Here is a 144,179-nt window from a genome sequence, read left to right as displayed (position 1 = left end):
AATGGTTTCTGGGGGCGCCTGGGTGGCTCAGTCATTAAGCGTCTGCCTGCGGCTCAGGTCATGATCCCAGGGTCCTGGGATTGAGCCCCACATCGGGCTCCCTGCTCCATGGGGAGACTGCTTCTCCCTCTCCCACTTCCTCTGCTTGTGTTCCCCTCTCTCACTATGTCTCTCTCTGTCAAATAAATAAATAAAATCTTTAAAAAAAAAAAAAGAGAAAGAAATGGTTTCTGGCTTTTACAATTCTAGAAAAACTAAATCTAACTCTAAACCTAAACTTTAGTGGTTTTTTTTGTTTTTTTTTTTTAAGATTTTATTTATTTATTCATGAGAGAGAGAAAGAGAGAGAGAGAGAGAGGCAGAGGCAGAGGGAGAAGCAGGCTCCCTGCGGGGCAGGGAGCCCGATGCGGGACTCGATCCCAGGACCCTGGGATCATGACCTGAGCTGAAGGCAGACGCTTAACCGACTGAGCCACCCAGGCGTCCCTAAACTTTAGTTTTTAATGGAAGATAAAAAAAAAAAAAATGTCAGGCTTAAGTCTTCAGCTATTTGTTTTCTTCCTATCCATGAGTTTAAACAAGACATTTATGCCTCAAACAGATGCACCCCTTCTCCCAGGCCTTACAAGGCTCAGTCCAGGTAGCCCAAGGGAAATGAGACCCTGTTTTTCAGGCCAAGAAATTGCAAATTCCTGGAAGGACTTTATTCAGCTCAGTGCAGAGGAAGTTCCCCCCCCACCATCCATCCAATATGTATTCTTGCTGATCAGCCTCCCCTGACTTGGGGAGAAGGCTTTCTGAGAAATTTCTTCCTTCCTCCACTAAGGTAGACTAGTTTTGCTTGAGCCAGTTGTTCCTCAGTTTATTCTCTCTCGGGATGCATTCTCTAGCTGGACTAAAGGTGAAAGGCAAGATTTAGATTGTTAATTAGGTTCTACTGACGTAGCACAACACAAAATCTAAGGACAGTGCAAAGTGTAAAATATAACAAGTTAGCCATTTATTCACTATTTACCAGATACATAAAAGGAGTAGATAAAGGTAAAAGACTCAAGACTTACCAGATGTTATATAGGATTAGAGTAATCTGCCAGTGGTTTATTTTTTTTTAAAGATTTTATTTATTTATTTGACAGAGAGAGACACAGCGAGAGAGGGAACACAAGCAGGGGGAGTGGGAGAGGGAGAAGCAGGCTTCCCGCCGAGCAGGGAGCCTGATGCGGGTCTCGATCCCAGGACCCTGGGATCACGACCTGAGCAGAAGGCAGACGCTTAACGACTGAGCCACCCAGGCGCCCCTGCCAGTGGTTTATTAACATAAATTGCTTCACGCTCTCTAATTCAAACCTGAAACTGAAATTTGAATTAAACCTGAAACCCGGTCTCTATACTTGATTTTTTTCCCTCAAGCTTCCCCCACCCAATTCTTTTAAATATAGTAGGTAACATATTAATTTCAATGTTAATCAAACTATCATGGAAAAAATACATATTCCCTTTTATTCAGTTGTAAATAAACCTAGTACAAAATGTTAATTCAGGGAAAGGTTAATAGAGCCATGACTGAAGCTCAGCTGTCTTTGTCATGTATGTAAGTGCCTGTGTACCCATGTGTACACACATACGCAAATGTTTGTGCACGCACACACACACACACACACAACCATACCGGCTCATTGCTGTGTATCCATAAATTGCACCTATTAGGCTACACATCACAAATTATAAAATACATAGAAGAACCTACAGGGGAAAAATGTTCAATTATATTTTTCTCCCTGACCTCTGTTTCCTGTTGTTGTTTTTGTTTTTTGAACTTTAGCTCTATCTCTGGTCCTAAAATTAACACCCTATCCCTGGTTACAGGCTTAATAATTGTATTTCGTCTGTTTTTTTTTTCTTTTATTGTCCTTTTTCTGCCAAACAGAGAATACAGCATCCTAAGACTTGATAATGATTGGAGGGTAAGAAAAGATAAGCAACATCAGGAATTAGTATCATTGAAATGATACTTGCCAGAGAATAAATTGCAGAGTTCATGTAGATTTAATCCTGCACATGACCTTCAATGAAGTTCTAGGACTTACTCTACTGCCCTACAAATAATAGATGCGGATTGAAAGTTTGCTGCTACACACTTTAAACATCTGATATTTAAAATCTAAGGGCATGGTTATATAAGTTTATATAAGAGAAATTTATGTTAAGAATTAAAGACTTGTGCATATGTGTTAATGCCTATATTTAACACAGGAAGAATAGTATAGTTTGGGAGTGTTCTTAGAAACTTTTGGTTGCCATTGCTATACAATACTGGTTTGGTAAGGAGTTTAGGATCTTCATTTTATTTTTCTTAAACTATTCATAATACAAGAAGGAGAAGTTCAATGCCAAACTTTAAGTGGTAAGTCTTTAACATATATGCTCAAAGATAAAATATATATGACCTTAAAACAAAAACAAAATTTCTTACTGACACACAACTCTGTGACAGAAATTGTTCTTACCTTTTCATTCATCAGAAAATGCCATTCTTCCAAATGAATTTGGCAAGTGGCTTCTCTGTTGTACGGTTGAGGGATGGCCATTGTCCGGGGCCCTGTCATACCCATTGTAGAATTCTGTCTGTGCTCAAAAGAGATGTTGGCTTAGAACGCCCTGTGTGTGTATCTGTAACTGTAATTACCACCATCCTGATTAGTGGAAACTTTTCTTTGAAAATAGTTCATCATTCATGAGTTCATTTATAAAATATTTTGAAGTTGTCTAGGTTTTTGATAGTAAAATGTAGCATTATTCTTAAATGCACACACACACACGCACACACACATGCACACAAAACTTCACATTTTTTCCAAACAAACAAATGAAGGAAATCCTAGAGTATGATCCATTTTATTTTCCAGCATGCCTCTACATTACTGTTGTAGCTTCTTTAGGGCACATCGAATAAATTGAAGTATGTACAAGTGAAAATCACAATATGCTATTCGTTCATAATCTACTACCTATTTCCTGGACTCAGCACTGACTCCATCCCTCTGAAGTCATGAGACACCAAGAGTCCAGAAATCAGAGATGTTATTCTTGCTGAGTAATTCACAGGCACCTGCCTGTGTTTAACCACATTCAACAAATACCCATGGGGAGACTGCCACACTGGTGTCAACAGAGAAATGCATGGTCTGAGGCATCAGTGAGGAAGTGTCACATGTTCGAAAATTCTTTATAGGAAGGAGAGGGATATTTTATTGCACAATCTGCGACCAACAAGATATGATGCTACGTAATTTCACAAATATAACCTTATATAAACCACACACTCTTGAGAAGGTAGATTGCTATGGATGCAGTTTTTACGGATGGAGAAAAGGCAATATCATTGTCCACTTATATACTGAGCGCTTTATACCATGTCATGATAGATCATCTTTCCAACAACTGTCTGAAATAGGTCCTATTATTCCCACATTTTACAAATAAGCAACATGCCCTCTCCCTCTGCCTCTCCCCCTCTGCTTGTGCTCTCTCTCTCTCTCAAATAAATACATAAATACAAATAAGGAATCTGAAATGCAAAAATAACTTGCCTAAGGTCCAAAAGTAGTATTATCAACCCACGCAGTCTTATTTTTTCTAGCTAGAGGGCCACAAGGATAGGAAAGTCATGTAACTGCCCCAGGGGAACAGAGTTGAAGGCGAGGTGGAATGAAACATTCGAAAACTCTAACCCTTCTGCCCAGTTACATTCTCTTTGAACCATAATCAAGGTTTATAAGAATTATTCCTCTGAAAAGCAGGCAACAGCTATTCTCAAATGTGCTATAAATGAGACAACCCAGATGGAAGCCATCGAGGCAATTTGTGGAAAATCCGGTGTTCAAAGTCAGGTTCGATATGCTTGGGCACTGCTTTTAAAAATTTCATATAACAGCCTCGCTTCTTTTGTGGAACAATTTAAAGCACATTGCATATGTAAATTAGTTGGTTTAACTCCTGAGAGTTGCTATTACTTTTCATTATTACTTTTCAAGCTTTTTAACTAAGTTTTACAGCAGGTTCAAATATGTCTCCCTCAATTCCAAATTCTTGAGAAATGTCTTATTTTGGAGATTTCAAAATCACTTTCCCAGGAGCAAATCCTTTTTATTTCATGCCCTTTTCTCCCTCCTGAATATTTCCTTTTCTTTTCTTCCGCCATTAATGCTGACATGCCTAGTCACCTTGTTGTGTTGTTAGTTCACGTGGTTTCCATCACAAAAGTGTAAATGTCTTCTTAATCAAGCTTCATTTCCCTTAAATAAGCAACTTTTGTGTCTTCCATTGAAACTTGATTTTTTTTGGATTATTTCTGAAAACCTGCCAAAATTCCAAGGAATGAATATTTGACATTTAACTGAAATTAATATTCAAAAAATTTTATTGCAAAATGAATACATCCTCATTAAAAAAACCCAAGACATGAAGAAATACATGGATAAAAAGTTAAAAATCACCACTAATTCTTCCACATATTGTTAACCTTTTAGAATATAAGTATAGCAATATAGATAAAAATAGAAATTGAGATAAGATTCATATATATTTACAAAATTAAGATCATACTTTATATGAAGTTATTTGTTATATTTTTAAGTTGTATATTATATTAAGAACAAAGTCTAATTAAGTGATATTTAAGGAATATATAATATTCCATTCCAAAACCCTAATTTACTTAACCGTTGCTCTCTTGTTCAGTATGTACATTATGTGTTTTTTACTATTCTAAACAATGCCACAGTAAACATATCTGTATATAATTTTTTGATTACAATAATATTTCCGGAAGTGGAATTTATATTTTTATTTTTTCCATCAACGTTTGCCATACTGTGCCTAGGCTTAGGGGATATATCTCATTTTCAGAGAACAATACAGATGTGGTTTCCATCCCTAATATACATCCAGTCTCATAAGAAATACAAGCGCACATCCCATCTAGCAGAGATAGTAATTTGTTCACTTATTCAACAATTATGCATCACGTTGCTTTTATATGCTATTTCTATGTGGTTGGGGACACAAAAATGAAGAAGAGAAACAAGACACTTATACGCATGAAAGTATATGCCAATAATAACCAAGTAAATAAAATAATAAGCAGGTTAAATTCAGACATTGATGAGCATTACAAAGAAGGTATATCAGAATCATGACAAAGAAAGTGAATTGGCCATTAAATTTCCTTTAAGAAGTGATATTTGAATTCAGGTTCGGATGTCAAAAGCAGATGAGCCTATAAAATTTTGAAAAGGAAATTGTAGGCGTAGACAACGTCATCAGGCAGAAGCAAGTCTGGTATATTAGAAGGAAGACAGGTACATCTGGAGTGGGTAGAGCACAGGGAAAATGGCACCCATGGGCAATGGTGAGTAAGCAGGACTAGATGATGAAGGACCCCATAGCAATCCACAGTAATGGCAGTTATTGGCTCAACCTAATCATTCTAGTTTTATATGTGAATAATCTCAAAGTTTCCCAAAGGAATGTTTCATCAAAGGTTCAGGGGTATTACATCTTCCTGCTGGATCATTCTCTTTTATAATTGTCAAATGCAGTACAATTCTTTATCCAAACTCTGTTTTGCCTTATCTCTCATTTACTTTCAGCATTTGTGTCATTATAGATGTTTTATGATCGAAACAGGCTGGACTTTTAAAACTCAAAATGTGTTTTTGTTCTTTTATAACAGGAAAATTCAGTCATCCTTATTTATTTTGATTCTACATATGCTCTTTTTCCACTCTTTTATTTTATTATTTTGGTTTGTAATACTATTTATTTACTTCTTTCCCCTTCTTTATTTTAGCTATTTTTAATCACATTTATTTTTACTTCGCCCCCCCCACTTGTTTGGAATTACATATATTCTCTTAAGAGTTAACTTAAATTTTTAGTATATATACTTTTTTTTTAAAGATTTTATTTAGTCATTTGACAGAGAGAGAGAGTACAAGCAGGGGGAGCAGCAGGCAGAGGGAGAGGGAGAAGCAGGCTTCCCGCTGAGCAGGGAGCCTGACAGGGGGCTGGATCCCAGGACCCTGGGACCATGACCTGAGCAGAAGGCAGATGCTTAACTGACTGAGCCACTCAGGTGCCCTTTAGTACGTATACTTGACCAAAAAGTAAAAACAAATGTAAGGTATAAATGTAGTTCCATTTCTCTTTTTAATTCCTTTCATATTTCACACTCCTGTTATCTGGTTTGTTTGTTTTCTTAAAGTAGGCTTCATGCCCAGCATGGAGCCCAATATGGGGTTTGAACTCTCAACTCTAGGATCAAGACCTGAGCTGAGATCAAGAGTCAGACACTTAACCAGCTCGAGCCACCGAGGTGCCCTCATGTTATTATTTTATTTCTCTCTTCTTTTGAAAACACTCCAAATTTAATTTTTAATACTATTATTATTTTTATAGTTAGTGCATATTAGATCTACCCATTTGTTTCACTGTTTCTTTGCTTCTGTACTTCAGTCCTTATTTCTGAGTTCAAATTCTTTTTTTTTAAATCAGTCATTATTTGTTTTCTTCAGTGAGCATTTTATGTTTAGCAAACTGCATGTTTTGCAAAGACGAATTAATTTCATCTTTATTCTTGCATGATATTTCAGTTAGCTATGGAGTCCTTGGCCATTTGAGGATAGTCTCACCATATTCTTGCTTCATTTCCTGCGTCTGGCCTCATTTCTTGAATGACATTTTAGCTAGTTGTGGATTTCTCAGCCACCTGGAGAGTCTTCTATCCCATTACACTCTATGCCGTCTCATTTCTCTCCAGATGTCTGTCAGTCTAGTTGCTCATCTTTCGTAGGTTAACTGTCTTTTCTCTGCTTTTAGAAATTTCCTCTTGCATTTGGAATCAAGCAATCTTACCCTTACGCTTCAAACTATGAATTTCTTTTGAATTTTCTTGTTGGAATGCAGTATATTTCTTCAACCTGACAAGTCCTGTGGTTCGTTTGTTACGGATAATTATCACTATTTATTTAAATGTTGTCTCACTCTCCGTTAGGAATGATTATTAAATTTATGTTTGATATTCATGTTCTGTTCTATGTGACTAAAATGTTTTATACGTTTCATCCCTGTGGTATCTTTGTGCTGCATCTGAGTGATCTCCTCCGATCTTACAATTCACTCTGGATTCACTCTGCAGCTGTGTCTACATGACCACCTCCACCATCATTGATGCTTTTAATATCTAAAGGCTGTAATTATTTTGTGAATTTCATCTACTCTTCTTTCACAGTGGCTCATTCTTTCCTTGTGACTCACGTTCCACTTAAATACTTTTTTGCCTTTCATCCCCTGAGAGTCTCTTCCGTCTTCTAGAACACACTTTAATCCCTTTAGAACTGCTCTAGTATCCATGTTCATTCTGTTATCGTGACTGCTGACTCGGGGTCTTGAAGAAACATTCCACTGGGCGTGTTTTAATATCTGATTATGAACTCATCTTCAGTAAGAATTGCATTTCTGTGAGAATCTAGTTGCCCCAGGAATGAAAATATTCCCCCCGAGTCATTTCACGTTGTTTATTAGGTTGAACTAGTTGGAACTGCCACTGTTGTAGGTTGTTACTTCTAAATAACAGTAATTTCATGTGGCTCAACCTAAAAAAATAAATAAATAAACTGAAAACTTGACAATCATAATGAGTTTTTTTTTTGAGTAAATACATTTGATAAAAATTGTTAGATAATATGAAAAAAAGTTTCTGAAGAAATAGAAAAATGAACAACATAAAACAAGCTTGAGCAAAAACAAAAATCAGAGAAAACATATCACTCTTAAACATCCATGGAACAGTAATGAAAAATATGTGAGGTCACAGAATGTATAAAATAATCATAAGCCCAAATATATACCATGTGCCCATGTTTTCCTATCTTAATGTAATAAAAATAGAAATCCATAATTATAAACCAAAAAGTCCTATACTTTTGGACTTTAAAAACCCATCTATATGATCTTGAATAAAAAAAACACAATAAGGGAACATAGAAAATATTGGAACTTTAAGATAATAAAAACACTACATCAAAACTTATGAGACAGCTAAGTTGGTAGTTAGAGGAAATGTTATAGCCTTAAATATCTGAAATAGCCTTAAATATTTGGAAGAGAATAGGGATGGAAAGTTAATAAGCTAAGCCCTCAACAATATAGGTGTGATGAGGACAGTACCAAAGAGAAAAAAATTCACCAATCTCACATATAAACATGGATACAAAAGGCATCAGCAGGGCCTAATTATATTTATCCCAGAAATGTAAGGATCATATGACAAGAAAATATTAGTAAATGATTTCATATTAAGAAATTGAAGCTAAAATCTATGTGATGTCCTCAATGGGTGTAGAAAAATATTTTTTAAAATTCGGTACTTTTTCATAAAAAAAAAAAAAAAAAGAAAACCTGCACTCTAGGCCAGCAGGTGATCTTTTTCAACTGAAAAATAGCCTTTACCAAAAATCTACTACAAATACCATTTCCTGAAATTTAAGAACAAGTCAGGAAGGCACTCTATCATGCTCAGAAAAGAAATAGAGATTTTAAAAACATGAATATTGGATAAGAAGAAATAAATTATTTGAAGATAATATCTTTCGTCAGAGAAAATCTAGGATGAACCACAAATCATGGCATCTCCACCGAAAGAGAACTGCACACTATTTTTACTGGAGAAATGAAGGTAAGAGATAAGCACAGATGGATAAACACAACACAGATAAACGCCACACAAGGAATTTCAAAGGCATTATTCTAAGGGAAAGTGGCCAAACACGAGTCCATTGATACGAAATTCTAGAAAAGACAAAACTACAGTTACAGTGTTTGTAGGTGTCAGTATTAGGGGATGGAATGGTCCAGAAAGTTATGCAAACAAACCATTCAGCTGAAATGTACTCCCATAAAAATCTATATAAGACATGATATCAATTTCCTTCACTCCTACTATAATTATCATGGTTCTTTAAAAAGAGGGGAGATATTCTAGTGGTAATATATATTAATCACTATCTTGCAAATGAATTTTTCTTAACACATTTATTTTTATAACTATTAACAAAAATGTCTTAGAGGATAACTCTAGAATTAGAGACTTTTTAATAAGTGATGCAGTCTCAAATTCTCAGATTTATCTCATAGAAGTAAACTTTTTATTAATTATATTAATTTTAAATCTAATATTCTCACTAAGTCCTATTATTTATGCTGAAGTTACCCTTTGATTTCTATGTATATAAAGTACTTAGCAAAGCACTTTTTCAGCTATAATTCCTTAGTAAAGTTTCTGACATCACCACCCTCTCTTTTATCCAAGCTTGCAACGCATCAGTCACGTTCAGTTCTTTCTTACCCAACAATCAGTTGATTCAGTACTGTTCAATGAGCATTAAATGCCAACCGAATGCCAGACCTAAGCTAGGCTCTGGAGATACAAAGACAAATCAGAGCCTTTTCCTGCCTTGGAAGAGCTCACAACGGTCTGCGTCTGCCTGGTACCTTATTGACTCTACAGTACTTTTGATTCTAACCTCTGTTGGCCAATTGCAGTCATCTGAATTCAGCCCAACCAATCCCAGCCCCCTTCAGTCTTCTCTTGATTTCTCTCTTGTCTGCTCTATTCCAGTATTCTCCCCGTAGCCTTCACTTCAGAGTCAAAGTGACCTTTGTAAAGGCCAGTTCTGACCCTATCATTCCCCTGCTAAAAAACTTCAGTCAGAGACTCCCAACAAAGAAAAGGGGGTGCACTAAAACCTTGCCTATTTCCCCAGCCCCCAACTCTACTAAAATGAAGAATCAACATTAAAACAAGGGAAGAACATTTTCTCTTTGATAATAATGGGAAACTGAACCTTTATTCTCAGACTATTAAAAATTTCTGCTAAAAGCAGTAAAATTTATACCAAATTTTAGTGAAGGATACGAAAAACTGGAACAAACCTTTCCAGCCTTTGGTCAGGGTCTGAGTTCCCTGAAATGCACATAAAGACTCTCAGCAGTAGGATTTTCTTTTAATGAAATGTGGGAACTCACACGGGAGAAGGAAATACTGAACAACCAGACTTTGGGAAAGAGAGGACCAAGGAAGCTCTAAGATTCAGGCAGCAAAAATCATGCCGTCGCTGTCGGGACATGGTAGCCCCAAGCACCGCTGATCTGTGTTCTTCTCTATTCAAGAAGGGAGAGGGAGAAATGGGTGAAGAGGATTAAGAGCCCACTGAGTAATTCTTGGAATTGTTGAATCGCTATATTGTACACTTGAAATTCATGTAACACTGTATGTTACCCATACTGGAATTAATTTTTTTTTTAAAAAAAAAAGGAGGCTCTCAGTCGCAAATGCAAACTTGCATGCACAGATCCTATGAGGGATTGCCTCCTCAAATGGTGCACTCTGGGCCAAAAGAAAAAAGAGAATGTGAGAAGCAGCCCCGCCATGGGGTGCAGTCTGATAAACCAGGTGGCGCATGAGATGGGGCTACTGGGTAAATGCATTGATACACCATCCTAATTTTCTTGGAGTCTCAGATTACTAGGCAGCAGAAGCCCCTGGGGTGAGTCAGAAAGAGAAACAAAGACATCGAGTTTTGCAGTGTTCCACCAGAGAGGGTGAACAGCAGTCATCGCTTGAAACACAAAGGTCTGGGAGGCTTTACAGACCACCCCAACCTCCAGACTTGCCCAGATGTCCAGTCAAAGGCAAGACCTGGACCTGGCACCAAGGACCATCCAGTTTGGTCAGAGAGTCTGAGATGATAAATCCAAATGAAAGGACTTCTTGCCCCTCATCTGTCGCCCCTCGCCACACTTCAGAAGAAACATAAGCTCTAGAGATAGCTGTCTCATTCACCAACAAGCCAAAGCAGAAAAGCTTCCACATAAGATCTGTGAGTAGACAATGCAGATAGTTTAAAGGAGAAAGAAAATTAACAAAGGGAAAATGAAGAAAAATTCTTAAAATACTTCTCTATACACTCAGAAAGTAATGAAAAGATGCACTCTTTGGAGAACAGTTGAAAAGAGTTACAAGAAATCCAAGAATAGAGAAGGCAATAGGAAGGATATAAAGTGGGTTAGAGCCCTCAGCAAGGTAAATTAAAAATAACGAAAAATCCTTCTCACAAATGGAACTATCTTATAAGCACTTGGGAGTCCAGTATTTGTAGTTGAAAAAGCCTGTAACAACTTCAGGAAATAATAGACATGGATAAAGTAACAAAGAAATGGAAGCAATTAGAAAGGGAAAATAATAGAATATGTGTATGACATATATATTTGGTGTATTTATCAGTATATAAATAATAGTATACACAAGTATATATGCCAAGTACAGAATTGAACAGACAGATCTTCCTAAAATGGCAAATAAAGAAAAGATGTATGTAAACATTTTGCTGAAATAAAGGAAGACTTGGTTCTTTGCTCAGGTTCTCTGCCAAGATGGGTTGACATGTGCGAGAGTTAACTACATGGTGATTCCCAGATACTGGCGGAAAGCGTGAAACAAACAACAGAGGCCATCACAATAAATTGCATGAGAAGGACCCTGGAAGAAACAGAGACAGTGCGGAGAGCACACTAAAACCGTGCAGAGGAGCAAACTTACAAACGAGGCAATCAGTGCTGAAGTCCGAAGTTTGAGAAGAACAGACCTGCAGTCGCTGTAGTTCACACGACTGACCTAAGTAGTAATTAGACTGATGACACAAGCACATAGAACAAAGACTGCTCCAAAAATGCAAGTAACTGCTCTGAGAGGAGAGTGGCGGGGATGCGTGTGAGGAACGGAGGGAGTGGTTAAGATAACTCAGTCTTCATACTCCATAGTAGGACAAAAATCTGTAATGTCTGAATGCGAAAAATCAACAAATGCCAGTTGAAAAAATAAAATAAAACTTTTATTTAGGATCATGGCGGCAAATATCAGAAGAACAAGCCTAAAGGTTGTGACTGCTTCCTTCTGGGGATCCAGATAGTACTGCCTTTATTATTAAATCATCTTTGGTTTTGACGGAACTTCAAATTCCACCCCCTAAGCCACTGGAACTGGTGGGGAGCAGACTGGATAGAAGAGTTTTTCCTGGCTCAGTTCTGCTCTATTTGAGTATGTCATCAAAGTAATGGATCATCTGTAATTTCAAGAATTTTTAAATACAAAACTCAAGGGAAAGAAAGCACTAGATGCTTATTGCTTCCAGAATTATCCCCAGGCTCTTCTTGGATGACAGTTAGTACTTCACACTCTGGCCTCGCCTGTCAGTGCACATCTTCTTCCTCAAAAAAATCCTCTGTCAGGGATGTAGCTGTCCCACATGGAAACATTTTCTCATTTCTACCCTTTTTACGCTATTGCTTATACCACTGTCTTTTCCCCATCTCTACTTGGGATTTTGCTACAAGTCCTTCGAGGTCCAGACAAAAGTGCATTAATCTTCTTTTCCTCCATATAGACCCTTACTTGCTCACTAGATTTTCAGTGTAGACAGTATTTTTGCCTTCCAGTACCTACTTGGCATAGTGCCTCACAAAGGCTTGTAAAACTGATGTTATCTGGCAAAAAGCAGTATATTTCCGGGAAGAAATTTGGGTTTTGTTATGCTGCCATTTATTAAATTCTTACAACTGTGGTGCCTTGGGAGTTGTGCCATGGAGAGAAGTATCCCAAGTTATTTTGTCCCGAATTTGTAAGATGACAACAAAAAAAATATCATCAGTGCTTAAACGTGAAAACTGATTTAGCAGTAGCAATGGGACAGGTTTTTTGTGTGTGTTGTTGTACACCACACACTTGTTGTACACTCACACACATGCTTATGTGCTACCGTATCAGTTCATTTGGCTCCATATTTAGGAGGCTCTTCATTGGTTTTCTTCTTGGTAAATGATACTGAGGCTTGCAATGTTCTTCAAACCTCAGGCTCGACTCAACCTGGACTCAACCTTTTCTGTCTTGTGATTTTACATTTGACATATTTTTCATATTTTCACATTTTTGTGAAAAATAATCTGAATCCAATGATAGCATCCCTTATTGTGGTATAACTAGAAAAAGAAAGTATCTTAATATAAATTGTACAAATTATTGTATAGTTGCATAAATAATAGGGCATGAAGCTGTGGACACACCTTTACATTTGAAGAAACCAAAAAATATATAATATATATAATAATTTCAGAATACATGTAATTCTGAAATCATAATTAGGAATTAAGATTATGCTTCATAACTAGAAATTAAGAAGTTTGGGTGGACACAATCTGTCTTTACATACAGCATAGAATATTGAACAATTGATATCTTATGTTACGTATGAGAGCTTATTTACTATGCAATTGAATCCATTTTAGGGGCAGATTATATATTAGAGCTGAGATTTTAAGTGAAAACCATGTGATCGTGTTTTAGATTGCCAAAAGTGTACAGGATGGGAAATGTTCTGTGTTTCTGGTCTACTTGTTTTTCAATGGACACAAAGATGTGGATATTTTGGGCTGTCTACCGTAGAGCCACCTGTGGTAACTATGGGCTTTCTTAGCCTACTGAGGTCTCCACTGACTTCTCTGTTCACTGAGTGACAGGTGGACATTTGTTAGAAAGATTATGGTGTCCACTTTGTCTTTGCAATACCTGCAAACACTTTCAGCTACAGAGAAAAGACTTTGAAAATAGTTTCCAAATTCCAACTGGTCATCTGCTGGTGCTCCTGAGACTGTTCAGAGGAAAATGTCAGAAGGTCATTTTCCTTGACAAATAATTTGTACTCTTATATGTGATTTTTTTCTTTGGTACTGTAAAAATAAGGGGTTTTTTTACAAAGGGAGATTGAAACACATAGAACTTTTAGTTGATAAGCTTGACTGTCTGATGTTTTCTCCTGTGACATTTCCTTAGATTTCTCGAAAAAAAAAAATATACCCTTGGTCATATATCTACTGATACAGTACCTGTTTTCAAACTTTTCAGCATAAGGCAGCCATATGAGCAGAGATGAGGGAATATGTGTCCCTAAAGAGTCTGAGGGAAAACCCAAATCAACCCAAGAAGAGCAAAATATCTTTAAAATCTTATCTTAAAAAGTTATAATTAATGCCTAGTCTCCCCCCCCCCACTCTATTTATATGCATTTTAGACTAAATATATTTAGCCTCAATGCTAAACTTGCTTCTTAGGTAACCATTACCTTTGTTCTAGTTCATTTTTTGAGTTAGTGGATGCTTAGCATCTACAAAACTATTTCTGAAGAAATTGCTGAATCTTTGGACACCTCTAAGATATTTTGAAATCTTCCAATGACACAGCCCTCCTGGAACCACTAAAGGAATGTGAGTTAAACCTGGAACCCTCAAGTCTCAAAAAAAATCTGTATTTTTGTCTAGCTCTTCTATTTTTTCCACTCCAAAGTGCTAACAGTCTTTTAGAATAAATTAAGGTAATCTGATATCTCCTGGGTTGAACTGAGTGCCCTGAAATTCTTTTCACAAAACAGGTTAAGCCCCCAATAAGGTAGTAGAACCTCACACTACCAGGGCATATGCCAATAGCAACTGAATGCAGAAATTTCCTAAGATTTCCCCTCACTCACCCGAACAATAGTTCAGCTCAGACACACAATAATGACTGATTTCCTACCAAGTGTAGTCACAATTTATAAGCATAAGTGGGCTCCTTGTAATGAGAAGAAAGTAGAGGGCTCAGGTCCATGCACCCTGTTTAGAGGAATAGAGGGATAAAATGGAAGTTTCCACTGTTATGTAACAAATAAAAATTAAGGAGAGGTGGAGATTCCAACATTAAAGTAATGTTAAGCATATGCTCCATTTAAACTTGGCACTTAAACAGTGAGTAGCTATCCAAGGGGTCCTAAGTGATCATTTGGAACACCGGCAAAAGTGGTTGGCATAAAACAATATGCAGTAGTGCAATCAGAATGTGTAAATTGTGATCATAATGCCTCTTAAACATACCCATGTCAGTAACAGAATCACTACCAGGTAATGAAGGCAGACTACTTGATCAGAAGTAGCTATCTCATTTTCATCCATAATATGTCCCAATTTGTAAATTAGGAGCATAAAAAATTGGTTCTGCTTGACTCTGTTTTCACTTTTAGCAAGGCTACCTCATGAAAAAATGGAAATGTTTACCTATGGATAACTGAAGTACAGAAATAATGTGACTCATTATAATACAATACAGTGCATTGCTTCAACTCATTTCAACAAGGATAAAATGCTTTTAACAAGCATTTCCAATAAACATTTTCTTAAAACGTGAGAGTAGTAACATATATTGTAATTTTTTACAGATAAATGATGTTTTTCTATTTTTTTTGTAATTTCTGTCAAATAAAAGCCAAGACCATATATTTGGCTTACAAACATAATCATAAAAGTCCAAGTATATATGACAATTGTGAACGATGAAGGTGGTATAATTTTTACTTTTCATATTCTGAATGCCTTTGCTCACCAGAGTAATTCATACTTATCCATAGGCTTTATGTAACTTTTTAAATATTTAACTTTTTAAATATTTGTCAGCACATAATATATATATACATATATATGTATATACATATATATGAAATCTAGTTTTACAAGGAAACTGTGTATCTTATAAAACCCTTCTTTTAATTTTCTTTTGTTCCATTTTGATCTTTCCATCCAAAAAATGCATACATTACATTGGTACAGCTTCATTAATTTGTACAAATCACATTCTAAACAAGGTGGAGATGACCATATTTGCTCAGAGGTGTGTTCGTGTGTATGTGTGTGTGTCTGTGTGTGTCTGTGTGTCTGTGTGTGTGTATGTGTGATATAAATAGAATCAAAAGGAAAAACTTAATTATTATCTCTGTATCTTTTAATAACCAAACATAAGCTAAGTTTTAACTTGTTGCCTTTTAACTGTACACCAGTTTTTATTTCATTTCATTTGCCATTTGTTTTGTGATGGCATAAATAAATAGAAAGATATACCATGTTCATGGATGGGGAAGAATTAATGTTATTAAAATATCCATACTACCTAAAGCAATCTATAGAGTCAGTGTAATCCCTATCAAAATACCAAAGGCATTTTTTACAGAACTAGACCAAATAATCCTGGGCGCCTGGGTGGCTCAGTTGGTTAAGCGACTGCCTTCGGCTCAGGTCGTGATCCTGGAGTCCCTGGATCGAGTCCCGCATCGGGCTCCCTGCTCGGCAGGGAGTCTGCTTCTCCCTCTGACCCTCCCCCCTCTCTTGTGCTTGCTCTCTCTCATTCTCTCTCTCTCAAATAAATAAAATCTTTAAAAAAAAAAAAATAGACCAAATAATCCTAAAATTTATGTGGAGCCACAAAAGATCCCAAAGAGTCAGAGCAGTCTTAACAAAGAAGAATACAGCTGAAGGTAGCACACTCCCAGACTTCAAAATCTACTACAAAACAGTATGGTACTGGCACAAAAACAGACAAATAGTGGCACCAAATCTGGCACAAATTCTAGACAATGGAACAGAAGAGTGCCCAGAAATAAACCCATGCTTATACAGTCAATTAATCCACAACAAAGGAAGCAAGAATATACAGTGTGGAAGACAGTCTCTTCAATAAATGATGCTGAGAAAATTGGACAGTTACATGCAAAAGAAAGAAACTGGACCACTTTTTTATACCATATACAAAAATAAAATCAAAATAGATTAAAGAGTTAAATATAAGACCCAAAACCATAAAACTCCTAGAAGAAAACAGAGGCGGTAAACTCTTGGACATTAGTCTTAGCCATATTTTCTTGGATCTGTCTCCTCAGACAAGGACAAAAGCAAAAATAAATAAAGGGGACTACATCAAACTAAAAAGCTTTTGTAAGTGGATGAAGTCATCAACAACAACAACAAAAGCAACCCACTGAATTGGAAAAGACATTTGCAAATCATAATATCTAATAAGGGTTAACATTCGAAAATATATAAAGAACACATAAAACTCAATGTCAAAAAACAAACAAACAATTCAATTCAAAAATGGGCAGGGGACATAAATAGACATTTTTCCAAAGAAGATATATGGGTGGCCAAAACTATGTGAAAATGCTCTGTATCACTAACCATCAGAAAAATGCAAATCAAAACAACAATGAGATATCAACTCACACCTGTCAAAATGGCTATTACCAAAAAGACAACAAATAACAAGTGTTGGCGAGGATGTGGAGAAAAGGGAACTTTTTTTTTTTTTAGGGAGAGAAAGAGAGGAGGGGGGCAGAGGAAGAAAGAGAGAATCTTAAGTAGGCTCCACACCCAGCACAGAGCCTGATGCAGAGCTCGATCTCACAACGCTGAGATCATGACCTGAGCCGAAATCAAAAGTCAGACACTTAACCAACTGAGCCATCCAAGCGCCTGGAAAAGGGAACTTTTAAGAACTGTTGATGGGAATGGTAAATTGGTGCAGCCACAATGGAGAATAGTATGGAGGTTCCTCAAATAACTAAAAATAGAAATACAATACGATCACACAATTCCACTTCTAAGTATTTATCTGAAGAAAACAAAATACTAATTTGAAAAAACATATGTACCACTATGTTCATTACAGATTATTTACCATAGCCAAGATATGGAAGCAACCTAAATATCCATCAGTAGATGAATGGATAAAGAAGATGTGAGATATATAGAGATGTAATGAAATATTCAGTCATAAAAAAAGAATGACATCTTGAAAATTGTGACAACCAATACCCAAGAGGGTATTATACTAAGTGAAATAAGTCAGAGAAAGACAAATACTCTATGACTTCATTTAGATGTGGAATCTAAAAGCAAAGTAAATGAACAAACAAAATAGAAATAGATTCATAAATACAGAGAACAAACATGATTGCTAAACAGGAGGGGATGGGGGATGGATGAAATAGATGAAAGGGCTTAAGAGGTACAATCCTCCAGTTATAAAATAAATAAGACATGAGGATATAACATACAGCATAGGGAATATAGTCAATAGTATTATAACAGCTTTGTTTAGTGACAGATGCTGACTAGATTTGTTGTGGTGACCATTTCATAATGTATATAAATATCAAATCATTATGTTGTACACTGGAAACTAATACAATACTATATGTTAATTATTCTTCAATAAAAAAAGAAACATAAATTACTACCTCTATATTTTGTAATAACCCAACAAAAGATAAGAAACCACCAGTTTAACTGTACATCTGTTTTCATTTTCTTTTATTTTTAAAAATTTTTATTGAGATATAACATTGTGTATGTAATACACCATATGTGTGTGTGCGTACAAGGTATGCATGCTAATCTGATACACACATATTGAGAAATGACTACTACCATAGCATTAGCTACCACCTTCATCAGCTCACTCAATTACCCTTTCTTTTTTGTGGTGAGAACATTTAAGACTATTCTCTTAGCAGCTTTCTGGTATATCATACAGCATTCTTAACTACAATCACCATGTTGTATATTAGATCCGCCAAACTTATCCTTTTATAACAGCATTGAACTCTACATCTGTTTGGTGTGGTAGGACTGGTGTGGCCAGTTCTACCATTGCAAATAGTTCTGGTAGCACCTGAACACACCTCGTCAGAGTCGCCAAAAGTCACATTTCAAGAAAACTTTGCACAAATCTACTTTCCAATATTTCTTTTTAACAAAATTTGTATCGACTTACTAGTCACATTTAACCAGATTAAATATATTAAAACTGGTTTTCTCCAAATCTGTCTGTGGCTAATCCCAAAGATTTCAGCTGAGACTATTTGAGTCTCAAGTGCAGGATAAATGTTAAAAGACTTTTTCTTCTGAACTTGAATCCAGTAGGTATTCCGCCACTAAGGTCCCTACACAACTGTGAGCACATCAGGAGAGCCTGCAATGTGAGTCCGAGGAGGTGCTCACCATTTTTAAAAGGAAAAGACACTCCTCATCCCCTATGACTTCATATGCACATGATTGAAAGAGCACCTAGACTTTCTTTCGTTACTACGGCGGATTAACAAGATGGGTATCCTCAGAGTTGAACAGAGTACAGGTTATACCCCAAGTGTTCTGTTATCTATGATTAGGGATGCTCTCAAAGGAGAGGATGTATCCTAATTCACTTGAAGAAACACCAGGCACCTCTGCAATTTAAGAATTTACTGTGGTTTTTGAGAACCACATTATAAAATCTATAAAGTGCTTATAATTGATTGTGCTACCTAATTAAAGCACACTCTATTTAAGAATGCATTAAATTCCTTTAAAAAAAATGATATGGAGGAGGGGCACCTGGGTGGCTTAGTCGGTTAAGCGTCTGCCTTTGGCTCAGGTCATAATCTCAGGGTCCTGGGATCAAGCACCAAGTGGGGCTCCCTGCTCAGCAGGGAGGGAGTCTGCTTCTCCCTTTCCCACTGCCCCTTACCCCAATGCTTGTGCTCTATCTCTCAAATAAATAAATAAAATGTTTTAAAAAAACAATATGGACGGTATTTGGATCTTGGCTGTCTGTATTTAGCGATATGTGCCATTGCTTTACCAGATCCTGGTATGCAAGAGACTCGCACCCATGGAGAATAAGAATACCCAGTCCTTGGAGCCTTGTAATGACAACATGTTACATGTTCACACAGGTTTTGTTGTCCCTTGACCATTTTGGTAAATAATCCTCCAGGAAATAATAATAAATGATACAAGTTAGAGAAAAATAAGAAATAATAGTCTCCATTGAAAATTAGTATGACCTATTAAAAAAAAAAAATGAGAGACTACAGGTCACTTGGATCCTACCTACTTTTCATATTAGCCGGGTCACATTTTCAGGTGGCCACCAAATACGGCCAGTGCTATTCCATTGCAAATAGTTCTATCAGATATTCAAGTACATTTTAACTTGGTTTCTGCAAAAGTATCTATTTTTGTTGTGGTGTTCTGGGTAGGCACTCTCTCCCAAGCATAGGCATGCATTATTGTCATCAAAGAAGGGAGAAAGTCATTAAGTGGAAAACGGAGGTCTGTTTTCAAATCCAGCAAAGTATGGTGTTTTTTTCATCATTGTGATTTTTCAGTTCTAAAATCCAATGTTACCATTTCTTTAAATGAAGTGCTTCTCTGGCTTAGGATTATTGGCAGTAGAAGTAGTGACATCATACATCACAGACCGGAACTTCTACTCTGAATTTCAGAACAGATATGCCAAAGAACTGGAGTAGCATTTTACCTTTCCTCACTACATTCATCATATTGATAGATACGGTGTCAAAGCGCTTTATTCCAGGTGTCGAGAAACAGGGGTTTTCATTCCAGTTCTGTCCTTGTAACTTGGACAAGTTCCTTCCCCTCTCTGGACTGGAGATTGGTCTTGTAAAATACATACCGGATGATAGCCAAAGTTAGCTAAGCCTCAAAACGCTTTTAGCCCTTCAATTTAATTCCTTCAGATTATGCTCTACAGTGGTTCTAGAAATCCTTCAGTCTCCTAAAACATGTGCGGAAGGCTATCAGGATATGTCTATAGAGCTAAGAAGTGATTTTGAACTATGAAATAGTGTCACAAACATCTTGCAAAATTTAATAGTGACACACTGTAAGACAGCATGAGCCGATTGCCAGAGAAAGCAGAAATAAAGACAAAAAGCTTGGAGCAGCATTGCTTAATGTGAGAACAAGGGTCCACTTCTCGAATGCGTGTATCCACTGAACAAATGTTTACAGAGCATCGACTGCATAAGAGGCAAAGTGCCAGGCCTTCTGCATCACAAAGTTCATTCGTTATACAGACCGATTCACTTCATGACAGCACATTTGGGAATCTTACCCATTTGGCAGGCAGGATAAATAGCAGGTCTTGCTGCACTCAAAGTAAAGGTCTTTATTGAGAAGCTTTATCTGCTTTTAACCACCTCCTAACAAGTGGGAAAGAAGAGAGAAACAACTCTATGTATCTGCTCAGGCTTATTTTTCCTCTGAGTAATCAAACTGGAAAGCCAGCCTCAACCGTGTAGGGGAAGAGCCAGCCACCGAACTGTGAACCTCAATCATCCTGTAACTGAGGGCCTGAGGCGCTTTCTAGAAGAATGAGCTTTCTGCCCAAGTGTTACTTTCGGAGAGAAGAGAAGTGAAATGTCACAGCAATTATCTGGGCAGTGGACAGTGTAGAGAAATCTGGCTGTGGCCAGAGTCCCAATTACCAGATTAGGCAGAGATGGAGAATGAGAGCCAACACCTGCTCTCACTTCGAGGGGAGCCTAGGAACAGGATGATGGGCCGCATGGAAGAATTCCAGGCAAAGGTCCTGGAAACACACGAAGGAGCTTGACTTACTTTCTAGGAGTGTTGGGATCCACGTTCACCGTTTCTCTCATCCAAATTCTGCCACTGCCCATAATGAAATATTGTTGCTGTGAATGAGTGAGGCATTCCCCGAATGCCCTCCTTGCCCTTCCCCCTCAGTTCTAATGAATTTCTCTTAATATTTGTAAGTCTAACAGATGGACCTGGCAGAAATGACAACAATCCCTGTGTTAGGCTTTCACCTCTATACCAGCCTTCTCAGAACAGAAGCCTGCACCATCTTTGATGGAAGTTGTCTGTCTGAGAGGCTCTGACAAATATTAACTAACACACACGGCCTTAAAAGTCGAGTATGCTCAGGATGCCTGGGTGGCTCAGTGGGTTAAGCATCTGCCTTCGGCTCAGGTCATGATCCCAGGGTCCTGGGATCAAGTCCCACATCAGGCTCCTTGCTCAGTGGGGAGTCTGCTTCTCCCTCTGCCTGCCACTCCCCCTGCTTGTGCTCACTCTCTGACAAATAAACAAAATCTTTAAAAAAAAAAAAAAAGTCGAGTATGCTCTGCAACAATACATGAGACAAATCAATTTCAAAAGAGACCAATCTTGCTCCTGAAATAAAGTCTCTAGAAAGATTAAAGTCACTGGCAACTTGTTGAAAGTCCCTAACATGAATGAATTTAAAAAGTACGCATGTCAAATTAAGGACTAAACGCTATTCCAGAGAAGAAAGGCACAGTCAGAACTGCAGACCGGCAAGCCAGCAGCAAGACTCTGGGTCACAATGGCCTGTCCTTCTCATTGCCTTGTTTCACAGGAGCCTAGAATATTGAAGCTCTTTGATGTGGCCTGACTCCTCGTGAGGGTGATGTCCCAAGCAGAGAGGACAGGTCAGATGAAAAGCATCATGAGTCCGTGTGGATGTTTTTTGAGTAAAATTCTTGGAAATAACTCTTACCTGATGACCTGACTCAGCTGGGCTATGGTGATTACTCTTTCCGGAAATTGCACCTGTTGATTCAATAATTTCATAGAGATTAATCTATTATTTCCAATTCTTAATTTACCTCCCGATAGCCATAATTCCCTGTGTTTATCAGAAAAGAATTCAGAACCCACGATTCACAGCTGCACAAAACCTACCCCAAGGGACAGGTCTTCTTGCCTGTTGAAAGAAAGACACATGATTTAAACAATAGTTACCTAATAGCTAGCATTACCCTGGTATAATTCTTCTCAGATTCTTTGAGAAAAGAGTTGTATCCTTTCTACAAGAATGTACCCGCCATACTGTAGTCGGATAACATTACACACTGAACCCATACTGAGTGTGAGAAAAATAAAACCAACAACAAGGAAGGTGTGTATCATCGTTCATTTTATGTTTTTGTTCCATGTACCCGAAAAGTACCACATATAATATAAGCTATGTCTCATTTATTGGGTTGACTCTTAAAGCTTTTTAATTTTCATTTAATAAACCTATAAAGTTGTCAGGATGTATCTTCAGGATGTTAACATCTTGAAATGATATTATCCTGTTAAAGAAATACCCTTAGGGACCCCTGAGTGGCTCAGTTGATTGGGTACCTGCCTTGGGCTCAGGTCATTATCCCAGGGTCCTGGGACCAAGTCCCGCATCGGGCTCTCTGCTCAGTGGGGAACCTGCTTCTCCCTCTGCCTGCTGCCTCCCCCGCTTGTGTTTTCTCTATCTCTCTCTCTGTGACAAATAAAGAAATAAAATCTAAAAAAAAAATACCCTTATACATTAAGGCAGAATGTAAACAAACAAAAAAAAGAGGCAGGAATCTTCTAGTTTGTTAGTGCAAGGGGAAAAATGGCTCAAATTTTTAATATATTAATTTTTTAAAGATTTTAATGAGCTAACTTTTATTTATTTATTTGCGTATTTGTCCAGTTATTTATTTATTGAGATATAATTGACATATAACACTATATGAGTTTCAGGTGTACAATATAATGATTTGGTATTTGCATATATTGTGTAATGATCACCACAATAACTCTAGTTAACATCCATCACCACACATACTTACAAATTGGTGTTTCTTTGATGAGAACTTTTAAGATCTACTCTTCCAGCAACTTTCAAATATACAATACAGTCTTAATAACTATAGGCACCATGCTGTGCCTTACCTCCCATGACTTACTTATTTTATAACTGGAATTTGGTATGTTTTGACCAGCTTCAACCATTTTGCCCAATCTCCAACCACCAACCAAAAGAGTCTCTGAATCTGTGAGTTCAGTTTTTAAAATTAGATCCACATATAAGTGAGATCATATGGTATTTGTCTTTCTCTGTCTCACTTATTTCACTTAGCATGACACCCTCAAGGTCCATCCATGTTGCTGCAAATGGCAAGATTTCCTTCTTGTGATGGCTAGATCATATTTTGCTGTGTATGTACGTACCACATTTTCTTTGTTCATTGATCAGTGAACGCTTAGGTTGCTTCCATGTCTTGGCTATTATAAATAATGCCGTGATAAACATGGTGATGCTGGTATGTTTTTGATTTAGTGTTGTTTTCTTCAGCTAAATAGTCATGTGGAATCGCTGGATCGTATGATAGTTTTATTTTTAATTTTTTGAGGAATTTCCATACCAATGTGGCTGCACCAATTCACAATCCCCACAGAGCACCAGAATTCATTGTTCGTGCAAATCTCTGTAAATGGGTTATCTACTACTTCTACAAAGACTATCGAATCACCAGTCCCCAGTTGGTTGTCATTTCTTCCTTTTTGAACTACCGTAACATTTCTTTCTTTTCTTATATGACACTGCTTTCTATTATTACAAATAATATTACACAGAGTGTATTCTCCAACAGTTGGGTGTGGAGTATCTTTTTACTTCCTCACAGGGCCCATCACTTTCTCATATTCCTTTCTTCTTTTTGTTCACTCCTTCATCAAATATTTATTACCACAGGCAGTAGTGAACTAGAATAAAACAGTTGTTGCCCCAATGAAATTTTCCTTTTTAAATATGATGATTCTTAACTTAGATTTTCATCACAGTTTATAGTCTGACGTTTTATATAGATTCCAATAATCAGCCAACTTGATTGTTTTTGTTTGTTTTCCGATACAATTTATTTATTGAGTTATAATTTATGTACAATAAAATGCCTAGATAGTAAGTTCAGGTCTTTGAGGTTTGAAATTACACTCATATAAACACCACCTAAAACAAGATACAGAACATTTCCATCACCTCATAAAGCTCATTTGGGTATCTTTCCAGTCAAATTCCACCACCCCCAAGCAATCACTTCCTGATCTCTGCTATCACAAAATCTAAATGTTTAACTTGTTCTTGGAATTCTACAAATGCCATCAGACACTGTCTGTTATTTTGTATCTGGCCAGACTCCCAAAATTGAAACAAGTATTTTGAAATAGCAATAATAATTTTTCTTTTATTTGTTTGAAATTAAATTTGAAATAATAAAGAGAATCAATCCACAATGCCATATCCTATTAAAATTACTAGACTTTAAAGAAAAAGAAAAAATCCTTTAGACATCTAGGCAGGAAAAAAAAGCGTATGACATGCAGGTATGCTTTTACAAGCGTACATGTAAAAGTGTTAAGTGTAAAATGGTGTTTATTTTACAATAGTAAAAAGTATTAAGTGTAAAAATAGATTGACTTTTAGACAGCGATATATTATTCTAGAAAAAATGAATTAGAGCTGTTGAGATACTCAAAGTAATAAATTATAAGCCAAATATTTTATACCCAGATAAATTGACATTCATTTATAAATGGCACAGACAACATGTTAAAAATTTAGAGAATATTGTTTTTGTAAGCCCTTACTAAGGAACCTACTAGACAAGAGTTAGACAATCAAAATGACCAGAAAGACCATAACATAATGACTGGTCATGAGCAGCAAATGTATAATTGCTTGTAGAAAAACAACTAAATGAGACTTAAAATATAGTATATGCTGGCAGCATGATTCAACAATGTAAATAGTACAAACTTTATTTTAGTACAGACTTTTATTTTAGTGGGTGGAATAAGGATAGCATGTGCAAAAAGATTTTATACCTATTTTCATTAAGCAAAATCAGTGGTTTTAGCATCAGTATCACTATACATAGACCATTGTGTGTGTAGTATAGGATAATAAATAATTATGGGACATTCTTAGTCTATCATACCCTGTGTCCTTGAGAACCAAGATTCATGTTATGGGAAGGAAGATATAGATTAGATGTAGAGGAGTTTATTCCCAAATTTGAGTTGGAAATACCTGTATGAAGTTATGAGGAATTTTTCTTTAAGATAGATAGTAGATAGATGATAGGTAGATCTATTTGTACTAACATTTTATTTCATTTTTCATTAAAAGAAATCAGAGACTTAATAAAAAACATAGCAAAGGGTAGTGAAAAGCAGACATTATTTTCGCCGAGTGAAAGAACCCAAAACATGGAAAATGCCCACTATATACAATATGAGCCTGGCACATCTTGACATAGCAAATGGCAAGGAAATTATCAAAAATTATTAAGATCATGTTAAAAGACCAATTGAAGAAGCACCCACTGGCTAAAGTTTGGTAGTTTGTAATACAATCAGGATAAAATTATAATAGATTGAAAGTCATAAAAGACATTTAAATCAAGGAGTTCATAATTATGTTTTTTTAAATTGGTCACTTTCCAAAGAGAGCAGGGGAACAGTTTATTACCTTAAAAACAGAGTAAATCAATTATCCTGATTTTCCTATGTGAACTGTGTTACTGGGAAACCAGTATGAGGGGAAGCATGGCCTTAAATATGTATTTGAGGTAAAAAAAAAAAAATGAAAAAAATAAAAGAAAAATTAACACTAATGAATTAATGGATTGGGTCATTAGCAGTTCTTAACATCAAAGAAGTGAAAAACAGACATTTTGTCCCCCTGATGAAAGAACCCAAAACTACCTATAGCCATGACAAAGGGCTGAAACCTGATTCTGATCTGATCAAGTCTCTGTATCCATCTGCTAATTTTCATCAAATAAAAAGGGGAGCAGAATATATTGACAGGCACTGTGAATATGCCGCAGTGAATCCAGTCTGTGGGCAACTCAGCCCTAGAGGTCATTTGATCTAGAATCTTTCACAGTTAAATTATTAAATAAAATGATAAAGAGAAAATCTGTAGATGAAAAGAGATATACAAAATATATAAGGTTTTTAAAAATTGGTAAGAATAAACTACAGTGTCTAGGGATGCACTCTTAAGTGGTAAAACAATAGAAAAATATAAGGAAGTTGTTTCTATAAAAGTCAATCTTACTGTAAAAGTCAGGATAGTGGTTATTTCAGATGGAGAGAAAAGACTGTGATTAGAATGGGCAAACTGAGGGGTTTAGCGTGGAAAGACAAGTTATGTTACTTAACCTGACTGGTGGTTATAATTGTGTTTTCTTTATAATCACTAAACTATACTTTGGTTTTCAGTATCTGTGTTTTTTTTTTAAATAAAATGTTTTAAAATAATTTTTAAAATTATTAAGACCCAAGAGGGATTCACCCCAGGTATGCAAGACTTGCTCAATATTTAAAAATCAATTAATGTAACCCATCACATCCACAGGCTAAAAAAGAAAAATCATGTGATATCAATAGATACAGAAATAGCATTTGACAAAATTCAAACCCATTTATGACAAAAGCTTTCAGTAAACTGGAACTAGAGGGGAACTGGTTCAACTTGATAAAGGAAAAAAAAAAATCCACATAAATACCTATAACTAATATCTCACTTAATAGTGAGAAACTAGATGCTTTTCCACTAAGACCCAGTACAATACAAAGATGTGCCCTGTCACCACTCCTTTTCAACATTGTATTGGATGTACTGGCTAATGCAATAAAACAAGAAAAGGAGATAAAAGGTATTCAGATTGGGAAGGAAGAAATAGAACTCTCTTTGTTCACAGATGACATGATTACCTATGTAAAAAATTTAAAAGAATTGACAAAAAAAAACCCTCCTGGAATTAATAAGCAATTATAGCAAGGTTGTAGGATATAAGTTATATTGAAAAGTTGATCACATTTTTCTACACCATCAATGAACAGTGGAATTTGAAATTAAAAACAATACCACTCATGGGGCACCTGGGTGGCTCAGTCGTTAAACGTCTGCCTTCGGCTCAGGTCATGGTCCCAGGGTACTGGGATCGAGCCCCGCATCAGGCTCCCTGCTCCACAGGAAGCCTGCTTCTCCCTCTCCCATTCTCCCTGCTTGTGTTCCCTATCTCATTGTGTCTCTCTCTGTCAAATAAATAAATAAAATCTTTTTAAAAAAATACCACTCACTGATTAACATAACATAATAATAAAAAAATTTTTAAAAATAAAAAAAAATACCACTCACATCAGCATCCAAAAGTATTAAATACTTAGGTATAAATCTAACAAAATATGTATGAGATCTGTGTGAGGAAAATTACAAAATTCTGATAAATGAAATCAAAGAACTAAATAAATGGAAAAATAGTCCATGTTCATGGCAGGAAGACTCAATGTTGTCAAGATGCCAGTTCTTACCAACTTGATGCAATTCCAATCAAAATTCTAGCAAATTATTTTATAGATATTGACAAACTGATCCTAAAGTGTATGTAAAGAGGCCAACATCGAGAATAGATGACATAATATTGAGAGGAAAAAAACAAGATTGAATGATAACACTCTCCGACTTCAAGACTTATTTTAAAGCTACAGTAATCAAGACAGTTTGGTATTAGCAAAAGAATCAGACAAATAGATCAATGGAATAGAACAGCGATCTCAGAAATAGACCTATTTAAATATAACCTACTGATTTTTGACAAAGAAGCAAAAGCAACACAATGGAGCAAGGATAGTCTTTTCAAGAAATGCTTCTGGAACAACTGAACATCCACATGTAAAAAAAAAAAAAAAAGGATTCTAGACACAGATCTTACATCCTTCACAAAAATTAACTCAAAATGGATCACACACCTAAGTGTAAAACACAGCACTATAAAACTTCTTACATGGGAGGAAAACCTAGATGAATTTAGGTGTGGCAATGACTTCTTAGACACAACACCAAAGCTGTGATCCATTAAGAAAATAATTGATATGCTGGACATCACTAAAATTAAAAATTTCGGGGCACCTGGGTGGCTCAGTTGGTTAAGCGTCTGCCTTCAGCTCAGATCATGATCCCAGGGTCCTGGGCTTGAGCCCTGCATCGGGCTCCCTGCTCAGCAGGGAGCCTGCTTCTCCCTCTCTCTCTGCCCCTCCCCCTGCTTGTGCTCTTTCTCTCTGACAAATAAATGAATAAAATCTTAAAAAAAAAATTAAAAATTTCTGCTCTGTGAAAGCCAAGAGAAAACATTTACAGAAGACACATCTGATAAAGGACTGTGAACTCTTAAACTCTTAAAGAACTCTTAAAACTCAACAATAAAAAAAAAAAAACTAGATTAAGAAATGATCCAAAGATTTTAGGAGACCCTTCACTGAGGAAGATGTACATATGGCAAATAAGCGTGTGAAAAGATGCCCCATTTGATGTCATCAGAGAAATGCAAATTACAAAACAATGAGATGCTCCTACTCACCTGTCAGGATGCCAAACTCCAGGATTATGACAACAGCAAATTCTGGTGTGAACATGAAGTGACAAGAACTTTCATTCATTGCTGGTGGGAATACAAAATGGTACAGCCACTTTGGAAAACAGTTTGGCAGTTTCTTTCAAAACTAAATATACTCCTACCATAAGATCCAGAAATTATGCCTCTTGATATTTACCCAAGAGAATTGAAAACTCATGTCCACACAAAAATCTGCACACAGATATTTGTAGCAGGTTTATTTATAATTGACAAAACTTGAAGCAACCAAGATGCTTCAGTGAGTGAATGGATGGATAAGTAAATGGTGGTCCATCCAGGCAGCGGAATTTTACTCAATACCAAAAAGAAATGAGCTATGAAGCCATGAAATAGTTGGAAGAACCTCAAATGCATATTACTAAATGAAAAAAGCCAGTCTGAAAAGACTACATCCTTATGATTCCAACTATATGACATTCTGGGAAAGGCAAAACTCTTGAGTTAAAAAAGATCAGTGGTTTCCAGGGGTTGGGAGGAGGAGGAATGAATAGGGAGAGCAAGGAGGAATTTTAGAGCACTGAAAATACTCTGTATGATACATAATGGTGGGTATATATCTTTATACATTTGTTCAGACCCACAGAATGTACACATCGACTGAACCATAATGTAAACCACGGACTCTGGGTGATAATGACGTGTAAATGTAGGTTCATCTGTTGTAACAAATACAACACCGGAGGATGATGTTGATTGTGGGGGAGGCTGTGGGTGTGTAAGGGCAGAGGATATATGGGGAATCTTCCCCTCAATTTCGCTGGGGAACTCAAAGTGCTCTAAAAAAATTAGGTCTGTACTAATTATACAGCATTTGCACATTAGAATACGTTTTCAAATCTCTGTTCAAATTTGGGTTGTCTGAAATGCCAGAAGTTTATCTTATAGATTTTACAAGAAAGGAAACTTTTGTTTTCTGTTTTGTATGCTTTTGGAATCTCTTAAATAAATTAAAGCAATACTAGCATATGTTATTTCATTGATATTATCATTATTAATACTTAAAATTTCAGAAAGCAAAATTCTGCTTATTGCCATTTCTAAATGTTTAGGTGAGAGAGACAAGCATTTTCACTTTATGTTATTTAGCTTCTACTCATTCCTGTTGCCATTCTTCACAGCAGAGGAGATGAGAGCATGAGTTTTGAGGCAGATCACCTTTGTTGGAGGGCTGGCTACACAGTGGGAGGCAGAAAACTTAACTATAAAATCCCTGTTTTCTAATGTGCAAAATAGAACTAAAAGCATTTTTAGCAAGGCATTGGCTTATACACAGAATTGAATATGATTATAAAAATCATGAACTCTAGGGGTGCCTGGGTGGCTAAGTTGGTTAAATGTCCGGCTCTTGGTTTCGGCTCAGGTCATGATCTCAGGGTCCTGAGATAGAGCCCCGCATCCAGGCTCTGCACCCTATGTAGGGTAGAGTCTCCATGGGATTCTTTTCCCTCCTCTTCTGCTCCTCCCCCCCACTCATGCTCCCTCTCGCTAAAATAAATAAATAAAATCTTTTTTAAAAAATCATGAACCCTAGTACATTGTTACAGTAATCGCTATTTTTGCTATTATTACTAATATAATGACCTGTAGGCAAGAGATTGGAATTGTGAGCTGAAAGGAAACTTCTTCACTTGACATTTTACACACTTTTATCTTGTTTTTCCAGAATCCATTCAGTTGTCACAAAATTAGAAATTCTTATCTTTTTAAGAGCTTTGTTTGTCAGCAGCAATATGCTGAACACTAGATGAGAAAGAAGATCACATCTCTTAAATCAGGGAACACCTAGTCTTGTTTTGTAAATAAATGAAGTCATTCACTCTGACTTGGCCTATGACCCAAAAGGCCACGAATGGGCATGGTGATTTCTTTCTGAAATCCCTGAAATTGTCCACTCCAGAGAAAAGCAAAAAAGATGGGAAGTGTTTCTCCATCGACCTCCGCATAAAAGAAAAGATACGCATCCTTCTTGAGCGCTGCTCAAATGTCTCCGATGGTCTCCTCCCTGGCACTCAAGATCAGGAAGTGCCCCCAACAAGTCAAGTAGGTCTGTCACTGAAATGACTTTAGCAACAAGCTTTGGCCACGAGATTGAACTGGAATGGTTTCATCATGCGGAATCAATGTTTTGAACAATCAGGCTGCTTAGGTCGTTTGTGGAAGATGCAGTGTAATACATCTGAGGTGTGGTTCCATCCTGAGAGTCAATCGTTTGTGTGGCACCTTAATGACCAAGCCCCCTATCCTGGTTCCCGCACACCTCGGTGCTCCCGGGCTCAGCTGCCATCAGCTGGAAAACCCGCCACACTTCACTGCACAACTTGATTCTCCAAACCATTTGCCTATAATACAAAAGCAAATAAAAGTAATTATAATAGCTGTCATTCAAGGGGCGAGAGTCTGCTCCCAGTACATACGATTTTAAGGCAAGAAATTGAAAGCAGCAGGAAAGAAACGTTGGCACTTTAGCTTCTCTTTATGGAGTTAGTTTTACTATTTTTAGTTTTTCTTTGGTCCTGTATGTGCGGTAAAAACACAAAGATTAGAGCCATTCGATGTGGCTTTCTCTTTCTATGGCACGGAAACAGTAAATGAAATCTAAAGCCACTAATCTATGAGTTTCCTTAATTTCAAAGTATTTTAACCTTTTTCATTAGGTACTTACTGAGTGGTTTCTCATTAAATGAGATTTTAAAATTTGTTCTATAATACATTTAGTTTCTGCTCTTCCCCATTATATTTTCAAATTGCTTATAACAAAGAAACTAAATCATTTCTGCATTTATTTCGCCTCTTTTCAGAAATCACTTATGCTTCAGAAATTACCCATTGTTTCTGGGGAAGAAATTAAGTGCTATTATTAAACTCAGCCAATGTGCTTTATCTGTACACATGTCTAATAGGCTTGCTGTAACACAAAAAGCTTTGTTACTTTATTTTGTCGGAATTGATGATTTGGGGAAAAAAGGTTCATGTGAATATTTTCTCTTCTCCAGACTTGTTCTATTTGAGGTCTGTAGCAGCTTCAGGATTCTAGGTTTTTAAAATGCATTTATGCAAATGGCCTCTGAAAGACATGGGGCCTCCTTTTTAAAGTGGCTCATTATCCCGAATCTGTCATTTAACCTGGCCTCTTGGACTTAACATCCAAACAGTTCGTTCATTCTGGACAGTGTAGAAAGGTCATTACTCATATCTTGAAGTCCGTACTTCAAATGTGTGACTGTGTCCTACACTAAACTCTTTCCAAAGAACATGATCAATGACTTTTGAGATGTCGGTTTTAATGATGTTGTTGATACAGCAGACATGCCTTTGGAATTGTTCTCATTGGGCAAAATGTTTACACACTTGGGTTGGAAAGCACCCCACACTTTAGACCTTGAAATATAGAGAGAATCTAGTTCAATTATACCCTCCCAGCAACCCATGAAACTGCAGTCCCAAAAGTTTGATGTGGCAAGTAGCATAGATGAAAAGTAGGGGCTTCTGTTTAGGATCATATATCTGCTCTGCCACTTACAAGCATTAGGATCTTAGGCAAGTTTTTTAACTTCTCTGTGCTTTGTTATCTTCATCTGTCACATGAGAATAATATGGATGGCATTGATCACATATGTATACAAATATTAAGTGAGTAAATATGTTGTCATCTAAATATTACTTTTATTCCTGGTTTTCAATGTCTTAGGATAATGCATGGAACACAAAACGGATAGTACCAGTATTATTTTCACTTCTTTGTCTAAGGCTATTGTGAGAAGCTGATGAGTGTCTCCCCCAGGATGTCTACATCGCATGCAAATCCCCAGAACCTGTGAATGAGTAACCTTACATGGCAAAAGGGACATTACAAGTGTGACTAAGTTAAGGCTCTTGAGATGGTGAGACCACCCAGTTTATCCACCTGAGCCCTAAATGTAATCACAGTGTACTTATAATAAGGAGGTAGAAGAGGATTTGGCTACAGAAAAGGAAGAAAGCCTCTATTCTACTGTTCTTGGCATGTTTCCTTTCCACCTTCATCATAGACTGCTGTAGCTCCAGGCATCGCATTCCCTTTCAAGACATGTAGCAGGAGGAACAGACAAAAAATTTTTTCATTGAGGGCTTATTAATATTTAATCAGTGAAGGAAATCTTTCCAGAATTACCATAGAGACTTCTATTTTATGGGCCAGAATTTTGACATATGGGCATCCCTGTCTTCAAGGGAGGCTGGAAAAATAAGTCAGTGGCAAAGAGAAAGAGAACTGCTATGATTTGCTTATTATCATTTTTATCCCCTTGGTTAAGCGGGAATCCTAACTTCCTTGTGATCAAAAGATTCCCCTTATGGGAGAAGATATTTGCAAATGACATATCAGATAAAGGGCTAGGATCCAAAGTCTATAAAGAACTTATCAAATTCAATACCCAAAGAACAAATAATCCATTCAAGAAATGGGCAGAAGACATGAACAGACATTTTTCCAAAGAAGACATCCAAATGGCCAACAGACACATGAAAAAGTGCTCAACATCACTCAGCATCAGGGAAATCCAAATCAAAACCTCAATGAGATACCACCTCACACCAGTCAGAATGGCTAAAATTAACAAGTCAGGAAATGACAGATATTGGCAAGGATGTGGAGAAAGGGAAACCCTCCTACACTCTTGGTGGGAATGCAAGCTGGTGCAGCCACTCTGGACAACAGTATGGAGGTTCCTCAAAAAGTTGAAAATAGAGCTACCATATGACCCAGCAATTGCACTACTGGGTATTTACCCCAAAGATACAAATGTAGTGATCCGAAGGGCTACATGCACCCCAATGTTTATAGCGGCAATGTCCACAATAGCCAAACTATGGAAAGAGCCTAGATGTCCATCCACAGATGAATGGATAAAGAAGATGTGGTATATATATACCATGAAATATTAGGCAGACATCAAAAAAATGAAACCTTGCCATTTGCAACAACGTGGATGGAACTAGATGGTATTATGCTAAGTGAAATAAATCAATCAGAGAAAGACACGTATCATATGATCTCACTGATATGAGGAATTCTTAATCTCAGGAAACAAACTGAGGGTTGCTGGAGTGGTTGGGGGTGGGAGGGATGGGGTGACTGGGTGATAGACACTGGGGAGGGTATGTGCTATGGTGAGCACTATGAATTGTGTAAGACTAACGAATCATAGACCTGTACCTCTGAAACAAATAATAGATTATATGTTAAAAAAAAAGGAAGATAGTAGGAAGGGAAAAATGAAGGGGGGGAATCGGAGGCGAAGACGAACCATGAGAGACTATGGACTCTGAGAAACAAACTGAGGGTTCTAGAGGGAAGGGGGGTAGGAGGATGGGTTAGCCTGGTGATGGGTATTAAAGAGGGCATGTATTGCATGGAGCACTGGGTGTTATACGCCAACAATGAATCATGGAACACTACATCAAAAACTAATGATGTAATGTATGGTGATTAACATAAGATAATAAAATAAGATTAAAAAAAAAGATTCCCATTATGGATTCTTATCACAAGGACAAAAGGGCAAATGGGAAGTTGCTTAAGCAATAAACTGAATCTGGCATATTTTAGGACTATATAATTAGAATATTATAAATTCTCCAAAAGTATTTATTCAAGCAACTTACATTTAAAATTCACATATCTTTTTTTTTAAAAGATTTTATTTATTTATTTGTCAGAGAGGGAGAGAGCACAAGCAGGGGAAGTGGCAGGCAGAGCAGGCAGAGGGAGAAGCAGACTCCTCATTAAGCAAGGAACCTGATGCGGGACTCAGTCCCAGGAGCCCGGGATCATGACCTGAGCCAAAGGCAGATGATTAACCGAGTGAGCCACCCAGATGTCCCAAATTTACATATACTTCTGATTCAAATAATGTATGGATTGAAGGAAATTTGGAAAAAGAAAAGATCACTAAGAATAAAATGAGAAATGAAAATAAAATAAAATTTTTAAATTCATCTCCCAGAGACAATTGTGTGGGTATTTAGATATAAAGATATGTCAAGCCTTTTTTAGTTTTGTTTAGTTTCTCTTTGTTTTTTTTACTCAGTGAATCATACCTTTAGTTACCTTTTTAAACTGCCTTTCCTTAGCAATATGCCATGGGTATTCTCCTACATCATTAATATCTTTGTACAATCATTTATAATGGCTATATAATGTTCTAGGCACTATGTCTCTAACATAATTGATAAAATCAACTCCCGTTGTCACACATTTAGATTGCTTCCTGTGGGGTTTTTTTTATTTGTTTTGTTTTGTTTGTTTGTCTTACTATTTAACACAAAATTTTTTTTTGGTAAGATCTACTGTCTTAGCAACTTCCCAACATACAGTACAGTATTGTTAACTGTGGGCGCCATGCTGTCGTATACATCCTTAGGACTTACTTATTTTATAACCGGAAGCCAAGCTACTTCTTAAGCTTCCTCAGGAAACCTTAAGCCAAGATTTTTCATATTCACATATATGCTTGCTCTACCATCTCATATATTGACACAGACCACCAGTTGGGATTGGTGTTATGCGTGAGTCATAAATTTCCTCTAACCTTGACTTCAGTGAGGGGTATCTACTGAGGGGAGTGTCTGCAGGGTTGGATAGAAATAAAGACTGGAGAAGTTTAACAAAGGAGAAGAGTCACAATCAATTTCTGCTCCAGAAGTAAGGTGAAGCAGGGGCCTCACTCTAGAGCAGACCCTACTCAGTAGCCTTTCACTGTCAAAATGGAAACTCTGGGCGGAGCGGTTTGAACCTCACTCACTGCATGATTATGATGATGAAGTGCTATCAGTAAGTCAGAACTTGTAAGCACAGAAGGAGACACAGTTCCTGCCCTTGCGGTTCATTATCTAACAGTATGTATACCACATGCTGAGGGCAAGAGTGCACAAGCACTTACACGGGAGGCTTTATGTCCTATCATGGAAGATGGAGCTATGAGGACAAGGGTCCGAAGGCGCTCTTCAAAGTCTTGAGAGGTTCCATGAAAGAAGCGAGGGACAAGAAGTAATGATCCAAGAGATAATATTGATGGAATAATCCATGCAAAATAAAATAGATGCAGCCCTTTTAAAAATACATATAGCCACATGCAAAGTAGGAGGAGCTATAATTTTGATTGAACCTGTTTCCACAGCTCACTAGGCTTCATTCAACACTACATAAAACCATTACACTGTTAAGGGACTGCTCATACACACATAGAGAAACAAAAGAAAAATGCCAAGCAGACCATAGTATTTCCAAGAAGATTTCCTTCCCAATAAATCCTGATTTAACATAAAGCATGTACAGGATAATGTTTGTGAATTGTCAGTTAACAAGCAATACACATTTTCTTAAAGCTTTGACTAAGGGTTTGTAGGCTTAATTGAAACGTCTTAGGGTACAAATATATGAAGAAACTATTAAGAAAAGTAATCTGAATTGTGTCTGCCCTTTGAAACAGGCTTTTTCATTTTATTATTAAGGGAATGGATTTCATAATAATTTCCCCTAATTATTAATTGTTTGGTTTTGAAAACTATGTTGTGTGTATGTTTGTGTACACTAAAAAGGAAAATTAGGTTGTATGCTTTACTGTTTACTTTTCCTTCAAGATTTCTTGGGTGTATTTCAAAGTTTTAAACTAAAATCTGTCATCTCACTTATATGTTTCTTATCTGGGCTCTTTTTAGTCCTCTAACCTAGTAGAGCCCGAGCCAATGAGAATTACTTGTTCTATTACAATTAGTGTAACAGGGATGTGTTTAATGGTATTCATACAGCTTTAAAAATTTGTTTTATTTGTGTTTTCTTAGATGATTTTGCTGCCAATAAATTCTTATTGGAAGGCAGCTGAATAAAACATAAAAACTTTCAGAAGCATGCTAATTCTATTTTTGGATTTGTGCTGCATGTTAAATTTTAGCCCATTTTAAGTTTTAATAATGTAAAAGGTCAAATACTCAATGCGGTGCACTTTTTAGTGTCTGCACTAAATGCCACATTAATCTCAGTGTAATTAATGAGCTTACCCTGTATTTATTAAGCAAGAAAATAGGATTATTTCCCTCAGAACCCATGAACCTTGCAGAATAATAGATAAGAAACATAAATTTTGCAGCCACTGCTCTCACTAAAAACAAGCTACACAGCCCAAATAAATTCCTTTTTGGTTTAATTTTCTGAGATCTGGAATTAGAGTATAAATCCCATTTATCAATCACTGTAGTCCCATTATCATCAACCTTAAGGATCAATATTTTACAAGGCAGGGTAGGTTATTGGAGATTCACACCCCTAGGCAGGTTATTCTGGAACATTATTATGTTAAATGACAAGCTCATTCAGGAATCGGATCGCATGCAAATTGGCTTTCATGTCTCTACAGATTTCTAAAATGTAAACACTAGACATTCACGTTCATCATATATTTAAATGGAAAACAGAACCAATATTGTAGTCATATCAAGCTCCAGGCAGACCTGGTCATGAGATGCTGGTAGATAGATCATGAGCATCGTCCATCTTAGTCCTCATCAAGAGTGCAAAACTAGTTTTATTGGCATTTAACTGGCAGTGACCACCACTGTTATTCCCAATCATGAATGGTCAAAACCTAAGGAAATTTAGAAATTATGTAGACCTATAGTTCTTAAAGTGTGGTCCCCAAGTGAGCAACATCAGCATCACCAGTGAGCTTGTTAGAAATACAAATTCTTGGGTGTCCCCCCCGCCACACACACACACCTACTGAATCAGAAATTCTAGGGGTGGGACCCAGGAGCAAGTGTTTATTAGCAAACCCTCTGGGTGATTCTGATGAATGAATGCCAAGCAACTCGGCCTCATTTTGTCCGGTTTTGTGAGTGATAAGAAGACACAATTACTAGATGGTGGGATCAGAGCTAGAGTGGCCAGATATTGGGGGGGGGAAACGGTAACATGAGGATGGGAGGCGGGGTATGATGTCTCTCATCTAGTAGTAACGTTCTGCAAACATGCGGTCAAGTCTGACACGCAAGAATGAAAGGGGGAAATGAGCTGGCCCACCCTGTTGCCTTTGCGACCTGGATAAGGTCTAGCTCTGCAGCAAACCACAGGGGTCCTGGCACTGGGGAAAGCAAGGTGGCCAGAAAATAAAAGCACAAGGAAGGGAGTGAGGCCACCGGTCACGCAGAAATATAGAGATGCCTTAGCCTGGGCTTGAAGGAAGGTGGGACAAAGAGAGAGGACAAGCCTTGCCTTTATTCACCCTCATGCTGTGTTGTCCCACTTGTTACAACAAATAGGCAGTCCTTCTAGGATCTGAAACTCATCAAAGAAAAAGATGTAAATTAAAAAAAAATACTTGATAGAGACAGGTGCTAAAATTAGTGTTGAAGCAAGTAACTGGGGCTAAGAATAAGGTCTGACACATATGCAGTGTGAATGTGATTCGTGCTACAACTCTGTTGGTTTTTTTTGTGTGTGTGTTTTTTTAAGATTTATTTATTTATTTTGGAGTGGGGGAGGGATGGAGGGAGAGGGAGAGTCTCAAGCAGACTCCTGGCTGAGCACTGAGCCTGATGCAGGGGCTCGATCTCACGACCCTAAGGTCACAACCTGAGCGAAACCAAGGTCCAGACACTCAGCCGACCTCGCCACCTAGGCACCCCATGCAACTCTGCTTTCATACTAAGGTCATGCTTGGACACAAGAATACGGTTGAAGGAATAAGTCATTTAAATAAAAGCAAATGAAGTAACAGGTGACAGCAAACCTTATAATAATCACATTTTGCCTTATTCTGTATATATATATATATATATTAGGGGGAACTCTGAAATTTCTGAGATTTTATAGTTAGTGACCTAAAAACTGAAATTTCATAGGGTTCAGTCTTTCTACCTGCATAGACTGCTAGACACATACATATAGATGTATATGTAATTTGAGACTTTTCAATATTTGGTTAAAATTTGTTTTGGTCTCATGATCTGTTTCATTGATTAAATATAATCTTTGCAGCTGAAAACTTATCCAATTGTATTTTCTAGCCTATATTTTATATCCTCTGGGATATATGAGAAATACTTGTTTCTGTGGATATGATTAGGTTATCCAAAAATAAAACACTGTAACTTAAGAAGAGAAAAAGAATAAAGCCAAATATATTGATTTTAATACCGGTTTTAGAAACAGATCAAACATCTTAATTCGTCCTCCATTTAGTGATTTTTTAAAAACATAAAACAAGGTCCTGAATCCATTAGGAACCATTCCCCAATCCCATGGCTCCTGGTTTGTGTTGTGGAAGAATCAAATTCTAGACGCCGAAGGCACAGGGTATTGCCAGGGCCCTTTCTAAATCCGACGTACGGTCATCGAAATGAGAACAGCTGTTCCTGTATGTCTCTCTGCTGGTAGAATTTACCCTTTATATCTCACGTGCAATGTGTTCCTCTTCCAAAAAATAGGAACTGTGCATAATGAAAGTGGTGACCACCCATATCATTATAAATAAACCCATTCCCCATGAGCAAATGAGTGAATTTACTGCACAGCCTTAAAGCAGATACACAGTGGATGCATTATGGTTTGTGACCAGAAGGGTTGGAGATTTGTTACGTTGGGGCATCTTTCTCCATGATAATAAACATAAGCAACTAGTATGCATGGAATATTTACAGGAGTAATTGTCATGCAAAGAACTTCACATGCGTTACCCTTTTTAAAATATTTTCTACTTAGCCTAAGCCCAACCCTAAGGTCATTGTCATTATCACTGTTTTAAAAATGCAAAACCTGGGACATCCAAATGACTACCAGTTAAAGGCAAATGGGATGTTAAGCCAGATCCATCTACATGCAGACCCTGTGTACTCTAGCTTAGAGTTTGTCAGCTCTGGAGGAGGTCAGCTTCTGAGTTGGCTGGTGTGGGAGCTGTCTCCGAACATGGAATGTTAGGCAAAGAAGACACGGGAGATGAGACGACCAGAGCTACACAGAGTCCATCAGCGAGACTGCAGAATGGTATCTCAGCCAAAGTTATGGCGATGTCTACCAGTAGAAACACGAAGAAAACCCAAAGGGAAAACATTATGCATTCAGTGCTTTATTCAACAGAGAGCAGAATTCTCACACATTCCTTTTTGCCCGGGATGTAGTAAGTAGACTCACAACTTCAATAAACACCAAAGGATGTTCACATTAAATTTAAAGGTGTGACATTTTAACTATTCTTGCACAGTTGGCTTGATTTCTGTGATTATAGAGTCCAATTCGTCTATTTCTTATTCTTTCATGAAACGCGTTCTACAACTCGTGTAGCCATTCAGCGAACGTCTGGGGCTTGAACGGACTGTTCATCAGTGATCAGTACTGCCGATCATTTTGGGTGTGTTCCATTTTACTTAGTGAAAAACTCATTTTTCTTCTTAGACAGGAAAATGTAATAATGATAAAAAAATGATCCTTAAGGGTCTTTGGCCCTAAAATCAGTGGCTCCCAAATTTACCACAGTCAGTCCTGTCTCAGTTAGCTCAGGCTGCCCTAACAAAATACCATAGGAATGGCTTCAGCGAGAGAAATTTATTTCCCCACAGTTCTGGAGGCTGGAAGTCCAAGGTCAAGGTGTCAGCATGGTCAGATTTGGGTGAATGTTTTCCTAACTTGCAAACGGCCCCCTTCTTGCTGTGTGCATCATGTCTTTTCCTCCGAGCCTGCAGGGAGAGAGAGGGGGAGAGAGAGAGAGACTACTCTTCCTCTTCTAAAGCCACCAATCCTATCTGATTAAGACCTCACCCTTACGATTTTATTCTACCTTAATTACATCCTAAAAGCCTTTCCTCCAAAGCAGCCACACTGAGGGCTGGGGTTTCAGCAAGTGAATTTGGGGGCTGCACTCCATTCCACAGCAGCGCTGTAACAGCTGAGTTCAGCCCAGGACCTGAGTGGTCACGTGCTGGATGCAGCAGGAGCTTCCATCACAGGTCTTTGCCAACGTCAACATCTCAGGGAAATGCACGAGGTGCCCTTAAGTCAATCATGAGTTCTAAATCCAGACGAAAACAAAGGCGTATGGAAGCTAAGAAAGCCTGCCAAAATGAGAATTCTGAAGTCTGGAGCATTTTTTCCAGAACTGAGAACTCAGAAAGTCCTTGAGACCCAAACCCAAGCAGGCACCATACACACCCAACCCCCCGCTGGTACCTACTGAGGACGCCACTTCAAGCTGAGGACCCATGAACAATGAGGACTTTGAAACCTCCTGAATCCTGAGATTCCACCACAATGCAGGCATTCTGAGCCTGTGAACTGGCCATTTTTGCAGCTGTGGCATTCCCAGAATCATGGCGGTGGGATATATTAAGAGACATTGCAAAGAATTGGCTTATGCGATTGTGGGGGCTCAACATGTCCGAAATCCAAGGCCAGGCTGTGGGGAAGAGCAGCTGGAGTTCCAGGACAGGACTGGAAACCACAGGCTACGAGCAGAACTTCCTCACCAAGAATGCCTCAGTACTGCTCTTAAGGACTTTCAACTGATTTAACGAGGCCCACCGAGATTTTCTAGGATAATCTTCCTATCTAGGGACTTTAGTCATACCTACAAAATACCCCAGAGCAACACCTTGAGGAGGGTTTCATTGAATAACTGGGGCTGTAGCCTCACCAGGTTTACGCCCGGAAGGACGATCCCAGCCTAAAGCATTCCCTGGCTTTGAGAAGCCTGCCAGGCACCATTACAAAAAAAAGGCACCTTGAGGCCAGACTATTGGCATCTGGAGTAACCACTAAAGTTACACAAGCCCCTAGTGTCACCAGTGAAATCTGAGTGCTGATTCCCATCTGGCTTCCCTCATAAGACTACTGGAAGGGCTCAATGAAAGTGTGTATAAAAATACACTAAAACCTGCATGGCTCAGTCAGTTAGGTGGCTGCCTTCAGCTCAGGTCATGATCTTGGAGTCCCGGGATCGAGTCCCACATTGGGCTCCCTCCTCAGTGGGGAGTCTGCTTCTCCCTGTGCCCCTCACCCCACTCTCGTGCTCTCTCTTCCTCGCTCTCTCTCTCACTTTCTCAAATAAATAAAATCTTTTAAAAAAATACACCAAAAACAAAAGTTTTACACACATATAAGGGAGTTTCTGGTTTAACCATTGTTAGCATTGGTATCAAAGAACGTTTGCTTGTTATTGTAGAAGCAAGTAATATTCTTAGAAATAGGGCATTAGGAAGCATCATTTCACCAGGAGTAAATGCTCCAGTCTCTGCTGCTTATGTTGGGTTCCGCGTATTTCTTCATTTCAACCAATGTTGCTCAATATAGTCCATATAGTATCTTAGTCTTAGGATAATGGCCATCTGTTTCAGCATGTGTATTTCTCAATGAGTGAAGAGTATGCATGAAATGAAGAAAAAGGTCTAGACAAAAGTATTCCATTGATGTGGATTTTCAAAGCATCTAAAATGTTGCTGCTTCGGGGCGCCTGAGTGGCTCAGTCAGTTAAGCGGCTGCCTTCAGCTCAGGTCATGATCCCAGGGTCCTGGGATCGAGCCCCGCATCGGGCTCCCTGTTCGGCGGGGAGCCTGCTTCTCCTTCTGCCTCTGCCTGCCTCCCTGCCTACTTGTTCTCTCTCTCTCTATCTCTCTGTCAAATAAATAAATAAAATCTTAAAATAAAATAAAATAAAATAAAATGTTGCTGCTTCTCATCAAACATGCAGGCGGCCCCTTACATTCTGTGATCCTGGCCACAAGAAAGTATGAATTGCTTCTTCCTCAGGAACTCACTGCAACTTGTCCAAGATCTACTTTTATTCCGGCACCTATAACTGCAGAGACTGAATGGGATTTTGGGCAATAATGGTAACCACCAGCTAGTACCCTCACTAATCCCCACACTGACACCTAAAATCTCAAGTATTTGAATGAACACGAGTTATTATGCTTTATACCTTCTGCTCATAGAAAAATACATATAATATTTTATAGTATTTTTTAAATGTAATTATATATATTGTGTATATGCAGACTTAATGAACATTTCTAAGGTAGAGATTGTTGATAGAAAGCAAAAGTTGGATAGAATGCATAATTATGCAAGCCATTGATGAATTTTTCCCAAAAATACACACCTCAGTGCACGCCAAGCAAGAATCAAGCTGCCTCTGTGCATGGATTAGTGCCATAGGATGCATAGATTGGCACGAAGAATGAAGACTAAGAGGGATGTTTAACCTTAAATTTACTATTTTTATATCATATTTCTTTCCACGCAGAGATTTAAAGTTGCACTAAATTGTAAATTTAAACATACAGATGCAGTATGTAAACATCAGTGGAAACCTTTGTTATTACACTAAAAAGGCAAATCATTCAAAAGTTTATAAAGAGCAGAATAGCATAATCCTTGACATTTTATTTATTATGTTGCCACATTTTTATCAATAGAATCATGTCAACCATCCTGTAAAAATTGCACATATTAGTTAAACTGTTCTAGAATCATGAGGCAAGTCAGTCATTGAAAGTTATCAACAGGACAGAGCATGTATGATTCTCACCTGGCTTCTCAAAACCCCTGCGCCATACTCCCTGTGTGGGCCACATTTCTGTGTTTTCCATCACACATTCCAACAGCCAGAAATGGGATATTCTGAAATACACTATGACTGCATCTTCTTGGTTAAGTTCAACTGGCTGTCACAGAGGACAGAAAGAAACTGTCTTAACAAAAGACCTCTGATAAAAGATGTAGTCTCCAGTGAATCATCTCCTGAATGTTAACCATCATAGGCTGTAAGCTATTTACCCTGTAATCTTTTTATTTTCCATCTTTAAAGTATCCTATTGTGGTGTAGCAATAGTCCCTTAGAGCAATTTTAAGGGGCAGGAAATCTTTGAGAACAATTTTCCATATTCAGAATTAAAACATGCTTCACTGTTTTTAACAAAGGCTCTAACAGGATAAAAGCTCCATTCTAAAACCACAGGAATCATTCATTTTCTCTGCTTTGTGTTTGTCCTAAAAGAAATGTTTTTTTCTTCCTTGTGAAAACCAAATGAACATTCTGATTTTTTTTTCTCACTTCATCTTTATGTTGACAGCATGCTATGTTAAAAAAAAAAAATCATCGGAAGAAAAGACGCTCTCCATCAAAGCAATAACAGCAACAAAAGTTTTTATGCCTTTTTAAGAAATTATTCGGACAGTTCTCAGGTGACTGGACTGTCTTTACTGGAAATTAATTTTCATTAACAATTATTTCGATCCTAAGAATTTGAGTGGTAAGAAGGGCCATTTATCTAATTTTCTATTCTTGTAGAGAAAACAACATTGTCCATATTCACTCTTTCTTTCTCCTATATGATGAGTTTCAGCTCACTCTATCAAACTGTTCTATTGGTCACAATCACATAAATTATGTCATTAAGGCATGATGTGTATTTCAGATAAGGAAGGGTTTCACTGAAACTTAGCAAAGTCTTACTAAATAATGAGTCAATGTAAAATCCAACAAAAATTCAAAGGCATTACCCTTAGCATGGGAATCATTACATATCACTCTTTATTAACATTGTCAAGAACGTGGAGTGTCAGAGATTTTACCCTACATGCAAGCTAGCAAGTCAGCCTGCCACAGTATCATGGATGTTGGCAGAAGACGTGAGACTCCTGAATCAGAGACTAAGAGTGTTTTATTACTCACAGCAATAGTATCAGCCAGAGTATCAGCGTTTACGTTGGTTTTCTGAGTCCCAGTTCTCACAGGGAGATGCAAAGAGGGCCAGGTGACACACAGGAAGTAGGTTGTGTAACAGGAGAAGAACCGCAAGTTTAGGGAACCCGAATGTTTTATAATGGGCAACAATACAGCCTGAACTTTGTCTGAGAGAGAGACATCTTTATTGCACTGCAGATAAAGAAATCTCTCCTTTCCTCCAGAAGGAGATAGTATCTCCATCTTCCAAGGCTGTTTGCTCTACAAATAACCCTGAAAAGATAATCCAGTATAAAGGCCATCAGTGTCTCTGCTACAAAACATACAAAGATGCAAGAGGCTCATGAAGAATTGTCTACCAACAAACTTCCACTGCATTGGTCTTTTTCTTCATAAATTAGTCCATTAGTTGGGGTCAGTGCATTACAATGAAGCCAAAAATAATTATTCCCTTATTCTCATGTTTATACCTAAAGCATACCTTTGACAATGACATTTCACTTTATATTATTATTATTTAAATTTTCATCTCAAAAAGGATTGTTTTTCCCCCACATCAGCCAGGATGAGGCCATATAGTTAAATTACTGTGATTCAACAGACAATTATTGACTATCAAAGATGTACAACGCAATATCTGAGACATCTATACTGTGTTCTACTCTGCACAAGGAGTGAGCTGCTACATGCATTTTTCATGGTTTTATTCATTAATATTTATTGAGTGTCTGCTGTGAGCTGGCATTTTACAAAGCTCCAAAGACACTAAGGTAAACAAGCTTCCTTTCCTCAAGTTCAACATAAGCTCATAGAGGAGACACAAAGACAGAGTAAGAGATGAGACAGAGGTATGCAGGGGGCGCTAAGGAAGCACAGTGGAGTGGCTCCCGACTTGGGCAGGTGAGATGGAGAGCAGGAATGTGTAAGCCTTCCTTCATGAATTCTTAAACTAAAAATAGGAGTTAGCCTCATAGGAGTGGAATACAAATGATTTAAGGATGGGCCTTCCAGGAGAGGAAGAAGCCCATGCCATGGTTTGGAAAGGCTACTGCTTTCTTTGGGAACTGCTGTTGCTTAGAATAGTAGAGCAGAGGGTGTGACAGAGAGACTAGGGAAACATGAAGCTAGAGAGGGAAGGACAGCTCCCATCACAAACGGTCCTTAGGGGAAGTACTGATACATTTACACATATATGTAGGAAGAGTTTAAGGGTAACAATCTGGTTAAAAGGAAGCGCTGGAGGATTTGTCTTGAAATCACGTTTGTCTGCAAAAACAATGTTTTCACTAGATTTTTACTGGAGAGGAGTGGCACTGATGGATTTTATACATCGCAGTTAATTGAAGAATTCCAACATCATACCCTTGTCATCCCCAGTGAGAACCTTAAGTACTATGCTAGGAAGTTTGCATTTATCCTAAAAAAAGTATGTAGGGGAGAGATCACCGCATGTTCATAATCACTTTGGCAAAGGACATATTAGGTGACAGCATTGTCAGGAAGACCAGTTGGGTGGCTAGAGCCATAAACCTTATGACAAATTCCAGTTAGAGGGAAGAAGCATGAAGGAATTAGTGGAGTTAATAGGTTTTAAGGAGGTAGAACCAATGAGATGTGTTGACTGATGGTAAGGGGGGAGATGATGGACAAGGATGGAGATGAGAATGGCTCCCAGTGCTTTGACATGGGCTGTCTGGTTGACAGGTGCCATTCACTGAGTACAGAAAGAAAGGGAAATAGGGTGGGGAAGAAGGATAGATTCAGTTTTGAAATACAGCTTCTCAGTAATAGACAAGTTGTTGCTTCTTAGTCATGCTCTCCTATGGAGACACGTCAAGTTGGAGAGACACAAAGGTTTTCTTCATTCTAAAAGCCTCGCATTCTCTGCCTATAGGTGACAGAGACATTGCAGCTCTCAGATTTCCAGCCGTTGGGCTCACCCACCCAAGAACCCCAGAGCAACTCACCTTTTCCCCCTCCTTTTTTGGGGGAAAAATGCCTTCCATTTATCAGAACTTTGTTGTTTATTAAACAGTATTCAGAAATGCATTTTAAATAAAAGGCAAACAAATTGTAAGTTAATACAATGTATTGGGATTTCGTCTAACCATTGGCGTAGTTACATTATCTGCACAACTCTGGGGTAGTCACTGGGATGATTCTCATTTTACACATAAAGAGGAACTAAAGCTTAAGTTACAGAGTGGGGACTCAAAGTCAGGTCTACCATGTGTTCTTTAACGTTTTCCTGTGTTCCCCAGACAATCTCTCTACCAAATTTCTAAAAGGCACTCTCAGTCTCGTTCCTAAACCTGCTGGAAGCACTTAAATTTTCTGTGGTATAAGTCTGCTCAAGTCTTCAGTCATGTGAAGTCTGTAAGCCTGGCAGTATCAGGAATACTGTGTCACATCTCTGCTCTGCCAGGCATTTCTTTCCCAACTGAGAGGAATACATTTCCCATGCATCCAAACTTCTCTCTCTAGTTTTCTAAGAATCACTTCTCTAATTCCCTCCTTATTCAAGGAAATAAAAGGGCCGGGTACCAACTTCATAGGGCCAAATTTGTGTAATGCTAATACCCTATTATTGGGTACCTCTTAAAAGTAATATCCTGTGCTAGTCACCTTAAATCCACCATCTCAGTAAATGCTTACATGTCAGGTGTCACAAGCTCATCTTAGAGGTGAAGGAACCTGCCATGGTACCCCCAGCTGGAGGGTGACCGAGCCTGCATTCAAATCAAACTTACCTGACTCCACAGCCACTCATGAGGGTGACTCATAATGACTTACAACTCAGCATAATCACCTCAAGAATTACACATATACTTCAAGGGGAACCCTCTTACACTGTTGGAGGGAACACAAACTGGTGCAGCCACTCTAAAAGATGGTGTGGAGTTCCCTCAAAAAGTTAAAAATAGAGCTACCCTATGACCCAGGAATTTCACTACTAGGTATTTATCCAAAGGATACAAATACAGTGATTCGAAGGGGCACATGCACCGCAATGTTTATAGCAGCAATGTCCACAATAGCCAAAACATGGAAAGAGCCCAGATGTCCATTGATAGATGAATGGATAAAGAAGGTATGCTATATATATATATATATAGAGAGAGAGAGAGAGAGAGAGAGCCACACAACGGAATATTAGCCATCAAAAAGAATGAAATCTTGCTATTTGCAACAATGTGGATGGAACTAGAGGTTATTAGGCTAAGCAAAATAAGTCAGTGAGAGAAAGACAAATATCATATGATTTCACTCACATGTGGAATTTAGGAAACAAAACAGATAAACACAGGGGAAGAGAAGGAAAAATAAGATGAAAACAGAAAGGGCAACAAACCATAAGAGACTCTTAACCTTAGGAAGGAAACTGAGAGTTTCTGGAGGGGAGTGAAAGATGGGGTAACTGGGGGATGGGCATTAAGGAGGCCACGTGAAGTAATGAGTACAGGGTATTATATGCAACTATGAATCACCAAATTCTACCTCTGAAACTAATAATACACTATATGTTAGTTAAATTGAATTTAAATTTTAAAAAATCAAAAAAAAAATTAGACATATACTTGAAAATAAAAAAAACAGGAGTACTGAAAACTTGAAAATATAACAATGGCAAAACAAACCCTTTTCATCTTTGGTGCCAGCAGTTGGTTCTCTTCAATCTGTTTGAAAAGTGCTTTGAAAGAGAGAAAGAAAAAGGAGAAAGGGGAAAGACAGGAATTCATTGTGAAGCAAGAGTGTTCTCCTTTCTCTTTTGTCAGCATGCCCCAGATACCTTCCTTCTGGAACTCCATACAACTCCTGCAAAGCACCTGCTGTTTGTCTCACTGCCACGTTCTCCTCCATGAAGAGTCTTTCATTATCATTTATTGGATTTATGTCTGGACTAAGCTGTCCTGAAAAAAAAAAAAAAAAGATGTTTTTAAGTCAGAACATACATGCCTGAAGATCAAAAGTTGCAATCTTTGGACTACAGTGCTACCAATTGAACTGATACACGTATCCAACCAAAGCAAAACAAATAGGAAATTTCTCCCATTGGGCAGGTTTGTCCTAACTAACAATAAAATTTCCTTTAAAATTGTTAGCAGAAATAGTTTCTGACCCCCCACCACCACTACCATGACCCCTCTGTGAATCCAGGCTGATGTGGTAACTAACATGTAATCGAAAGCTAATAAAAGAGACTGGCACTACCCTTTTTTGGCAGAGTCACATTAAAATGGAGGCTCCACAAGGACTGAATGCTGTCACATTTTGAAGGAATTAAACTCAGGATTTGATTCTTTTAGTCTTGGTGTCAAAAAATGACAAATGACCCTTCATTTTAACTTCAACCTCTTTTGTACTTAGAAAAATCTCCCGATTCAAACTATTTCTACATCTCTTCTAGTGTTTTTTATGCTTATTTTTTCACTTACCTTTCAAGGTCTTTATTTTCACATATAGTGTAGATAAGAATATAAACTAATATGTTTCTCCAAAGAACTAGCCAAATTTCCCAGTACTGTTTTTTTTTAATTTTTTATAATTTTTTTATTATGTTATGTTAGTCACCATACATTACATCATTAGTTTTTGGTGTTGTGTTCCATGATTCATTGTTTGTGTACAACACCCCCATGCTCCATGCAGTACATGCCCTCCTTAATACCCATCACCGGGTTCACCCATCCCCCCACTCCCTCCCCTCTGAAACCCTCAGTTTGTTTCCCAAAGTCCATAGTCTCTCATGGTTCATCTCCCCCTCTGATCCCCCACCTTCATTTTTCCCTCCCTCTACTAATTTCCTCCATGCTGTTCCTTATGTTCCACAGATAAGTGAAACCATATGATAATTGTCCTTCTCTGTTTGACTTATTTCACTTAGCATAATCTCCTCCAGTTCCATCCATGTTAATGCAAATGTTGGGTATTCATCCTTACTGATGGCTGAGTAATATTCCATTGTATATATGGACCACATCTTCTTTATCCATTCGTCTTTTGAAGGGCATCTCAGCTCCTTCCACAGTTTGGCTATTGTGGACATTGCTGCTATGAAAATTGGGGTGCATATGGCCCTTCTTTTCACTACATCTGTATCTTTGGGGTAAATACCCAGTAGTGCAATTGCTGGGTCATAGGGTAGCTCTATTTTTAACTTCTTGAGTAAGCTCCACACTGTTTTCCAGAGTGGCTGCACCAACTTGCATTCCCATCAACAATGTAAGAGGGATCCCCTTTCTCCACAACCTCTCCAACATTTGTTTCTTGCCTTGTCCATTTTTGCCATTCTAACTGGTGTAAGGTGGTATCTCAATGTGGTTTTGATTTGAATTTCCCTGATGGCTAATGATATTGAACATTTTTTCATGTGTCTGTTAGCCATTTGTATGTTTTCTTTGGAGAAGTGTCTGTTCATGTCTTCTGCCCATTTATTGACTTGATTATTTGTTTTTTGGGTGTTGAGTTTGACAAGTTCTTTATAGATCTTGGATACCAGCCCTTTATCTGCAGTGTCATTTGCAAATATCTTCTCCCATTCCGTGGGTTGTCTCTTTGTTTTGTTGACGGTTTCCTTCGCTGTGCATAAGCGTTTTATCTTGATGAGGTCCCAATAGTTCATTTTTGCTTTTGTTTCCCTTGACTTTGGAGATGTGTTTTGAAAGAAGTTGCTGTGGCCAATGTCGAAAAGGTTACTGCCTATGTTCTCCTCTAGGATTTTAATGGATTCCTGTCTCACATTACAGACACTTGAAGGTAGAGAGGCATAAAGACTTAGGCAAACATAAACCGTTTCTGTTTTTGACTTGGCTAAGATTTAGAAAAATTTAATTTTTATATGATTTACCAATTTACATTAAGTCAGTGTTATTATTTATATAAACATAAATGGTTTACATCAAAATATCCTCACATTCTATGACAGCAGTGAACATAGAGGGAATTTAATAACACAAGCCAACTCATTGTCATGGATGCAATCCAAGAACAATCCAGATGGTTTATTGATCATAACTTTCTAAGAGTTAGCATCCTGCCCAATTAAGTGATTGTTAAATATAAAAACAAACAAGAAAAACTAAAGTTTCTGATTTTCACAATTATGAAATGGAATTCAAACAGATAAAGACATACAGACCCTTGGGAAAAAAATAGTGAGTATCCAATTCTTACAGTTAAATAATATGAAATACAAATCAGATTATCCTGCACTCCTCTGAAAACCAAGGTAACTGTGGAATTAAAGGGGAAAAAATGTATGAGATTTGCTTGCACCCTGGGCTCTAAGATAGGTTTTCGTTTGCAAAACCATGCCCTTTGCGTTGACTATTGTGCTACCTTCTGGGGTCAGTGAAGAGTTTTGAGCCAGCCAGCTTGAGTTCCAGCATCCATGCCTGTGTCCCTGAGAGAGAGAGAGAGCACTGATCCTACAGGGCTACCAGGTGGATTAAATAAATCAGCGTAAGTGAAACGTCTGACACCTCCTGGCACATCGTTAGTGCTCAATAAATTTTAATGACCAGAATCAGCCAGAGCCTGGCACTCTGCTATTTTGTGTGTGATGATGCCCAACCCAAAGTCATTTGGTGGATGCGAGGACCGACCTTCGAGACTGAACTCACCATCACTGCCCTGCTCTGCCTGTTCTCAGTGAAATTAGTGCAGGCAACATGACACTGTAAAATGGCAAGTATCCTAAATAGAAACTTTTAGCCTTTTGACATTAGAATTTCATATGAAAAAAGCTGATAAAAATATATTTCCATCTTCTGTACAGTGAGAGTAAGATAAAAATAATTCATTAAAAATTGTAACTCACAAGAAGTTAAGATGATGACTTTTGTTGCTGCCCGTTGGGTACAATGATAACACAATGCCTAATAAGGATTGCTCAATCTGCCTAGAAAAGTATTTGGACTTTCTGCAGCAGTTTCTCATAAAACATAAGAGGTATCAACAGAATTCTTCTTTTGTCCTATACTCCTTGACTCCATTTTCATGAACCTTGGATCTCTTATTCTCTATTTATCTGGATATTTACACTACTAATACATACATTGCAATAACTACTCTCCAGGAAGTGCTACTAACCATGCAGTTGTCTAGGTTGCAGATTCCTAGGTTCTGAAATTGCTGATTAGTTTATTGATTGTGTAAGGCAGAACGTAGAATGTTGAATTTAATTATGCTAATATTTGTGTAGAACTTTCTCAATGAGAGTGAAACTTCTCAACTCCCCCAGCGCACGTAACTATTCTGATCTCAGTCTTATCTACGTAAGTACCAGCAGTTTTCAACTCTCCTATTGGACCTGGAGGAATACTGATTAATTGGAGAAAATGGGGAAGAATTAGAAGGAAATCATAGGAAATGTACATAAAACTAGAGGCGCCTTTTTATCTTTGTACTAGCCTTCCATGAGAAATTTTTCTACCAGGGCTACATTTTATCCATCAAATGTGTTAGGATGCAAGAAGGGTTGAGAACAGCTACTCCACAGTCCCATTGAGTGAGATTTTGAACCACACATCTCATCCAATCACTTACCTTATTAAAATCATTCAAAAGCTTCCTGTCACCTATAGGAAAAATATCCAATCTGCTTAGTAGGGTATAACTGTCCATGACATGTCCCCTCTCCATTTCCCAATCTCATCTCCTACCACTCACCATTTGGATTTTTATATTCATTATTAGCATCATGAGGGCCATAATTCGTAATGATGAGATATAAAGAGTTTGAAAGCCATGACAATTTGGGCATTGTGTTGTTATACTCACAAAGGAGATATTTGCAAATATTAAAAAATTCTGTTTGTGATTATTGGAACGTTTCCCAGATCTCTGAAAAATCAACCAAATCAGTCATTAGAAAGAAGAGCTCTAGGCAAACTTCTACAGATAATGAGATTAAAAATCAGATCTGTGTCCATACAGATGGCCAACAGACATATAAAAAGATGTTCAACATCACTCATCATCAGGGAAATGCAAATCAAAACCACAGTGAGCTATTACCTCACACCTGTCAGAATGGCTAAAATCAACAACACAAGAAACAAGAGGTGTTGGTGAAGACATGGAGAAAAAGGAATCTGCTTTTGGGAAGACAAACTGGTACAGCCACTGTGGAAAACAGTATGGAGATTCCTCAAAAAGTTAAAAAATAGAATTACTCTACAATCGAGCAATTGTGCTGCTAGGTATTTACCCAAAGAATACAAAAATACTAATTCAAAGGAATACGTGTTCCCTGATGTTTATAGCAGCATTATCCACAATAGCCAAATTATGGAAACAGCCCAAACAACCCAAGTGTCCATCAATTGATAAATAAAGAAGATGTGATATATATAATGTATGTACACACACACACACACACACACACACACCATGGAATATTACTCAGGCATAAAAAAAGGATGAAATCTCGCCATTTGCAATGACATGGGTGGAGCTAGAGAGTATGATACTAAGCAAAAAATGTCAGTCAGAGAAAGACAGATACCACAGGATTTCACTCATATGTGAAATTTAAGAAACAAAACAAATGAGCAAAGGGGGAAAAAAGAGAGAGGCAAACCAAGAAACAGACTCTTAACTGTAGAGAACAAACCAATAGTTAACCAGAAGGAAGGTGGGCGGGGGCACAAGTTAAATGGGGGGGGGTTAAGGAGTGCACTTGTAATGTTGTGTGGAAGTGTTAAATCACTATATTGTACACCTGAAACTAATATTACATTGTATGCTAACTAACTGGAATTTAAGTAAAAACTTTAAAAAATAAATAAAAATCAAATCTTTGTCAAGTGCTAATAATAAGCACATTTCTTGACACATATCTTCAAACTCATTTCAGAGTCCTCAGAGCAAATGCAAGTTTAACCTTGTATCTATGGCAGAATAAAACTATGCTACATTATATGAAAACCTGATAGTAAATTTTAAACAATTTCATTAACATTCCTCAGATTTAGTCTAAGCATGTTGCACACTCCCTCCTAGGTAAACTTATGTGATATTCAGGATATCTCTCTGTAACATTTCTGTTGTAACTCAAATCTCTAAGTATATATTGTGTAGGGAAGTCTTACTGTCATGCAAAAGTGTTTCTTTCAATTAGTTTAAATTTTTTAGAAAAGAATTATAGCAAATAAAATTTTCCATTTTCTCAAGACATCTCTGAGGGATAGTCAGCTGATATGTATTCTTGTCAATGACTGTAGATTCATGTGGCTTTCAGTAAATTTGTTAAAATTCCTGAAATTGTAGTTCTGGAGATCTCTACTTGACCTGGAGTACTCTACTTCATGATCTTAAATAGTTCCTTGATTTCTTAAACAATAAAATGTTCAAAATGAAAACAAAGATACAGCTATATATAATTTTTATTAACATTATATTTAAAATGTTATAACTGAACCTTTAAAAATAACAATGAAATGTTGATCAACATTAATGAAGTTTCATCCCAAGTATTCTCTACCCCTCATATTATGTTTCAACTTAGATCATTATATTTTAATATTTACCATTTTACTGACTGCCATAGAATACTTCTAAACTCCACAATTACTCAGATGAATTCTGCTAACAGTGGAGAGTTCAGCTAAGTTTTTCCAAGAGGTTACAGTTGTAGAAAATCAGTATTCCAGTAAGTAAGTAGAATACAAGAGAAATTACATGTAAGCAACAGGAAAAAATGGATGCTACCTCAACCAGAATAATAGATCTAAGGCTATCTTAATTCTAGAAATAGGTATTAAAAATGTAATTCTGTATGAATCAAATCAAATCATCTTTAAGGTAAATTAAAGTATTATAAACTATATTATGTCTGATTCCTTCAGTGTTAGAATGTTGTCTATAACCCACCAGTAGGCTGGGTCATACGTAACATTAAATAATATGCATTTTTCCCATTCAAAAATTTCTGACTTTTAAAAGATTTGAATAAAAAATATTTAGATGTCCACTTATGGGGTAAGCCAAAAAGACCCATAGTTTTGGGGCTGAGAGTGCCATTATTAAGAACAACAAATGCACAAATGTGTATTTTTAAAAGAAGAATAAAGGACGGAAAGGAAAAGGAGTAAAAAAGCTTTTGCAAATTAAAATTAGAGTAGTAGAATTTTTTATTACTTAGTAAACTTGGAAGATGAGGTTAAGCAGATCTCAAATCTCCAGAAGGTAAAGCAACAAAAAAGAGTGTGAAAATAGAACAGACTGGAGAATTACAAGATCTGTCCAGCACCTGAACATATAAATAGAGATGATCTGGGAAAGGAGCACGTGGTGGGAGAGAGAGTGCACACGAAGAAGATTGTGGAAAGGAAATAATTAACAAAAATTTATAATAATAACTCAGAAGTATTTCCCAGAAAATGAGAAACCACGGATCCTTGATTGAAAAAGCTCATAAAGTCTGAAGAAAAGACTCGCACCCAGACTCATCATCATGAAGCTCAGAACAGTAGGAACAAAGAGAAGTTCCTGAAAATTCCAGAGGACAGAACAGGTGACAGAGGATCAATACCAGGCACTATTGCAACCACTTTATTTCTACCTCATCAGCAAGTTGCTGTGAAGATGAAATGAGCTAATGACACCTCGTGTGCGTGTGTGCGCGTGCCTGCCCGTGCACACGTGTGTGCTACAACACCAATGCCATACACTCTTATACTAAGTTATTACTATTAATTAATCTAAAACATGATTCTAGGGGCACCTGGGTGGCTCAGTCATTAAGCGTCTGCCTTCCGCTCAGGTCGTGATCCCAGGGTCCTGGGATCGAGCCCCGCATCGCGCTCCCTGCTCCGCGGGAAGCCTGCTTCTCCCTCTCCCACTCCCCCTGCTTGTGTTCCCTCTCTCGCAGTGTCTCTCTCTGTCAAATAAATAAATAAAGGGGCGCCTGGGTGGCTCAGTTGGTTAAGCGACTGCCTTCGGCTCAGGTCATGATCCCGGAGTCCCGGGATCGAGTCCCGCATCCGGCTCCCTGCTCAGCGAGGAGCCTGCTTCTCCCTCTGACCCTCCCCCACTCATGTACTCTCTCTCTCTCATTCTTGCTCTCTCAAAATAAATAAATAAATCTTTAAAAAAAATAAAAATAAAAATAAATAAATAAATAAAATCTTAAAAAAAAAAAAAGGGGGGGGGGGCGCCTGGGTGGCTCACATGGTTAAGCGTCTGCCTTCGGCTCAGGTCATGGTTCCAGGGTCCTGGGATCGAGTCCCGCATCGCGCTCCCTGCTCCGCGGGAAGCCTGCTTCTCCTTCTCCCTCTACCTGCCTCTCTGCCTACTTGTGCTCTCTCTCTCTCTGTGTCTGTCAAATAAATAAATAAATAAATAAATAATAAATAAAAATCTTTACAAATAAATAATAATAATAAAACACGATTCTATTCGTAGAAGCTATTATGATTGCCATTATACACTCAAAGGACAGAGCAGTGGTATCTTTCCAGTTGTCACGGGGTGGAGCTGGGACCCAAACCCGAGCAGTATTCCTTCAAGATTAATACTATGAATCATCACACAATACAAGCATCCTTAACTAAGGACATGAATGAAGAGAAATTTCCAATAAATCAAAGAGCTGAAGACAGCATAAGAAATTTATGAAAAAATATATATATATACATATATATAAAACAACTTATAAGAAAATAATCCTGTGACAAGGGGAGACTTATTACCAAGACACAAAACTCAGAAAGCACAAAGACAGATCTGGCTTCAAAAAAATTAAACACTTCATGTAGCAAAAGGAAATTAACTGAACAACAAGGTGCAATTTTTCAACTTGGAAACATCCTTCAACTTGAAAAAAAGGAAAAGTCTAATAATATCCAGATCTATCTAACGTTAAGAAAATACTTTTCTACCCTTTCTGTGGGAGTGTAGATGAGTGCAATGCAAATTGAGAGTTTATTTCAGAAACTTAATGGCATAAATCAACCATTAAACATTTAATTTCTTTTTTTTTTTTTTGGCAATGTGAAGGGTGTGAAATTACATGTGATATTTAATCATTTTATGTAATCTTAAACCAAATTACATAACTTTACTAACAAGTACAAATACCTCCTTGAGAAAAGGTTAAGGATATAATAATACCCAGCAAAGGAAAAAGCATCACCTCCCTCATCTTAAGTTAATATCTTCTCATCCATTTTACTAATTACAGTTTGCTCTGCACTCAGCTGTGTCCCCACAAAATTCATAGAGTGGGGCCCTCACCCCAAATGTGACTATATTTGGAAAAAAGGCCTTTAAGGAGGTAATTAAGGTTCAGTGAGGTCATAAGTGTGGGACCCTGATCCCACAGAATTCGTTTCCTCAGGAGAGGAAGAAGAGACCACAGGAAAGAAAGCACAGAGAAGAGCCCACGTCAGGCCTTGAGGAGAAAGCAGCCAAGGAGAGCATCCTCCCCAGAAACCAACCCCACTGGCACTTTGATCTAGGACTTCCGGCCTGCAGAACTGTGAAAACATACATTTCTGCTGTTTAAGCCCCCCAGTCTGAGGTACTTTGTTATGGCAGCCTGAGTTGACGAAGATGCAGCTTTAGTTGTTTTTGTTCTTTGACAACATACTTTAGAGGTACTTCAATCACGTCTTTAAGGATTGAGTCCTGAAAATTGGTATTTCTTCTCTGAAGCTGTGCTGTATCCTCAACTAAACAGATGTTTAGAAAGTTCTGTGAGGAAACAAAGAGTGGAGTGGTGGTGGCCAGGGGCTGGAGGGAGGGGGAGATGGAGAGATGTCAGTCAAGGATACAAATTTTCACTTATCAGAAGAATACCTTCTGAGGATCCAATGTACAGCTCGGTGACTACAGTTAATAATACGGTGTGTGTGCTTGACAGTTGCCGAGAGTAGACCTTAAACATTCTCACCACACACACAAACAAGGAATGAAGTCTGTAAGGTGATGGATGTGTTAATTATCTTGATGATTGTTCCACAATGTACGTGTATATCAAATCATCACCTTGTACCCTTGAAATGTATACAATTATATTTCTCAATTGTACCTCAATTTTTAAAAGTAAAAGGTAAAAAAAAATAGTAAGAGCAGAAAAATCCATGTGTCCAAATAAAAAAATTTAAAAGAGACAACAAAATACAAAAGAAGAGAGAGAGAGGGTTCTGTGAGTAAATGTAGCAAAATGTTGGCAAGGCTTTGGCTTCAGTCTCCAGACCTGGATCTGCCTCTGTGCTCCTCCACTTGTCAGCTTTGCAAGTCTGGAAAGGCCTGTAGGCTTCAATTTGGTTTTTCCCACAGGAGAATAAGGATATGCAGTTTCACGTTATAGAATTGATACGAGGATTTTTAAAAATGATATTTCTAATGTACTTAGCATAGGGTCTGCATGAAATATGCACAAAATGGACAGTGGTTATTATATGCACTCAATGGACAGGGGCTTTTGCAAATCACTTTCTTTATGGGTTGAAACCCATGATCTTTAGTCCCCCATTGATTCAAATGTACTGAACGTGAGCCTCAATTCCCCCAGCAAATCTATTCAAGGGTTGGGAAGGGGACACCTGGGTGGCTCAGTCGGTGAAGCGTCTGCCTTTGGCTCAGGTCATGATCCCAGGGTCCTGGGATCGAGTCCCACATTGGGCTCCCTGCTCAGCGGGGAGTCTTCTCCCTCTTCCTCTCCCTTTGCCTCTCCTTCCCTCTACCCACTCCTGCTCTCTCTCTCGCTCTCAAATAAATGAATAAAATCTTTTTAAAAGGGCGGGGGGCCATGAAGCTACTGGGACCCTGGACTCTCCACCAGAACTTCAGAAGCACCCGCTAGGTGAGCACGCAGATTAAACTAAAACATAGTCCGGTTTGAACTATAATTAGAATGAATTGAGTAAAAGTCAAATACGGCGATGGAAAAGATGTGGGCAGTGAGTCCCTGGCGTCTCCAAGCATAACTTGTAGGTGGTGAGTCCTCATTACGATCCTTGCAGGCAGCTCCGGGCCACTACCACCTCTAGTCTGGTTTCCACTTCTGCCGCCTGCCAGGTAAACATCCAAGTATTAGACGCCCACGAAAATCTTCTGGCCCACAGTCCTCTGCTGTGAGAGCTCGGACCAACCTCTGTTCTGCTTCCCCCGAGCCATTCCTGCTGTCTGTCCTTCAGCGTCCAGGCCTGGCTACCATCTGTCACCCCTTTTCCTCCCTGCCCTTAGAAACCCCTTGTTAAGAGGGCACCTCCTCGGTGTCTACCCAGGCCTGATGGTTGTTGATGCCTTTCCTCTGGCCTGCCCCATTCCTCCTGAAGCAACTGTTTTACTTGGGGGTTTTTTCTGCCTTTAAAAAAAAAATGTTTTATTATTTAAACAGACAATACCCTTCCCTCTCTCCCAGATCCCAACAAACTAATAAAACACATAAATTCAAATCAAGTATCCATTATTTCTTGCCAATTAATAAGCATGAGTGTTATGCTTTGGGACCCTGCTGACTGCCTAAAGCAACCATTTCCTTTATATTTTATGTAAAGAGTATGTACGCGTTGGTAAGCACAGAAAACCAGGAGCTAGCAGAAAGGGAAAAATGCGCTTCTTCATTCCTCAGGAGAGGGAGGATATTGATAAGGTGCTGTCATTCTGGTTTTTACTTCTAGGTGTGATGTGACTCTCTGGCCCTGCGTCCTGATTTGGTTGTCATTTTCCACTGCATCTGTGTTCCTTCTAGCTCTTTACTGGTTTGCATCTTTTAGGGTACATCAGGAAAGATTTCCTTTTATGGCTAGTGTGACTTTGCCTTCCCTGTCCTGTGGTACTTACGTCTCTGGAATTGGGAGGAGTCCTACGATTTTGTTAGAATAAGCAAATATTCTCAGTGTCTCAATATCCAATATATTTCCTTCTTTATGGGATGGAACTGTGTTCTTCAGTCTGGGGATTGTGCACATACCATGGGAAAGGAGGAGAAGAGGGATGGTATGAAGTGTCATTTCAGAGTATACTTCAGACTGCCAGGGAAATATGAGGTTTTTTTCCCGGCTTGTCAATATTCCCTGAAAAAATGGGTAGAAAATATTATTTTCTATTAAAACAAACATGAATATACACAGGAATAGAAACAAAAATGTAAAAAGATTTTTAAGATAGACCAATAGCCATTAGCAAATTTGTTGCTTTTAAGTTATAGAATTCCCCAAATCCCCAGGGCACCTATTCACCTCATTTGTCTTTAGGGGATGATCTGGAGGGAAAGTGTAGGAAGCATTTAGAGTCTCTTGTTTAGTGGTGTGAACAGTCTATGCTAGCAAGTGTTTAATTGAAGCCACAAAGTTGATTTCTGTTTTGTTTTCATCAACAGTGCCAAAGGGCATAATTCAAATAAATGTTGAGAAAATGCTTAATTATTTCTCTTTCTTTTTCTCCTGCTCATTGTTGCCATAATCAAACAGTCCTTATTAAGCCCTCATCTGTAACAGTTCTGATTGAGGTATGTTATTTTTGTGATAAGCATTAAATAGCATCATTTATGAATTGTCTGTAAAGAAATGGTAGAAGTAAAAAAAAAAAAAAATCATAATTTAATTTCCAGTTAGCTAGAAATGGTTCAGAGAGGAGATGAAGAAAGCAATGTTGACCTTGAAGGAGAATAATGTTCCAAACCTGGCACAGCAAGGGGCTGCAGGCTGCCCTGGGGGAGAAAGCACAGACAGTGAACAAGAACACACCAAAAACAATCTGGACCCATTGGGCAGAGATAGAAGGAAGAAAACTAACATCTACTGGGTACCTCAAGTTCCGGGCGTCCTCCCAAGTGGTGGTTCACCCAATCCTCAAAATACATGGGGGCAGAGGGCAGTTGTGGTGGTTGACAGGACATCTGTAGCTCTCTTCTCGGCCCTGTCGGTGCCCTGCCTGGATCCTGGAAAGCACGGGCTGCATGTGCCCTTCTTTCGTGTTTCTTGTTGTGTCTCCTTGACCAGCCACCGTTCCCAAAGCAGTCTGTGGACCGCTTGCAAAGGCAGGGACGGCAATTCCCATTTCGTGCCTCCCCTGTGCGGTGCTGAGCTGTTTTAGCTGATGTTTGACGCGTAGTAGCTGCGTGAGTGAATTTTCACACTCAAGATTCTAGGGTAAAAAGCTGTGTGTGCCAGACTCTTCCAAATCCACAACTTATAAGCCTTCACTTCTAGCCCACAAGCAAAGCGAGCGAATTAAAGGTGTTCTCTGGTACTGCCCTCTTTCGGGTATTTCTTTCTTTTTTTTTTTTTAATTTACTTATTTGACAGAGAGAGACACAGAGAGAGAGCGAGCACAAGCAGGGGGAGTGGAAGAGGGAGAAGCAGGCTTCCTGTCGAGCAGGGAGCCCGATGCAGGGCTCGATCCCAGGACCCCGGGATCATGACCTGAGCCGAAGGCAGACGCTTAACGACTGAGCCACCCAGGCGCCCCTTGGATATTTCTCATTTGTTTTTTCAATAAGATAAAACTGAGACCAGGAACACTGTCTTAATATTAGCATTTCCAGCTGGTTTATGCTGATTAATGCCAGTAGCTCCCCTTTTGAGAACTGTGAGTTATCATCTAGGAAGTCAATGGTAAGATAAGGAGGCAAAATTGTTAAAGTGTTTGTGATTTTTTTTCCCATATCATGTTACTCTTTCATAACTTTGTCACATAAGTATCATGTGAAAATGCCACCTTCTTCAGGAGGCCCTCCCTGACCATCCCATCTAGGTGACCTTGTGGGAGTCGATGGTGACATCCTAGATCTGTTCACTATGGTGGTAGCACTTAACATGTTGGAATTCAATTAAAACTCACTGATTTGAGAATCAAATGAGTCATATAGCACCATTCATGTCATCCAGAATTTGCAGCTAAGGAAACTGAGAACCTTGTGAGTCTCACAAGGTCGGTTACTCCTATAAGCAGCAGAAGCAGCACGCATATCTGGTCTTCTAGCTCTGAGTTCCCACCCCTGACCTCACCCTAGGTCCCCCTAATTTCTCCCCTTTTCTGCCTCTTCCCAGATCCAGTGTTCCTCCTTGCAGCATCAGGTCCCACAAGAAAGAGAAGACATGACCAGATGGGATGTTAAGAGACTTTAAAGGACTATTTATAGTACTGGGAGGGAAGTGACAGAGGAATTGTGAAGGACGGGCAACAGTGGGCAGCATTCCCACCCACAGAGGAAAGGTGGTTAGGGGGCCCTGGGAGAGGCAGGGCAGGGAGCAGAAAGGTCCAGACGCTCAGAAGGAAGCTGGGCTGGCAGAACCCCAGGAGCAGCCAGAGGGCAAGGCAAAGAGGAAATGCCCACATCTCCCTTCTCCCCTGATCTGCTCGTGGGGAGACTTAACCTACAAGGGAATTAGGCCACAGTGAAAGTGATTTTTTATGTAGAAAGCAAGATTTCACTGTCACTATTTTTTAACATTAAGAGGTTCTACCAGTTTAATTAGCCTTTTATTACCCAATTCATTTGCATTTCTCCCTGGACCCCAAGCTTCTGAAACTGCAAGGATGTTTTCCAAGTCACCAAACTCACCTGATGATGAAACTGGCTTTAGGTGCATGACCTCTCCACAGCGCCACCTAAGGAAAAGGACTAGATGTTCCTCGTTTCTGTGAGAGCGGATTGTGTGTCCCATTCCTCCTGGTAGAGACCAGAAACATTACCAATCAGACTAGATACATCTTTTCCTTTGGGTAAAATATACTCTCTGGAAGGGCGGAGCGCACTGGATCTAGTTTTCTTCTCTGCTCATTAAGCTCATTCTCAAGTATGAAGAATAAATTCCTGGTTAAGAAAAAGGATGGGAAGGCCCCTAGAAATAGTGACATTTTTCTCCCTCTGTTGTCAGCATTCTGACAAGCTTCTCGGTGGTCACTTCTGTTTCTGTTTGCATTAGACAAGTATTTCATTTCAGGGATGCGTCCGAACTCCCAAAAGCATAGATAGAATTTTCCTTAAATCTATTTTCTAGAAGAGTAAACTTTCCGGCCATTTTATTAACCATAAAGATTCACTGTTTAGGTTAATCATATCACGAAGTGGGTTCAGTTACTCACAAAACCGACAGGGTAAGTCAGGGCCTTGAAGTCTACAATTGTGAAAGCTTTTCCTGCTAATTGATGGTTACTGGTTCGGGTGCAGTGTAATTTGCCCGCTCAAAAAAGGTTTTAAGAAAGTTTATAATTTGCTTTTGTATGCTGAAAGTGAGTATAAAAGAAAAGAATGCAGCTCACAGGCTCTCCATCAAAAACAGCTTTTTTTCAGAAAATCTTTTCTGCTTGTATTCCAATAGCTGGAGGCTACTAGAAGGTTGAGATCTCTAGAAAATTTACCTAGCTGCCTGGCATCCGAATTTTTGACAAGACACGCTTGAGGAAAATATTGAGCCCTGAATTCATTTTTAACTCAAAGAGAAATAATGCACCAAATTTCTCCATTTTTCACACTTAGGTACTTACCTGGAGCTCTCTTTTGAGGATTTGTGGGCATCTGCCTTGTTTGCTTGGTTTTTGTGGGGTTTTTGTTTTCAATATATCCCTTTGCCTTTCTGAATCTATTTCTTAGTACACCTTTTCTTCCTTCCCTTCTCTCAGGTCATGGGTTTAGTTCCTCAAAGATGTCACGTGCACAGACATTTCCCAGCTACGCCTCGGAGCAGAGCGAAGAGACTCAGCCGTCTCTGTCCCGGTCGAGCAGTTACGGATTCAGCTACAGCTCCAGCCTCATTCAATGACAGTCAGAGAGCCACTGCCAACCAGAGAGACAGTCTGTCTGGACCTGCTAGTGGGGTTGCTGCACCCTCAGCCTCTTGGAAGACCAGTTGCAGGCAAAATTGAAATGGGGCGGGTCTAGCCCCGATCCCAGTGAAAGGTTAAAAACTGGAGTTCTGCTTCCTTGACTCTGTGGCTAAGTCCTTTATTTATTGAGTTTCTTGGGGGTTGGGGGGGAATCTATGTTTTACAAAAATAGAATCCAAATCGTATGAACAGTCATTTAAATGAAATCCTTTGGTTCTGGGCACCATGAAAAGTTGCCCACACTGGGTTGTGCCTGGGTGGTGGGCCTGACCCCTGTCCTCGTGGCTCAGCCCTCCGGCCTGAGGGTCTGTCCTTAGACATAAGGTCACCCACCACAACCTATGTGGCGTGGAAAGTTTTGACGGGGACAAATCCAGCAAGGTCTACAAATGGCATCATAACTCTCCATATAAATACGCCCCAGTGACAATTAAGGGAACCCGAGATCTAGAACACACTGTTGAGCAGGGCCTTGTAGCTCTGCTGTGTGTGTGTGTGTGTGTGTGTGTGCATCTGTAGACAAATAGAGATACGGATATTGCTGTATCCATCTATATCTAACAAGTATATATCAAATGTGTGCTGAGGGTGACAGGATATGCTCACTTACATTGTTGAATACTGTAATTTGGTGCATTAACATTAAGATTGTTATGTTGAATAGCTATTTTTAAAATAGTGCTGTAAAAAAAAAAGGCTTCTTATTAGCAAAAGTATTTACGTAGTCAAGTCTGCTCCTCTGACAAGTATAAATGAATATGTGAGAAGGAGGGACACACTCGAAAACGAAGGCAAGAGAACCGGTCTAGCTGTCTGTCCTACGTGTCATGTCACCACACTGTCTTTCTGGTCAGTACTCCCTTCTTGACAGTGTTTCTCTCTTTGACCATCCCTCCGAGCTACGTGAGGAAGATCAGGTGTTATCACCCACTGCTTCCATTTACCCTCAAATAAAAGAAAGACTTTAAATGAGAAACTGTATTTCAAGAAAGAGATAAAAAGTATATGTATATACCTAAAAAGAACTAGCTATTTTACAGTTGGGAGAACAATGGGCACAGGATTGTAGATGTTAATTATTTAAGATTTTATAGATGCCATTCTCAAAAGCCATTGGGTGCTTGTGATTTAGTGTGTAACCAGAATTTGCTAAGCTTACTTTCTTTTTAATGGACATGGGTTGGCTGGGATTATAAGAGAAAACGGATCAAATATTTTTTTTCATCTCTGACATTCGTGACAAAACTACCAAGTTTAGAGGGAAGTGAGTGGTTGGGTTCCACGTGATCTAAAAAATTTGGCTAATTTAATTAAGGTCAACAAAGATATTTTTGTCCTTAATTTTGAAGTTTACTCAAGTAAAAATAAAAATCATTCTGCCTGAATTATCTGATGCCACATGCCTAAGATGGTCAGCTTATAAATACTCCAAGGGGAATCTAAAGAACAATGAGCCCAGATCATGTAAGATAAAAGCCTGAATTTTTTTCTTAATAGCAAAATTCTTTAAACTATTAAAGTTAGGCCGTTGAAGGGGTATCTGTTTTGCTGATCTGTAATAAGACTCTTTTTTTTTTTTTATCTCTATCCGTAGCTTGAATGCAGATTCCGAATTCATTTCATAGAATTACTACTGACTAGAAATGGTTCTGGGTCCCTCCTAGATAAATTTACACTTATAACAACAACCCAGACTCTCTGAATCTCTCAGATAAGTATGAAAACCCCATCAAGATGCTAATCATAAGACCTAATGTGGCTGTGAAAAATAATTATCTTAAGCTTTCAGGGATAAAAAGAAAATTATTCAAACTCTCTGTGCTGTGAATTTTGCTGACACAGCAGAAAAGCAGATGCCTGGTTGACCTGATGATGATACAGCCTTCCCTAAAATCCCAGCTTGCAGGGTCACACACCTCTGAATCACTTAGCACATTGGCATTTGCTTCTGAAATCCGTTGTAAACCACACCAGAGCAACTCCCCGCTGAGACCATTTGAGCACAGCTCCTGGTGGTGCCACATTCAGAGCAAGGCTCTCACCCGCTCACTCAGTCGAGCTGTTGCTTAGAGACCACAGTTTCTACATGGGACTCGGGGGGAAAGCCCCTCAGGGGTCCTGGTTCATGTCTCAGCTTCATTAATGTGCGAGAAGCACAGAGAGAGAGTCCGGGGCGGGGGGGGGGCGGGATTCTGCTAATTAGATGAGTCTGCTCTTGTGTCTGGTAGAAGACACAATACCTGCATGAAATTGCTTCCAGAACATCATTTGCTTGTGATCATTACCAGTGAGCATAACTGAGGAGATACCAAAGATCAGGCTAACCTTGGGCCAGTTCATTCTGAAAATAATGTCATTAAAAGAGTATGTGAGAGAAATTTCCTTCCCAATTCTTTAACCCAGTCTCATCCCAATGAGGATAATGCTATAAAGTCTCCCATGGTACATTTTTGGAGATTTATTCTAGCATATTCCTCCATCTATACTTATAATTGTAGCTGAGTTAAAATTGCTAACCGAACAGATAGGAGAATCTATATTAGCCTAATATACTTGACATAAGGCAGTGTGCATTGTGATAAAAATGAGCATATAAATCTTCTACGAAAACCAAAGATGAAAGAAAAGTTACCATACTATTCTCCTGGAACTTCATAAAACCAATTTCATTGGAGCAATTAGAATGGACATAGACATGTATTCAACTCACTTGAGCTCATAGGTTTTGACTGAAGATGCCTTTACACTCTGCAAGTCATTTTTCTCCCTCAGAAATTGTATTATATCGTTCCTGCCATTGGGGTTGCTATGAACCGAAGACATCCTTTGGCTCCTTCTGAAAGTGACTCAGTTGGGGTTCCAACCACATTTAGGCAGGTGAGTGAAGATGGTCGCAGTTTCAGTATTGGGTTGGAAGAGAGCAATGGTGAAGGGCCCTGACCCGAGTAATGGAGGCTCTTCTGAGAGCAGAGAAAGCCTGGAGGGTGTACACAGAGTTCACAGAAAGATGACATGGTGGGAGGGGGGAGAGGTTATTTCTTACATCCTCAAGTTTTCTTCTGGGAATACTAATTGTTGCACCCATGACCAACACCTGACATTATCTTTGAAGTGTGGAAAAGTATAAAATAACCTTGACCCAATAGTATACCATATTGGTGGGGGGAAAAGAAAACACATCTTTCACTTATTCATTGAATGAGTAATAGGCACTCAGAACTAATTTATTTATGCAGGTTGCAGATATTTATGAATCAGTAGGTTCTGGCCACTGCCCCAATATGAACTTAATGAAATAAGAAATATATATTTACTTATATACTAGGGAGGATGCTGTTTGATGGAACATGTGAAATAAAGTGAAACCTATTTATTAAAAGTAAACCTCACTTTTTTTCACCAAGTAGTAACTAGAGTACTAGTCCTAGTATCTTGTACAATTTTTCTGTCTTCATTGGGCAATTATGTTTGGAAATCATTTATCACCTATAAAATGGTCTACCACTAATACTTTCTGTCCAATATAGAAACAGTGGACTGATAAATAACATTACACAGTTAATAGTTTCTACAGTCAATTTATTTATTGCATGTGGTATCTTTAGAGTAGATATTAAAAACATATCATAAAAACTGATGTCTGCCCCTTGTTCTTTGGCCAATATCCCAGAAAACTTTGTAAAAAAGCATGAGTACCCTAATCCCTTTAGGGGATTATTTGAGCCACTTACTCAAATCAACCATTAATGCTACAATGAAAACAAGCTAAGCAAATTATATTCTTATAAAAAAATTCATAGTCCAGTTTTGATGATTATAACGCAGCACAATAAATGGGCAATATACATTCAGTGGGGCTGAGCTTTTGGCCTTTTTTTTTTTTTTTTTTGAGCTTTAGGTCTTTAACACGTTATGTCTTATAAGAAATATTATACTAAAAACTGCTCAAAGTGAAAATGATACACTTTTCTCCAGTTCTATTAACATATCATGTCGATCAGTATCTTGCAATTTCAAATTACTTTATCAGTCATTAACCATACTTTACAATTCCTCAACCTTGGCCTTCTCCAAATAGATAAAAATTGGCCACTATATTTCCATTACTATAATACTAGGTGATGTGCCACACAGATGAATTTCTAGCCTATGAAATGTATGGAGAACAATATCCCATGGAGGGGGCAGAGAAAAAGGACGGGACCTACTCAGGAGGGCAGCAATTTAGATAAAATTATAAAGACTCCAATGAAATGTCCAAAGTAGCACTAAGACTCTACTTTCTTAACATTCTAACTTCAGTTCCATATCACAGACTTGGCCTTCTTGATCAGCTTCATCTGGTACCTACCATGCAATCAAAAGAAGACAGCAGTTGGGCCATGTTTTGAAATGACCACAGAAAGACAACACATAACCAATAAGTATGCTTCCTTGGGTTTAGTGAAAATTATTGAACATGAAAGGATGTGTAACAAAAACCCCATGGTAAAATGTCTCTTTGGTAACATGAGGATCATTTTGGTACGGTCAACTTCATTTGAGTTTTGAAATGAAGGTATGTTATCCGTGACCCTGGCTGGGGGCTAAGTATGTCAGAAGAGAGCCACAGCCGCGTGCATGCATTCTCTATGAATGTATTTGCAGAATGAACCCGCCTTTTTCTCCCTGAAACTACCACAAATCCTTACTTTCTTACTCAAGAATGTGAATCTTTGTTGTATCATTTCTATAATTATTACAACTTGTTGAGGCAACAGCTAGTTTACAGAGTCTCATGGAAGTATCCTGAGATGTTGGGCACATTTTCTAGATGGGCAGGATGCCAGCTAGCTCTGGAAGCCATCATGTAGAATAAAGGTCCCACCTTATATTCTATTCAGGAGGAAACCCAAACCCATGAATGCTGTCATTTATTCAAAGGCAAAGAAACAATCAGGAATAGTTTTGCCCAGTTCCAGGCTCCTGGGCCAGGACTACTTCCGTGGCTCCATCTTGTCTCCCATTTAGATGCAGTGGGAGTTGAGAAATGCCACATGGCCTCTAAAAAAATGGGCCCTTGCATAACATTTAAGTGTCTCCTCAGATTTTTCAGATGTTCCTAACCTTTCCTGGACTCATCACTTACTATGTCAATAGAGAGGCTTTATGAGACAATTCACAGGACTTGTAGGTCATGAATGATTGTTATAAATTTTATTACTCTTACATTGTCACCCAGTTCTTCATTGGAAGTTCAAACTTATTTATTCTAAAGTGATAGTCAAACTAAAAAAAAAAAGTGTATATGTTTTGTATTCCTACTGATTCATCATATTGTAATTGGGATTATTATTTTGGGGACCTTTATCACTCTGTAGCATTTTGGCTTAATTCTTCTTGGCGTTTGTCCGTTTGTCACAATGCGTTTAGATAATAACATCGGGCTTACATTTTATTTCATGTGAACTTCAAAAATCTTCCATTTTCAGTTGAAATTGGGAAATGACCTTTTTTTTACAATAAAATAGCTTACATATCAAGTTTCTTATACACTTCAGTAGACAATTATTTAAATTAACTGAAGCCTCGATGAATGAGAAATCAGTTAAAATTACCTAGTATGAAAACCACATTTTACTCATGATTTTCATACAGTTTTCCAAGTTTAAGATTTTAATATCTTGTAAACATTTAAAGGAGAGGAAAAGTACATTTGTAAGAGAAATATTACAATTTCCTTCTAGTAATTCTGTTTAATAAGTTTTTATTTTACCTTATCTTCTATGCCTACTACCCTATATTCCATATTCCAATTTTAAGAAGAATGAATAAATTTAAATTTTTTAATAGTTATTTGGAGCTAGTTTTAGTTGTTGATACAATTCACTTTCTCCATCTGTTCTCTACCTTTCAGATGATTTTAGACTTAAAGAGAGCATAAAATCAGCCCTTTTTGTAGACAGAGAATCATGCATTGGGTGGAGCGAGGTCAACCCTGACCCTGCCGTGGTGTTCATATTGGTATCTGATTGCTACCTTAATTCACTCAAGTGATCCACAGCCTCATAAGACTTGCTTATTTTTTGGAAATCTGGAATTTAAAAGCCGAAGTTCAGGAAAAGAAGATGGAGATAATGACAATTTTTTTTTTCAAAAGTCACTACAGATTTTCTCTCAAAGAAAACAATGTAAGAGGGTTTCTATGGTGTTTCAGTATTAACTATTTGACAGATGGGCTGAAAGGCGAGGAAAATGAAGAATAAAATGGCAGTAGCATCTTAATATTATATATAAATCAAAAATTAGCATGGTGTAGGTGATTATGAAATCATGTGACTAATCAAATTCAGATTTACATATCTATTGCATAATTCAAAGAACAGTGCTTATTCTTATATATATATATGTATCAGTGGGTTCAGTGGGGGAAAGGAAGCTCTAAATTTTTGTGAAGACCTAAAATAGACAATAGAGATTCCTTCTAGTTATAAGGCACTCTATATTACTTTGGTAATAGCAGGCAGTGTATAAATTACAACAACGAATCCATCTACTCCCTGACAATAAATGAGCATAAATGCCAGTATCATCTTTACGGCAGATGACAGAACTCCCAGGACCTGCAGAGGCCCCCTTGTACCTTCTCTGCACAAACCCTAACACCACACACACACACACACACACACACACACACACACACACACACGCACACACACACTTTTTTTTTACTTTTGACCTACTCTGTCTGTATGTGCTACATTTGTTACCTTTTTTCTAGGTCCACCCAGAATTATCCCATCTTTTAAAATCCTTATCCTTACGAATCTTCAAAATATATTAAATGATGTGTTCTATGTTTGCTTTCTATAAATTCTTTTAAATTAATTTATATATACTTTGTGAAGTCTTCTGTAAAGAGGTGTCATTTGTCATTGATTAAATATAATGTTTATGATTATTTTGATAAAAATAACTTTGGATGCTAGGCCCCTGTTAAGAAATAAAATATCCATTACAAATTTGCTTCTACCAGAAATTATATGATTTGACATACCTTATTTTTCATCACAATCTATTCCAGATAATAGTTTGGGGACGTCTGTACTTAAATACTAGTTGAGCCACCTTTTGGAATGGAATGCAAAGGAATAGCTGTCCCTGGAACCTAAATGTGAATTTCTGGCAGAGCAGAAAATATTATAAAAATGAGGCAATAATAAAATTAGGAAATTAAATTATTTTTAAATCTGTCTGCGTGATTTTTCCCCTTGGTAAAAACACATGAAATACATACTATAAGAATTACCTTCTGAATTCATAGTTTCTGTATCTCAATCCTTAGTAGATACACCTAATCAATTGTTATTAATGCCTTCCTCATAATTCTAAGAAATTTACAACTGATATGGCTACAAGGAGGGTAATTTATAGTAATTTAAGAAATCCTCCATTACTGAAAAAAAGCAGTTCAAAACTACTACTTTACACCACAACTTTGCATGATTGAGATTTTGAACATCTAAATTGATGGTTTTTACCCATGAGTTATTTAATATTGTTCATTATGATATTACATGGTTTCCTTATATTTTTATTACCATGTGATGAACTGTAACTATGTAATTAAACAGGATTCTGACAATCGTAGTCTGCTAACCTTTAAAATGTCACTTATTCCTTCATTCCTTGGCTTGCTATTTTCAAAATAAAAGAAGGCCCTTTATTAAGTGTAAGATTACTGAGAATTTATTATGCATTCCCAGTGTTTTCCTAACCCTATCTTAAATAATTTCTATTAGGGCAACTGTGGCTTGGTGGAATCATAGAATATTAATATTGACAATGGCACTGGTGATCAATAGTTTTATGTTTCTAGTGAAGTGACATCCAGAGTTTTTAAGTGGCTTTCACAGTGTGACAAAACTAGAAAACAACTTTCCCTCCAGCACTGTGCTCACCCTTTAACAACCAAAGAAAATCACTGAAAATGAACATTTGGTAGACAAAGATTTCACCTCGAAGGTGAAATGTGTACAGTCATGACCGCACCAGATATTGATGACTTTCTGATTTTCCATCCCTTGATATTGAACCTTTTGTCACCTGGATTTAGACCTGTTTGCAGATACGTTTACAGAATCTGTTTCTCAAACTTAATCTTTAAATACTAGCTGGGCATTTGTTGTTAGTTCACTAGATTAATTTGTTAGGAGTATTTTTGATGATCAGAGACATCAGAGTGGGTGAGGAAGCCTGGATGGAGCAGGCAGGGTGCTAAAATACCCAGTTGGGGTAGGTCTGGCCAAAGGCATGAATTTGAAGAAACCGATGAAAACTGTACGAGAGCTTTCAGTTCTGTCAGCCAGGAGAAGTTTGGAACATGAGGGGCAGTGAAGGGGCCCCTCGTTGTAAATGCTGAACAAAACACAGCTTCTCCTGGATATGAATTTTTGGTGACACTTTCGTAACAAACTGGTGATGTGAACTTGATGGATTTTCCTTCCTCGTTTTCTCACTATTAAAACCGTGAGGACTATATTTACTGGGGAAAGTCTTTATGAAAAGTGCAAAGGTTTGTATAAGTTTGGAGCCAACATCAAAGAAGATATTTAATAAATGCATTCCGCAGGGCACAGCCCAGGAGCAATTACTCTGCTGTTTTTGTAACATAATGAAGAAAAACAAAACCAAAGAATCGCCCCAAATGGCAAAACTGCTATCTTGATTTCTAAGTTAGTCAAGAAAAACATTAGACAAATTTACCTAATTTTGATATCCATATGGTGAATTAGAAAAATAAATGTTTAAGCAAGACCTAGATAGGGTATCTAAACATTCATGGAAATATGAATTATCTTAATATCTAGGTATTTCAGGCTGCCGCTTTATATGATCTCCAAGGCCATGTCAACCACTAAATACTTACTGAGGGCTTACTACTTACAAAACATGAGTAAAGGGCATGCAACATCTCCTCGCTCTTGGTTCTTGCCCACTTTTAATTACTTTTGATATATATACCTCAGTGTCAGGCAGGAACCCTGACAGCAAACAGGGTTTGCTGGCTTTCCACAGAAGACATGAGATGGCTAGAAATAAGGGTGTTAGGGGAGGTAAGAGAGGCCAGTCTCCCCAGCTTCCTAAATCCCTTTCTCAAAGCTGTCTCTGTATTTCTCCCTCCCCTTCTCCTCTCCTCCTCCTCCTCCTCCTCTTTCTTCACTTCCTCCTTCTCCACCTCATCTTCTTTCTCTTTCTCTGTCTCTCTTTCTCTCAAGAGTTAAGACCCTGCTTTTCTTTTTTTTTTTAGATATTTTTATTTACTTATTTGGCAGAGAGAGACACAGAGGGGGAACACAAGCAGGGGGAGTGGGAGAGGGAGAAGCAGGCTTCCCGCCGAGCAGGGAGCCCGAAGCTGCGGCTTGATCACAGGACCCTGGATCATGACCCGAGCCGAAGGCAGACACTTAACGACTGAGCCACCCAGGCGCCCCAAGACCCTGCTTTTTTTAATCATAGGAAATTATTAGACAAGGTTGTCTAACATAGCTCCAAAATTAGCTCCTGTTATTTGAATTGTATAAAAGTTTTAAACCACGTTCTCTAAAATTCTCAACTCCTCTCTTGACAAAAACTTGAGCATAAGACAAATATGGAGTCACCCACTTTCTATGCATGTGTGAATTACAGAGATCTCTTCTACATACCTTATACTTTTCCGAATATTTGCAAACTTTGGATATAAGGTAGCCAAAAGAGACAATGCTATTTCAAAAGTGAATTTAAAAACCATCCACTGAATCTTCTAAGATCTAGGAATTCAAAATGAGCAGGAGTTGAGCTCTCCTCTAAGGAGCTTGCCACTTAGGGAAGAAGTATGCATTTCAAGTCCTGAAGCAGGTACAATCAGTCTAGTGGTATACAGCCAATATCCCTTGACACAGTAAACCCTTTCTTGTTCCAGTATTCATTAAAAAATTGTTTTAGTTAGCCTGCTATTTTTGAGGTTTATGGGTTTTTTAGCAATTATATTTCAGAGTTAAATATAGAGACAGAGTTTGGTGTCCAAGACAATAAATAGTAAAGCCACTAACCAGAAATAACCCTCACTCTCAGCAATATAATCTAAAGGAAAACCGCTACAGAGGTATACTGTAGATAGTCTACTTAGCTCCCCTCCCTCCTTCCCCACCACATCTGATTCTCTTTCTCAATACTGAGAGGGGATGGCATTTGAACCACTGAGATGGCCTGAATCATTGAGAGTTCTGACGGGGAAACATAACTGAAATGAATTGTTGTACATTTAGAATTTGTAAATGGGATGTCTAGGTATTCGATAAGAAAGAGTGCCCACTGCTACTTTTAATATTGTGCACAACCTAGGCTGATATGGGTGCTCTTTGATATCTCAGGTAAAATCAACGTAGTACATGGAAATGCAATTCCATCCGTCATGTGACATTTCTCCTTCTTAGTTCTTCAGCGGAAATGCAAGATGTATAGAGGCCCAAGAGGCATTATACTCCCAGAAATGTTACATTATGGTGCTTGACATTTTAAACAATAACATTTATGTGTTATATTTAACTGTGTGTTTAAGTTGCATTTATGAGTGGGATTTGGAGCATTATGATCTCTCAAATAGTTCAGGTCATTGCTGATGACTCTTGAGTAGAGATCACATTTGTCCTTTTTGCTTCCTATCTAGATACTGTGTTCTCCCTGAAGCTTAAATAACATATGATTTGTACAATGATAACCGGTGGCTATTACTAATGCTTTTCCCTAACTTGAAGGAGATGGTAACTGGTTTGCGGTTGTTTGCTTGATATTAGTCTAACTCAATAGAAATTTTCAACGTACTCCCATTAACATGTGGAGAGAAACAGGGTTGAGTTTGAGAAGAAATTATTGAATGACCTCTTTGAAAACTTTTGCAGTATTTTAAGTTATGGCCATAGGTAGTGAAGAAACAAGGGGGCAGCTCTGCCTCGGGTCTATCTCTCATGGTAAAGTGACTCACACATGCATGAGAGCATTCCACCAATGCCCATCGTGTAACACTCCCACAGAACCTACCTTCTCAAGTCACCTGTTTTTGTTTATCTTTCTTTTTATCATGTGTTTTCTTCTGTAGAAGCCAAATAGTAACTAATTAATTATATCCATAAAACGTAACACATAAAACATATTTATGTATATGTATTTCTTGATCATACTGTTAATGCCTTCCTTAGTTTCTCTTATCCATAGATTTTTCTAATTCTCATTTACCTTTTATGTGACTGATGCTTAAAATAAATTAATATTGAATACATGTGACCAGGGAAACACTTCCTTGTGACTTGCACTTCAATCCATTTTAGCAGAATCTTAAAAAAGCTCATTTAGTCTGGTGCTTCAGACTAAATTCTGTGATGGATGGGTGTTGCTGACAGTTCCTCTGACTTAATTTTTGCTGATGGAGTAGACTTAACCCATCACTGTCTTCTTATGGTTTGAGATGGAATTTCTATTTACTACCTTTTGCTTCTTTTTGGACTAAAAATTTTATGAGGCCTGATGTTGATCTGGACATAGTCAGGGAAACTGAGCATAATCTCATACTAATTTTCAGATTATATTCTACATTTGTGCCAAATTTTCATATGCCATAAATATTTTGTCAGGTGGATCTATGGTTTATGAAAATGGGCCAAAGAGCAACATGGATCCGATTCCAATGTCAGAACAGCCTAGTGAAGCTTCATAATGTCAGGACAAAGAAACAGGTAAGAAACCAAGGCACCAGAAAACACATGTATTAAAACCACATGGGGAGGGGTGTCTGGGTGGCTCAGTCGGTTAAGCATTTTCCGCTCAGGTCATGAACCCGGGCAGGGTGCTGGGATTGAGCCCCGCATTGGGCTTCCTGCTCAGCAGGGAGCCTGCTTCTACATGTCCCGCTCCCCCTGCTTGTGCTCTCTCTCTCTTTCCTACTCCCTCTCTCTCTCTCAAATAAATAAATAAATCTTTTTTAAAAAAGTACATGAGGAAGGACTTCCAGGTTTAATGCTAACACCATGAGGACCTGAGAAAGGTCCCCTCATGGATCTGGCAAGGGAACAAGCAGGGTCACCACTGTGAAATAAACCAAGAGCCTTCTCAATAACAAAGACCCACCTACCCTCCAGAGGAAAGGACTTCACCAGAGCACAGGTCTCGAACTTAGTCTGGGCTCCTGTGGTCTTCCTGTCTCACCTAAGGAATTAAAAAATAGTAATAATAACATAATCAACAGGGGCCAGGCCTTCATGGGAATGGATAGGAGCAGGGAGCAGAAAGGGCAAGCAATTCTACTGAAGAAATGTTTGTGAATGTCACAGACCAAAGACACATGAAAAGCTGTAATAAGAAATTTTAATAACATTGAGAGAACTTTGGAGAGCTCAAAATCTCACCCAATCATCTGATTAAAGAATAATGGTTTTATTCACTAGAAGTACTTTTGAATACCTAGGATAAAGGTTGTAATGAATAAGTGACTGAATAAGAAGGAGATCATCTTAAAAATGAATTTCCAGAAAAATTAAAAATCAGTTGAGATTCTTTAAATTTTGAAGAGTGAAGAAAGTTATCAGAGCTTCTTGTCTTACAAATATCGTTTGGCATCACTCTTCCAGGATTTGGAGAATTTTGCTTGACATTTTGAACTCAGGGGATATTTTAAACTCATAATCCAGAAAGGACCCTTGCTTCTTTCATAATCCAGAAAGGACCTTTGCTTCTTTGGCCACATGTACAAGATTGGTGCTGTCTACTCATTGCGTTCTTCCTTTAATGTTTGTTTCTACTCGTCAAGTGGTACTTAGTATAATTTTATGACATTTATATTATTTTAATTAGCAGTTTTCCATTAAAAAATGGACAAAGGTCAACTTCTTACTTGGAATTTTGGAGGTTATATGTTACAAAGAAATTGATATTTTTGTGTAAAGACACACCTGTCTAGACATAAGTTACAGTTTAAAAAATCAGTAAACTGGACTAAAGTTAAAGTCAAGAATAATATACAATAGATCTGTTCTTTGGGAGATGGGTGAATCCTCATATCCAAATCCAATCTCAATAACACTATTAAAAATGAACTGTTGGCCACTACTTCAGTACTCTTGAGAGTGTTGATATGGATTGTGACTTGTATTTGTCTATTCACCAACTTATTCAGAAACAACCTTGGATATATTTGGATACACCTGTAATAAATCAGTTATTATATAAGGTCCTGAATTTATATTAAAGTCTATCTAAAATGTGCCATCCTGCTTATGGACCACTGGAGTTGCCACATTTTCTCCCCATTTCCCAAGCATTGGTGCCCTCTCTCCCTCTCCCTCTCTCTGTCTCTGTTTTTCTAGAGCAGTCAACATCAGCTTCCAAAGATTACAGCAAATACCCCCGACTCTTGTAGACACAAACCCAAATATTATGTTTCTTACTGTTCCTCGCTCAGGTCACTGGGTAAACACTTGCAATCTGGAACCTCATAGCCTTGTGTACTAGGGCATTTTCTAGAATTGATTCCAGGTTTTATGTTCCTTTGTCTTCATTTTTTCTGAAGGTAGACAGAGGATGACAGCTATGCAGGAAGAACCACTGCTTAATGACCCAAGTCAAGATTCTAGGGTAAATTTTTCAGGAAGTTAAAGTTGGGAACATCTGCTGCATCACAGAGAATCTGGAGAGATTATCTAGGTCACTGGTGAAGGGTTTGAGATAAACTTAAGGTAAATACAAAACTATTAAAAGCTAAAAAGAGACAATTATTAGCTCTAGGTGAAAACCAAAGTTCTCTAGGAGAGAAGCATGATCATTTTTACCATTTGATTCAGCTGAGAAGAGTGTTGGCAAAGTCATAAAAACATAAACACCAAATATTGAAATAATCAAACTTTAATACAAATATTTTGGAAGGATGGGCACATGAGAAATGTATGCATGTGTGGTGAGTTCGTGGAGAAGAAAGCATCTGCATCAAAATACAATGTCTAAATTGAAAAAAAATCTAGTAATGATATAAGCATGCTATTCAGAAAAGTAGAGAGAAATAAAGTAATCAGAGGAAGTGAAATTTGTTGTCTCAATGTGGGGGGAAATGGGAAGGGCAGGAAACTATTTATTTGCAAAAACCCCTCATACAGCACTTTGATTTTGAACTCCACGCACTTGGAAAATGCACTGAATGTTGCAGTGCTATAGAAGTTATAAAGTGCAGTGTTTCACCATCATTAGTTTTACCTGCCATCAAAGATTATTAGAAAAAAAGTCCTCTAGAATAATATTAACATAAAGAGTTAAATGCAGAAAAAATTCAAACCACTGACACTTTATTCATTCAAACAACAGAATTCAGTATGTCAGGTACATTGCATGCCCTACAAAACCAGACAATCTGAAATTACACATAAAACTGGAAAAAATGTTCGAAACAGGGTGATTATATAACTCATCATTCAAACAGGGACAATAGGCAACAAATGGGAATTATTGCAGACATTTATCACACATATCCCCAGATTCGGTCTTTTATTATGATACCTTACAACACAGTTAGTGCTTTGAATCTGAAATACTATGTAAACCAACCTTGAAGATTTTGTAAAATTCCCTTAGAAAGCATTGCAGTGAATTCTAGAAGCCACAGTTCCACACATGGGTCACTAGCAATAGAAAAGTTAAAAAAAATACTTTTTTTATGTTTCAGATAAATGTATAAGAGCCTAGAGACTTGACTTAGAATAATTCCAGTGAAAAGACCAGTAGAAAAGTATACTAATTTATGCAAAAGCCTGAATGTGAAGGTCAATACTTTCTAGGTACTATGTTCTAGTAGTGGCCAAACTAATGATGATACTTGTGTTATAGGTTTGCACCACTTTATATTTTTCAAAGATATTTTTCCACTATTGTGGAAAGAAGCTAAACACTTTACTCACAATTTAGCACCTCCAACTGAACTTTATAAACATTGAGTTCTACAATACCTCCAATCTTGCTGAAATCTCATACAAGCAGTACAGAATATAGCACATTATTATAAATCAAGGAGAAGCACTTTGATTACAGCAATTTCTAATTACAATGTGGACTCTACCAATTTGGTAAATTACGGTAATGCAGCTGTAGATGTGATTTAAGATAGTTCTATATAAACCAACATAACTTGAGTATTTACAATGAAAGTAAATCTACTGAAGTTATTTTTATCTTCCTTTGTCTTGTAAATTGATAACCAATGTATTTTAAATTTATATGTATAATATTTTAGTAATAAATTGATTCACTTAAAAATCCTAAAAATTTAATATTGACCAACTAAAGAATATAGCCTCATCTACTGCCTTGCATCCACAAGCATAATTACAAGCTAATGAAATTTCAATTCTATTTTCTCAGTATGCATAAAGGCCCTTAAATAATGTCTCAAGGTCTCTCTGATGATAATACAATCAATACCTAGTCATCGTAGGTTAATGGCATGTATTCTTTCCCCAACAAAACTGTATACTCTATAATGACATTTAACAAACTTACCTAACTTGTCATCACACAGCAATTCCCTTTCATTGGTTACTTTAATGGAAATATTCAAATTTACATTTATGGCTTTCAAAGGAAACATAGATTTTTATGTAATATATTATATATCATCATAAATTATATATGTAAAAAAGAATCCTAGGAAGCATCTTGCTCCCTAAGTAGCACCTTTCAAAAAAGATTTAAAACATAATTTAATTCAATTCTGACATTTTATTCTGTGGAACTGTTTTGATCCGTTTCCTTAATAACAACAGAATAGTAGGTGTAACAGATTAGGGGGAAATATATATATGTACATATATATGTGTGTGTGTGACACACATACACACGCAATATACTATATATACCATATAGTATCTATATAGTAGGTATAGTTTTATACATATACATATTATATATATATATATATATATATATATATATATATATATATGGTAGAGTTATGAAACTCTAGCAAATTAGGAATGATATTAAGCAGACAATAATGAAAGTGCTTTGTTAATAAGTAAAGCTGTCCAGGGAAAGGAAATTAGTGAGTAGAATTTCATCAGCATGAACAGCTGAGAGTGTAACAGGACCAGCGGCAGTGGGTGGGATGGGGAGGACAGAGAAATTCCAGCAGGACTTAGAAGGGTTCCAAATGCCTGAAAAATCCTGAGCTCTGCAGAGGAAGAATACACGAAGAAGAGGGACAGAGGATATAGTTCTCATAAATATTCTGAGTGACAGATTAAAGAAAAAGCAAAACATTCATGGAGAAAGAGACTGGTTTTAAATGGTCTGCAGGCTCTGCCGCAGAATTCTTCCATGAGTGAAACCTCCAGGACAATGGCATCTGGTTGTATTGTGCACCCCGCCCCCAAACACATCATCTCCTCTGTTCAAGTGGAATTTCCATTTCCCCATATTGCATTGGTAGAAACGCTTTCCTTCTCACCCATATTAGTCATTGAGAATTTGGAAATACCTCACGAGAAGTGGACATTTTTACTTTTTCCTTTCTGAAGCAGGCAGGGGCACTCATAATTTCTGTGATTCACAGAATCACTACACACTGGGCGTGCATAGTAGTTAAAGCTATTGTCATAAAATAGCCACTGACTCGCCTAAAACTGTAAATTACAGCTTCAAATCTTCCTAGATAACATGAGAATTTGGTTTGGTTCACTTAAAATTATAAAAATCTACAACTTTGATACTTACATGCAATTTTTGTGGTGAATGTTTTAGAGATGAGTAAGAAATATTTGGGACATGAATGATCGCTATCTTTGGTAGTGACCATTGTGGTTTCAAGGTGATCATGACCGTTATTTAGCTTCAGGACTACTTTTCTTCATTTGACCCCGTCTAGAGTTTGAACAATGACAGGATGGCTGCTAATTGCTCTGTGTTGATATCGCTAGGGTTGTCTTTGGCCAAACTGTGAAGCAAGGCAAGGTTATTTCTGTATCTTCCCATTCTTTGTTCCCTGTTCCTCCCCCTCATGTTTCTACCACAACCCAAACCACACTTCCAACTACCATTCTTTTTCCTATATTCAGATTTCCCATAATTATTTTTTAAAAAAACACTAATAATGCCTAGATGTCTGACTCTTTTGAAACGATTTACATATTTGAAATAATTCTCAGAAGTAGAAAAATTCAGTATCAAAAACATTAAGTTATTATTGGACCATCTACTACACTTGCTCAAAAAGCTAAGCCAGGGAGAGTGGCAAGAATTCCACGTGGAATCAGGGATTACTTTATTTGATAACAGAGAGTGAAGAGATTTCCCTGTCACATTTGTCTTCCTCTTGACCATTCATTTATTCTGCTGCCAACTACTCTGCTGGACTATGCTGATAGAGCAGATTTTAAAGTGGGGAGAGAGAAAGCTAACCCAGATCCATCCACATATTCTCTTTTTAGTTGGTTAATAAGAGATGTTTGGGAATGGCATTGCAGTGCACATTTGTTGGTCACCAGCGCAGCTTCCAGGCCCCATTTCCCTCCTCTAATGATACCCTGAATTTCCTGGTAATGTGCTTTGGCCTCAGTCCTGGTTCTAGAGGTCAACCCTTAATTGACTTAAGCCATTTCATCCTTTCCAGCCATAATGCCTGTTTAATGATGGACAAATAACCAAATTTGTTAGCTTTATCAGAGAAGTAAACTCTCTACCAGGCAGAAACAAGGATTATGAATTGCCAAGAGTTGTTGGAAACACAAGGGAAACACATGAATAAGAGTTAGGCTAACACCAATAAAGTGGATCCAACTCCACGAAAGGAGGCCCAGAAACGGGTTTATGCCCAAACTTAATTCTAGACATGACATTTAAACCTTGGTAAATAACCCTTGCCTGAAGCTTGATCTCTCCCCTGGATTCTTCCATAACATGACTCAGTAAGTTTCCCTTTATGTATACACTAATTAGAGTCAGGTTTTCTGAAACATTTCTGTTAAGAATGCTCTCCAGGTTATAAAGTATGTTTCCTAGCAAATTAAATAAATTCAACCAACTGGTATCCAGGGTAGGCACTGAGTAGTGGGAAAAAATTATATAAAGATCCACATACATAACAGTCATCATAAATTTGCTCAGATCAAGGAAAAAGCTTAGATTCTGGTCTTTGGCCTGTGAGAGAAGGCTGGGTAGTTGACATAAATATCCTCTCTTGCACCATCCGATGACTGATTGGTAGAGTCGGGATTTCTGTAGTTGTTGGCTGCCTAGAAAGACAGACAGAATGTCAATGATTCACTGCATTTCAGCAGCCAATAAAGATACTCAAAACAAATCTCTCCTTAAATCAACCACAATATAAGTCAAATTTCTATTATAATTAATTTCATAAAACATTCCCTTCTTTGTACTGAACTTATATGAGAAATCCCATTTTTGACTTTCAGGGCTCAGAATAAGATGCAACAGGAGACTACTCTAGATTATCACTTTTTATATTAGATTATGAAACAGTCTTAGAATTCTCTCCCAATGTACCAGGCTGTTTTGATAGGAACCATTAGTCTCATTTTTACATGGAAGTTTAGTATAGTATTTCCCATAGTGGCACGGTGCTTAATAATTTCTGTTGAATGAATGCTTTAATAAACAATACTTTTAAAGTACACAGTGTCATGTCTTGACAATAAGCAACTAAACACAATAAAAGAAATTAACAAAATAAACTGGCATTACTTTCAAGATGATGTCATATAACATTCTCTACCCTAATCAAGTCACTTTGGCCACCTATACATGTATGTGGCAGAAAATATGTAGGCATGGGTGAGGGAGAGAGAAATCGAGAGGAAAAAAAGAAGAGAGAAAGGTCTTTGGTGAGTAATTTGGAAACTGAGTGGTTTTGGTGCTGGCAAGGAAAAAGCAAAAAGAAAGTTGCAGTTCCACTGGTAATTCCAGAGCCTGTTGAAAACCGCAAAACAATCAAGTAGGTCAGCCTCTTTCTCTTTCACAGTCCAACTCACTATCTTTCTAATCATCGTTCAAAATATCATTATTCTACAAAAGTTTGAACAAGTTGAATACTTAATATAGGAAGTTGCAAAGTTCCTTCCCTTCCCTGACATTCACAGCAATAAATGTGGCTATAGAGTGGCTTGAGTTGACAACAGCTAAGGACAAAGAAGGGACCCCAAAATTGTGTATAACAGCAATGTTTTATCACTTGCTGGAGCGGCAGATGAAACAAGGCAAAACTTCTGTAGTCTTTCCAGTTACTGTCAAAAAGCCAGCCACGTATTACTCAGAAAAAAAAAAAATTTGGTGTGTAAAGGGTAACTAATAGAAGAAAAAAAATTAAACTGATAAATAAATAGATAACAGAAATCCAAAGCACACATATTAGATTGTCAGAAAATTTTTATTACTTGATGTTTTGGTCATGTAGAATTCAATTGCAAATAATTAAATCGAAGGGAAATGATGTAATTTTAGATAACACTTGGGGAAATGTTTTGCTGTAATATTTTGTAAACAGGGGCACTTGGGTGGCTCAGTTGAGCATCTGACTCTTGGTTTCAGCTCAGGTCGTGAGATGGAGCCCTGCATTGGGCTCCATGCTCAACAGGGAATCTACTTGAAGATTCTTTCCCTCTACCTATCCCTTTCTCCCACTCCCTCTTTATTTTAGAGAGTCTCTCTCTAAAATAAATAAATCTTTTTTAAAAATTTTGTAAACAGAATCATATATGTTAAAGAGAAAATCTGACCAACAGTGGAGACAATGAACATGAAGTAAGACAAACTATTTCAAAGGGCATCAATAATAAGAGAACAGGTCAGAGAACAGGTGTTTCCTCAAATAGCTGATCCACTACATGGCCAGGTAATTGAAAGGAGAACAATAAGGTTGTCGACTGCAAAATGGACCCACTTTACAGGATATTACAATGCACAAAAGGTGGAAAATGACAGCTCTGAGAAAACTTACCTTATTCTGTGCATCCCAGGGTTGTTTAAATAGTTTTTTCTGTCTCCTTCTCCTAAGAATACATATTCAATAGAGGCATTAAGATCTTACACTTCAGCACTAGTATTATTGCATATAGTATTATACCCTACTTGTACGCCAGCCTACATGCCCTCACTAACTATGTTGAAATTGCTTCATACATACCTACTCAAAATTCCCTTGACCTAATTCTTTTCCACAGATGGTGAAGGCATCTAAATGGATATCCAGCCAGTGTATATTAGTAATTAATCTCAGCGAGCTTACTAAAGAATGGTTCATAGTAGGTTATTGCATAAATGGCTTACTGCCTTCTCCAAATAATTTCAAGCTTAGAGATTTCCCACAATTAAAAACTTCCTTCTCAATGCCAACAGTGTAACATGTTGGATGACAGTGATAATAGAGTTAAGCTTTAGAGAAAGTTCCAGGTGTTTTACCCAACCTCCTCAATGGATTATTTTATTTAGCTTTCATCAAAAACTCTATATTTAACTCAGATTGGGAAACTGAGGCAAGAGAGGAAGAGTAACTTGCCCTAAATCATGTGGCTGGCTAGTAGTAGTGTCTGGATTTGAATCCACAGCCTTCCCTCATGACTATTAGGCTCACTGCTTCTGGAGCCATGTTGCCCCAGTTCCATGGGCCATTTGGAGCCATGCTATTCCATAAACTCTCGACCATTCCAATGAAAACTATAAAAACCTAACATCAGGAGGAATCTTTTAAAATTCAAGAGAAGAAGAAAAGAGGCTACTATAACTGAATGCACTGGATGAAACAACTCTACCCAAGTGCATGAAAATAGTTATTATGGGAGATGATGACTATCTTTTTTTCATCTCCCTAAAGAAAAGATTTTTATCAGACCACAGAGGAGATGGGTTAGATGCAAAAACGTAAGGTATTTTTTCCTTTATGCAAAAAGATGAAGTTGTAATTCCTTCATGGAAAGTTTAAAAACCAGCCAAGCTAGTCTCTCTCCAGGGAAAGGTTCAGATGATGGATGTTGTTCTCTCCTAGTCACTAGGAAATCCTCCTACTGTGTCGACATAATCACAAACTGATCTTACTCTGTGTGTATTTGTTTACTTATGAAGACTCTCTTATACAATTAATTTAATTTTTTGATGTGTTAAGTTTACTATGTGAAACTGATGTTTCCAGGTCTTTCATATAAATTATTTACTCCTCAAAAGAAATCTGTGATGTAGATGCTATTACTATCCTCTTTTTACAAATGAAGAAACAAATCTATGACAGTGGATCTTTTGTCAAATCATCACTCACAAGGCTTGCTATATCATAATATAGATTAACTTTCCCAAAGAGGTCCAAATATATATATTGTTTATATAAGCCTAGAATATTCAATATGATGAAGAAAAGAGAACAAGAAACTTAGAGTCAGATGATCTGTGTTTTACTTGTGCTCAGCAATTTACCAGCTTTTTGCATCTATAAAGTTCAGTCCTCTCCTCTGTAAAATAAAGATGGTGAACACTGTGGTTTGTTCTAGGTTGACCGACCATTCTGGTTTGCTTCATTCTCAGGAGTTTCCCCAGAATGAGGAATTTTCAGTGCTGAAACTGGGAGAGTCCCAGGCAAAGCAAAAGAGCCTATTGTTGTGAACATCAAAGTTGACAATAAAAGGAAAAATAAGTGTCTAACATTTTGCACACTAAACATTAAATTTCTTCCTATAGACACACGCGTCAATGTGTCCACTGTCTTTTGGCTCCCGCCACACCTAACCAGGGCTACGCACGTCCACCAACCACGTTCACTTAACAATGTGACCATTCTGATCTCTAACTGGAAGCAACACAAAATGAGGCAGAGAAAGTGTGGGAAATGCCCCTGGACACACAGGCTCCGGGGTACTGGGTGTGAAGGAAGGACTTGGTTTCGTTCAGGCACACTGTGATCTCCTCTGGCTTCTCCCCAAGTCAGCACATCGGAAGCGGCAGGATTATTTTAAATGGTCAGGAAGACAGAGTTCTGAAGACCATTGTTTCAGCCCTTGGGTCATTTTTCATAACATTTCCATTCTAAGTTACAACCACAAACTGATTCGGGCGACAAGGTAGAAAGAACAAGCGCTTCTTCCTTTGTGATGTTCGGCCATGATTACACATTCAAGTACACTAATCTTTTTATCGCATTTAACCAAGTGGGACAATATATTCTACAGTTCAATTTAGCTATTCATGTAAAAGTGATGCATTTTCATGAAGCTAAATCCATCATGTCCAACATCTGTGACCCTCCGGAGATCCATGCTGTCACTCACTCTCTCCTACCATGTTGCCCGTGTTCCCGGGTGCTCCTGTTGTCACAGCCACCCTCGGAATTTTTCATCAACCAAGGTGAAGCAGTAGAAAAATCCTTAGTGTCACTAACATCCTGGGTTCCTTCCCTCAATTTGCTAATTTGTTCAATTTCCATCCAGGGAAAGACTTGAGGGCAGCCCGTGATGGAGAGAAAGGGAAAACGACAGTTCTGTGTTTCAATTTAATTAGACAAATGCTTATTGACCATCCGTTATTTGGAAAGATTAGTGCTAAATGCTATCAAACACTAAGAAATGAATAAAATGCAATCCCTGACATTTTGAACAGAAGGGAGGACAGCACAAAAATGATGAAGCTACAAAGCAGGCTGCAAGTCTCAACAGATGGTGACATCAGGTCTCTTTGCAGGGAGGGAGAACCAGGACAGACCTCCCAAAGGGGACATGTGTCCCATGCCTTGAATGAGCCACAGGAGTAAAGCCAAACATGGGGTTGGCTTTGTTAGCTACCCAAATGGGAAAGAGAGTCGGGTGTGTTCACAAAATGAGACTTGCAGTTTTAACAAAATTTGTTGACATTGGGGGCAGTAAAGTAGAAAATATAAATGAACATTAGGTTGGCGTCCCACTAATTGGGTGGAAGTCAGAACAATGGGCGCCTATGATACAGAGTTAATGAGTTTTAACCTTATTCTGGTGGCAGTAGAAAGACAAGAAAAGGTGTTAAACAGGAAGGATACTAGCTTTTAGAAGAGCAACCGGGAAAAGTCAGATGTGTTCGAAAGAAAGAGAGGAGACAGCTGGAGCTGGGAGCAGATTGGGAGCATTAACTAACCTCCAGGGAGTGGTAATACCAACTCCAAAGAGGTGAGGCTGGGATATGGAGATGAGATAGAGAAACCTACCTGATATCCTATTAATACGCATGCACTTGCACGTGTGTGTGCGTATGTGCGTGCGTGTGTGTGTGTGTGTGTTTGTGTGTGTTTGGTAATATTGCTGGGGTAGAAGAGGAGATGGCTGTATTCCTTCCCTCTGCTAACAAGAGAACACTTTAGTTGGAACACAAGAATAAAGAGTAATTTTAATTCAATATGATTACAGCTAAGATTATGACAAATACCTAGATAAGTGAGTTGGTGAACATGAGACAGCAAGAAAGGGCAGAGTCAACCCAGAATATTCCAGCAAGTTCCCAAGTGTGCCACAGAGAGTAAAAGGTAGGAAACTTAAGTAGAGGTCAATGACTACCTACTCTCTCTAAGGTAGCCCCTTCCAACACACCTCTCTTCCTCAGTAATTTTTTTAGGAATAGCATCTCTGTTGCTTGTTTCAGAGACTATACAACCATTTAAAAGTATGTTCTTTATTTATTAGAATGTGCACTCCATACGTTTTGTTCACTACGGTTGCAATAGATATTTGATGCATGAATACATGAAGGCATTATTACTGCTCAACTCTGTTCTTCCCCTTCGCAGAATCCCTCCCTCCCTCTCCCTTCTCATCACACACCTGCACGCACAGACGGACGGATGGGTGCATGCACGCACGCAAGCACACACACCACCCCTCGCCCAACATCTTCTTTTCCTTGCAGGAGGAGGAAGAGAAAGGACAAGGGAGATACAGCAGAGGCTCCAGGCAGTTGGCTGCCCAGAATATGAAAGCTCTGCTAACATGGGAGCAGTTCCTACTAATTCTTAAATGAGCTACTCTAGCTTTCTCCTCTGATATTACCACAACTACTTCTCTCTTTTGTATGAAAAATACTCAAAATGCTGTATGTGAGTGCTAAGGCAGCTTGGCCTACTATTGGGTTATTCACAGAGAACCCCTCATATCAGGATGACTTAAGGGAAACAAGAATCAGGATGAGCTGCAATACTCACCTGTTATAAGAAATGACAACGACGATGGTAATTAGGATAACAAACAGCAACAATAAAACTGCCCCTCCAGCCACAAAGAGAATATACTGGTTATCAGTTTTACCTAGGAGGAAAAAAATATATAATAGGAATTAGGAATTCAGCTAAAGCCAGAAAAACAACGGTGAGAAAATGAGGAAAGGGAACATTGATCAAATAGAGTAACAATTCAAAACGATCCAATGAAAAAACAGGATGAGAGTAAGGGAAAAAGAATTTTTACTTTAGAGTCTTCTAAATATTTGTGACTCCTCACAGATTTTTATTAGTTCCTTGATTCAGCTGAGTTTAACCCCTTAAGAAGAACAAGAATGAATTCGTGAAGGGAGGGGCGCCCGGGTGGCTCAGTTGGTTAAGCGTCCAACTCTTGATTTCGGCTCAGGTCCCAATCTCAGGATCGTGAGATTGAGCCCCGCGTCACATGGAGCCTGTGTAAGATTCTCTCTCCTCTCCCTCTGCCCCTCCCCCACCTCTAAAAAAATAAATAGGTGAAGGGGATTAAGAGGTACAAACTTCCAGTTATAAAATAAATAAGTCACAGGATGAGAAGGACAGCATATGGAATATAGTGAACAATATTGTAATAACTTTCTACAGTGACAGATGGTAACTAGACTTACTGTGGTGACCTTTCATAATGTATATATAATTGTTGAATCACCATACTGTATACATGAAACTCATTTAATATTATATGTCAACTATACTTCAGTTAAAAATTTTAAAAAGAACAAGAATAGAAAGAGTGTATGTTTGAGACAGATAACCCTTCACTCTAAGGAGCTCCCAATCACATACATAAAATCTTTTGAAAAAAAAATAATAACTATCAAGAGTATATAAATGAAGGGATGCTGGGTGGCTCAGTCGTTAAGTGTCTGCCTTCGGCTCAGGTCATGATCCCAGAGTCCTGGAATCGAGTCCCACATCGGGCTCCTTGCTCAGTGAGGAGCCTGTTTCTCTCTCTCCCTCTGCTGCTCTGCCTGCTTGTGCTCTCTCTCTCTCTCTCTGTGACAAATAAATAAATAAAAATTTTTTAAAAAATAAAAAAATTTTAAAAAGAGTATGTAAATGAAGATTACTTCTTAAGGCTGATAAATTAAGTACATTCACACAACAGTATAATTTTAAAAGTAGAATTTAAGAAATATTTTTTACTTAATCCGAGTTAATGATAAAAAGTGATCAGAAGAGTCGCTTAAGCGTCTGCCCATGGCTCGGGTCATGGTCCCGGGGTCCTGGGATCGAGCCCCGCATCGGGCTCCCTGCTCCGCGGGAAGCCTTCTTCTCCTTCTCCCTCTCCCACTCCCCTTGCTTGTGTTCCCTCTCTCCCTGTCTCTCTCTCTGTCAAATAAATAAAATTTTTTTTAAAAAAAGTAATCAGAAGAAATATGTTACTCTGACTCAGTGCTTAAATAGAAAGAACAATGGTCCAGGAATCTGCAATTCTCTCCCTGACTCTGTCACTCTTTAGCTGTGTGACCTCCAGCCAATCCCTTACCCTTCTCCGCATGCCTTTCTTCATCTGTCAAGTGACGACAATGACAAGAGTTCTAATTACACCACAGAATTGTGGTGAGACTCTAATGAGGTAATATTCAAATAAGCAATAAACTACTAGAGCAACATCCTCTCTGAAGCGAGATCTCAGTGAGGTCAGGGACCATTTTATCTTTAAAATGTCCTCCTGCCCATGAGGCTCCTCACCCACCACCTCCCACAGAGCTCCTTCCCAGGAGAAGAAACCCCATCAATTTGCTGTTACCAGAGGCTCCTGGGTGCTCAGTCAGTTAAGTGGCGGACTCTTGATTTCGGCTCAGGCCATGATCTCAAGGTCGTGAGATCGAGCCCCACATCGGGCTCCATGCTCAGCAGAGATTCTGCTGGAGGTTCTCTCTCTCCCTCTGTCTCTGCCACTTTCCCTCTCCCCACTCCTGCTCTCTCTTTCTCTCCAAAATAATAAATAATAATAAATAAATAAATCTTTAAATATATGTATTTTTAAATATAAATATATATATTTGTCAGGACTGGGAGTGAATTGGAACCTGGGAGCTGTCCCCATTGCCCCCTCTCTTTGGGGCAGCAAACTCGCCAGTCTCCCCTCCTGCAGGAAGGGGCCAGGCTGTGGCTGATGAACAGCATGACTTCCCTCTAACCTTGAAAGTAAAGCCCAATGTTTGCTCTGTGATTCCCACACAGCCTGCAATCCTACAGCAACCTGAAAATCATGCTTTTCATCAGATTCTCCCTGATTTTTCCCTCAGATTACTTCTTCCTTCCTGACCTACTACTTAGGTGCGATTTTTTTTCATGATAGGAGCTCAAAATCTACATCCATTCATTCTTTTGTACAAAGTGAAACTAAGTCAAATAATAAATATTATTTTCATTTTTCAAACTCGTTGAACCTATAAGGTGAATAAAAGTAGAAAAATGTGTGAACTTTAGAGACTTTGTACATACAGTCTAAGAATGGCTTTTGTGCAAATATGATGGAGAAAGGGAAAGCTAAATTTATTCAGAACAAAAATACATTGAACCACTCCTACAAAAGGAACAATGAAATTTTCTCCCCATCAAATAAGAATCAGCTTTTTAAGCTCTTAGTACATTATAAAAAATAAATGAACAAAATACCTGAAATTATTTTGCATTGTAACATAGGACTATCAAAGGACCACACTTGTTATACTGAAATAATTTGAGTATCACAGATGCTAAGGTTAAATCAAACAGGCAATCCTGGTGAGAAAATGAAAGTTATGATTAAAATATTCATTGACAGTATTCTGGGAAAATTGTTTAACCACTTTGAAAATGCTATTTAGACCTTTGCTACAGTAAAAAAAAAATCTGGGTGGACTAGAGCTCTAAATTTTTTCATGTAAACGTTCGAAGAAAATATAAGTAAGTATTATTTAATCTCTGGAATGAGAAATGGCATAAAAATAAATAGATATATAGGATTCACCAGGTCAACTGAAAAATATCTGTAGTTAAAATGATCACAAGCAACATGTCAAGACAAAAGAACAGAACCTTTAACACATCCTTGCTGTTAAGAAAAAGCTATAGGGGGGCCTGGGTGGTTCAGTCAGTTGAGCCACCGACTCTTGATTTCAGCTCAGGTCATGATCTCAGGGTCACGAGATCCAACCCCACCCCCTTGCCCCCCAGCCAGAGCCTACTTAGGATTCTCTTTCTCCCTCTCCCTCTGCCCCTGACACTCACACACACACACACACACTCTCTCTCTCTCTAAAAAAGAAAAGAAAAAGCTATAGAAGACAAAATGAGATACAAATAACTTACTATGAAAAAGTACATAAAGAACAAGCTTGCGTAAGAGGAAGACTGTGGTCAGACAGAGCATCTCAAGCTCTCTTTGGAATAGTAGAAACTGCCACAACTGCATCCAGAAAGAATTCAGTCTCTGTGTGTCACAGCCTTTCACTAGGTGCTTACACATTTGATTAACTATTTTATTCTAAAGAAATACTCAGGAGGCGCCTGTGGCTCAGTCGTTAAGCGTCTGCCTTTGGCTCAGGTCATGATCCCAGGGTGCTGGGATCGAACCCCGCATCGGGCTCCCCACTCAGAGGGAGCCTGATTCTCCCTCTCCCACTCCCCCTGCTTGTGTTCCCTCTCTCGCTGTGTCTCTCTCTGTCAAAAAATAAATAAAAATATTTTTAAAAAAAGAAAAAAGAATATTCAGAAATGTGAACAAAGGGTTCTGTAAAACACTTAGAACAGCAAAAAGAAAATCCTTATTTCCCCCCAGGAGACTAAGAGCAAGACGGTATGGCTGTGGTTCTCAGACTTACTTTGCATCAGCATCACCTACAGGCTTGTTAAGCCACAGATTTCGGGGCATCCCCGTCCGAACCTCTGATCCAGAAGGTCCTGGTGGGTCTGCATTTGCAGCTCCCATGCAACATCTATGTTGCTGATCTGAGGCCCATTCCTTGAAAACCTTGGCTATAGACACTTGGATGATGTATGTAAGGAATTCCAATGACATGGAAGACTACTGACTATAGATTATAAAGTTAAGTAAAACTTCAAAACCCGTATTGACAATTTTGCCTGCTGTAATATCGCCATCAGGTATAGGACTTATGGGAAAAAAGTCTGCAAGGGGACAAATGCCAAAATTTTCCAAACTTTCTAAAGGATGTATTGTTCTTTTATTAATCAGAGAAAAAGAAATCATAGTATAAAAGTGTAAAGGCCTGCATGCTTAAAACAGAATAATCTGACAAATTTTCGTGGTGATATTTAAAGTACAAGTTGTAGAGAACTTTTTTTGTAGAAGTATATTCAGAATCCTTAAGAATTAAGATAGCATTCCTTATTAAACTCTCAATTAAGTAGAATTAAGTAGAAACCATTGAAATGCACTGGTTATCTGTTTCACACTGTTCAATTATAAATCCAAATTTCAAATGTATCCTTCAGTGTAAATATGTTACCTCCTTTTAACCTCTTCTAGTAATATTTGACCTATTGGAGTCAGATCTGTGTATTCATTCATCTTTTAACACATAGTATCTCAAGCCATACTATGGCATTACAGATGAAATGGCGTGTAAAAATGAATTTGGTTCCTAAAGGAAAAACACCAGCTAGAGCAAAACTGCTTCTCTACTCAAAATACTGCTCACACTCACTTTCCTCCAAGGTTTCACAGGTCCCACGGGGGAAGGGCTCAGTCCCACAACACTGCCCCCCTCCTCCGCCTGCAAATCCAATCACAAATCCAGGCCTCCCTACCCCTGATGGACTAACCAGGTATAAATCCAAGGTTCCCAGGATCTCCTCCTCAAGGTTGATAATTTGCTATAACAGCTCACAGAACTCAGATAAGCACTTTACTTACTTACTGGCTTATTAGAAAAGATACAACTCTGGAACAGCCAAATGGAAGAGACAAATAAGGCAAGTTAATGAGGACAGGGAGTAGAGTTGGAGCTTCCATGCTCTCTAGGGATGGGCCACTCTCCCAACACCTTCATGTGCTCAGCAACCCAGAAGCTCTCTGACCCTGTCATTTAGGGGTTTATGGAGGTGCCATTACATAGGCACAACTACTTAAATCATTGACCACTGGTGATTAAGTCAACCCCAGCCCCTCTTCCCTTTTTCAGGGGGATGGGGCTTAAAGTTCCAAGCCTCCCATCACGTGGCTGATTCCTCTGGCATCCAGCCCCCATCCTGAAGCTCTCCAGGTGCTTCCAGCCACCAGCTGCCTCATTAACTTGCAAAAAGACCCTCAGCGCTCTGGAGATTCCAAGGGTTCTAAAAGCTCTTGTGTCAGAACCTGGGGACTAAGACCAAATATTATAGCAAAAGATGCTCCTAGCGCCCCTATCACTTGGGCAATGACAAGGGTTCAGGAGTTCTGTGAAAGGAACCAGGGGCAGAGATGATATTTTTTAGTATATGTACCCAGTACTTGATTGATGGAGCTTACATTGTTTTGGAAGGCCCTGGATAATTTAAAAACACACACGGAATGAGCATTTTCCCATAAGAAATAAAGGCACATTCTGCATGGAGCACTGGGTGTTATGCACAAACAATGAATCATGGAACACTTCATCTAAAACTAATGATGTAATGTATGGGGATTAAAATAAGAATAAATATATATATATATAATCAGAAAAAAAAAAAAAAAGAAAGAAAGGTAAAACCATGGGAGTCAGGTGGAGTCACTCACACTCCAGAGACGTTGCAATCTAGAGCCTCCCCGCCTGTAGCCAATCCTGCCTTGTACTCCTTTCCCTGCCCCACGGCTGTTCACATGAACAGTCAGTACCTGGCACCAGCCTGGTGTAGCCACACAACTCGCCGGGCCCTGCGTGACTAAAAACGAAAAGGAAAAGCAAAGGGTGTGCATGATTCAGGGAGTCAATCAATAGTTCCTAACACTCGCTTTTGCCTAAATTCTGCCAATAGGTCTTAGGCTGAGTAATGTCAGCCCTCAAGCCCCTCTCTTAAAGAAAGAATTATGGTGTATTCTCAGCAGCCACTTTTTTGCTGATTTTTTTTTCATCCCAGTGCTGTCTTGATTCATAGGAGGACAAAAGTGTCGTGAACCATAAAGCCATTATTTTCCCTCCCATCAAAAAAGATGAATACAGTTAAAACAATTTAAAGCATGTCAGTGAGATATATAAATGAATAATTTACTCCAGTACTGCAACCCTCCAGGCTACGTTCCTGCCAATGACAAGTATTTATGGCTGAGTTATAAACCTTTAGAAAGGCTCGTGATAGAAATGATGCCAGGTCCTTCCCCGAGAACCAGGCTGGCAAGAGCAGGCATTAAAGTCTGTTGTTTATCCTTTATTACAGTTTGAGGTGGGTTAGGGAGTGAGGAAGCAAAGTGACTCAGAACCTAAATGGCTGGACCAAACGACATGCTAGGAAAACCTCATAGATCCTGAGCCTCTAGCCAGCCCCGGATAGGTCATGGTAGATACCAGTTACAAATTATTCTTGCTTTCTTACTTCATTAAAAAGAGAAGCAGAAATATCAGATTTCATTCTATGTAGACAGAAGATACAGTGTGTGAGTTCCCACAGGGTAGATATATGTGAGCTGACACACTATTAACAGGTCGATCCTAATTTGTGATCACTATATAACGTAAATATCCAATTAGACATTGATTTGCTGAAAAAATGGAGATTGAGGAGGGAAACCTTGGGGCTTAGTCCTACCTTCTAATTCTTTTCCCTGGAAGACCTCATATGGGACACTTGATCTTGCAGACACAAACTGCAAAATGATGATAAAATCAGCCCCAAGGGTGGCTATGAGGCTTAGATAAAACATACAGAGGTGCCTTATATTTCAAGCACCATGTAACCTGTAAATTATTAATAGTATACTAATATTTTGTATACATGCATTCAAATTGGGTTAAAAAATAACTCACTTGTATTCTTTTCATGTTGAACTAGTCGTGTGTAGTAGGACCCTTCTCATGCAGCTAAATACAGCCTCCTGCGCAAAGGCAGAGGTAGCCCTGATAAACACGGATAAGGTAATTGTAACTTCGTAGGACCATTGGATATAATGGTAGCCCAAAGTCTGTTGAACTTTCCTGTATGTCTGAAATATACATCAAGTGGATGCTGATATGGTAATATTATTCCAAGTTTTCAAAGGTCAACTTGCTTTGTGCAAATCAATTTTATACTCTTTGTATTTCAGAAACCTTCCCATGTTTTATAGCAAGAAGATCCTAGGGAATAAATTATTTTCAGAGAATTAAAGAACCATGACATCAGCCTCTAATCTTTCTTCTGAGTGAGAAATAACTACTCTTCCTCAAAATGAAAGTATTATCTGATTTTAACTGAGAAACATACAGCACATAAGAAAATCTAAACCATAAACATGAGAAACAGAAGCATAAGAGGATATAAACAGAAATGTAAGAGAATCTAAATCATTGTCCTGGAGCAAACCAATGAGAGAAGCAAGTTTCCAACCCCATGTACAATTTTTGCTATACCGATTTTGCCTCTATTAATGGAAAATATTTCCCAAATGACTTAAACACTTAAAAATGTTATATCAGTTGAGATACACATAGTCTAAGATAGACCATAAAGCTTACCTACTTGGTATAGGAAGGCTGCATTAGCTCCATTTTCTGGTGTCTCTGTGGGCCATGCTGGTCTACAGTGATTGGTGTATGGCCAGGGTATCTAAGTCAGAATAGGAGGCATAAGGATGGCGAGTATCTTTGATTTGGTCCACTTGTTGAGAAAACGTTCATGGCTGACTCTGTCATATTAGATGTCTCATCTTTTCACCCAAGTATTTCTTGGTCTTATGCTGTATTTCTTGTATTTTCATGAACCTCAACTTTCATGAACACATATTATTTAAAGGAGACTGAGTTGTATGCATCATAAGTCAGAATGTCAAGAACTGCACAAATCTTGCTCACCTTTTTAGTGAATTAAGTGTGCCAAAAAGTTAAAGGAATGGGCCAGAGACTGCTATCCTTAGAAAGGCCTGCATGCAAGGTTGGCCATTGGCTAATGTGTGGGAACCTGGATTTTTGGAGCATTTCCACCGTTCCCTAACTGTTAGGGTGGTTTACTGTGTCCAAATTGTTTATACAAACTGTGTGGCTTATGCTAAACATCTGCTTTCTTTCTGTGAAATCTGTCAGTCCTTCTGACTTTGCCCCATGTGCCTTTTACCTTTGCTGATCTGCTTTGCATTCTTCTGCTGTAGTAAATCAAAGCCACCCCTTGGGAATGCAATCATCAAGAAAGAGACCTCCTAATTCTGTGGGAGGGTAGGAGCCTAAGCTCCAAGGTACAAAAGAACCTCCTGGCTTACTGGTGTAAGCAGCTCATTTTTCCTTTAGATAGAGCCAACTAGCTAACACAGATGGTCATCCCAATTACCAGGTGAATTTAGGTTCAATTCTGTGTGACAAATGGTGCTGTCAAGTCCTCTTATCTGAGGACTAATTACTGTTTACCTTGAGAACATGTGTGTAAATGGGTCCTATCTGCTGGGCCCCATAAAAGGTGAGATTTCTGTCTTTGCACTCTCTTGGCAGATTGCCTGCAATACATATCAGAATTCTGGTTTAATGTTTATTTAATAATAAAATTGTTTTCTGTCTCTTTTGTAGAGCAGTTTTCTGGGGAAGGAGGAGATTTTGCTTCTAATTATAATTCCCCAACACATTGTTGTTATTACTGTTGTTTAACCAAGTGTAACTCTACAAACTATGGTATCACTATTATGTTTATCCACGAGGATAGAACGGGAAATTTTTCAAATGCTCTACTGAAATCAAGATAAACATTTCTGCCATGCAATAAAGCACAGTAGGCATACCATACTATTTAAATACTTTATGTATTTGGCTGTTCAATATCAAGGTCCATAAATATGAGAGAACATAACTATTCAAGTATTTTAATATTGAAAATAAACCTTCCCTTTTTTTTAGGAGGTTTTGGAGGTTAAACGCTCTCTGTCCTTGAGGGTGAGGCACTAGAATTCTGCTGGTATATAAGCACTATATACTGCTTATAACTCCAGTTCTGGGTTCATTGGTCTTTTCAAGAACAAGAGGAAAGGCAGTTATATCTACAAGAACTAGAGTGAGAGCAGGATTTGAGAGGAAGGAGAAGGAAGGAGGAACATAAGCTGGAAGAAGGTTGTGCTTGAAAACTCAGAGCAGATTCCCAGTTAGTTGCTCAAGGGAGTAGGCTTCCCCACAAGGGGAGAGTCTAGTGGGCAGATCTGGCACAGACCTTTGCAAGGCCAAGAAGCCATGGGAGAGCTGAGTGATCACCAGTTCTCTCCAGCAAGAGCATGGACTCTCCTTTGTCCAGAGGTTACTCCTAAAGTTCCCCTCATCTGTTCCTGGTGTGGACTTGACTTCATCAGCCAACAGCACTTCCCTCCAGACTCAAATACCTGTTATCTAACTTTGTTTGTCCCTTATATGGTGTAAAGAAACCCTCCCTGACACAATTTCATAATACCCACAAGCCCCAGAAAAGGGGACAAGTCGGGGAGAACCCCATACAGCACCTGTGATGACCTGAGCAAGCCTCACCAAGCATGCAGAGCTGGACGAAAATTGTGGGAGATCAAACCCCCATTACTTTGCCTACACTTGCTCTATATGTTGGGTCAGTTTGAAGTCTAGGGTACCTAAAGGGGGGTGGAAGGGGGGACAAGTCTATGAAACTCTCCATAGCCAACTTTTACTGTGATGCATCTGTTGACGATAGTACCGACTTTTTTCTTTCACTTGACGCAATATCCTGCCACAGTTAAGAACAAGAACTTTGAAGCCTTCCTGCCCTGCTATGGATCCTAGCCCCTCTCCTTCCTAGCCATGAAGCTTTGAAAAAGATTGCTCATTTCTCCTCCTACCAAATGTTCACAGGTACCTTCATTTATAAATGTACACACGCACACAAATTAAAAAGTGAGAATTTATCCAGTGCTCTGTATAAGGCATGGAAAACTGAAAGCACATTCACATCATCATTATTACTGATAATAATCAATAATTCTACTTTGCAAGCCTATATTTTTCTGTCTTTGTGAATTTGTCTCCTATGTGGTCTGCATTTGGGGTCATCTGCACACATACTGTGTCCTTGAGCTTCTTCAGTAGGAAGCCACAGAAAACATCCCACCTTTTGTTAGTATGGTCTCCTCATCTCAGTATCTACTCTGTATTTGCCATGTCCATCATAGTGATAATAAGGATTTTTCAGTTCACTCCCTATTCACCTCAGCTAAAGCCATTTCTCAGTCCCCATCAATCCAATGGAGAGTATTAACATTTCCACCTTGTATCTGTGGAAGAATCTCTTCTTGTGGGTTAATCAAATAAAATGCTACTCTTACATTTAAAAAATTATGAATATCACAGTTACTTGTGAGTTCTACTGAAAGTGAATTAATTCCAGAAATAAATTTTAGAGTGGTCAACGAGTATTGGAATATATTTATTTTTAGAAAGATATCCAAAAATATCTCTGTTGAATACATGCCTTTTGAAAATCCCCGAATTGGAAAAAGAGAAATACCATAAGATTTCACTTATATGTGGAATCTAAAAAACAGAACAAACAAACAACCGACAGAAACAGACTCCTAAATTCAAAGAACAAACTGGTGGTTGCGGGAGGGGAAGGTAGGGATGGGGTAGACGGGGGGATGAGTGAAATAGGTGAAGGGGATTAAGAGGTACAAACTTCCAATTATAAAATCAGTTAGTCATGCAGTAAAAAGTACAGCATAGGGATGATAGTCAATAATATTATAATAACTTTGTGTGGTGACTGAGGGTACCACATTTACTGTGGTAAGCATTTCATAATGTATATAATTGTTGGATCTCTACATTGTACACCTGAAACTAATATAATATTGTATGTCAACCATACTTCAATTAAAAAAAATCTCTGAATCATTTCAGTGTAAAGAACATTAAGTTTCTTTGAGGTTCAAAGATGTGTCTCTACAATGACAGATTTATGTTTATTCTTCATTCGCTGTCCTTTTAAATAACATAGTCCTCCACAAACCTACTCGGTCACCTAGTAGTTGTCAATATTTGTCAAAGAGTTAGGTCAGTGCATGTTTGAAATATTTCAGTTGAAGTCAGTAGTAGCTGTCTGACTACTTGAATCATAATAATTAAAACTAAAATTGCTATTAAGAATGAAAGGCCATTAATCTTACATGAAGAACTATTTTTTTTTAATTTTAAGTAATTTTCTACTTGCCTTTGGGGAAAACTTCACACAATCATCTATGTTCAGTCTCTAATAAGGCTCTCAGAGACAACCACAAGCTGTTCACAATTCCCAGATGCTTTAAATTTAAAAAATCCCATGCATGACAAAGAGTATAAAAGGCTGTTTTGCAGTTGGAATCATTAGGCACGTCTCTCAACATGGATTTTAAGGGGGAAGAAGATCAGTACATTTGTCTGAACTTGAATTCCTAGCTGTACTCTTAAGTTTCTAGGGTGAGGAAAACTTCATGAAAATTGTTGGAAATTCAGGTGAGGATAAAGATGCTCTTAAAGAAAAGCAGTCCCTAGGAATTAGTGCTTTCTAATTTACATTGTTTATAGTGGTATAAAGCAAGGATAATTTGTGCTCCCTTTACATGGATGAGGTAGCAATACACACCCAACAATGCTCCTCGGGAACAGTGTCATCAAAACAACGTGAGGTCTTGAAGAATTTCCTTCCCTCTGATGTTAACTTGTCATAATTATATTATTCCATTCCCTACCTTGTTTATCTACAAAATATGGTATGTATACAAAAAGGACTGCAGGCAAACATTCCAGGATTTTGTGCATTAGGAAAGATGAATAAATCAATACGTGGGGCTTACAAAACAAACTAACTAGTTAGCTCCCTTTTTTTTTTTTTTTAACACAATGTCTCCTAAAAGAACTGATTTGAGCAGAGGCAACTATAAAGACACAGAGACATAATAGGCCATGATTGAGTAATCAACTTACTTGTGATGTTGGAAACAGTATGTTTCATTTGGATATCCAGTTATCACCCAGAATTTTAAAAACAACTAAACTGAGCTGAAAATTGCAGTTGATCCATTTTGGTAGAGACTATTTTATCTTGTGAGCAGTGACACTAGTGCTTTTGGATTCTGGTGCTGTGGTTCTAATTATATAAAGAACTGTCAAGAACATTATTTTCTATGTAGGTGAAGATATTAAAAAGCTGAAGTTCTTCACACTATGTCATGGAAATAAATGTATTTGACATTCCGGTGCATACCAGCTCGGACAACGCCCATGCCTACAATATTCAGACCTATCATAAATTCATAAGGATGGGACAGAAGGTTCCGGATGAGTGGATCCTTAAAAAAAGAATTCTCTTGTCTACATCTGACACTGTTCAGGAACCCAAATCATCTGGGAGCAAACTGGATGCATTTTATTGGAAACAAATGAACAAATGAAGCTCATTCTCTTCCTCCATGTTCTTCTAGTCCAACTCAGGAGCACTGAGTCCCAAAGTCAATCTCCATCAAGCCATGTATAGGCAAGCACCCTATTCGTCTATGCTCCTACCTGTTTGTCAACACTATACTCACAGAAGAAACATATGGGAAGATTCCCTTGGCTGTGGCCCCATCATTTCCTAGTGAATACTTCTGTAATTTTCATTTATAAACCCCATCCACCAGATCCAGTGACTTGCAATTATCCACCATTTATATAAAACACACAAAACAAAATAAAGTTAAGAAAGGAAATAGGCTTTTTTGAAAGATATAAATGTAAACAATATTCATGAAAGTTTTCTCCCCAAACATTGCAACTGATCTCCTCAGAGTTTAGGTTTCTTTGATCAGCTATCACTAAACCTCAAATGTTAAATGTTGATGAAGGAAACCTAGAAATAGTCTAGCTAGAAAACTTGAAAATAAAATGGACACATTTTAGAATATAAGTAAAATATGTAGAAATATACTAGGATAGATAAAAATATTAACATACAAAGAATCAGTTGAGAACACTTAATGAGAATATTCTGGAAAGATATTTTGACACCTCTAAGCAAAGATGCCATAATCCCTAATCTCAAGTAATTTCTAACGTAAGTCTCTAGACGACTGCAAACAAATGCATTTATTAAGTGACTCAATGGTATACATTTCCAAGTTACAAAAGTTTGAGAAATTCAAAATGTTTAATAGTTCAATGGCAGGGAAGTAGTTTGGGCTAATGTGGAAAAATCATGAAGTTGGAGGAGATCTGACTGAAACTCTAAAGGAAAGGAGGTAAATGTGATGAAAACTAGTAGGTTGGTTGGGAAAAAGAGAAAGTAGGAAAGTGTGAGTGACTACCAAGGCCTTGGCAAGCGCAAGCTGACATTCTAACCAGACTAACCTCTCTCTGCCCCCGTCCAGACCACGTTTGTGCCAGCCAAGGTGGGTAAGGAGCCTGTGCTCCCCACCCACCAAGCCTGCACACCAGCTTTGCGGTCTGCAGCAACCTGGAGGAGGGGGCACCCTTTTTCTAATTTGCCGGCCCAGGGAAGGCACCATTAAATTTGTCTGTCTGGAGTGGGCTCCGTTTTGTGCCCAACGATCTAGTATGTGAGTTCGAGCATTCATGCACTGACTGTTACAACTGACTTACAATTAGATTCCTCTGTCTCATTTTCTCTCTTTGATTCTGCACTCAATGATTTCATTTTCATGTCCTTGAATACCATTTTGCCATTTTGGTGGCTTTCATTGCTCTTATATGAGATCCAGAACTGCACCCAGTCATCACCTAATTAAACCTCCCCCCTTTTATATTAACCCAGAATTCAAAATCTCTGTACCAACCTAGTCATTTGCTTGCAGTCACCCACACACAAGTTCTTCATCCCTCCTCCACTCTCCCCATGCATGTTTTGTGTTACTTCTCGTACTTTTTCTCTTTTCTACGCTCTGATCATCAATTGGAACTTGGTGGTTCAGCTGAGTGGCCTCATCGGGGGCGGAAGATCGGACAAGGACATGAGTAACAATACTGCTTGGCAGCAGCAAACAGAAGTTTGCTCAAAACTAGTCTCCTCCAGAAACTTTCGGAGAGAGCTGATTTCATTTCTTTGATCCACATTCTTTTTATAATCAGTAAGCTCAGTTGTAACAATAGTAGTCTCAACATCATTTAGTTCATATTAAAAGGCTTCCCAAATTCTTTTGGTGGAAATGAAGATGCTTTTCTCATGACTAAGGACAATCTAGATGACATGTAGGGCCCCAAATAATCTTGGTCACTGTCAGTATCTTCACATTTCCCCCTGTTCCTTGCCCCTGTGGTCTAGGCAAGTTTCAAATTCAAAAAAGTCAATCTGGAGCTATTTCAAACTACTTCCCAGGTCCTGAGTGCAAAGGACAGGAGGCAAACATTTTTCACTCAGCAAAGATAGTCAATAGGAAATTCAGGCTCAACCCACGCTTCTGCTACTCAATCCCTCTGTTCAAAATATGTCAAGAACTGGATATAGGGGACATTGGTTGACATTGTGTTATCTTCTGGGTGACCTCTGAGTACCTAGTACTTGTCTGAAGATGAACACAAGCACAGGAAAGAGCCCTGTGTGTGTAGAATATGACAGTCATGAAAATCTCTCTTTTGGATCCTATAAAAGAAGCTGATGGGAGGCAACAAAAGGATGCATAGCAGTTTATAAAATTTGTGTCACAATCACCTCTCTCGACAGTTGAAATAAATTAAATCTGCTCCACATCTTTTACCTGTCTCTCTGCTTTAATCCCTACATTGATTTTTGACCAAACAGCCTCAAGACTTGAAATAATCAAATCACATCAGATCAAATGCAAGTGATCTATTTCTGCTTTTCCATCTGACTTCTTTATTTTCAATCTCACATTTATTTACTTATATTTATTTTAAAAAGGAATTAAACCAAAACATAAAGTCAACAGCTGGGCATTTTCCATCAATTATAACTTTTTACTAATAAGCCCTGTTGATCTTCTTATAACCTGCCAATTGAATATCAAAAAGCCATTTTGCAAGTGTTTAAAACACATGGACACTAACAATACTCACCATTACATTCAGTCACCCTCATATCGTTTACAGCTTATATTATAGTTTTGTGCAAGAAATTTAGTCATGTCTGGACAAATGAAAGACATTTTTATTAATTAGTAAAAGTTAAATAACTATACCTCCTAAAAAATTTGTTACCTCTACTTTTTCCTATAATTTAAGATGTTTATAATTATTTTTTCAACATATAATGTAAAAGATTTTATTTTCTATTTGTTTGAAAAAGGTTCTTTATGATATTTTTCTGAATAGAAATTTTCCTTGCCTTGGTCTCTGAGAGAAAACTAATGACTTTTTTTTCCCTTGGCCAGGTTTAAAAAACATTTCTCTAATGCAAGGTTTTTGTTTTTGTTTTTAAGGTACAAAATATTTTGTATATACATCTGAAGGAATGGAGTCAACACTTAAAATGAAGAAACTCTGTTAATTTTTCTCCCCCACATATTCCATTACCCCTCTCTTTTATGTCAAGTTCTCAGAACAATTTCGGTCTCACCCACAACCCACGCTGCCATAAGAGAAGCATAGAAGGCTTGATGGGGTCCAAGGTGATTATGTATGAGAAAGTGCTGTCCTTTGCCAATGTCCTCCTTAGCACACACAGCTGCTACAGGTATGAACCCTGTTGTTCTTCCTTTCCAGTGCAGGAATAGACATCGGTCTGCAGTATAATCAGTCTGTAAAGGGACAGCCAAATCCCAAGAAACTTTGGCTCTAGAAGTCTACACACAGGCCAAGGCCCATTGCTGGCTGGAAGCACATGAAAGAATGGGAGAGAGAGACAGAGAGAATGGTGAAAGGAAAGAAGGAAGGAAGGGAGGGAGGAAGGACGGAAGGAAGGAAAAAGTTAATACAATTTCTGTCACCAGCAAAAATGGCTTCTTCTGACATGTTCCTCTGCTGTGAGAAAATGTGCCAGAGGCCGACCCTGGAGAGCCTGAGACCACCTCCCTCTCACTCCAACCCCGCCACACACTTCTCTCGAGGCCTCTCTGCACTTGCACTTCGGGAAGTGAAAAGTTACTTTTTCTTACTCTCACATGGGTTCTGCGGGGCCTGCAGTTTACACGATTAGGGCTTCATTATGACACAGGAAACAAATTACTAATACAAAATTAGTGCTGGTCCTTGGGGGAAGCCTGCTAAGGTTGAAAGGCCCAGAAGGCTAGTCTGTTTCTGCTCCGAGGGCCGAAAACAATGGAAGGAATCAAAGCCCTGAGCTCGCAAAGGAGTAACGTTATCAAACATTTATTAAATTCCATTCAACTCAACACTGACTCAGCAAATACCAATCCAGCACCATTTTATTATTGCTGAGGATATACGAGGATTATAAAACTTAGTCACCACCATCACGACGCTGCACTGTGGTTGAAAACAAATAGAAGTTATCCAGCTGAAACTCGCAGGCTGTTAATACCACGTATTTTTTTAGGCTTACCACTTACTTTTTTAATTTCAGGAATGTGGCAGATCAAGAAACTGGAAAGATTTATAATTGCTAAATCTGTGATTGATGGATTAGCAAGATAAAGAAAAACCAAATCCTAGCATTCAATGACCGACAACTTACCCAAGCTCCAATGTTAAAAAATATTTTGAACAATAGAGTCATGAAAAAAAGACAACAGAAACCAATCCACCGTGGTTGGCCTTTTCCATTTTTAACCCTGGAAGACATCCATGACGTACTCACCATCAGTTACAGTCAACCTCATCGCGAACATTTCAGGGGTTTCGTTGTCCCCTGCGTGAGCCTTGAAACAGCAGCGGTAAAGTCCTGAGTCAGAGGCCATGACGTGGGGCATGATGATGAAGGTGCTTCTCATGCCCTGATTACAGTCACTGAGTGTCTGTCTTTGGTACTTTGAAGTATAACTTTTCCCTTGGGACAAGTTGCAGCTAGTCAAGAGGTCGATCTGATGGGGCTGGATCTTTTCCCACATAACCTGGTGTATTGGCCACTTCTGTGGTAGCTGACAGGTGAGCGTGACATTTTTACCAGGTTCTGAGACGATGTGGCTATTTGATGGCACAGCGATCTCAAAATTATCTGAAAACAAGAAGCAAATGATTACACATAGGTCCTCAAATTTGGGGGCGCAAAGGTAGGAGCTACCCAGAAAGTTCTATCAAAAGTTTTGGTGATGTTATTTAACACAATTTCATCAACTGTAATTGATATCTTCATGCAACATTTTTGTAAGGAAAAGACCTTTGAAAGAGGCGAGTAAATAAATAGAAGAGAGGATATAGTTGTTCGCACCTATTCTCTTAAGTTTTACATGGTTAACCATATAACAAGAAGTGTAATCAAAACCCCTGGTGCTTTTCTTGGTAATGATCTTATCAAGAGGCTGAATTTCACAAGACTATTCTGTAGTAATGCCGGGCTGGTGACTCAAAGATTGTATCCAGATCGTAATCACTGATTTTAATGGTCATTGAAGAGATAACAGATCATTTTCATTTGAATAAATACCTATATAAACTTATCTTTCAGATATACAGGTTGTTTTAGGCGTACATAGAGTAGGAGTCCACATGTGATTTAAATCCCTATGTACCAAGAAAGTCCTTCAATATTTTCCCACTTTCCTACCACCAAAGTTAAGATACCCAGCACAGAGCACTCAGTAAATAAGCACCAGATAGTTCTGGGCCCCTTTCTTGACTTCCAATTGACAAAGAAAAGAAAAGAAAAGAAAAGAAGAGTAGAGGGGACAGGAGAGGAGAGTAGACACCACACTTGAGAGAAGAAGAAATTGAGTCTAAAACACAGTAAGGTATTTGCTATCTATATTAAACTAGAATACTGTGTCTATAATAGTTTCATCACCACCAAAAACTAGCTTCTTTTCTTCAACAAGTGGTTCCACTGGTCAAAATGTTGTTGAAAAGAGAAAACCACAGCACTCCAGTTTTTCAATTTGTAATCATATAACTATTTATCAAATTAACACTTAATCCACATAACAGGCACACAGGAAGCATTTTATCTCTAAATAAAAAGACAACGGAAGAACAGGGGAATAAAAAAGAAGGAAAGGGAGAAAATTCATAAGACATGGAAAAAATAAGAAAATAAAAGTCTAAAGAAAACAAAGGAGAAACTAAAATAAAATTAAGACAGTGAAAAGAAGATACGAGAAAAGAGAAAAAAAATGAGAGACAATATAAATAAAAGGCTAAATCAGATACACATACACTGTACTGGGAAAATATAAGGAAATAAAAGAAAGGAAAAAAAGACAAAGAAACAAATGTTTGTGTGAGCCATGCTTGACCCTCAGAAATTGGCGGTAGGCTAGCCCTGTCCGTCCTGAAGTTTGTCTTCAGTGCTGCACACCTGCTGTTTTGTTGTCTTCCTCTGTGGGGCCGCCCTCCACCCATCTCAGGAGCTTGATGTGCCCATGTAACAAAAACCTGCTCTCAGGAAGCAATGCCGTGTGATGTTGGCTCAGGTATAAAGGGGGATCTTCTCTTAGGAGTGTCTGCATTGGTTCCAAGGACAAATGCACAAAGCAGTGAAGGCAGTCTCCAATGCTGAATAGCCAGGCATCAGGGTCTCGGGTGGAGCTGTCCTCCAGGGAGCCGGGGAGGTTCACCAGCCCAGGCTTTATGTAAGGACCCAGATCCACCTGTCAGTAGACACAGACGGAACTGAAAGAAGCAGGCCCCCGCTCAGAGGCAGGTGGTTCTGAGGCACAGAGCAGCCCCCAATTAACCTTCCCAGATGAACAGAATAGCTGGCTGGTGTCAGATGAAAACCGAGACCCAGAGGAGGTCTGCAGAGCCTGCCTGGCCTCTTGTGTTGCTTGCTGTCTGCTCATGTCACCTGATCCTCCTGCACAGCCCATGTAAGGTGACAGGAAATGTGTCTAAAAAACCCCACACACAAGAGACCCTGGCATCCTGACATGCTTGGAATTGGAAAGCCCATCTACTTAAAATAGGGATCAAAATGTTGTAGTTGATAGGGAAGAAAAAGTTTGATTAGAACCTTAAAAATAGAAACAAAAATAATAAACACCAGTTAATTTTATATTTCTATTTAGTGATGTATTAATTCTCAGCATAAACATAGAATAGACTATGTTTTGTTTTGTTTAAAAGACTGTTTTTTAAAGCAGTCTTATGTTTACAACAAAACTGAGAGGGAGGTACAGAGATTTCCCACATACTTCCTCCCTCCCCCCACACAGAGCCTCCCCATTATGGACATCCCCCATCAGGATGATACATTTTATACCAAGTAGGAACCTACACTGTCACATTATAATCACCCAAAGTCCAGAGTTTATATTAGAGTTCACTTCTGGTGTTATACATTGTATGAGTTTGGACAAATGTACAAGGACACATATCCACCATGATGTCATATGGAGTATTTTTGCTGCTCTAAAAATCCCCTGTGCTCTGCCTATTCTTCCCCCTGACCCCGCCTCAACCCTTGGCAACCACTGATTCTCTTACTCCTCCATACTTCTGCCTTTCCCAGAATGTCAGATAGTTGGAATCATACGGCAAATAGCCTTTCAGATTGGCTTCTTGCACTTGGTAAGGAGCATTTAAGGTTCCTCTATGTATTTTCATGGTTTGATAGCTCACTTCTTTTTAGTGTTGAATAATATTCCATTGTCTGGGTGGTGCGCAGTTTATTTATCCATTCACCTACTGAAAGACATCTTAGTTGCTCCCAAAACAATTGGCAATTATGAGTAAAGCTTCTGCAAACAACCACATGCAGGATTTTGTGTGGACACAAATTTTTAATTCCTTTGGGCATATATCAAGAAGCATGATTGCTGGATTGTATGGTAAGAGTATATTTAATTGTGCAAGAAACTGACAAACTGCCTTCCATAGTGGCTACCCCGTTTTCCATGCCCACAAGCAATGAATGAGACTTTGTGTTACTTCCGTCCTCATCAGCACTGGGTGTTCTCAATGTGCAGGATTTTGTCTGTTCTAATAAATTTGTCTGTGTGTTGTTTTTACATGATTTTATTACAGAATAATATGATGAAATTCTCTGTACTTTGTATATGATTTTTCTGACAAGATAACAGATCATTTTAAAAAATTATCTCAGGGCTTCATCAGCTTTCCCAAGCACCACTCAATCCCTGGGGACCCCCAAACATTCCTGGGTACAGCTGTGCATCATGCCACCGCCCCGGGCCGCCATCACGTCCCCAGCTGTGAACCTGTCCTCCTTAACCCTTCTCACCAGCAGTGGCTCTGCGTGCAGTGTGAACAGCCCTGTGTCATCACTCATCAACTTCACAGAACCCTGAGTCCATTTACTAGAAGCTTCATAGGCCCAGGCCTCTGTATAGACCTTTACATATCACTCTATACTTAGGACTTAGAGCAGTGTTTGGCATAGAGCAGAGAAGTCAAGAGATCATTTTTGAATAAAAAATGTATTTGTAATTTCACTTTGCAGTCAATGTGTGTACCCACTGATCTGGGGCAGGGGGATATTTACATCCACAAAACCTCTCATACTGAGAAATGTGTTTGAAATCGTATGTGTAATGCCTAAAGGAATTAATTGTTCCAGGCAATGATCATCAATGTCTGCAAATTCACAAAAAAAGCCCATTCATGTCTCCACAATGCCACCCTGAGAATAGTAGCCTTGCCAAAATAATCCAGTCTGACCCGGCTCAAGCCTCTAAATCTAACCTACCAATTTACAGAACTCCAAAGAGCAGAGAAACATGTCCAGTGAACCCCGGGCAAACAATCCCTGGGAATACGAAAACACAGAACTCCTCAGCTCCAAACAGGATGTCTCCCATCCCTGAAAACCAATTTTGGACCCTGTGGTGCTTGCTGACTCATCCACCTTTCTTGTCTATTCATTCAAAATCCTGGGAGGAATCCACTGCTCCCGACTCTGCCTCATTTCTCATGTGTGCTTCAAGGCACCAAGGAACCACTCCTACCATTCTCCAACACGGCAAGTCATGCATGTTCTTGACCTTGAGTACTGGATGCTACTCCGTCCTGGAAACCTCTGGCCTTCTGTGACCCTGCATGTCCCTGCCTGTCCTCTTTCCTTTCTGACCTTCCTCCACAGTCTTACTCAGGGGTCCTTCTGCCTCCGCTGGTCTTTTAAAATGTTGTTGTCTCCCCCCACTCCTCCCTCGGGGTTCCAATGCCCATCCCCTTCCGCTCACCATCCCTGGGTAATCCCTCCTACCTGCAATTTCCAAACATCTCCTACGTGCGGATGTCCAAACCTCTCCCCAGGGTTTCCAAAACACAAGACAATAACTTGCTCTTATGATGTTTAAAATAGGCTAAAAATTAAACAGCCAGGATGGCCCTAAGCTCTCTGCAGGAGCACTACTATTACTCCAGTTAATTAGAAGTGATAATAGTAGCTTCACACATTCCCACTGTGCCTAGACTATGGATGTGCTCAAGAGAGAGCTTTCCTAAAAGCTCTTAAAGTGTCCCATTTAAATGCAAAATAAAATGTTGATTGCATTATGACTAAGGAAGTATTTAAAGTGACCTGAGGTAAAGATCTCAAAAATAAGCAAGCACTTGCTAAGAGATTACATCCTCAGAGTTCTCATCAAAAAAAATAAAATTTCATAACCACATATGGGTGACAGTTGTTAACTAGATTTGAGGTCATCACTTCTCAATATACTTATCAAGTCATTATGTTGTACCCCTGAAACTGATATCATGTTATATTTTACCCCCAGGGCAGTGCACCCCGTAAGCTGTGCCCGACACACTCCTGATCACCCTGTAAACGCCAGGTGCTGCGATCACTTCAAAGGCAGAAGGCAATGAAAGTAGTGGGCATGGCATTTCTCTAAAAAGCTGGAATGTTCCCAGAGGATGCTTCGGCGGGGGGTTATGGGTTGAACTGTGTCCCCCCCAAAATTCACATATTGCAGTCCTAACCCCTAGCACTTCAGCATGTGACCTTATCTGGAAGGAGGGTCATTGCAGAGATCATTAGTTAAGATGAGGTCACCCAGAGTGGGGCGGCCCCCAACCCAACCTGACCATGCCTGGGGACACAGACATGCATACAGGGAGAACTTCACACGAAGGTGAAGGCAGAGGTCACGGAAAAGTGTGCACAAACCAGGGAATGCCAAAGAGTGCCAGAAACCACCTTAAGTGAGAGAGAGGCCTAGAGCAGACTCCCCCTTGCAGCCTCAGAAGGAGCCGACTGCGTGGACACCATGGTCTGAGACTTCCAGCTCCAGAGCGGACATGATACCTCTCAGGCTGTGGAATCTTGCATAGACGGCCCTAGCACACCACCACAGGGGTGGGAGGAGGTCGGGGAAAGACTTCATCAGGCTGGCGTTTGTCATACAGTCTGGATCTTACGAGAACCTACCAGAAGCAGCAAGGTCACCCAGTTAGGGAAATTGGAGGTCTTCACAAGCTCCCTCCCAACTACTGTCATTTCCTGTCCTTCACTTAGAGTGCAGATGAAAGGCAAAGGAACCAAACAAGATAAAAATAAGCTAAAAGATTGCTTGACTGAACAGCACAGATAAAGTGGGAAGAACGAGAGCTGCATTCAGAGATAAAAACAGCCTGACAAAACTGTCAGGCCCAGCAAGGTCCTGGACGGCAGATCAGAGACTCAGCACAGAAGATGCACATGAAGGGAAGGTGTGCAGCATGTCCAAACTGTGATGTCTGAGCACAGAAGAACACGGAGAACACGACTCGGGCCTGGGCAGATTTGTGGTTCAGATCCCCAGGCTTGTGATTCAAAGCAACTGCTGTGGCCAGAACGCCTCCCACCCACTGACCCCAGGCCGCCCCCCCACCCCGCCCCGCCGTGGCTTCATGGAGCTCCCCGAAGCTTGAGAATGTCTGTCTGAAGGATCACCATGGATCCTCATATGGAAGTTTTGCTCACAGGTTTTAATTGTTAAAATGTACATTTCAATCTCTCTGTCATGGTACAATGAGAACTGTGTTTTGTTGTTGTTTTTTTAAGTCTCTACCGTAGGGTTTGTTGAAGTACATGAAAAAGTCTTCCTTTGGAGCATCTCTGCAGTTCCTCCCAACCAGAAAAATAAATGACTCATGGGATCTAAGAATTTTAAATAGTATAGTTCTGAGGTCTTGTAAAACCAAAAGATGACAATACAGCCCAGGAGCATTGGCTTGTTTTCTACTAAAAGGTTAGCAAGTGGCCTCGTTGACTTGGAAATTTAATGCAGACTTTCTGCATGACAGAGTTTTACAGAAACAGAACCAAAAGATTAGCATCAACCCTAATCATCTCCTGCTAGAGAATAGATTGTGTTAGTGAATTGTCACTGAAGACTACATTAAGCATTTTGTTTCAGTTACTTTAAACATTTTCAACATATTTTAAAGGCAAAATAATATACCTCGAATGAGACCCACTATGTGCCAGCATGAAAGGCATTACATGTGCTGTATCGTTCAGTCCCCAACCCCGAGTGAAGTCACCCAGATGGCTGGAGGGTGGCAGAGCAGGGAGTCCCTCCTAGGGAGGAGGCTCAGGGAGCTGCCCCCAAGCCAAGGCTGCCATCCCATCCCTGGGTCTGTGAGGAACTACACGCTGTAGAATTTTCCTTCCTACCTGCAACTGGGCAGGATTTCACAGAGGCAAAATAGGCTCCCAGGAAGCCCCTGTTCCTAAATATCTTATTTTATGATGCCTTAAATCCTATAATTAGAAATCAATTTCTTTACTTGTCCTTGTTAAAATGCACATAACAACCTCAGCTCCTGGCAGGCACCAACACATTAGTGTGAAATCGTCCATTAGATTGCTTTCCAAGTGAAAGGAAAGGAAGCAGGTTCCCACAGGCGAGTAGCCAGGAATAGACGGGCTGTGGCAGAGGAGACTGAGAAGAGCCAGGAGCCAGCCGCGTCCCAGGCCACCGTGCTCCCAGGGAACACAGGGGGCAGAAGCAGGGGGAGCGCCTGCCAGGGCAGGGCGGGTGGGAGACTTGAGCAGGAAGATAAATTACAAACAGGAGGCAACAAGATGCTACCTCTTTTGCAATTCATTCATTCATTTATTCGCTCACTCATTCATTCACTCCTTCAACAAAAATTGTATGGCTGTGAGGACAAATGAGGCACAAATGAGGCTGTAAGGACAAATAAGCAAGACACATAAGCAGGTCATTGCAGGAACAGAGCCCCGTGTCCACAGAAACTCTGGGATGGAAAGTGTGAACTTGGTTCCCAGCCAGCTGAAAGCTACACTGTTGGCTGACTCTGGGCTCGGCAAGGTCTGTCAAAGGGTCTCAACCAAATAGTTATTTGCCCAAAGAAAATCTGCTGAGGACACCAAACACAAGATACTCGATTAGCTAAGCTTTGTGCATTTAGTGCATCTACTCCATGTTCAAGTTCCTTCCTTCTACGTTTTCTGCCCATGTCCCTATTTTTTACAGTATCTCCCTCACTACCTTTCATGTATATTTCCAGTTGGTTTTGTGGAGAACAAGTAAGTAGAATTTCTGATGAATGACATATGAAAAATGACTAAGAAGCAATAAGATACAATGCTAAAAATGGGGAAAATCCCCACCACACATCATGCACACATTACAGAAACATATGAGGACACACCTACTTCAACCTCCATAGAATGAGAGAGTGTAATAAAATTAACTGAATTGCAAAATCAAGTCTTTAAACTCACTGCTCAGAAAATTGGGGTTCACCATATTTACCACTGTGATTCCTATCCAATTGAAATTACTCTGAAAAACTGGAAAGCAATTTCTGTCAGTTCTGCAGACAGAGACGTGACCTCGGAAACAGAAGGCATTCATTCTATATAAGGAAAGGGGAACATGTGGCCCTAGAGTCTCAGCCCTGCAGAAATCTCTCGTCAGTCATAGCAACAGCATTCAAAGAAAGCGAACTCAAAACCCCTCTTTACATTTCTCTTTTGAAAATCTGAATATGAGCCCTATTTGACTTAATAAAATTTCTTATGCTGTACCGACCGTGATTAAGAAAGGCTAGGATTTCTTGGGGGCTGAGCCTTTCAGACAACACTTGTGTTCTCTGTAAGGGAGAGAGGCAAATGATGACTGGGGAGAATGGAAAGATCAGATCCTCTGCTTGGGTCTCTCTGAGTCAGAAGCTCCAAAGGGGGGCACCTGGGTGGCTCAGTCGTTAAGCGTCTGCCTTCGGCTCAGGTCATGGTCCCGGGGTCCTGGGATTGAGCCCCACATCGGGCTCCCTGCTCCGCGGGAAGCCTGCTTCTCCCTCTCCCACTCCCCCTGCTTGTGTTCCCTCTCTCTCTGTTTCTCTCTCTCATTGTGAAATAAATAAATAAAATCTTCAAAAAAAAAAAAGAAGCAGCAGCTTCAAACAGCCCTTCGATGCAGGGACCTCTGTGAAGTTGAAAGGAGTGGTACTTGACAGGGACACAGAGCGAATGCTTTCAGGCCCCATGGGCACCCCCTGGGAGATCCCTCTGCTTTTTGGGCACACCAACTCGGTGCTTTCTCCTGAACAACCAGCACCTGCTGTTCTGCTCGGGGAGGCTGCAGGCCGCTTTGCCTGGGGTCTGCACACCCAGAGGGACCCTTGCCCAGTGACTGACAGGGGTCGGGGGTCCTCAGGTGTCTCTGCCAGATGAGGTCTGGGTAACCTCCCTGCACTTTTCCTGGCCTCCTTCCTGTTAATCCAGGGAACACTTCCTAACACGTCCCTTTCACATTTCTCCTCCTCTCCAGACCCCTTGTGAAGAACGCCAACCCAGGGCAGGCACAGTTCTGGAACTTGGCCAATGTTACTTGGAACCTAGAATTTGAACTTACACCAGAGCGCCCGCCAGAGGCCTCCAGAAATTATTCTTCGGTAACAGGGCTCTCTTTTATTCGACCTTTCTTTCAGGGCCCAGCTGGCCTGCCTCGTCCCACAATATTGGCTCCCACTTGCCCACAGCAGCCCTAGGCCACGGAGTCCCATGGCTCTTACTCTTTTCACATGTCTAATTGTGCATAACAAATCGCTATGCTCACAAAATATGAACTGCTGTGTTTTCTACCTTGCTTTTCTCAATTATGCCGAGATCCTTGGAGGCAGAAATAATTTTTAAAATATTCATTTGTTGCTTGTTACTCCACCATGTTCCAAAAGTTCTCAAGGTAATTGTACCATGTCATGAATTGTATTTATTTTCATCTCTAGAAACACCTTATAGTATATCTTGCACATATTTGATAATCAATAAATACTTGCGAATTCATTTATTTCATCTGTAGGGAAATCCACAGAGCGAAATGACTTTGAAACCAAAAAGAATGAAAATACAAGACTTAGTTCCTATCTATTTCCCTGTGTTTCTTCAACAGGACCATTGAAATACCTGCCTCTAGGTATTCTCTAATTCTAGCCCTTTTCCCCTCCAGTTCATGCTGCATCCAAAACTATGCAGCTACAATTCAAATCTGATCCTGCCACATCTCTGCTTTAAAAGGTTCAGATGTCTCCCGTTGCAACTAGTGGACAAAGTGCATGTTCATTAGTAAAATCCTTTATGATTTTAGTCCTGCCTCCAGTCTCATCTCCTACTAGAATCTACTGTATACTCTAGTGTCCCCAAGAACAGCATCCACACTTATGATCTTGCATCAGCCATCTCTTCTTCTGGAGGGCCTAATAATACCCCTTCCATCCTGGTCCAGGAAAATCACTTCTTATTCCATAAAACTCAAATGTGATACCCCCTCCTAGGAGGAAATATTTTCCTACTCATCCTTAGGCTAAACACTCCCTCTTCTGTTTTACTTCTACACCTTCTATTGTGTTGTCTTTTATTTGTTGTCAGTTCTCCCCGCCCTGGGAAACTTGCAATGCCTTGAAGATTGCATGTCTTCAATGGGAGGTCTGATCTCAGCACAATGCCAGGTGCCTTAAGTTGCTCAATAAATATTGTGGAATATATGGATACCATCTCTGAAGATGGTTATAAATTATAGTTATAAATTCAGTGGATGATCCCAAAGCCTAAAGTAATATTTTCCAGTCCAGGTTCCTACATGAGTTTGGGTCTTCATTCCCACGCGTGCCAAATACAAGCACCCACAGGATCTGTTCCTCCTGGCAGATGCCCTGAGCACCAGCCAGCACTGCAGTGTTTATGGCTTTAATACCTTCTCTCCAAAGAGCTCCAGGTGTTTTTCAAACCACAGCAGGATCAACAATATTTCTCATAAACCTCTGAGGTAGGAGAGGCTGAAATTATTTAGTTCAAACTATAATGAAGGTAAAGTGAAAAACAGAACAGTATTGAAAACCCAGTGCACACGCGGCTGTTGACAGGCAAAGCAAGCGGTCCAGAAAAGAGACACAAAGAACTGGTAGAATGAGGGAAACAAGTCGTTCCCATTTCACTTCATCAGGATTTAAACGGAAATTTGGGACATACCAATAAAAGAAATAGGTATGGCAGTAGAAGGAGGTAATAATGTATTTATTCAGCATTCAATGTGTGCTGTTTCTAAGTCAGAGGAAATGTCTACAGATCAATCCTAGAAAACCATAATTTTTTTACAGTTAAATTCACTGGTTTCTTATATCTAGAATGAGCTATCCCAGATGTAAACGACACGCACCTCTGATGGGCCGAGACCCCGAGCGCTAGCAACCAGGTGGTGGCCCATGTTGCCACTGGAGATGTACCATCACAGCTGGCCTGGCGCCCACCGGCAACGTATTCCCTGCCTCTACCCCATGACCTTTCCAGAGGCAACCTGTGTGTGTGTGTGTGTGTGTGTAGGTGTGGAGTGTGGGGTTTCCCAGGAAAACAGCAGGGTGTGCTGGGTGGCGCCCAGTGTGTGGGGAGTACAGGTGTGTCCTGATGGAGGGGCAGGGAGAGGATGAGCTGGGACTCGCTGACCGCCTTAGGCTCAGCTCAGAGAACCAGAGACCGTCCTGCTTGTTCCTGGAGCCTTTCCCTGGAGAACAGCCCCCAGGGCATCGTTCTCTCTTCCAGCCCCAGCCCAACCGCCAGCACCCTATGATGGGGGAGCTGGCCCCTCCACCCACGCCCCCCATGGGGGAGAAAGGGGAGATCTGGAGAATATCAAGGATATTGTAGAAAGAAAAAGGAACCGGGAATATGTTAGAGAATAGATTGGCAGAGCTTTAAAAACAAAACGGTCCCTGTTTGAGGAGATAAACATGCTTAAAGGATTTATTATTGTCATAGGTCACGGATTATTTTGCCACTTAAATTTCTCACTTCTCGAAACAGGAAAAGGACTAGCTTGGCCACAACTAGAAAAGAAAATAAACTTTTTATTTTCTTAAAAGGAAAACTGCCTGAAGCAATTAACAAAGAATTTCATTAATTTATGTTTATGCATTAAATTGTAAACATTAAAAAAAAAAAAAGTTTGAACACCTTAGAGCAAAATTGGTAAGCCAGTATCTAGCTCTTAGATTGACAACCTCTGTCATTTACCATTAAATTCCAAGTGTGGGATAAGTGCCAACAGCAGCTGAGGACATGGTCTGGTCCCTTTGCCAGCGAAGATCTCATGAGCAGGAAGAGCTGCTGTGAACAGATAATGCTTCTTCCAGGGCTCGGGTGTCCTAGTCAAATTCTCAGCCTGCAAGTCATCAAACAAGGGACCGGCCCAAGGGGAAGAGGAGAAATCTCAGACAGGCTCTGAGAACTGACGGGTTCTACATAGGAAGAGAAGGGGAAGAAGATGCCTCTTATCAAAGCGTGGGAAGAAGAAATTGCATCCCATACCTTCTCTGTGAATTCCTATTGCTCTTAATGACATTTTTGGAACCAAAGTGAGTTGGGGGAGATACATCACTGCCATGAGAAACACTTCCAAAATTGGGAAAGCAGTCTCGTGATTATATTTTCTTAGCATTATTTTAGAACAATGATCAAAAGTGTCCATTATTTATAATACTGTCCAAGAGTTTGGTTTGTAAATATCAAGTCAGGAGGTGAAAGTCCTCTGGCTCTGAAATTCTACCTTTCTGCAAAAATATTCCACCCAACACATGCAAAACAGCTCTATGACTCTTAGTGTGCTAAGTGAAACCCACTAATAAGCCTTGAGAGCAACTGCATTCCCTAGCCCACCTGAAGAGTGTGATGAGTGAGCTCTTCTTTATTTCTACTCAACCACCTCATATTAATGCCATTGGCAATGAGAGGAAGGACCGGAAAAGCTTAATTCAAGTTCATTATCACTACAAGAAATGAAACTCACAATATACATCTTATATCAATATATTTGTGTCATGGACCCAGGGCAAACTATTTCTTTTCTAATTTTGATTAGAATTTGTGTTTGGCAATTCCTTGCAATGGCTCTTTCAGTCTCCAGTTTTCTCACTGAAGAACTTCAGATTTCAATATCTGTGCCAGGTCCTGTATATTGCTCTTTTAGAAAAGCATTTCTACTGAAAGAAATTGGAAAGGGAAGGAAGGGCAAGACAGACCCAACTTTTGGCCCTTCCTCCAATCGAGAATGACAACCAAAACCATTTCAGATGCATTCAGCTGTCATTCTGTTACTCCCAATAAAATAGAAATGTTCATGCTCTAAAGAAACTAATACACAAATAACCATCAATTGAGGACCTACTATACTTAAGACGATATTTTGAGTCCTGGGCCCAAACCTAATTACCTTCAAAGGAATTACAATTAGTAATTCAAGAGGTTCTGACTCACCTGGAAGTAAATTGGTACAAGAAAATGTGCACAAAATATTTCTGAACTGTTTAAGCTTACCCTGACTTTTTTAGGAATTCTATTTCTGTTCAGCTTAAATCAGGGGAAATTTTCACTTTGAAGCATTAGAACTTGAGTTGCTCATTTTGAATACAGCATCCTTGTTGACAGTGCCACGCAGGGTGACCAAGTCTTCAAGGGGTGTCCACCTATGCTCTGTGGTGTCTCTAAATGCAGGTGGACACATTTAACACTTCATTTTATCCTCCCACAGACTAGAGCTTGAACAGGTATGAATGAAAATGCAGACTACCTTAATGTAAACTGCTTACTTGCTATTTCTCCTTTAAGTTACACTTACAGCATTAGATTTATTCTTTGGAATTGTCAGTAGGTAGTTTTTCAGTATCTATGCATATGATTTCAAAACAGTCCAAGATTTATAAAGTACTTACGATGAAAGAGAACACTGGATCTGACAGGGTTCAGAATCACTACTACTTGCTTCAATCTCTTATTAGCAGAATATGTGTAAATATACAGAAATGCGTAGACATCTTAGTAAATGGCCAAAGAGACTATACAATGTATTTTAACCTAATAAATGAACCCCATGTTAATGTCACTAACCAAAGAGCCCTGGGTATTTCCTATTGTGCCGTAGATCTCCATTTGCTAGAACTTATCTAAGGACAACATTAAACATATAAACACAAAAAGCAAAGATGAAATAGAAAAAAGAAACAAAACTCCTTTTCAAATTGTACTTAGTTCTCAAATACACTGTTTGAAGCAAGGTCAGAAAGAGCTTAGATAAATATGCCCCTTATGAATTTGTATGTCCTATTGCAACATGCCATTTTTTTAAACGCAGAAACTAATTGAAATGGTTACTTTTAAAATATTTAAACTCCACATTTGCCATTCTCTCTGGCTTTTTATCTCGCTGTAAATTCTTCCTGTAAATTAGGGATGACTTCCATTTCCCCTGCACGGTACACACGTTTCTCCAAAGTCTGCAATTTAATTTCCACCTCCATAATTTTAAATATTTTGAAGTCATCATTTTACACTCTCCATTTTCCTCTAAAATTGCCTTCAGTAATGGCTTCCTAACTCCATTATCTTGGAATTACATTTATCACATTTATGGGTTTGCCTTTTAAAAGCAAAACAAAACAAAAAGCCATAAAATTTGGGGATCAGAGTCTAATCGCAGGATGTGTCCGTGCCAGTAGTGATGATTACTAATATACCCTAATGGGCTTCAATCAAGGTGAGGTTTATCACACTTAAACTATTTCAGTTCAGAGCTATATTGCGTAGAGTAACAGGAAAATAAAGCATCTTTTTTGCCTGTCAATAGATTCAATTGTATTAAACAGCAAAAATAATTTACTCACAGGCTTAAATTAGGAATCTAAGTGATGCATATAAATAAATCACTGGTGGCTTAAGCAACCACAGAAAACCACCAAAATGGTGATTTATGAGTTGTTTATGACACACCACAAATAAAACCAAAAACCTCACTGCCCGTTTCAGGAAAAGATTAATTTAGTACATAGTCACTTATAATATCATATGAGATAGGAGTGCCTGGGTGGCTCAGCTGGTTGAGCATCAGACTCTTGGTTTTGGCTCGGGTCATGATCTCAGGGTCATGAGACTGAGCTCCATACTGGGCCCTGTGCTCAGTGGAGAGTCTATTTGGGATTCTCTCTCCCTCTTCTCTGCCCTTCCTGCTCACGTGTGCTTGCTCTCGCTCTCTCTCTCTCTAAAATAAATAAATAAATCTTAAAAGAAATAAAATCATATAAAATTATGAAACAAAACCAATTTAAATAAATTTTAAGAATACTCTAGCCCTAGGAAAAAATTTAATATGACATTGACCATCCACCCCTCCCCACTTTACCTCTCCCCAAATATTATTTCAACTCTGAAAATGAAATGTATCTTCTTTAAAAATGAAAAATAAAAGGTAAAAAAATAGGCTGTCGGACTAATCTGTATGAAACAAAATGTTTTCCAGAAAGCTATAATTCAAAACATCTATCATCTCAACTAGAAACAATATATTTGATTCATAGAGTAACACAAGAGTGTATTTTCCTGATTTTTAGATAAGAATCAAACCACAAAATGATATTTCTTGAGTCATTCCCAGTGAACTAGAGACCTCACTTCATCTTCTATAATGAGTAAACATTTCGTCAACTAGAGTATAAACCTATCTGAGGGCAGGAACCATACTTTTAATGCCTTCTGTATATAAGAGAATACCAGAAAAGATTTTTCTATTTCATATATGTACTCAATGAGCATTCATTATATTACTATCACTATATTATTCACTATATTACTATTAAGAAATGCCAAAATAACAGTATAACTTTGTGCATATAAATGCTGAACCTTTGCAACATGGTATCCTTCTGATGACCTCCATCTGGCAAATACATCCCCCCATACACTCAGCGTGATGGCACCAGGCTTCACTTCTCCCCCTGCCTACCCCTCTCATCTAACTCACCTCCAGGTTCTGTCACCCTTTCTCCCTAACGGGCTTAGCTCTGCCCACTTCTCTGCACTCCACTCTTGCAGGCTCTTATTGTCACCTCTCCCCTGGGATGAAGCACCAGCCTGGTAATAGTTCTCCTACTCATGCCCACCTCACTTCTATCCATTCCTATCATAAAGCCTAGGCAGTCTTTGTAAAACACAGATCTGGCTCTTTAAGTCCCTAGTTGAAAATTCTTGAATGCACCCCCAAATCCTTTATGATAAAATTCAAACTTCTTAGTACCTTTTATAAGACCCAGTTTCACCACACTTCAATTTCGGTGCACTGTTCATCTTGATCCTGAGCTTCCTCTCAAGACACACTCAGACTTGCCTCTGAGACTAGATTAGGTTACTCCCTCTTTCAGCATTAGCTCTCCTTCCATCCCCCACCCACTGTCCTGGCCTGTGGAGTCAGGTGTGGATTCTTCTGCTAAGATTTTCCAGATAACTTCTCCTCCTCAGACTAGGTTAGACCCCCATCCCTCACTTTATGCCCATATTTTAACCTATATTTTCCTCTTCGTTCATAGTGCTGCTCCTAAGATTCACCTGTCATACGGTTGTTGATTTTTAAAAGTAAAATAGGATTTACATGTTTCCTCAACTTGGTAGTTTGAATTCACTTTCCCAAGTGGTTGCTTTCATCTCTCATCATCTGGAACATCAGGTACACATTGGGTTCTCTGTACAAACATAGCCTTACCACTTATTGGGGGAAAATGTTATTGAAAAGGATCATAGACTGAGGCTCCACTCGAATAATTAATCCATGGATAACTATGCTTTGAGATAACAGGGAGAAAGTTTGGCAAAGGAAAAGATGGGTAGTTTGGATTCTCTCGGGAAAAAAGAAAAAGAATGTGATGATCGCCAAGAGTCCCTGCATTCAAACTTTAAAAGTGAGTTGACCCCTCGCTAAGCCTGACTGTCCAAGGAATATCAGACAGAGTCCACACTGTACCAGACCAAACCATATCCAGGGAAAGAAGGGCACCCCAGGACAGTCCCATGCATTACCAACTATTTGCAGGTTGTTTTTTTTTTTTTTCCCCTGGTGTGGAAAATTTAGAAAACTCATGTGAGCAAAAAAGGAGATAAAAATCACTCATGATGCCAACCTCCAAAATAATCACAGTAAATATTTTAAATTTTACCCACTCAGTCATACCACAATGGGGTATGACAAAGGTGGTACTCATCTCTTTCCCAACTACATGTTTTTTCAACTTAACAATAACGCTGAAACAACTTTCCAAGACAGTTCTTAACACTGAGGTGAGTGAATTGAGCAAATCAACCCTTAAGAGTCTATTGCAAAAAGATCTGTGAAGCAATATTTATGGGATATAAACGTGAGCAAGACCTAACCCCGTAGTGCAGGAACTTACAAAAAAGTCACTTGCTTCGATCACTAATTCAGCATAAAGTAGTTCATCAGGGCCTACTCTGTGAGAGGGACTGAAACGATGTTAGGGATACACTGGAAAATAAGACAGATGTGTCCCTCTCCTCACAGAGCTTAGGAACTAGCCAGGGCACCACGTGAGGGGGCAGATCATTACAACACACGCTGTGCTGTGAGCTCCGAGACAGGATGCAGCACCAGGAGCCACGTCCTGGCAGAGAGGCAAGGTCTCGACTGGACTTGCAGCAAAGCCACAGAGGTCGTACAGGTGATGGGAGCAGGGAATTCACCGGAAATACGGATGGAAAGTGGAAGGTCCGAAGGTGGGCCCATTCGTTTAGACTCCATTCTGTAGGTTGAATGTTTGGAGCAGGACGGTGAGACTTCCCTGGCTGCTGTGCTCAGCCACGGCCACGGCCATGGCCACGGCCACGGCAGCAAAGGGGGAGGGGCAGTGGGCAGGAGGGAATGGGGAGTCTGCCCAAAGCCTAGAAATTGAAAAATGAACGAGCATTTGAGGAATCACGTAGCTGCTTGGAGGATCCAAAACCGGAGGAAAGAGCACAAAGGGAGAGAAATGTCAAACATAGGAAAAGGTTAAAACTTTAGGTGGTAAACATTCCGGCTGTAGAGGCTTCAGCTACCGATTCGGATGAGTATTGGATATTATCTCAGCTAATTTGCTGCTTCATTTCTCAAGGACAACCCAAAACGGGCTGCAACCTTTCTGCTTCCATTACGCTCAAGGTGAGGAAGAGTACTGGAGAAACCTGAGCAATTCCAACATTCCAGAAAAGCTGTTGGGGAGCTTTTTTCAAACATAGAGCATAAAAAAATCCACCTTTTATTTGGCTATGAAGAATATCTAAAATATTGGGAAAGAAGCCTTGAGCCAGGGAATTTTATCACGTCAGACAAAACATTTCATTTTTACCACAATATTTAAAGGATCATCTGGAAGGCAGATAAAACCCTTCAAACAATGTCTGGTAGCAAAAGAAAGCTAAAGACTCTACTGTTTGAAAGAAGGGAAGGCAAGAAGATTATCTAAGTTTGAAGAATAAACGCTAAAGAGACAAAGCGTATTATCTCTGTGTGAAATAAATAGCACTCAGCAAAGCATATTTTCATCTTATTTTACTGAACAATTCAGGGCAGGATTATTAAGTCTAACAAAAAGAATTGTTTATCATGACTGATTCGTCAGTACTAGTGAGAGGATAGGTAATCTGCTGAATAGAACCAGACACTGCCTGAGGATTTAAAAAAAGAGTCAATTTGTTTCTGTAAGGAACAGGAACTACTCCCTTACCTTCTTCTACTTTTGTTCTCAGTCCCTCCACATAGATTCAAGCCCATAAGGGGGACTGGGAAGAATGGCGGGGGAGGGGAGAACCTGTTTTGCTTCCCTTCGGAAGCCACTCCAAGTGAACCTGTTTGTCTCCCTCCACCGGTTCTGATGAAAGGTGGCCTTCCTAGCTGTCTCTCTGTTCTTCACGTTTATGAACCTCCACTTCATGTGTTTTGAAACTCAGGAGTTTTCCACAGAAAACATACCTGCTGTTACCATCAACTGTCCATTCAGATACAAGATAAAAGAATGCCATGGGCAGTTTACAACACAGATCGCTTCTTGTCCCACTAATGCTTCCTTTTTTCATTTTCATATCTGAGAAATCTTCACTGTTCTCCTTTCTACTTTCTTGAAAGACTTCTTCTGTATTTCTCTCTATAATCATAGTACTACTCATAATTCTTCAAAAGAAAACAACTTTGGTTATTTTGGCCAATTAATAATAATAATAATATTTAGTACACACTAGGTGCTTATAGTTTGACGTGACATGACAAACACTTCCCAGAGAATGTGAATTTCAAAACTACCCTACATTGTAGGCATCATTACGATTCTCATTTTAAATATATGGTAACAAAGGTCGTAGTGGAAGTAGAGTCAGTACTTGAACCCAGACATTTAATTTAGTTTCTGAACTGAAGAACCAAAGGCTCACTATGCACCAGAAGAGTACATGTACATCAGAGAGCCCATCATTGCTGCTACATGGCAACTCCAAACTACTAATTCTGGAACCCTTTAAATAAAAATGTAATCTTGCATGCACAGTGTAAATCAGCCGTGTTTGCTTGTGCTTTCTCCATCTACATATAATTAGTCACCGCTGTCTTTAAATGCATTTATTTTTCATGCTGAGACTATGGGAATTTATATCCATCTCTCCTCTGCGATGGCAATATTTCCCAGTTGTAAATCCGATCATGACCTTCAGTTTCAACACCTCTAGCTCCATAGTGCCTCATGCAAACACAAGCTGTTGCAACCTCTCCCTCTGCCCTCATCAACCGCATCATCATGTCTGTCCATGACCTGCAATCCCCACCCTCACCAGGCCACTCAAGGCTCCATATGTTCACCACTTATATCCACTCCTCTGAGTCTTTGTGCAGGCTGTTCTTTCTGCTAGACTCCCTAAAACTCATATTCACCCCGAAGACCTCCATGAAGGTGATCTTCTGTGAAGCCTTCTCCGACTTGGTCGCAAAGGTATAGTTTTCATCTTGTCATTGCCCACTCTGGACATCTCTGTGAGGAGTCAACACACCTTGTTGTGCCATTAGATTGTGAGCATCCCCAGGGCAGGAGTTGCTTCTTAGCATCTCATATAAGAGGACACCAATCCTTTTACCTTCCTAACCCAATTTCATTAATAAGCCGGCTATCCCTCCTCCAGGCTGAGCCACCCTGCACATTACATATAATGCGTGCCTGGTGGGGAGACTCATGAAGCCTTCCTCACTTTCCCTTATCTTTTGAATATGACCTTACAGGACTTGTCTGCTCATAAGTCAATTTAAGTAACTGTCAATCAAAATTAAAGTCACAAACATTATATGGCTTACACACTCCAAACTTTATCCAGTACTATTTGGCATAATTTGCTTCCATGATGTTCCCGATTATTCTCTTATTACCCTAGAGACTTCTTTTCTCCAGGTTTTTTGCTTTAATATGGTTTGGGTGGTGTGTGTACGTGTGTGTTTATGTGTGTGTGTGTTTGAGTATATACGTGTGCATGTACAAATTAAAAACAAGATCCCATTTCTGTATTTGCATAACTACACTTAAGGGAGTACTGAGAATCCTCAGTTTCTATTACCCATTATTAGCAATTATATCAAACATAAGAAATTCCCCATAATAAATGACCAGTTATTATTTACTAATTGGAGCACTAAGGTATATACAAGGCTAGAAAAATAAATGTTCAGAGGTTTTTATAAGAGCACTGGAGTTATAGCAAATCTACTGCAAAATGTTTAGTCTGTTCTAAGTAAGAAGGATACACTTTATTTTTTTAACACAGGATACAGATATAATGAGGGCTGAGAAATAATTTCAGTGTCAAGAAGAAGGGCCTAACTAAACCCAGACTAAGGTAAAAGGAACAATTCGTGTTGCAGTGCCCATGATCTGATTTAGAAATGTCAGACTTCAACAGAAGCCTAGACTCTTCTCTCCACTAATCCCATAAAGCCAGGAGGGGTCTGCCGTGCTTGAGGACATGCAGTGCTGAAGACAAATGCCTGGGAACGAAGCCCCTTACAGCCCACCCAATCCATTCCCACACAAGTTTAAAGTGGTGAGAGGGAGCGATAGACTTAGCGGTCCTGAAGAGGAAATATGGTAACGAGAGAGCAATATACAGCATAATGTTGGAGAGGAGGGTCCAGCCACAGAAAATGAGGCTGCAGGGTGCTCTGGTAAGCGCTGTGAATTGTGCAAGACTGTTGAATCTCAGATCTGTACCTCTGAAACAAATAATGCAATATATGTTAAGAAAAAAAAAAGAAGAAGAAGAAGAAGGTAGCGGGAGGGGAAGAATGAAGCGGGGGAAATCGGAGGGGTAGACGAACCATGAGAGACGATGGACTCTGAAAAACAAACAGGGTTCTAGAGGGGAGGGGGGTGGGAGGATGGGTTAGCCTGGTGGTGGGTATTGAGGAGGGCACATTCTGCATGGAGCACTGGGTGTTATGCACAAACAATGAATCATGGAACACTTCATCTAAAACTAATGATGTAATGTATGGGGATTAACATAAGAATAAAAAAATGTTGGAAATCTAAAAAAAAAAAAAAAATGAGGCTGCAGGGAGCAGGGCAGGTAAATCCAGGAGGACTGCAGTCTTGACTGATTTGAACTCCGCCCAACACATGATTGCTCAAGCCTCTCTTTACGCCCACCTTGCCCTATCAGCTCTGGCCTTTTTAAGCATTTGCTCTTTGCTAGTGAAATCTCTGTCACACTCCTTATCTGGCAACTGACCAACAGAAATCTGTAACTGCACCTCCGCAAATCCTGGAGGCCTAAAAAATTAAGTAGATTGATGGAAAGCCTGCAAGAAAGTGACAAGCTTGACATAAGTGGCACATCTGATGCAGGGTGGAAAGAGATTAATCAATAAAAATCAGTGGAATTTTGTGCCTTCAGACTAAAGAAAACAATGTTTCTAGAGGATAGATATGCTATCATTTATAAAGGACGGCATCCACAGAAATCATGTCTAAATACAAAACTGTTACAGACACTTTACCTTTAACAAGGTGGATACTAGCTTCTTGGGTTGTTCTGCAGACCTTCTAGCAAATACTATAAAGCTAAGAGGGAAACATTATACAAAATGGAGCAGACTGAAAAACTGGTGGACTCCTTAGATTTGTCTGTCCTCAGTCTTGAATTTCCCTTCTGAGAAAGCTGTGGACCCACTACGTTTGGATTGCACATACAACTGGTTCTTGAACCCATAAGAAATAAAACTACGTTGAAATTATTGCATTGTGGAATGGCACAGACACATATGTTATGCCCTTTGAGGCACCTTGCATGATCAAAATGACTAAAGGCAATCTAACTAGAAAGGCAAAGTAAAAAAAAAAAAAAAAAAAAAGCCATTGGAAATCTTGCATAATTACAAATGGAAAACAATAATAAAATGCAAATATTCTGGTTAAAAAAATAAAGGATATAGTTGAAAAGGTAAAAATCCCAAAAGAAGCCCCAAGACTTCTGAAAAACACCTTTCTGGAAGTCCAGGGAAAATATATGCAACAGATCTAAAGGGCCAGGTGCTTGAAATAAAACCCCTCATGGCTACACTGGCAAAGTCAAAGGGCCACAGTAGGATGAAGGTATTGCCAGAAAACAAAAGACCATTCAGCTAGGGAGAATGAGAAGGCCCAGAGGTGCAACTAAGTAACTAGGCCAAAAGAGTATTTGAAAACATCTTGCAAAAGACTCCAAAATAAATACTGAAAAGTTTCTAACTACATCAAAGAGAGAATGTGAGGGAGTGAAACTTCCAGCATTTGAAAACAGCACACATAACAACAGTGTTGCAGAGAATAAAAAGAGAATGACAAGGACACTGAAGGAATTTTTTGGCTCTATCTTTATGAAACAATGAGGGAACTTCCAAATTTTTCTATTGGAATAGATAGCCACCACGTGACTTTAAAGAAATGATGAGGACTTAACCAGGAAGTGGACAAGATGATCTTGTCAGCGAAAAGGAACCTGTATTCAAGTTGCCCTGCAGACGCTATAAGCCAACTTGTTTGACAAAATGTGTGTCTGGTATTTGCAAATGGCTGCTACACTTCAGAACAAATATCTGTGCTTTGGCACCATCCCAAAGGGGTACCCTAGATATGGTAAGGCAATTAAGGCCCCTGAGACTCAGTCCTGTCTCAAAAACTGAGAGCAGGTGCTGAGACAGCAGCTGGTACATAACCAGGTGTGAACTGGGATGGGAACTGCAGCATGATCTCTGCAAAGAAAAGGAATGCCTAACTTGCTCCTAGAATTTCCTGAGTAGATAGATACATCTTGTGGTGAAGGAGAACAAGTGGACACAACTTACTTAGATATTCAATGCTTTTCTCTTCACTTCCTATTCACAGATACCCCAAAGTCATACTCCCTTCTCCAAAGTGGCTCCTTCCCATTCTCCCCACTCTTAAGAAACCAGTATCATTCTTAATTTCTCTTCCCTTCCCCACTCATCCAGTCAGTTGCTGGATCTTTTCAATTCTACCTTCTCAGTATCTCTGGAACATGTGCTACCTCTCCCCAGTGCCCTGTCCTAGTCCAGTGACAGTTCACTCCTTCCTATATTAGCAAAATAGCCTCCAGCCCAGCCTCCCTCCCTTCAGTCTTGCTCCCATACAAATCACTCTCTTCATGCAATCAATGTGACCTCTCTCTCTTTCCAAACCTGCCGATACCTTCTCAGTCCCTGGCAGAAAACCACTGAGTGTTTGGTCCCTGCTTGCCTCTTCACTTTTATCTGTTGTAGTTTACATTTCAGGATAATGGGCTCCCATTCTGGATATCCCACACACTCTCTTTACTCTGGACCTTTGTACATGCTGTTCCTGATGCAGAGGACACATCCTACCCTGTTCCTGGGGCCAACTCCTGTTCCTCCTTTGGTTGTCAGATGCCTCTTTCCCCTCCCCAAGTTGAACAATGAGGAATGACGATGGTCATCCTATGGGCTCTAATAGCCCCCCTTGGGGCAGTTATCCCCGTCAGAGCATTTGTCATACAGTGATATAATATCTACTTTTCTCCCCTACTAGTTTATAATAGAGATGTGGGAAGGAGCTATATCATCTCACTCGTCAGTTCCTAATGGGGTGCTGGGCAAGTGGTAACTGCTTAATATGTGTTTCCTAAGGGGGTGCCAGGCAAGTGGTAACTGCTTAATATATGTTTCTGGAAATACTCTTGAAGGTTCACACTGAATGAGAATATCCGATTCCTTAGGGAAGGTGAAAAGGGGACTCAATGGAACCACCATGTCCTGGGTACCTGCTATGTGTTAAGTACCCACATAGGCCCCTGCATACATTACCTCATTCATTCTCAAGCCTGCCCATAAGGTGCATATTATTATAACCGCTCCATATATGAGTAAACTGAAGCTCAAAAAGATGAAGGGACTTTCCAAATGGCACAAGACTAGTTAGAAGGGCAGAACCAGAACTTAAAATTCTCTGTCAACAAATCCATATTTGTACTTACTGTCATGAAGACAAACCAATAGGAATTTCTCTAAATAGAAATAGAAAACTGTTAACAGTGAAATCTCCCGTGAATTAATCCCGTAACTAAACTCACTATTTTACATATATTTATATAAATGATTTTTTTTTAATTTTGGCAAAATATATATAACATAAAATTTACCATCTTAACCATTTTTAAGTGTACACTTCAGTAATGTTAAGTCCGTCCATATCATTGTGCAACTGATCTCCAAAACTCTTCATCTTGCAAAACTGAAATTCTATACCCATTAAGCAACTCTCTATTCCCCCACCCCTCACTACCTGACAAATCACCATTCTACTTTCTATTTCTATGAATTTGATGACTCTAGGTACCTCATATAAAAGGAACCTTGCAGTATTTGTACTTCTGTGACTGGCTTATTTCACTTAAAATAATATCAAGGTTCATCCATGTTGTAATGTGTTAAGAGTTTCCTTTCTTTTTAAGGCTGGATAATATTCCACTGTGTGTATGTACATTTTGTTTATCCATTCATCCCTCAGTGGAAGCCTGGGTTGTTTCCACCTTTGGGCTATTGTGAATAGTGCTTCCATGAACATGGATGTACTATACTCAATATATTCACAAATAATGTGCTAAAGATTCACAACAAAACCTTGCAAATGACACGACACCATCTGGGTGATGAATTAACAAACTAATGGGATCAATTACCAAGGTATCTCAGTAAGCTATGAATTATGAGGAAAACTAATAGCTACATTTCAATGAATGCCCCATGGGAAGAGCATAATTAGGGGGAAAATCCCACTGTACTTATTTTTTAGAATAAAGTTAAGTAGAAATAATTAAGCTATCTAGAGAAATAAATCTACATCTGAAAAATCTAAATCTGAAAAATACTTCAAGCTGTGTTTTACCTATGATGAGCTATAAATCTGTTCCCACTCAGGAAAGTACTTTACACTTCCTGGAAGGTACTTCAGAAGAGGTTGTTCTGTTCCACTTAATTGTATCTGGAATTAGCAGCTTTCCAAGTACCGATTAGTTAATGGTGATGATTTTCAGTGAAAGTATCACTTCCCTCCCTTCACCCCTATGCTTTTTCTGTTTTATTGAGCCAAGTGCCCTAAATGCAGAGCACTTAGTGCCCACTATTGTTGGGATCATGGAGAGGGTAATGGGATATGACCTGCTTTCAACCGAAGCATCTGGGGCAGAGGGGTGGGGGGGAGGTGGTCAATGGAGAAACTGACATGGTAACCACTAGGAAGAATACAAGAAAAACATATCTTTAATTAAAAGGTAGCCACAAACAACATCCGGGGAGTGGAGAGGAGACATTGTTTCTCATTTTAGGAATGGGGCAAGGTTTCTTTAGCTGTCCCTTGCAGGATAAGTAATAAATGGAGTGAAAGAGTATTTAAGGGAAGAAAAGGCACAAAGACACCAAATTCAGGAATATGGAAGATGCTTTGGGAATTAAAACTTAACCCAATTTGGCTGAAAGAAGAATACACAAAGGGAAAAGTTGGAATGTATGCAAGGACTAATCTTAGAAGGCTCTGAATAGCATTTTTAATAGGACTAAGGAGTAATTGAGTAGATGAGGGTTGCAAATTTGTAGGGTCCGGGAAGATAACAGAAATTCCTGAAGCCAGAAGGTAGAATAGGGAATAGCGGGGACTGTGAGAAACTCAGGAATGCATTAGTCACAAAAAGGCAGCTGAGACTCAGCCTAGCAAATGCTGCCCAGCAGAAAACTCAGGTCATATTGACAGTCCCTCCAGACATTTATGAGTGTTTTCAATTTCCAGAAAACCTCTGGTCAAATGGGATGGGTCTCAGGCGCCACTAACCCTCACACTCTGGTGTGGATAGTGAGGCATCTCTGGATCTAAAAACATCCCTTTCATCTGCATATATACACATCACATTGTTTTAGCAAGTCACCCTTATGTGCTAAGTGCTTTGTCTTCTTACACTCCACACCACAGTTTGTCCTTCACTCTCTGTTTTAATTCATTTTTCTAATTCTGTCTTAATATCACTATGTAGTTGATAGAGGTATAGTGAGGATTAAATGAAAGAATCCATGTAAAGCCTTTCAAACCTTGCCCAGAGCTTCCAAGGAACAAACACTCAATAATCACTAGTTATTTATGTAAAAGATCATTAGCCAAAGCTCACTGTGCACACTCATGCACACCCATGCCTTCACTGTGTTTACATCTCCAATCCAGTTGCTCTCTTGAGCTCTGACTCAAAAACCCCTGTGCCTACTAGAGAGCTTCCTTGGATGTCTGGAACCAAACCTCTCCACCCCACTCCAGACCTTTTTCTCACCTCATACTCCCCCAGTCAGTAAATGATATCACCATCTACCTAGAACCCCAAGTAATTCCTGGTACCATTCTTGAATTCTCCTTCTACTTGATACCCAACACCCAGTCTATAATGAAATCCTATCATTTCTCAACTCTCCTGCTCTCTAATCTATTGTCTGAGCTAATTCCTAGAAACCTGGCATCTGAGAAGACTGCATGCCTCATATGGAGATAATCAAGAATGAAGAAGGTCAGGCATCTCTTATCTGCACTTACAGCACCAGACAACTGGAAACACAGTCCTACTAGGTCCAGAAGAGAGTCCAAAAACTAGGGCATCAGGTATTATATTTCTTGGAAGATGATGGGCTATGTTACTCAGATCAGACTTTCAGGTAAAAGCATCTAGATGATGAATCATTTTTTTTAAAAAAAATACATAGAGGTGAGAGATAATAGTACTTTATAATATAGGCTGACATACATAGATGAGACATTTATTTTGAAAGTCTAGCCACTTAGAATGTGAAGAATGAGAGAAAATAAGGTATAAAGGATGACCGAGGTTTTTGAGAATTGGGATTATGGACTCAAATGAGAAACTGGGAGCAGAACAGATTTGGTGATGGGAGGGATTGGATTTATGTTTTAGAAATATGGATACTTGCATTTCTAGTAAAATATCAGACTCCATTATTAGACATTTTCCATGGTTCCCTCAAACTGGCAGTAATCTCTGTCACCTCTCAACTCCCAAAACATTGTTCTATGCCATTTAACAAGTATATCCATACTTCCCCTATTACATTATAAATACCTTGAAAACAAAGACTTTCTTATTCATTTCTTCTTCTTTTCACAGCAAATAAATTTCTATTTAACAGATCTAGAAAGGGCTTACACAATTTTTAAATTACTATTATTGATATTCATCCAATATAGAGGTATCCAATCCAATACCTCAAAGGGTCATTTGAGCAACAAACTTTAATACTATGCCCTTTGGTTCAAATCTGCTATTATCACTGAAAACACAATAGTCAGACTGGTGTTAGGAATAAAAATTCAAAAACTATATAAATCAAAGAACTACAATGCCAGTAACTAGAAATTTTTCCCTCTTATTTAATGTTTATTCTTTCAGGAACCCATTTCAAGGATTTAAGTAAAAAAGAAGAAGTGGCATAATTTAACTGTTAAATAAATGTCCTTTATTTACATTTAAATGAGCAACTTTGTTTCTTATATGTAATAAAGAGATATTTTGAGAAATATGATGTCATAAGCCAATGACACAGACATAACCGTCTCATTTGGGGACACAGTCTAACGTTACCAAGCTCTGTCTCAAAGACAGTTGAACTCCTTGGCTGTTTCTCAGATGAAAAATGGTATATTTCCAATTATAGATTCCAGTTTATAAAGAGAAATAAATGTACTCTATCCATTAGTGGAACGAATTAGGTGGATGATCTAAAGCTTTCTGGAGGTTTCAGGAAGGAAACTATCCTATACTCAGGGACTACACACATGCTCCTTCATAAACTATTCTGGAAATACCAATTTTGGTAGCATACGGCATTTCATGTCACCTGCCAAGAAAGGGGACAAATATGTTCTTAAGAGCTGGTCTGCGAAATGAGAACGTTATGTTTCTTAAGTATTCTGCTAAAGGGCGCACGTAAATGCTCACAGAATTCATGCGCAGACTTCATTCTTGTTGGTCACAATCATCACCCCACTACAATCGGCAGGTATGACGCATGTAAGCTATTTACGGTGCTATTAAATGTGAATATTGCATATCATAGCTCTGGCCTTAGACAGCTTTTTGTATGAATCTTCAATGGAACAGGGGCCTTTCTCTCTGGGCAGATTGTGAAGAAGACTGTTTTTTAAAATGTGAGTTGTGGTTAAATAGCTGAAGTCAGGGAAAATTTTCTCACATTGAGATTTATTGGATTGTGAATAATCTCCCAAGGAAAGTGCCAGAAGCCCCATCAGCAGAGTTATTTAATTAAAACTATGGTGGAGTAAGTAGAAGAGATGTTGCCTGGGGGAATAATTTCGCATTGATCCCTGAAGGATTGACTTGATAGTCTTAAAATTCTTAATGGTTTCAAAATCTTAAATGTCTTCACAAATTTTCTTAGAGGAAAGAAAAAGCCATCTTGCTTGCAACCTCCACTTCCTATAAAACCAAACAAAAACCAAAACCAGCAACAAAAAGCATAGCTTAGAAACTAAGTCTTCTTTTACCAATGCTAAATAAAAGGGCACAGGATAGCATTAGCTCAAAGGGAAAGATGGAGGAGCCCATGCCTCTGACCAGCTCAGAGCTTTACTTCACTTTTCCTCCTCTCTTCCCATACTTAATTTCCTTTTTGTTTGTTTTTAAACATCTAAAAATCCAGCGTTTTGGGTGCCTGGGTGGCTCAGTTGGTTGGGCAACTGCCTTCGGCTCAGGTCATGATCCTGGAGTCCCAGGATCGAGCCCCGCATCAGGCTCCCTGCTCGGTGGGGAGTCTGCTTCTCCCTCTGACTCTCCCCCCTCTCATGTACTCTCTCTCAAATAAATAAATAAAATCTTTTAAAAATAAATAAATAAAAATAAAAAAATAAAAAATAAAAATCCACCGTTTTTATGCAAAAATATCATTTTACTCTCAGTCAGTAAATACTCTGATCTGCCAATGGACAAATTCCCGTAAGGTCTCTTTGAAGGTTCACTGACACCCACCCGCTAATCCTAGAGAAGTTTCAGAGGGAAAGTGCTGGAGAACAAAGTTTGATTTCTGCAGCTTTCAACCTTTGATAAGAGGAATTAAAAAAAAAAATACAGATGCTGAGACAGTCCAGGGGAGGAGTCTCGACCAACCTGCGTGGGCTGAAGCATGTTCCAGTCCCTCGGACAGCTCTTACACATGAAGCCGAAATCCCCACCCTGCACTAGCACCCACACCCCCACCAGCACCCACTCTCAAGAGGAAACATGCTCCAGATACTGTGGTCGGCACCACCTTGAGCGCTGGGGAGACAGCAGTGGTGGTAAAGAGGTGTGAGTTTTCCTGATCACTGAAAGTTAAAGAAAGGAAAAAGAAAGAAAGGAAAACCTGAGGACTATACACCTCTACCTACACTAATAAAATCTTCAATGCGGTGCCTGGGTGGCTCAGTCGGTTAAGTGCTCTTGATTTTGGCTCAGGTCATGATCTCAGGGTCGTGAGACAGAGCCCCACATCAGGCACTGAGCATGGAGCCTGCCTGAGATTCAATCTCTCTCCCTCTGCCCTTCCTCTCCCCGCCTCCACTTGCGTGCTCTCTCTCAAAGTAATAATAATAATCTTCAACAGCCACAGGGCAAAGTTCTTTGTAAACTTTAGCTTGTAGCTCATTCCCTTGAGGAAATTCAGCCAAATACCTGCCCCCACCCTAGGGTCATCTTAGAAATAAAAGTATCTACTCAAGGAAGGGTAGAGTTTGTATAAATGAACAAAACAGTTGCAAAGATCACAGCCAATTTCATCCCCTGCTCTGGATTGCCTGAGTACATTTTCGAATAAATCTAAAGGAAAAGTTTTCTTCTGGATGTTGCTATGGTGGACACGTGCCCAATACTGGGCATAGAGGTACCTAGTGAAAGTGTAACCCTCTGTGCATTCAGATGGACAGAGGATGCTGCTCTCACGAAACCCAAATGTGGACCTGTGCTGGTTTGTTAAACTTAATCAGCCATTACATTATGAAATTTAATTATGTGTATCAATCCAGTATTGTCTTCTTTTTGAGGTTTGATTCCCCCACTACCCCAGACTGTTTTTTGTCTCTTTTTTTACTTTTGATTACAGAGCTGTTCCCCCAAAGCCTGAGAGTTGAATCTCATGGTGATAGTACTCTCAAGCATGCTCTTCCCTGGCTTAGCAAATGGAAAGCAAGTCAATAAAAACAACCTTGGCGTGGGTTCTGGTAACTAGTCCACTTTCAGATTCCCATTAATTTCGCCCTTGAGAAGTTCAGAGACCATAACCTTGCTTACGCGAGTCTTAAAAAAAAGTTCCTCATCATCTGCTTCTCTATATTCTGTTTTATTTTATTAAGGAGGAAGAGTTCTAAGCCTTTAAAATGTTTCTGTTTCATCAGTTGACTATTTCTTATAGGTACTATTTAATATATTTTTTCCTTCTTAAATGAAAAACTGCTGAAATGTAACATTTCCAGAAACATTTTTTATTCGTGTGTGTGTGTGTGTGTGTATACAAGAAAACTTTCCTGACTTATTTCTGAGATGGTAAGAATGGACCTTAAGAAAGAGTTTATGTCTTAATTCTTTAAAGAGTAGATTTGAAACTATTCTTTTTTATTTCTCCACCTCACTTAAAAACCAAACAACTTCAAAGTGATAGAGATGTATATGATGGGCAAAGTTGAAAGAACCCAGGGTCCACACAAGGACAAAACATGCTGGCATGCAGTGGTGACTCTTGTCACAGGAGGGCAAGAAAGCTTTTCCTCCCGTGGCCTTCTCAGTCCTGTCTGGCATCTCCTCTGACAGGCAAAAGCATCCTTCAGACCAAGCTTTCCCTGCATCACTTTGTACCTGTCACTCATAGAAAAGATAGTGCCATTTTCATACGTTTTCTTCCTGCCTTCTGAATTTGGGAGAGATAGGAGCTGAAATCAAAATGTGCAAATATCTTAAGATAGACTATAAAATATAATCACATCATAGATCTAGATTCCTATGCCTTTTGAAGCATTAAGTCAACACGTGGAGATAAACTAAGCCACGAACTGTGGACCAGAATAAACTGCATTAATTGTTGACCAGAGCATTTGTGTTGGCTGAGTTTGAAAGGTATGGCTGTTAGTGCTATTGCTATTTGTGGTAATGTTGGAGTCATTTTTAGAAAATGAAAATTTCCTTGCAAAGTAGTCAAAGCAGAGCCAAAACTATCTTTTTTCTAGATAATATTTAAAGCGATTCTGGGGCACCTGGATGGCTCAGTCAGTTGATCGTCTGACTTTTGGGGTCATGATCTCAGGGTCATGAGATCAAGCCCGCACCGGGTTCCGTGCTCAAAGGGAGTCTGCTGGAGGTTCTCTCTCTCTCCCTCTGACCCTCCCCCCGACTCATGCTCCCTCTCTCTCTCTTTCTCTCTGTGTCTGAAATAAATAAATAAAGCAATTATCCCTAAATGCTACTCCACCCATCTCCATGTCTAAATATTCTGACTTACCTCCTTCAAGGTTAACTTCAAATTCCCCCTTTGCCGGGAATCTATCCTGAATCTTCTAGTTAAAAGTAAATCCTATATTCTGCAGAACTACAATAGCACTCACTCTTTAATTATAATTTGCAGTACACAGCCTTTCTCTCCCCTAGTATTCTGCATACCACTTAGAGCTGAGATCCACATCTTTCTAGCTTCCAACCACAGACATTATCTCGAATATAGTAGGTTCTGAATAAAGACTTGAGTGAATAAGGATAAGTGGGTTCAGCTCCCAAAAATCAGCACACACTTTGAAACAAGCCAGATCTGGGACACTTCCCCTTTTCCAGCTTTAAATAAAATTTAAATCCTGACATCACCCCAACATTAGACAACAAACAAGTAGCCAGAGGAAAGCACATATTGATGACGATTCTGGGTTGCCTAGGACCCCAATCAGGACATAGGGCAGCATGGTCTTTAGAACCCCTCCCATTATGGGATTTCTTGGGACTTCCATGAATTCTGGGGTCCCCAATATTAAAGGAACCTCTTTTCCTCTCTAGTACCACTCACTGAAACATTTGGATGAGATTAACATTTAAATTGGTGAATTCTGAGTAAGCAGATTGCCTTCTATAATGTGAGTGGGACTCATCTAATCAGTTGAAGGTCTGAATAGAACAAAAAGCCTCGCTTCCCCAGACAAGAGGGAAATCTCCAGCAGACAGCCTTCTGACTTCATCTGCACCTTTGTCTTTCCTGGGACTCCAGCCTATGGGCCCACACTTGCCAGTCTCCATAATCAATGAGCTGATTCCTTGTAATAAATCTCTTTCTGTATACATATACGTCCTATTGGTCTGTTTCTCAGGCGAATCCTGAATATTACCAATACCTATAATATGATAGATATACTAATGTATACTTCTACCAGCAGTGAATAAGTGTTCCAATCCACAAAATATTACTTGTTTACTCTGACCTTAAACTCTTCCCCTCCTATAAGCTACAACTAATTTAATCCTGTAGGTGGTGAAAAAAATTGGTGTATGTGTCTCCCTCTGAAAAATGTTCAGTGGCTACCCCCGGTCTTCCCAGAGTGAAGTTCAGACTCCATGAGGCACAGCAAGATCTGAGCCAACCAAACTGCCCAGGCTCTTTGTGACATTGGGCTGCCCCAGTGGGCTTCAACTTCTTTTTTTCAACTTAGAATCTACCGCATAAAACCTTACTTGGGACCCCAGCACATCACGTGCTGAGCCCCTTGGCTGGTGCGGGCACCCCTGTTTCTTCCTATTGGGTTACCTCTCGTGGCAGCAAGGGGCCACAGAGCTCAGGGCGGGAACCACATCCTGCTGGAGCTCCGTGCTCTCTCCCTGCGTGGATGTCACCCTTTCCTTGCACCCTCTCTACTCTCTCCTTCCCTCATCTGTCTCTCTATCTTGGGAAAAATCCTTCCATGTTGTCAACATCCAGCGTGACTTGATCCTTGAGCCTCCCCGCTCACTGTGTTGGAATCCAACTCCCCTCCATCTCATTTCTGGCACTTCACAAACATCGAAGGGTCTCACCCTGGTGCTGCAACTGGACAGCTCACAACCTCCAGGTGGGTAATGACCCTGAACCCTTCCATCAGCTGCACGATGGGAACACATTACCGCCATGGTGTTTCACAAACATTAGAGGAGAGGACATTTGGTTCATGCCCAGGAGGCACCCGGTGAAAGTTAGGTAGTAGAGTAGTGTGGGTTGGCCACCCATCTGGGGGGTACATTTCCATAAGTGTAACTACATTCACTTGAACGGACTAGTAAGGCCAGAGACATGGGCTGCAGTAATTTTCAGCAGGATCCACTTCCACCACAAACTCTGCCATGAAGTGGTTGCCTCTGGAAGGTTCCCACCCAAGCCACCCCAGCTGCTTTTCCCTTGGAGCAGTAAAATAAATGCAGCCATTCTTACCATTAAGTTCTCCACATCAGTTACCAATTGAGAAAGGCTTCTGTGATGTTAATCATCTTTTAACATAAATTTGCATTAACAGCACCGTTTATTCAGCATAAGACTGTCCCATTTGCTCCCCAGCTCTGAGCTGAAAGCCCCAGGTGGGGGGTGGGGCAGCAAGGATGTACAATGGTTGACTTCTCATTTGAGAGTCCCTGCAGCTCCATGTCCCCCAAGCTGTCCTTTTCCATTCCTCACTGCAATTTTATCCAATGGAGCACATACAAGGTCTGAGAACTTGGCCAGATATTGGACCTCACCACACTTCAAGTTCTTGCCTATAAAATCAAGATTATGTCTACATCCAAGTGGGCAACGGGGTTAAATGAGAAGATACTGACCAAGTTCCTCATACATAGTCAGCTCTCAGCAAAGAGGAGAAATCAGTATATTTAGAGAGCATATGGTTCAGTTACTTTATCCTTTTGAAGTTCTTATAAACTTTTACACAAATTAGGATTTCTGGATTCCAACTCCAATCTTGTATTATTAAATAGATCATCAAATCTCCCTTTAGGCTACACATGCGTGCAATACTTATAGGTCCAGATACAATGTTAATAAAGCATACACAGAAAACTTCAAGTATATGTAAGGTTAACTTTGAAATATGGCTACTATATTTTTTAAATTCACTATCATTTTTAGTTTTTTTTTAAAAAAGGAATTCCTCCAAGTCTCGAAAATGAGTGGAATACTCTCACTGGCCCATTACTGCAATCTGTTACTTAAAAATATAAATGATCAAAAACAATCATGATGAAACACACTTAAGAATACCATCATGAAGAATTCATCTATGTGGAGAGACGGCACTCCTATCTTTGACCAGTAACTGACTGAAAATCGTACCACTGTATTTGAAAAGGCCCCAGAAGGCAAAGATCTCCCTTTGCCTAACTTCAAGAAAATAGTAGGAGCAATAAATCTGGATGATAAAAGCAAGAAATATTGCCAAAATTGCTCATATATAATGCTAAAAATCCTACCTTGGTATGGCAATCACAACTCAGTTCCCAACAATTTAGCTCTATCCTCTATCCTAAACTTTCAGAAGAGGTCAAACTGCCTGTTGTTTGGGTTTTTTTTTTAATTAAAAATGTATATATTCGGGGTGCCTGGGTGGCTCAGTTGGTTAAGCGTCTGCCTTCGGCTCAGGTCATGATCTCAGGGTCCTGGGTTGGAGCCCCAGGTCAGGTTCCCTGATCAGCAGGAAGCCTGCTTGCAGGGAACCTGCTTCTCTCTCTGCCCCTCCCCTCACTCACTCTCTCTCTCTCTCTCTCACTTGAATAAATAAATAAAATCTTTTTTAAAAATGTATATACTTAAGGCATGCAATACAATCATTTGATATATTGAAACAATTACTATAATCAAGCTAATTTACATTTCTTCTCACATAGTTACCATTTTTCTTTTGTGGTGAGAGCACCTGAAATCTACTCCCTTAGGAAATGTCCAGGGTTTAATGCAGTATTATTTTTATTTTTTAAAGATTTTATTTATTTATTTGACAGAGAGAGACACAGCGAGAGAGGGAACACAAACAGGAGGAGTGGGAGAGGGAGAAGCAGGCTTCCCGTGGAGCAGGGAGCCCAATGCGGGGCTCGATCCCAGGAACCTGGGATCATGACCTGAGCCAAAGGCAGACGCTTAACGACTGAGCCACCCAGGCGCCCCTAATGGAATATTATTAACTGCAGTCCTCATGCAGGGCATTAGATCTCTAGGTGAAGTCATCCCACATAACTGTAACTGTGTACCCTTTGACAACAGCTCCCCATTTCCCCACCTCCCTGTGCCCAGTGACCATTATTCTACCTATGTTTCATCGGTTTTTCTTTGGCAGAAATTGGAATTCTTGATCTGGGACCCAGGCTGCAAAAGCTCACCACATGAAGGGTGAAGGGTCCCATCTCGTTCTTGCCTTGGTTGTTCAGGCCACGTGTCGAATAGCTCACTCTACTCAAAGGCCCTTGCCAATCCTCTCCTTCATCTGCATGGCTAATCAAAAGTGGTCCATACACGAAAAACTTGCAGACAGTACTCAACAGGTGACTGTACCCAACAGCGAATGAGGAGTTCAATGACAAAATGGACTCAATAATAAATATTTCATTAAAGAGATTTTGCTAATAGACACTTTGTAAGCCTCAGTCATATACACAAAACTATTTTTGAGCTTAGCTACATCCACAGAGAAAAAGAAAACTAACACATGGGAAATTTCCTTACCTTCTGACTATTTGCTATCCTTTAGCAATATTGTAAATTGTCCTTTTATAATATATATCCCTTGAAAAGAAAGCACTCTAGCACATGTCACATAATGTGTTCTGCTGAATGTCCATTTGGGATACAATTCTAGAGACTCCAGACAAGAAACACATGGTTCCAAACTATCTCCTTCCCTAGACTATTGCTGACATCTGAAAATTTCATCATTAGTCATTTTGTATCAAAAGTGTAGGGAATAATAATAGTGACAATAATAACACCCACCAGCCCCTGACTGCCATAGGTCTTTAACCATATGATCCCTAAGCCATTCAACAAAGAGAATGGTATTATTAACTCAGTTTACTATTCAGAAGCCTGAGATACAGAGGGATCGAGCAGCTAACATAAGGTTTTGCAGAAAGTAAAGGCTAGAAAAACCATGTTTTTCCAATATACCATACCCAATCCATGTGGCTATTACTCGAAGGACTAACTCACTAAGCACCAAACCATAGTCCCTGGTAGGCATAGCAGAAAATATCTAGGAGATCATTTGATCCTTCTTGAAATGACACCTTGCAGTTTCTGAAGTGTCCTCTCTTAGGAACTTGGATGAAGCAAAAAATGGAGCCAGTGCATGAACTCTGCCCAGATTCACTAATAAATCTAGATTTGGTTACAGAGAGGACTCTGAACACACAGAGGTTGAAGCCAGCACTGAGTGCTTAGCAGAAGGAAGCAGTACTCCATCACCAGGAGGAAGCTCAGATGGGGAGGTATCTGGTCCTGAACCCAAACGCTGCCAACATCAGTTTAGTCTAAGCTCTAGTCATTATTATTTTTTTAAGAGTTTATTTATTTGTGAGAGAGAGAGAGCACAAGCAGGGGGAGCAGAAGGCAGAGGGAGAGGCAGGCTCCCCACAGAGCAAGGAGCCCAAAATGGAACTCAATCCCAGGATCCCAGGATCATGACCTGAGCCGAAGGCAGACACTTAACCGACTGAGCCACCCAGGCGTCCCTATGCTCTAGTCATTATTGAGACAATAGAAAACCTGGGCTTTTCTCCTACTACATTCAAATTTGTCAGATGCTTATTCTACTCACAAATGATAGCACATTAAGAAAAATGAAACTGATTCACAGAACTATTTCCTTAAAACAATAATATCATAAGATCTAGAAGTGAAATTGGAAAATCCCACAAACACATGATAAAGCATTTTGTAGTTTCTACTGGGGCTTTAAGAATCAAATGTCGTAGATGGGTAAAAAGGTAAATAAAACATCCACTCACCTGATGCAACCACCTGGATCACCTTTTCCCAGTGTCCATGTGGGAAAGTATGAAGAAAGCAGGAGTAGAAGCCAACATCAACCTCAGAGACGTTATGAAAGGACAGGGTCATATCATTAGACGCCATGGTGGAATTTAAAAAATAAACCCTATCAGTATAGGGTGGTCTTACACTCAAACCATAGGTAGGGCTGAAAATGGCTATGAGCTCTCTGTTTGTTGTATTGATCTTGAGCCATTCCATCTGAGTTAAGGTGTCCAGTGATGAATAGATACACTCTAGACTCATATTCTCAGCAAGTTTAACAGTTGTGTCCCAAAACATCTCTTCGCATAGAGCTGAAATACACAACATCACATTTATTCAGTTAGGCTTGATGATTGAAACACCAAATAGATACCTTAAGCTTATTCTAAGCTTTATAAGACCTCACAAGACAGCAAATTGAGATCACGCTAAAGGCTAACAGTTTCTACCTTAGTCTAAAAAGGTTTCCACTGCCGATAAGAGGTATTTGTAACTTGTAGATTTCCTAAACAAGTGAGAAATTATCTGAGCCAACTAAAGAGCATTATAAATTCTAAACACGTCACACTATAAGACCAAAAAAGAAGTAAATTTTTTAAATGAAGACATTACCTTTACCTCTGTATACGTGAAGAATAGCCAAGAAGAAAGTAAGATAATCCATCTCTGGAAACCGTTTGGGAGGCTGGTCTATAAAAAAAGACAATTTATATAATGTTACATGCAGAGGCCCAGCACAATGCACTGCTTCCTTCCTCTCAGATATTATCAGTAGTATCTTTCTTCTGAAGTATGAACACAGGAAAAAGGTCTTAGCTTCAAAGTCAGATTTGCTCTCACACAAGAATGAGCAGATTTGAATCACTTCTCTCTCTCTCGGGGAAATAGCTTATTTTCAAGCTTTTACTTTCCACAAAGATTCATTCATTGAACAAATCAGCGAATGGCCAGATTCTGCTCTAGGCGATTAGGACACAACAGTAAATTAAAAAAAAAAAAAGTCCTTGCCATCATGGAACTTACATTCTAGTGGGAGAATACAGAAACTGAAATAAAAAAGTAAAAAATGTAGTAAGTTATATGTGGTAAGTGCATGAGGAAAACACAAAGCAGGAAAGTGGGGATAGGATAGTATGGGTGGTAGTGTTTCTCTTTTAGCAGGAAGGTCTGGGAAGTCTTCACTGAGAACTTGACGTTGGAGCAGAGACTGAAGGGAGGAGGGGAGGGGCCTGGGGTGTCAGGGGTGGGTTTGGAGGCTCCACCAATGTGGACTGTGGTTGGGCATGGCCTTCCTTTTACTTCAACATTTTCATAGACCTCAGGCATTTGCTTTGGATTAGATGAAGGGACCACGGAAGGACCTCCAGTTACAAAAGCATCGAGGCTCAGGACATACACAAATCTACCATTATGGATGATTTCTTTAAACTTTTTATTTTGAAATAGTTACAGAGCATAGTAATTTGAAAAGACAGTACAGAGAGCACCCTAGTACTCTTCACCCAGTTTCCCCCAATGGTTACATCTTATATAATTATAGTACAATATCAAAACGTGATTGATTTTTTAGGTTCATCATTGTTCCTTTCCCTCATGTAGAATAACAGTTCAGTTTCTTAAGAACTTGTTAGGAACATATTACCAGGTTGGTATAAAAATACATTATTGCCTCTATAGTGAGAGGAATTACATGAATGCATTTGGCCCCTGATAAGAGGGTCAAAATAAAAGATAGGTAAAAACTGGAAGGGGGGAACAGGAATCACTAAAGACAATGTTGCCTAAGGTCAACTCTGAACCTGGTTTCAATCCCAAAGTTTATCAGTAGGTGTCTACTGTTCAACATCAGTATTTAACCAGGGAACTTTTTCAGGAAGCAAGAAATCAACAGTATGAAATTAGAATGTATACATATGGTACTGCATAGTGCCACCTCATGTCTACAGAGCATTTTATTTTCCACACCTATGATATTATTTGTACCTGTAACAGCTGTATGATACAGTTAGATGAGGTATCTCTGTTTTGCAAGTAATTCAAAAAAACAATCCGTCCAAAATTTTAGTGAGCTGTGCCAGGTACCCTGCCTAGGACCTGGAGGTGCAAGACTTGGTCTCTACTCTCAAGGCGTAGTAATATATTGGGTCAGACAGATCACAGAGGCAGTTTATTATAACAAAACTGATAATTCTATAGAAATCAAATTTGAGCAAGTATTAGCATAGCCCAGAGAGGGAAAAATTCATTCTAATTGGAAAAGGTTTCATAGGAAAAAATGCACCAGATCCTGGGCTTTCCAACCTAAGACTTTCCAAGTGCAGAAGGAAGAGAAGGAGATAAAGAGATGACAACAGAGAAAATTTTAGGGAGATGGTGTGACT

General features: G+C 39.1%; 2 protein-coding genes across 2 annotated transcripts in view; one reads left to right on the top strand and one right to left on the bottom strand.

Moving 5' to 3' along the window:
* Positions 1–63,468, top strand: part of DOK6 (docking protein 6) — a 389,769-nt gene extending 326,301 nt beyond the window's left edge. The window contains exon 8 of the mRNA XM_021686409.1: positions 63,329–63,468. Coding sequence (XP_021542084.1) covers positions 63,329–63,468 — 140 coding nt within the window. The remainder of the gene's footprint in view (positions 1–63,328) is intronic.
* Positions 63,469–81,702: 18,234 nt separating this feature from the next.
* Positions 81,703–142,462, bottom strand: CD226 (CD226 molecule). Its single transcript, XM_021686410.2, has 6 exons — positions 142,417–142,462; positions 141,771–142,109; positions 104,622–104,978; positions 87,744–87,846; positions 83,538–83,589; positions 81,703–81,816 (listed from the first exon to the last, which is right to left on the bottom strand). The coding sequence occupies exons 1-6, from the start codon at positions 142,460–142,462 to the stop codon at positions 81,703–81,705; spliced, it is 1,011 nt and encodes a 336-aa protein (XP_021542085.2).
* Positions 142,463–144,179: the final 1,717 nt, after the last annotated feature.

This window comes from Neomonachus schauinslandi, chromosome 14 (genome assembly GCF_002201575.2).
Source record: "Neomonachus schauinslandi chromosome 14, ASM220157v2, whole genome shotgun sequence".
Taxonomy (NCBI): domain Eukaryota; kingdom Metazoa; phylum Chordata; class Mammalia; order Carnivora; family Phocidae; genus Neomonachus; species Neomonachus schauinslandi.
Note: the sequence above shows the minus strand (reverse complement) of the source record. Positions and strands in the feature narration are given on the sequence as shown.

Coding starts and splice junctions, on each gene's coding strand:
- CD226 (XM_021686410.2), bottom strand. CDS start 142,462: ATGGATTATCTTACTTTCTTCTTGGCTATTCTTCACGTATACAGAG. Junction 142,110..142,416: donor TATTCTTCACGTATACAGAG/GTAAAGGTAATG, acceptor TGTGTATTTCAG/CTCTATGCGAAGAGATGTTT. Junction 87,847..104,621: donor GAGGTTGACTGTAACTGATG/GTGAGTACGTCA, acceptor TTTTCCTCCTAG/GTAAAACTGATAACCAGTAT.